This window comes from Trachinotus anak, unplaced genomic scaffold (genome assembly GCF_046630095.1).
Source record: "Trachinotus anak isolate AG129_WGS33_773 ecotype Australia unplaced genomic scaffold, CSIRO_AGI_Tana_v1 ptg000014l, whole genome shotgun sequence".
In the NCBI taxonomy this organism is placed as follows: domain Eukaryota; kingdom Metazoa; phylum Chordata; class Actinopteri; order Carangiformes; family Carangidae; genus Trachinotus; species Trachinotus anak.
Window position 1 is genome coordinate 2287501 of NW_027273865.1, and position 115000 is coordinate 2402500.

Sequence of the window (115000 nt, forward strand, 5' to 3'; positions counted from 1 at the left end):
TGAGCTGCTGTTTTGAAGCCTCCAGTTTGTAATTTGTCCGTCGCCATCTTAGTTTTTTGAAACCAGAAGAAACCATATTTGGAGGAGAAGGTGGAGCTGAGGAGGAGAGAGGGGTGGATCTGACCTGCTCTGTCCTCTATCCTGATTGTCAGGTACAGTCTGTCAATCACACAGTAGCCCCACCCTAATGCATCCTCCGCTTTATGGTCTATTTTCCTCTAAATGGAGCATCATTTCAAAAATGAACATCATGTTGTATTGAAGAAGACTTGAAACTAGAGACTGAGACCATGAACTCATCAGGAAAACACTTACTGAGGTAATAAGTCGGTGCGAAGTAGAGACATTTTCACATAGACTTCAATACAATCAGATTCTTTTTACAACCAGTGGAGTCGCCCCCTGATGGTCATTAGATAGATGCAGCTTTAAGGCTCTTCAGCACTGGCTTCACTTTTCAGACCCAGAGCCTACGTCCAGTTTTATAGATGTCTATGTTTTTACAGAAGCACCTGAGGATTTACAGCACCCTGCATGTGTCCAGCATGGCGCCCGTTGAGTCCTGTTGGCATGGGCCCCCACTGGGTCGCCACAGCTGGCATCTATTAGCTAACTTAGGACTGATTCAGACCGTTAAATTAAATAAAGCTGCCACTTTAGTTTACAGTAATTCATTAGTTTGGGAAGTAGCAATGACTGGGGGCGGGGGATGGATGGTAGGAGGAGGGCCTACTGAAAAAAGAGCCATTCATTTAAAATAAACAGAAGACATGAATGTCAAGTAGTTCATTTTTGGGACTGTGGTTTTTGACAATAATGTCTGCTCTTGCTACTGGACAACCTACTGAAAGAAAAACTAAACTGACATTTAAGAACCTCTCACCAGTTTAATGTTGCTCATGTCATGTCAGAAGACTAGAGATTTGAATTTGACTCCATCTGCACCAGATCACCATGCTCAATACCCATCACTGTAACCATGGCAACAGAGGGATACAGTAAATGCACACAAGTGCACACCTCTTTAAACTCATATCCTGAGGGCACAGGACACTGGATCCACTCCAGACAGCCCTGTGTGAATGAATGATTCTCTCTCTCTCTCGCTCTCTCAACCATCACAGCTACATGTCAGATCCCAACCTGAACCTAAAACCAAGTCTGGGCCTTCAAACAGCCATTTACAGGTGTGAGGACCTGCCTTCATATCCCCATTCCCACGGTCCACAACTCTAACTGGTCCTCACAAAGAAACAAGTACACACACACACACACACACACACACACACACACACTTGTACTTCCATCTTTGTGAGGACACTCATTGACATAATGCATTCCCTAACCCTGACCCTAACCTTAACCTAAACCTAATTCTAACCATAACTCTAAAACCAAGTCTTAACCCTCAACATGTGATTTGAAGGTGTCTCAAAAAGTGAGGACCGGCCAAAATGTCCTCACTTTCCCAAAATGTCCTCACTCTGTTAGTAAAATACTTTTTTGGGTCCTTACTATGTAGCAAGTACAAGTACACACACACACACACACACACACACACACACACACAGCAGCCCAATTACAAAAACCGGTTCCTGAACACGGTGCAGTGTAAATTACCACCCTCACAGTCTCACAACATGTTTCCTGAAACAACATGTGCAGCTGATAAAAGCAGCAGTTTCGGTGTTAGTGACATTTGAAACTTTTCTTCAGGATAAAACAACTCAAATAGTCCCAACAAACAAACACACAACACAACACAACACACAACACAGGCTCACAGACCGGAAAACAAACTGAGCAAGTGGATGCTGTGTAAAGCGGCGGTGGACGTGATCTCATCAACGTCTGAATGATGCGAGACTTACCCGCAGGTGGATGAGCTCATCCCGGGAAACGTGGGGCTGTGAAACACGTCCGAACAGGTGGGAAAAGCTGTTCAAACACTCATGTCCACTTCCGGCGACTCAGGTGAGGTGTCGGGCTGTGATCGGCTGATAGAGCTGAGAGACAGGCTAAATGAAAACAGACTCACCTGCAGGAGAATCACCTGCAGCCTGCAGCAGGAACAACAAAGTGAAGAGCGGCGGAAATACGAGCCTACCTGCTGCAGGTAGTTTATAAGCCACGCCCTCTCTCAACCTGCCCCCCCCCCCCCCCCCCGCATCACGCACCAGTGGCTCGGCGCTTGTGTTTGCGTTCCGTTTTTTTAAGAAAACACTTCCGCCAGTGTGTCCTAGTTCACCCCTTCACGCAGAAAACAGTGGAATTTACCTTTATTTCACTTACTTATTTATTCTGTTTTCTTTTATTTTCATTTTTATTTATTTATTATTTTTATTTGACGACTCAAAGTGTTACTCCGTCCACAGACACTAGTGAAGGAAGTCTACCAGGGGAGCTGCTTTTGGAATGGGATGCAGCCCTGGCGGCCTACTTTACATTTGTCATCAAACCATAAACACATAAAACTCCACCATCCATCTCAGTGCTGTAGACATGTAGATTAATTTTTAATTAGAAAACACACTGATCAAAGTCACTGAGCCTGACACAGTTCTCATGATAGTAGTGATAACAACAAACCTTATTCATACATTTCAAGACAAAGCTACAAGGTGCTTTCAATAGAAAATGAGTAGTACATAGAGGTGAACATATAAAACATAAATAAAATGCCTTTTCAAAGGTCATTAAGAAGACGCCATGTCAGATGACATCTTTGGTCTTCAACCAGAATTTAGGATCCACCTGGAGGTCAGAGGTCAAATTTCTCCCAGTCAGGGGTAAACAAAGTGCACAACTCCAGTCAAAGTATCGATACTCCTGGTCATATATTGCTCCAGTACAATAAATGTTTACTTGAGTTCAAGTACTGAGTACTTGCTTTTAAAAATACGTAAGTATTCAAAAGTATATATTTTTATTTAATACATGCCAAACCCCACAAAAACAGCAAAACAGCAGCAGACAGTGGAATCACTGTAAAAGAGAAAAAAAAACCTAGTTACACACTTTTATCTTTTTAACTGTGCAACAGCAACACAACCTAACTGACAGTGTAGGAGTTGGCTGTGATTGGTTTTTCTCCTGTGATGAACACAGCTAATGGCTGATCACATTTTCAAAAATAAAAGAAAGTTAATTCAGCTTCACAGTAACAAGTGCTTCCTAGAAATGTTGTCAAAAGTACAATATTTGTCTTTTAAGTATGGAGGAGTAAACATCAAAAGTTTCCAAAAAAATTATACTCAAATACAGATATTGGCAAAATAACCTGCTCCTGTCTCCTGAATTCTCCAAAAATGTATGATGATTTGCATTTTTCATGTTTTATTCAGTCAGTCAGTTGTTGAACATGTTTGTGGTTTAGTCTTCCAGCTTGACTGAAGCATTTGCCTGACATCACAATTCACAATTGTGCCTCAGAGGGCTTTAAAATCTGTAGAGCACACCACACCCTCAGATCAGATAAGCAGTGAACCACTTCTCCTGAGCCACCACAGAGCCACGCGTCATCTGCAGTTTTATTTCTACAGCCCAGAATCACAGGTTTGTCTCCGGGATTGAAGACCTGACAAGTGTTTCTACCTTCAGTCACATGTGGGTCCAGAAAGGTCCGGTTAGCCTTCCAGCAGGACTCAGACATTAACTTGGTTTCTCTCCCACATTACCAACTAATACAGCTCTACTCTCTTTTTTTCATATCTTATTCCTTCAGTAAGTTCAAACTATGAACTCAACAAACCAAACAAAATGTCTCAGAACGTATTTTGCAAGAAAACAAATTGTCAAAGAGATTTATTAGCAAATTACAGATGAAGAATCACAATTTTATATCAAAGGTCCCGTATTTTACACTTTTCCAGTGTTTTATCTGAAGTGTTGATCTCCATCAGAAGATATATTTGTGGTTTTAAGAACCAAAAACCATCTCAGTATAGTTTTACATCTCCTCTCTCAGGCTTCTCTCTGGAGCTCTAGTAACAACAGGTCAGTCAGCCAATCAGAAGAGAGGATCTGAGCCTCTCTTCTGATTGGCTGACTGTTTTCTGAGTGATCAAATAAAAATATAGCAGATTTCAGGTAAACACTCAGAGAAACCAAATCCTGCAAGGTTGGATGGTGGGTCCAGGCGGGGCTTGGCTGAGAGCAGTGACTGATTTGTTGTGACATCACAAAGTTCCAGAAGTCCTGACGGCTGGTTTTAAGGCTCAGTGTCTGAATACAGGCTGTGTGCATTTCTCTGTGGACTGAGGCTTTGATACTTTCACTGTATTAATATAGAACCTAGACCTGCTTTATGATCACAAACACATGGACATCTACCTTTAGACTGTGTGGGACCTTTCAGACATAAAGAGCCTCATTCTAACCCCTCTCTAACTGACATGGACTAATTTAGGCTGCTAAACCTGTATGATACCATGACCTCAATATTAACCCTGAACCTGAAGCAGCTCATTTTATTAATTACAAAATGTCAAAATGTCTCCTGTGAAAAAGCTGGGTCATGGTGTTGTACATTCTTGATGTAGTTCTCTCGTTTAACCATAAATACAATCTTTACATCTACAGTAATCCAGATGTAAAAATGTAGGAGTGTGTGTAATCTCTGTAAAAGCAGTATGAGGGTACAAAGACCAGATGTTCCAGCTGAAGGAAACACGGCTGGAAAACTCATGTGACTTGTTTGTCAAAGAGGATTTCACCGTCAAAAATGACACCTGAGTTTACGGCGGCAGGTTTGATGTTATCAAAACAAATAGGTACAATATCACTGAAACAGTCCTGAGGAGACGTTTTCAACAGCTTTAACAATCCCCTCTGCATCTCTCTGCTCGGGTGGGATTCATATTTCAGAATACTACCTGACACCTCCAGCTGTCACACTGCTGCTGAGCTCTCACTGTGTAACAGACACATCCTGGAGCGGTGCCATCAGTGATCCTGCAAAATGGCCAAAATGCAAATCACAGGACTGAGATGTGCTGATACTGACACAAAAAAAATGTTGATTTTTTAAAAACTTATTTACATAAAATGAAATAGAATAAATGACATACAGCCATGTCACATTTCAGGGGGCGCATCCTTCGAAGGGGCGTGGTCCGTCGCAGACTGTGAAGGCCGAACCGACACCTTGGCCTATGGAGGATTTCTGCTATGCGTCACCAGCTGTGCCCACCCTTACCTTGGCATCACAAAACACCACTGTTGTCACCAAGCTACCTTGAAAACACATGACTTTCTTGAAAAAAAAAACCTGACATCAGGCCTTTGGTTTTTATGCCTCTGTGCCAGCTACAGTCAAAGGTCAAAGGTCAGCTTCACTGTGACATCATAATATTCTGCAAAAACACCTCTGGCCATTATTTAATGTTCAGGAAGGAGACTGTGACCACGTTTCCTGCAGCTTGACTGGTTGGTGAGAAGCAGCTATGCTACTTTACAGTTGTACTGTTAACTGTTCAACTGAGCTGAAACTCAATACTTAGATTTAAAAGTGTAATCCTCTGGCTCTCTGTTGGTGTTGTTTGCTGCCATATTATTTTCTTTACTGGCTTGCAGTAAATTTTGGGACAGGCTTGACCACCAATGATCCACCTGTTGGAGCCTTCACTGCCGAAGTAAAGAAGGACGCATGAAGGAGCGTTCGAAATGGGACAGCTAATTTGTGCCACTGTGATGCAATCGGTCCTCAAATGCAGCTTCCAAAGGATGATAATATAATAATAATATAAAATATGTGAATTGGTTTTGAGATGTGTACATTGTATATAACCGACATCTATTGGAAAATCAGACAGAGGAATATTTTCCTAATATACAGTAAATATCAAATATGACATCACACACCCTCAAAAATACATATGTACTGTTTGCTTTGATTCCCTGGAGACCTTAAAGGAGCAGTGCAGAGATATTACCCACAAGGCTGAGTTTATCTGTGTCTGTGAAAACAGTCCTATAATGTCTAATCCCTGATGATGTCAAATGGACAAGCAAAACATGCACACAAGGGAGAGAGGCAGATGCTCGTGCACTTGTGGGACAACAAACAAACAGAGGGTTAGAGAGATGCAGAAAATTGAGAGGGTTGATCTCATCAGCAGGACAAACATGGAGAATAAGGACTGAGCTGAGACTGAGGCTGACTGAAGGATAATGGTAACAGTGACATGGGAAAATCTATGTTGACTCTGACGTCAGAAGGGACGCTGTTCCACAAGAATAACTACAATTTAAAACTACAATTTAAAACTGACTAATGACTGACTGACTTGTATTACACTCATCCATACACACACACACACACACACACACACACATTGCAAACATGCTGCAAACTGCTCACATGCACACATATAAAACATAAAACATAACAATGACTTTATCTCTATGCGATATGTAAATGAGGCCTGGCGTTGTAGGACAGTTACGTAAGCATCATATTTCAAAAATGTTTAGCAGGAAATTACATAAGCTGCTGGTTCTGGGGCTATTTACAGCACGCTGAGCGACGCTCTGCCGAGACAATCACACCAAGACAATGTGCTGGATTTATGGCTGCGAGTAAAGAGGGAATTTAACACTGAACACAAGCCAAGGAGCTGGTAAATTAGGCCAATGACTGCTTAGTTCAACACTTCCAGCAGTCATTTGGAAGACTTTGTGTCTGTTTGCATTGATCCACAGTAGATCTCAATCATACTGAGACCAGCTCTCCTGCTCTCTGCTGTAGTTGGTATCGGTCACGTCCTGTGTGCATCTGATGTTCGACCAGACTCCACAAATCACCTTGTGTATTTTGGATAGGATTCTGCTGTCTGATTTTTGGCCTGTAACAGCTGTTTACAGAAACATCTTGCCAAGTTCAGCTTTAAGTAGCCATTGAGTTGAGTAGATGACGTTGTTGTGGTCCCGTCTGTCCGCCTTCACACTCTTACTGGCTGACCTTCAGCTAGTGCTGATGATAATTCATGGATCTCTGAGGAATTCTGCATGACTGCGTTTGATGTGCTCATTTCTAATTCTCAGTTTTGGATTTAGCAGCTAATACACTGAATTAATCATTGAAAGAAGTAATGTTTTCACCTGTTTTCCACCTATAAAGCCAAATCAGAGCCAATAGTTTTGTAATTGAAAAACTAAAATTTGAAACTTAAAGTTCAAGTTTTGATCTCTGAAAAATACAACAATGAATTCAAATTAAAAATAAGTGAAGTTGTGGGTGAATAAGTTGTTTTCAGTTGAAATATAAATTTGATTAAATTCTGGAATTTTTCACTTTCATATATATATATATATATATATTGATATTTGATGTCTTTTTTTTACAGTTGCAAATCTTATTTTTTCACTTTTAGATCTTTTTTTCACCTTCAGATGTTTTTTTTTTCGCTTTCAGATCACATTTTTTCAGTTTCAGACATTTGGCCCTGTTGCATGGGGGGCGTGGCAGCAACAAACAGGGGAGTGGAATCATGGGTGACAGCTTAACAAACAAACACAGGAGGAGGAGGAGGACCTTTCCTCAGTTTCGTTGCGTTCAGGAAACATAGGTATTGTGAAAACTATGACCTAACGCTTTCTATCCACCATATTCACATGATTGGCAGTGAAAAAACTGACAAATCTCCGTTTAGCAAACTGTTTTAGACCACACTTGGCCAGATTGTGCAGTTCAACAGCCACGCTTTATGAATTGTCCTTTCCCACTTCCATTTGCCACTGTGAATGCAGCATACTGTCCACTTGCAATGACGTCCTCTTCAGCAGGACAGCCTTCTGGCGCAGGAGCACAGAAAGAAATGTTAGCTACTGTTTGAATATATCATCTGTGAAATTATCCTAAATATTATAATGATAGGTCATTTTAGTAACATAAGGGCATACAAGGGAAAAAGCCAGAAATTAAGCATAGGGCTAGCATTATGCTATTACCTATGCTATTAGCCATAATGAATTTTACACTCCTTACACTGTCCAGCTCAGGTTTTTGCCACAACTGCGCACTCTCTTTGTTAACATCTGTGTGCCAGAATAGAAAATAACTGTGAAGCAATTTAATTATGAAAATGTTCTACAGTCCATTTTAAAATGTTCTTTTAAAATGAAAGCTCTCTCCATTCAGACAATTGTTTTAGCTCATCTTATCAGAAATGATCTCCGTCCATAGTATCACACAGCAGTTGGTTAGTTGCAGAGAATAATACCAACAAACAACAGCAAAGACAGTTGTAGAGTTCAAATACAGAACTGAACTGAACAACAGCTGCTGCAAAGACAACAAGGTCACTAACACTTGTAATTCATTATCCATGTTGTTTCACCACTGGTAGTCAAGGCTGATAACAGCCAATCAGGGAGCGACCGTGGGTCATCATTTCCAAAGGTCTCTGTTTTTTCAGACAACAACACAACCCCAGAGTTTTCAAACTAAAACAAGTCGAGCAGCGTTTCTGAAAGTTCACATTTTAGGGGATCAAAAACTCTGCAGTTGTGTGGATGTCAGCAGTACAAAAGAGATTTGTTTTAAAACTAAAATGTATTAGTGTGGATGTAGCCTGTAACACTTCCTTAGAGATCCCTATAAAGTTGACTTCTGCATCTACATGAGATCAAAATCTTGTCGGTTGTTTGCTCTGCATTTTGCAGCTTTTCTCGGTTGATCTGAAGGGACACGTTGATTAACCTCAGTTGGATCTTGGTAACCACGGTGTTCAGTAGATGTGTCCTATAGATAGCCCACAGATATGTGATGGCTCATTGCCTTCCCTCGGGTTTTGTTTGCCGATATAAAGCAGAAGGCCTCCTACGATGGTGTGTGTGGTGTTTTCAACAGCTGATTAACCTCACTTGGATCTAAGCGGCCAAAGAGCTAAGTAGGCACACTTCTGATGTGGTGCTCTCTTTGCCCTCACAGTACTTTAATTCGTTGGACTGGGTTTAGCAGCTATTGAGCTAAGTGGAAGCATTTCTTGGATGGTGAGTAGAAGCTTTGGAGTCATTGTGGAGCTGCAGAGGATTAGCTGATGGCAGTGTAACGACAGATGCATCTCTTGGCCTCAGTGAAGACGATCTGCATGGTTCACTGAGCTAAGACCACGGAGAGCAGGCTCAGGAGGGGAGTGCTACAATGGCATTAGCAACACAGGCTGCTGTGGAGGGAAATATATAGGCTACTATCGGGAGATAAACCTCAGTGGGTGGAGCTGAATCACGGCAGCAGTTTTTTTTCTGTTTAGTATTGTGTGGTATCAATGGTGCTTAACATGGACATAATTATTGTTGAAGGAATTATTAGCATATTCTCAGACTAGAACAAGAACTAGATCTACTAGAACAAATTACATCATTTGCAGCATGCTGCATGTCACCATCCCAAGTCAATGGACTGCACACACACACACACACACACATACACACACACACACACACACACACACACACACACACACACACACACACACACACACACACACACACACACACACACACTGACCTCCTCACCTTTCCGCCTCAGTGCTCAAACAGCCTTTTGTTCTCTAAACTGACCAATGACACGGCCATTGTCCATCTGTCAGCCAATCACAGCTTCTATTGTGATGCAAACCAGCCAATCACTGTGCCATATGTACCCAAACTGGCCAATCAGCTGACACTACCCACGACTGGCTTTACGCCACACCCACTTCTGTCTGTGGCACACACAACACACACACACACACTGAATAATTGAACTCTCCTCCTTTCACTTTCTTTTGTTTCACTGTACACGTGTGTTTGAGCTGCACATTTTGTAAACTGTGTGTGTGTTTCTGTGTTTATTTCCTGACCTTTACTGCTACATCAGTTCTGACCTTTTTGATGGCAGTGTGAGTGAGCGTTCACCGCTTTTATCTGACACACTAAGAAGAGAGAAATGACAAAAAAGGGTCAAATGCTCTGTTTGTGTTGTCCCTGTTGTTTACAGGTGACATTTTCTCATATTTCTCTAAAGCAGGCCTTATCTTGAGACTGAAACAGGAAACCGACATCACTGAACCAACTGCTGGTCATATTTCTCTCAACAAATAGTCCCAGGCAGCAAAGGAGACATAGGAAGTGAATTTGCATTTCAACCACAAAATGAGTGGAGACTGATAAAATTGTGAAATCTGGCATTTCTTCTTGATAAAACAACAATTTTTAACATCAAGAGTCAGACTTCCTGTGAGTAAAAAATCCAGTTAGTCGTCTGGGAAACAGCTCGTGGTGCTCACAGGAAACGCATCATCACAGCACTTTCACAAATGTACACTCTGAAGTTTTTATGTAAACACTGTGATATTCTTACCTTAGACATAGATAAGTATCCAGAACCCGAATATCATTATTCAATATCTAAAACATGTCTCAGACAAAAGAAAAAACTTTGGTCACAGTCAGAGGATCAGAGGCTCTGTGGCGCAATGGATAGCGCATTGGACTTCTAGTTAAACACAGGAGAAGTGATTCAAAGGTTGTGGGTTCGAGTCCCACCAGAGTCGGCCTTTATGAAATCATCTGACCTTTCAGACACTTGATCCACACTGTGGTGGACCTGAAAGGACCTGAAGCATAACATAAATACTTCAGTGAACCACACTGTGTGGTTCCACACGGTGACATGTTTCTTCATCACCATGAACACTTCACCCATATAGTTCACTTTATCAGTCTCACACACACTGTCCTGCTGCCCCAAATACTAATGGTGGGTTAATACCAAACATGGATTAATCCGCTGCTGAAAATAGTCCCCAACATACGTATTATTTCCTCCTCTTTGAATACATTTGGTAAAAAAAAAACAAAACCCACAGTGTCCAGCTGTGATGTAAGAAATCAATGTTTTTAAAGTTGAAACCATATATTTGTTCAAATCTTCAGTAGGAACCAATGGGCTTGGAGCTTAGCACCATAGACAGGGAAATTAAGTCAGAAACTATCAAGAGACAGATGAACACAGTGTTCATTTTTGACAATTTCATGGGATTTGTTAACAACAAATCCCAACAAAAATACAGAATAAAATAATGTTGTTTGAAAAGAGTCAAGTTATTCAAAAAGTCCAAATCACTTTAGTCCCATCCTACGTGTGTGTGTGTGTGTCTGTGTGTGTGTGTGTGTGTCTCCTGGTGAAAGCAGAGCTCAGCCTTCAGCTCTGTAGAAACCTGCAGGGGTCGTTTGATTCATCAGAAGTCATAAAGACGGGCGGATCTAGCGCAGGAAGAAAAATCCTGCAGAGTTGAATTAAATCAGGCGCGCCAGATGAGAGATCACATTATTCAGAGAAAGACTTCTGTACCGCCTCAGGTGGCGAACAGCATGGCGGGAGGGAGGCTGTGAGGTGCACGTGTGTGTGAATGAATGTGTGGTGTGTCTCCTGTGGGCTGTGCATAGCAGTCAAGGTCGGACAGTTGTCTAATGACGGTCTAATGTGTGTGTGTGTGTGTTTGTGTGTGTGTGTGTGTGTGTGTGTGTGTGTGTTTGTGTGTGTGTGTGCCAGACAAAGAGCCAACAGTTGAATGTTTCCCTGTTGTTTTAAAATCCCATTATATTATGATGTTGTTGAAACCTGTGTGAAGAGTGTGAGGCAGGGGACTGCAAAGAGAGAGAGGCAGGTAAAGAGTGAGACACTCAGAGGAAGGATGGTGCACTGGTTCGAGAGAGGACGACTGAATGAAGGATAAGTCGATGAAAAGATAAGAGAAACAGAGAAAGAGGACTGGGAGACATTACATAATGGTTTTACCAGCCATCTGTCTGCTCTGCCGTCTGCACCGCCGCCTGCTGGTCAGACCACAGCGCTGCAGCTCAACCACACAGCTGTGAATATTCAGTCAGGGTCATTAATATGTATAGACGCTGACAAATTAAAGGGAATACCTGAATAAATCAGAGGAGAACCATAATGAATGCAGATGCCACCACACAGGTGCACTGCATGGTACAATATGCTACAGCCCTCACAGTCATCCAATTCTGGAGCCAGGTGAACACCTTTGGGATATTTTGGACCAACATGATAAACAGTGCTCTCCACCACCATCATCAAAACACTAATGAGGGGATATTTTCTGGAAGAATGATGTTCATCCTCCAGTAGAGCTCAAAGGTGTGGAGAACGAAAGCTAACGGGCACTGCAGCTGTTTTAGCAGCTTGTGGTGGCCTGTCATTCCACCAAGACACTTGATGTTGTTTTTTCCTTTCTTTTTTTTTTTTCCTTTCTCTTGGTAATGTGCTACTACAGTTGCCAACCAAATATGCTTTGATTTGTAAACTGTGTAATGCCTAATTGGTGATTGTGTGGCTGGAGGATAAAATGATTGTCACTGTGATAAAGTTTTAGAGTTGTAAACCCTCTTATAGTATCGCTGTGCATCTGATAAACCTTCAAAGTGATGGACCCATTACTCTGACTGTCCGGGTGTCAGTGGCATTTTCAATCACATAATGATAGCTAGTAATTGTCACTGCCACTAGATGTCGCACTAGACCACCAGCATCTCAGACCAACACAAACACTTCGTCAGCCACCTCTCAAGCCTCTGTGTTCAGGCCAAGGTGTTCAGAAGCTCAGTTAAAGCGTCACTAAACACACAAAAAGACGCAGAACTGAATAAAATTACCCTGGCTACACAAGAGCCAACAAAAAACAGTCTGACCACAACCATTAGCCCATGCTAGCCTTGATATGCTCCACAGTTAGCCAGCTGGCGATAGCAATATTTCCCAAACACATTTGTAATATGCTATCATGCTAATGTAGCCATCACTAATGAAGACAGACATGTAACATTATGTAGCATCACTTGGACATGGAGGAGAAGAAAAGCCAGCTCTGGGTCAAACTGGAGCCCTTTAGCAGCTCGTAGGGTTCTCCATCGTGGTAAAGCCAGGCCAGTTTTGGCCCCCTCAGTTGAACTGGCAAAGAAATTCAGCCTTGGACTTATCAGCTGGGACCGGCCAAATGAATGACTCTGATGGAGCTGGTAAAAACTTTATAAACTTTATGGATATTTTGACAGTAGTCCCCATGGCCAGTCCGCCTGTGCTTTGGTCTGATCTCTTTCTTTGCCAGAGGCCCTTTTAGCTGAGTGGAAGAAATTCTGGAAGGTCGCTTTCACTTGAATGCACTTTGCCATTTCATGCACGCGCTGCCATCCCTGCTACCAAAACAATGAATGGAGGTGTGACTTTGTTCTCTTACTCCACTATATCTTTATATAGAAAGTAGTTGTTGCTGCTGTATTATTGTTTATAATCTCATTTACAGAACCTTTAAGTCTGAGTTTTCCACCTGTGTCTAAAGTTCTTTATTTTTACTTTTTACTTCACTTTTCTCACCAGTAGTGCTGTTTTATCAACATGAGGAAACAATTTAATAAGAGTATCTGCACGGTCACAAAATGTTCACATTGACTGTATCTGGAATATTTCAGTCAACATATGTCTGTTGTTTTCCTATGAAATCCACTCATGGCAGCTAAAGCGCGACTGATGTATTTATGGTTCTGTAAATGTGACAGAGCAGATTTTCAAACCAAACCAATACAACTCAAGAATCTGCATGTAATTCATTTGAAACCAATCCAGAGTCCAGATTTCCAAACTCTCATGATTTGTGCCCACAGCAGTTTTCAGTCTGATGCCAGCCGGACAACTGCAGTCCCAGTCTGAGGACACCTCATTCAGAAACTAAACTCCTGATGGTTTCAGAAGGAAGACCAGAATGATCCTCTATCTAGCTGAGATCTAGATCAGCTGATCTGACCGGTTGATGGCGGGGAACATTATTCTCTTCTCTTTTTATTGACTGATCTTTATCAATAAAAAATTCTTTCTACTCTTAACATTATGTCCTCTCTCCTTCAGTTTCCCTCTCTGTCTCTTTCTCTCTCCTGTCCTCTCAGGATTCACTTCATCGCTGTGTTACATCAGTCTGCACAAGACTCAAACCTCCAACTTTCCCTCCTCACTGTTTCTCCTTTAGTCCTTTTGTTTCACATCATTGAAATCCAAACAGTTACCTCATGTAAGCTCTGAGCTCTGGAGATGGCAGTGTCAGTGTCAGTCTGTCTCACCGGTTGGTCCACCACTTCAGTCCAGACTGAAACATCTATCACAACTATTGGATGGATTGCTTTCAGGTCATTAGATTGTGATTTCATATATTAATGATATTCCCCTCACCTTTACTGCTAAATAACATTTAACTCAAAGCAACACTATGCAGAGCCTCAAAGAACCACTAGCATTGCTATAAGTCATGTTGAAAAAGGTTTTTAAACTTTAAGGCTTTGAAGACAGAAAACTCACTCCTGATGGTTGGTGCAGAAATTATGGTAGCAAATTAAAACCAGGCAAAAGCTCTAGTACAAGACTTTGTTGATTTCATAGTTTCATTCAGGTTTGTGTGCAATAAAAGTCCCAGAAAGCTACAGGTGGTTTATTTTAATCTATGTTATACTGATTAACCCCTTTTCAACTGCCAATTCCACTGGCAGACTTTACCTTTCAGTTCAGATTGACGACACACACAACTGCAACGAGCAACGCACTTAGAGAGCACACACACAGATGCAGGGGGGAGAGAGTGATCTGCTAGCCGCCGTGCAAACTGGTAAAATGGATCATTCATGTCTCATTCCCAAGTTGGGGCTTCTGTAAAAGTGTCTTAGTCACTGTGTGAGAAGCTTCGATATGTGATTGTGTGTTTTTAAAACTTATTTTGGGGCTGCAGCTCACTCTTTCATGCCCGAGCGCAGTGTAGCTGCAGTGTTTCTGGTTTAACAGTATCACTCTGGGCAGGTGACAGGTGTAATCACAGTGTGTGTGCTCTGACAGATGTTATAGCAGGAAAAGGGGCAAAAAGGTGTTTACCAGGGTGCTGTGTTTACATCAATGCCTTTTGGAGCTGGAGCCAAGTACTCACGTCTACTGCAGAGTCATTTGATCCGGGTGTGAATGCAGATTGTTCCCTTTTCCATTGCCAACAAAAGCCCCATGTTAGAGGGCCTTTGCAGATTTTGGAAAAGGGGCTTCAGTGTTGTCAACCAATCACTACTGACCAGTATTGAAGACCATCAACAGTAATAAAACTACACAAAAAAACAGCACTGAGGCCCAAACGAGATGTACTGGACAGTGTGAAAACGCAGCCCAAAGAAACACCACATAACACTGAAACCAGCCAACAAAGTATGGGGATCAAGCCCAAAGGCCAGAGTAATGACACCCAGCCAAAAACCAGTGAAATGTCTTGACATTAAAACGCTGCACTGAGCAGACACAGTATTGAAATGCTGCCAAAAGACAGCGGATGTGAGTAGCGAAACCCAGCTGACACACTGAGTGGACATAAAACGAGGGATGAACAGTCGCCTAAAGACACAGTCGTAGCAGAATTGAGATGCGTCCAAAAAGCCCTGAGAGTGAACTCCCGCTGTGCTTACTAATCAGCTACAGTACATAGGGCGAGTCAGACAGACAGTGAACCAGCCAGACAGAGAGAGAGAGAGAGACTGACAGAGAGCAGAGAGGGAGAGGGGGCTGGATGTCTGGAGTGTGGCTCAGCGAGCAGTCTGGGCCATCACAACATTTTGCTGATTCATGTTGAGAGAGACGAGGCAATGAGAGGCGAACTGAGAGTCTGACAGAATAATCTGAAGGGTTTTAGTCCAACACACACCTGAACACACCACAGCTTTACAGCAGTATATAAGCACCAACACACTGAGAGAATAATATTTTTTTTTTTTAATTTTTTTATTTTACACTCTTGGTGACACTGATTCCTCTGAAGCTGCATAAGATAGATCCTTCACTAGTATTAGCTGACCCAAACCCAGACCATGTTATTGGAGGCAGAGTCACCCTGGATTTCCTTCCTCACTCATTTCAGAGAGAAACAAGGCAAGATGTATGTACTTCCTGTCACAAATGAACTCTGCCTCCTCCACCTTGCACAGAGTTAAGTCGGGCTGACTCTCCAATATCCAGGCAGTTTGAAGGAGGGGGTGGGATTGGCCAGTCATTGAGGAGATGTTTATATTCCAGTTTATGTATTGTTTGATAAAATGATACAAGCAGCAGAGAAGTATGGAAAGCCACAAAGGCCAAAAACATGTGAGAGCAGCATCTGAAGGAGTGGTGTTAAATTTATAATCATAACTAACAGCTCCTGCAGTGTTTAATCTGCCCTCACTATTTCCTGTCTCACCTGCTTTTTGCAGAGTAAATTTCACCATGAAATCTGGTCTGACTGCAGCTTCATCCTCATATTAACTAAAGTTATTCCACCTGTTTCCACCATGACCTCTGACCTTTGACTTATTTTTTAAACTTCATGGCACTGACTGTCAGCAACAAGTAACAAGCTCTAAAAGGAATTCAGTATTCAGTGTAAATTCCATTTCAGTTCATATAAAGAGCTTTGTGTTTAATTAAAGGGAGACAGAGATGGTTTCCCATTATTAGCCTTGACTAGAGTCCTGCAGTCAGACCACAGCTGGAGCTGAATATGGACAAGTGTGATGATGATGATGATGATGGGCAAAAATACAATTCAATATATACAAAGAATAAAGTTTCCACCAATAAATGAATAAAGAAAAATAATCCAATGAATTTCTCAACTTCAAAGATAATTGTTAAGAAACTACAGACCCATAAATAAGTTTTAACCATTAAGTTACATATATACATTAAAACATTGAGCACAATTTAAAAAATATATATAGGAGTTCAAAACTGTGCTTTGAAGTTCCTTGTCTCCTGACATTCTGTGTAATACTGTGTATTTCACTGCCACTCTCTCTCTCTGATGTTTGACCTCTTCCTGTTTGCTTTAATGTTTGTACACTGAGCTGAGACCTGTGCACTGAATGAAAGGGACCTGAAGTGTGTGATATTTAAATGTGTGAATGTTCAGGGCATTCTGCTCCTCAAGCTTTAGTCTGAGGATGTTTGATAAGTTGCTGTAGTTTCTTTTATTTTCTTTTCATGTGCGTTAACGATTGATCAGATCAGAGAGAGTTTAAAGAGAGGACGCTGATTGATCTGCGACTGATCACCTATTGATCTTCCCTCAGAAATCAAACTGAGCTAACATCACTTCAAGCTCACAGGATACCAAAGAGGGTGGACACTCATTCAATACAACATCATATCTATAGTTAATAGTTTTGATGTTTTGCCATCTTTTAAAGTATTCTTCAGTTTTGACAGTGAAATAGCAGAAGATTTCATTTATCCCTTATTGTACCATTAGTTGACATTTAAATGATAAAACAAAGACCAATGCAACTGTTGTGATTTAATGAATGAAACTCATTTAGGCCTCTGTAGGCTAAGATGTTAAGTGTTAGTAAAGAAAAACTTAAAATACATAGGAAAGTGTTGTGGTTTCACCATGGTAAAAATACTGAACTTCTTCCTGCTGCAGGTGACACAACCACTTCACTATTACCACTGCCACTAACATCACCTGAGCTGCAGTGACAGGTGACATAATGGAGCCTTTATTAAAATATTCTTCTTTCCTCAGGACAGACAGTCAGTTTCATTGATTTTTACACAGTTTTCAGACAGTTTGGTTCCCTGCAGGTTTTCAGACTGAAGCTGTTCAGACCAACAAACAGCTCAGTGAATCCTGTCGTTTCTGCTCTGACTTCCTCCGTTTGTCTCATAGAGCTGTGATGTGACAAAGATCAAAGCTGCATACTATCACATAAACTTCTCACAGCAGGTCTGTGTGTGTGTTTACAGGAACTCTGTTTTCTGAGCACAGCCTGGAGTGTGGCGCCACCTGCAGGACCCCCCTCACCCTGCAGATCATTCTCCCCCCGAACTGAACCTGCAGGAAATATTTCATCCCGAACAGAAACATACAGCACCACACGTCCAGACCACACTGGCCTGTATGAAAGCACGAAGTTCGATTGTTTAAACACAACTTCTGCATCGACGCACAGTGACGACGGCAGATAAAACGATATGAACGTCATTTTCAGGAGACAACGTCTGTGTAGGTCAAACAATGTACTGTACAAACAACAGTGAGCTACACTTTGTCTCTGAAAAAGAAGTGAGGAAAATAGCTATATGGTTCAACACTATAAAACAGAGTTCATACACTTAAATAAAAAATAAAAATAAACTAAAAAAAATAAGGAATTAATGGGGATTGGAATAAAACTGAAGCCGAACTATTAATGTAAAAGTATTTCTGAATTAATGCCTCAACAGAGCTGCACCTGGATTTCGGCCCAGTGTTTGTGTCTCTGAACTGTAATAACAGCAGGATAATTAAGTTGTTTGAAGGAAAGTGAAAGTCAACAGCTGAGAACATGATTTAATGGACAAAAACACTTTACACATTCAGTCACATCATCTCTAAGTTCAAAGGATCCGAGGGTTCAGAGGTCAAATCAAAGTCCAGATTTCCTCTCATCTCTGACTGAACCTGCAGCATCAAACACTGATGGACTGAATTCAACAATCTCATTAGCATATTAAAGAGCTGTCGCGGTTTTGATGGCCGCTTCAGACTCCTGCTTCTGTTTAAAACTGGACACTGGACTCTCGCAGCTCAGAGGCCGCTGGGACAAGCTCCTGGAAACTTTGTGGATCTTGGAGTTGGATCATGGCCGGAAGCAGAGTGTCGGACTTCAGCATCGAGCGCATCCTCTCCCCGCAGCTCGGACACAAGTCGCCGGTGATGGAGTTTCCACCGGACGGATATCTCCAGGAGATGCCCGGCGGATTTTGTCTGGACTCTGGGAGCCACAGGCCTCCTGCGCCGGTCCCAGTACCAGCGCCAGTGCCGGGCTGCCTGCAGTGCCAAGGGATGAACTTTGCAGAGGTGCTTTGCCCGTACGGAGCCGGCTTCCATCGCACAGACTTCAGCAGCATTTACTTCAGCGGCCGGGACCCTGCAGGTTGGTGCTCTACCTGTGAAGCTTTAGAAACTTTTCTTGATTCAATTTAGGTTTCAATCAAACAGATCAGATTTTCACTGATTTTAAAGCCACGTCTACAGTAATAGATATAATACAAACCCAATATTATTTATTCTGTTCACTTGACTAACCATTAAACGGTCTTTTTATTTAACTAGATGCTCAGCAATTGCCGAGTTACCATGGCTACCACCCCGCCGGAGCGTCTGCGCAGCCGCAGCCGCAGCCGCAGCCGCGGCAGAGGGCCCGGATGCGCACCGTGTTCACCGGCAGCCAGGCCGCGCAGCTCGAGGCGCTGTTCGAGCTCACCGACTACCCGGGGCCGGAGGCGCGCGCCGCGGCGGCGAGCAGCACCGGGCTGAGCGAGGAGACGGTCAGGGTGAGTCGGGGGGGGGCATTTTCTTGGTCCTGTCACTGGGCTGATTCAGTTTCCCTTTCTATATCACTTTTCCCAACTGATTTGAACAGTAATGATTTACCACTACACTGCATTGATTTTTGTTCAAAGCAACGCACAATATTTATTTCAATATCTGTTGTAGTTTAAAGAACAAAGGATGAGGTGATAGGTCCCCACACTGCACTCAGAGCCAGAAATGTTGCACATGTGACAAACATCATTTATATGATTGTTGTGAACATTCATTTGGTTCATTCTGTTTTCAGTGTCCTGTTTAAGAACATGAAACTAAACCTCTCATCTCTCTGTTTCTTTCCAGGTGTGGTTCAAGAACCGCAGGGCGAGGAGGAAGCGGCAGTGCAGTGGGTCAAAGGTCAAATGCCCCTCCCCTCCCCCCTACAGTGGCGAAGAGAAGAGGACCTTCACCTCCTTCCTCTGAACCTGACAGACTGTCCACCTGCTGCTCACAGGTCAAACTCACTCACACTGCACTGATCCTGTGCAGGAATGCTGTCTTCACATCCCAGAGGTCAAAGGTTAGCTGACTGCATCCTGCTCAAGGGAACTTCAGCAGAGTGGGCACTCGCTGGATTGTCCTGTTACAACAAATGTGTAACCCTAACCCTAACCAAAGCTGCTGTGATGAGACTGTTGGTGACCCAACATCACCTTTTTATTGTGGTGATACATTCAGGTGCTGCTGGGGACGTTAGACACCTCAGACATCACTCTCTGTGGTCAGTTGACTATGAAATGTTTAAGGAGGGTTGTTCAGCTGCAGCTGCAGTTTACTGCTAGTTTTAAATTATTTAGTTTTTCTATGTAACTTATCGAAATGAGTGTGTAAAGATATTATGTGTAGTTTTTAAACACAAGCACCATTTGTAACCTTGAGTGGTTTCATTAAAAAAATTAATGCAGTTATATGAATCCTGTCCTGTATTTGTTTTTATTATGTTTCAGATGTGTGTATGTTTCAGAAACACATATGAATCACAACAACATGATCTCTAATGAACTTTGTTCAGAAGCTGACGAGAAAAAAACATTTAGAACTGTTTTAAGATTTGACCACTAGGCTTCAGTATTGAACATGTTTTATTATTTTGTTTTCTCTCAAGGCGAGAAACAGCGTTATATTACCAAGTTCATTTATTCAAATATTGAATATACAAAAAAATTGTTATGAGGTACTTGTACTTCAATTTTTCATTTTATGCTACTTTATATTCATTCACATAACTTCAGACAAATATTTTCTACTCCACTTCATCTGGCAGCTACACTGTCAAGAAAAAAAATAAATATTCCCTTGTGTATTAAAATAATTTAGAAATAATAACAGGTACTACATCTATATTTTACATTTTCATGGGCTTACCCTTTTCTTAACACATGCTTCATGTGCTTCAATTTGGTTCGAGCTTCACTTATTTGAAAATAAAAAACACTGTGTTAGCTTATTATAATTGTCCTTTTTCTCAACAGTATTTTCCCAAGAGTTCAGGTACTTTTATGCAGTTTTAACTTTAAGAGAAAAACAAGTAAACAGGGCCTTCACATCACCTCTGTCTTTCAGTCTGCACTTAATCTGACGCTTAAGAGTCAGTACTAGTAGTTTAAAAGTAAAATATTTCCTAGATTGGATGATTTTACACATTCACAGGAAAGAAGTTTTGCATTTGACTTAAGAAAGTAACATGTGTTCCACACTCCTACTTCAGAAACAGTTCGGAAAACAGGTATCAATATGTTCAGATAAGAATTTCTTATTCAAATTGATGGTCCTCTGTTTATTTTGTATATGAAAGATATTTGTAAGGTTTAAATTATACTTGAATCCACCACTTATGTCAAAGAAAAAAGTTGAAGTCAATTACTACAGTATAAAATTTTGGATAGTGCATTAAATCAGGTTTTATTATACTTAACTGTGTAATTATGAATCAAAATAAATTTTAAGCTTAAACTTAACCTAAAATATTTTCAGTGAGTAGAAGCAATGGACAGGAGAGGTAGAAAAACAACATCAAATTCTTTATTATATTCATAGAGTTGTCACTGTTCTTATTAGAAGCATTTCCATGCTGATGAGAAGAAGATACACATATTGAAAAACCCAAATCAGAAAATACTGAGAGAAAGTTACAGAGAGAGAGAGAGAGAGAGAGAGAGCATGCAGTGAGTATCTGTTAAGATGAGGACGTCCGATGCTCGTTCTCCCGTTTCCCCTTTAACGTCCGTCGACTTCAAACACTTTCAAAACAGGAGTGACTCACACACATGGACTGTAACCAAGCACAAAGTAACACACACACACTACAAAACCAGAGAACAAAAAGTACACTTTGTGAAGTTATCAAAATATAGGCTATATACTGTATATTATTAAGACTTATTAATGTTAAAACAACCAGTGCTGAGTTAGTTTCTATGAGAACGAGTTCAACATTATATTCTCAGACACATACACCGATCGATTATAGAGGATTTACAGGACCAACCACTGGCTGTGAGTGTTTTAGCCTATCAACTAAAAAATCACAAACACTTTCCATTCCTGCTGATCATTTCCCAAACCATCTATCCATGTTTGATTATCTTCCTCCCTTCTTCCATGCAGCCATCTGTTTCAGTTCCTTTCTATGAAAACCAACTCACAGAGACTTGAAACTCACCACACAGAGAAAATCCATCAGTCAAAAATGTAGTTCATGTCGAGGTTATGTTACCATCAGGTTGTAATGCAATGGCAGCCATTTTCAAAACTCTCCTTTCTGACACTTGAAAGTTAAGAGCAGGCTGCTAGTGACGGGGCAAACAGAGCTGTCTGAAGCAACAAACCACCATGAAGCAGCTGTGCTGAAAATACTGTCGATACTGGTTAACTCTTGGTGCTGTATTTCTATAAAAGGGTTAAATCCAAGAACATCATGATACAGTGAGTCAGAACATTAATGAAATCACTGCTATCATTATTGATATTGTTATATGTTTATTATAAAACCATTCACGTTTATCTGCACAGCTAAGACAGATACCACAACCCTGGACATTTCATCAAAAAAAGGAACTGCGGTGTTAAGTGTCATTCGAGGGGCCATTTCTTATGTAGCAGATTGTCATACATAACAGTTCATCTGAGTGTAGAGGGTTTAGGTATGTCTGCACGAGTGAATGGATGTCATATAGATGAATGAAATGGTGTGTATTGACAGAAATTGGTGCATTAACATGAAATTTCATTCTGCCAGAGGCCTTGTTTGTGGTGGTCATGTGATTCTGTGACATGATTTTTGTTGTGTTGAAGGAGACATCTGTGATACTGGGTTCAGATGGCAGCCTGTTTTGATTATAACATTAGTACCGGCAGCAGTTGAGCAACCTTTCTGATGCATGCGATGTCCAAATTCACAAAATCTGTATTTGTATATTGTTCATGGATTGATTTTCTGATAACATGGCAGCCAGCAATCAATTCTCAGATGTCTTGTAAACACTATCAGGTGGAGTTGAGACAAATAATATAAAGGGGACTAGATTTAGATACATTAATGAAAAGTCTTTCTTATAAACAAACAGGAACCGAGGGCTTGTGGGAAACGATGAAGTAACTCTAACAGCTAAAGGAAGGCTTTGGAAATGGTCAGCAGAAATAAGAAGTAAAAAGATACAATAGCTTGTAGTTAAAGAGCTAAAACAGGCACACCCCCTATAGCTCTTTAAATGGAGCAAATCAAATAGAAATGATGTAATGAGAAAGCTTACATAATATTTTGTTTATAGTATGAATAACCAGTGGATCACAAGTGACATTTAGTGGCCAAACCAGAGAAAGCTCCACATTTACACAGTAGTCAGAACACGATGTTCGAACCAACAGAAGCTTCACTGGGACACACTGACTGTACTGTACGTTTACGGTACGAAAACAAACTTCCACCATCACTGTTGTCCACTAACGTCAATGTTCACCTAAGATGGAGTCAGCAGATCCTGACTCTGTGGAGTTTTAGCATTGCACAGCGTGTTGTAGTAGCTTGTTTGTAGCGACACATTTCCTGTGTGAAATTCTAAACAGATGTAAACTACAACACAAGTTAATGTCGGTTCATCTTTTGTTTGGTTTGGGTGGATGGCAAATATGAATGAGTGATTTTTTAAAGAGTTTTTAAGTACATTTCTACAACTGGAAAGCTGCTTAAAACTATTCAAGTGTTTCCAAACAAGGCGAAAACCCTAGATTTGCCAACTGACTGTGATTTTTTTCAACCAGCTCTTTTCAATGCCAGTTCTTTCCATTCAGCTGCAAGTGCTGAAACATCTGCAGCTTAACAAGCTGACAAAACCAGGTAAACTACAGACTGTCAGGCCGAAAAACACCTTGACATGAGGGCTACCAGGGCTGTGGTTTGTGTCACATAACTCAACCTACAACTCGCAGTTGTGAGGTGGATGACATTCTTCTTGAGCTCTAATCTTTTGCTATCTCATGTAGCAGCAACACTCAGAGCTAAGTTTTGAGTTTGAGCAGAAACGAAAAGCTTTGGCCTGACTAAATTCTGCAGCTGGTTTGAGCTAAACTGAGCGCTGTAGTTATCATTCGTGTAATGTTGAAGCTGATTCCATGGCAACAAATAGAACAGTTATCAACAGCAGTGTGCAGAAGCAACCACAAAGTGTTTCCTTCAGCCGAGGCTGCAAAAGACGAGAACAAAGACCAACCAAGAAAAACTTTCCACAAACCGACCAAACCCAGCAGTGTTCAGTGTTTACTGTCTGGATTCTGTGAATCCACACAGACACAACCAGAGTTAGGAAGTTCCCCACTGGACACCTCCAGACACTGGTGGACTCAAAAGTTCAATAACCTATTCTGTAAATTCAAGAATTCTTGTTTTTACAGGAATATAAACTGTTCAGTAAAAAAAAAGATTTAAAAAAATATTTTATAAAGACTGCAGAGATGTGTGGAATGTGTAAACTGAATGTAACTTAAGAGTTATACAATACTAGAAATACTATATAATACTATAACTATGTAAAAAGCAAGTAAAAGTTACACATTTTACAGTTTTACAGCTCTGGAAACAAAGTTGCATCACTGAGATCTAAATATTCCATCTAAAGAAGAAGACTGATGCGTGGTGGATTTGTTAAATAAGGAGAATTAGTGGGAATACAAAATTCAGAGGTAAAATATAATCTGGTTTGAGCTGTAAAATACAAACTACATCTGTGTAAATAAATGTCAACAATGACTGATGGTCATGAAGTGAAGATGTGACCTGTAAAACATGCAGAACATGTGATGTCATCCATAGATAATAGAGGACGGACTTTGGATTTCTATAACTGGATGAGCGTATTGTCTGTTTTTGAGTAAAACTGACTCTTGATACTGTGGCCACTTTTCTAAGAGAGAAAGTGACAAATCAACAACAAAAATCCCACTGGCTCTTGTATTTTTGAGTCTACCAGTCTCTGAGGTGTAAACACGCCTCCACAGACTGATTTCTTCTTCTTCTCTTACAGCATCTGAACATTTTTTGTGTCTTGCCCCCGGCAGCCTCGGCCATCAGAGTGTGAGTGTGTTCATCTCTCTGTATTAGTGTGCTTACAGAGTGTGAAGAGACATTAACACAGGAACCATTTCCACAGAGATAGGTACACTGTTTACATATTGCTGTTTTCAGTTATGCACATACTTCAAGAGAGATTTTAACATTAAGCACACACGTAAGTTTAGATTAACTTGTGTTTCTGTTGATGCTCACATTCACAAAAACTACCAAAGTCTTAAATGGAGAAAGAGGGATGGGGGGGTGGGGTGGGGGGGATTTTCCAGGTTTAAATTAAAAATGAGATCGAGGAGAGTAGTGTTTGATGAAAGGGCATAGTTGTACGTATGATTATTGTTAACAATATTTAACTCCAGAATAATAAAATCTGACATTATCTTTAAATGAAACTTGTTTTGAGATGCAAACCAGACAGTAGTAACACAAAAACATGAACACAAGATTTAACGGGGCTGAAAACACTTTGATTTGAACTTTTTTGATTCATAAGTTGCATCAAAGGGAAAAGATCATTTTGGGTCTGTTAGCAGTTTTGGTTAATGGCAGATTACAACTGCAGCTCTTTGTAAGATTTCTATTATACACTGTAATTTAACTATAAGTACATGGACTAGCGTTTGTGTTATGATTGATTAATGATGACAATTATTCTAAAGCATTCAGTTGCTATAATGTCTATCTACAGTACTTCATATATTACTGAGTGTTTTTTTGTTCAGAGGACTGAAGGTCCTGCTGTTTCCTTTGTGTTAAAATTTGTAGTTAAAGGGCAACAAGCACAACTTAAAGCTGCGCTTTATCTTTAAGATGTGTAGTTACATCAAATTCAAACTGTGGTAAAACGATGGCGTCCATATAGACCACAGAGCAACCATCCCTGCACGTGACAGATGTTTCATATAAACCAAGAACCATTTTTCTGTTTCACATCCCAACGGTGAAATTAGGCCTTTTGCATTCATCTGAGAGATAAAAAAACATAACTGACCATAACGCTTTGATAAAATAGCAGATAAACCCTGTTTTCAGTTTGACATCTGAGATTAAAACATGCAAGTGATAAAAGTTCCTCACAGAGAGTTAATAAGTTTTCCAGGATTGAGACCAGATCTGCAGCGCTAACACTACATGTGTAACCATGGTTCTCTGGCTCAAGGCTGCTCTCAGCAGAGACAGCAGCTGTTGGATGAAGCTCTTGGTCTCGGACGAGTACTGAGGAGGCAGCAGCCAGATCAGGCTCCAACACTACCAACGACTCCACATTCAAAACACTTTCTGCATTAGTACCCAAACATTTTGAGCCACGCAGAATCGATCTCACACGTTGCTGCATTTGGAAACGTGACACTTTATGTTGCAGTGTCAGGTCTTGCAGAGAACAAGACAAATCGGAACCTTTGTTCCTCCATGTGCTCTGTCATAACGGTCTCAGTTACTTCAGGACTCAGGATTTGTTTCCCAGGACTTATACAGTCATCGTTGTTTGCGTTCCGGTACTTATGCAGAGAATGTTTCTGGATTTATGCATTATTATGATTTATGCATACATCTGCAAACAGTAATCTATGAGTCAAAGCGTCATTTTCTTTTTTTTAGCTAACAGGTCTCAACCTTGACTGATACGTAGGTTTTTGACAAATTCATCTGGTGCTCAGTTAAAAATTTGGCAAGACCCAAAACAAAACACGTAGCAGCACAAACTAATGTTACGTAGTGTTTGTTATCCTTAGAGAAAGTAAACAGCAGTGTTTCTGCCCTGAATAAAGGTACAACATGGAAAAATACCAAGCTGGGACAATGGGATGATAAGACAAGTACAGAGATAGTTTTAGGGGAATTGCTTTAGCAAAGCTGTTTCAGTTTCATTAAAGGAATGCAGGACATTTTGATCAGATCCAAGGCACTATAGATTTTGCTATAGAACGGCTAAATTAGGAGGATTTGGGCTGAGCGTAAGAGAGAAGAGAGACGGGGTTTCACTACAAGAAGTTTGACCGGTGATGGTGATAGTCTGAGGAGACTCAGAGAGGACAGAAAAGTAAAAGATGGAGAGAAGAGAGAGCAGAGCGATCGATCTGGTGGAGGAGCAGAGGAAGAAGGAGGGAGGAGGGTTGTTAGGAATGCATCTCAGCACGCAGCATCCACGGGAACCAACAGCAGAACAGCAACCTGCAGGAGGAGAAGACAAGAGGAGGAAGAGGAGGGAGAAGGATGAGGAAAAAGAGGGAAGGCAGAAGAAGGGTAAAGTGATGTTAGTAAACCACAGAGTCAGAGTCTGGTTGGAACGCCTGGGAAAAGAGACAGATTCAGATTCACATGAGATATTCTATACTTTTATGGTTTTATACACACATTTATGCACACAGGAAAAAAAATGCTGTGTAAATGCCAAGTTTGAGTTACCATAGTAACCAATTTCTGACTTGTCAAAACTGTAAATGTCAACATTCAAGTCAAAATCAAGCCAAACATTTCTGACTTAGTGCTTCATAAAGAGAAATGACTGAAACAGCAAGTTGTGAACATAGGAACATTTCCCATCCCTACTTTAATTAACACAGAGGCGAACAGTTACCAGCTGAGACGCTGTGGCTGGCATTGTTTTCAACTCCAACTCAAATAATGTGGTAATAAATACCGAGTACTCATGCAATAATATCGTAATAAATACTGAGTACTCATGTAATAATGTGGTAAAAAATACTGAGTACTCATGTAATAATATAGTAATGAGTACTCGTGTAATAATGTGGTAAAAAATACTGAGTACTCGTGTAATAATGTAGTAATGACAACTAAGTACTCATGTAATAATATAGTACTGACCACTGAGTACTCATGTAATAATATAGTACTGACCACTGAGTACTTGTGTAATGATGGAGTAATAACTACGGCGAACTCGTGTGTCAGAAGGTCAACACGTTGACGGGCGTGGTGGTTGGTGTGATCTCATCACAATCTGGTCTCTAGTTTCACATTTGTTTTGAGCCACACTGAGAAGTAGAACAGAGTGATGGGGAGCAGATACCTGTGGAAGTGTCCTTCACTTTACAGCAGCCAGCACAGTTGTTTAGTGGTCTCTGATTTTCTTAAATTGTTGCAAATGTGTTCACTTAACTAACTGGATTATAGAAGCTTTCTGAAATAATGATGATTTCTTAAACATCATGTGCACATGAAACTACTGATCTGTAATCAGGGTAAAAGAGTAGAAAAATCTGAGTGACAGATTTCTGTGAGAAAACTTATGTAACATGCCTGAATTTCTGTACATGTGAGAATTCACAGACGGGGAAATATGACTGTAAATCAAAAGTCTGACTGAAACTGAAATATTGAGTAGGAGCTTCTAGGAGGCTGGGAAAGTCTGTTTTAAGGGTAAAAGGTTAAAAGTGTTGATAATGAATCAAATTAAACAGTTCACCCTGTAAACCTCTCTCATTATCTCAACACTTTGTCGTGAACGAGCCTCTTCTTTCCCTGCACCTGCAGAAAGCAGCGTCTTACATCATTAATACACTCAGAATGAACCGTCCAGTGGTCTCACCTGGATATGGAGCTCTCGGAGGTCAGGTCTTTAGGAGAACGCATTGTGTTTAACGTACGCTTGGGCTGTGACACTGCAAGACGCAAACAAACAGGCAGTATATTAATGATTGATCATTGGTTTAGGGGTAGACACACACCAATCAATTACCAGACAAGCATCAACACACAGCAAGTCCAGCATTACTCTAATAACCACTGATTTTTAATGGTGAAAAAAGCTGAACTCTCTATTGCACAGCAGTGAAGAAGCCTGTGTGTTCATACATCTACATACTGGGAACAAATGTTGAACGGAGGAAAGCTGGCTGCCATTTCTGTTGTTCACCTGATTAATGAGGTGAATTAGGTGAAGCCAGTTATCTACACTGGGTCACATGGCTTGTTTCAGACCTGCCTGATGCCTCTTGTTGTAAAACTGTGTCCAGTGGTGTCACTGTGCCAATAAGAACTGCTGAGAGAAAACCCGACATCTCCTTCAAAGCTTTGTCTGTTTGAAATGACAGTATGATGAAAGATACTTACTGGTGACCTGGTGGACTTTCTTCACCATGGAGTTGTCATTCTGTGAGCCGTCTTTAGGACCTCCAATTCTGGCAAGAAAAAAAAATCAACAATGAAAGGTGTTTTAATGATGTTGTTGAGGAGAACACATCATAATGAAAAACAAAAAAAAAAAGACAACAAATCCCATGATGGCCTGGTTTATTATGGAGGGCTACACAGCACCAGGCTTCCACTGATGTTAATGTCCTTCTGTATTTGATATTAAGTGATTAAAATGATCATGCACGTATTAGTTAACTAAAACTGATATAATCTAACGACAGACGCTAAATTAAAACAAAAATATTGCAGGTTTTTGTGGCGTTTTGAACATAACCTTACCTCTGGACGCGGGAGGGCGGAGCAAACACTCCATATTTGGGCAGGCAGCTGAAGTAACGGACTCCAAACACAGAGCCATCGTGTTTTCCTGTCGGCTGATCCAACTCAATACCAAACCAGTAACCTGCAGGGACACAAACGGCTCAGGTCACACGTGCCCTGCCTCTACTGGGGTTTGACCAATTTTCCTCCAGCTGCTGATCAGCATCTCAGCTCAAAACCCAAAATGTCTACGGCTACGGTAACGAAAAGATGATGTTCACGTGATTTTACCACTCAAAGACCTGTCCAATAGCTACAGTGTATCCGGAAAGTATTCACAGCACTTTACTTTTTCCACATTTTGTTATGTTACAGCCTTATTCCAAAATGGATTAAATTCATTTTTTACCTCAAAATTCTACACACAATACCCCATAATGACAAAGTGAAAAAAGTTTGCTTGAAATTTTTGCAAATATATTAAAAATAAAAAACAAAAAAAATCACATGTATATAAGTATTCACAGCCTTTGCCATGACACTCAAAACTGAGCTCAGGTGCATCCTGTTTCCACTGACCATCCTTCAGATGTTTCTACCACTTGACTGGAGTCCACCTGTGGTAAATTCAGTTGATTGGACTTGATTTGGAAAGGCACACACCTGTCTATATAAGGTCCCATAGTTGACAGTGAATGTCAGAGCACAAACCAAGCCATGAAGTCCAAGGAACTGTCTGTAGACCTCCAAGACAGGATTGTATCGAGGCACAGATCTGGGGAAGGGTACAGAAAAATTCCTGCAGCACTGAAGGTCCCAATGAGCACAGTGGCCTCCATCATCCATAAATGGAAGTAGTTTGGAACCACCAGGACTCTTCCTAGAGCTGGAAGCCCGGGCAATCTGAGCGATCAGGGCAGAAGGGCCTTAGTCAGGGAGGTGACCAAGAACCCGATGGTCACTCTGACAGTGCTCCAGCGTTGCTCTGTGGAGAGAGGAGAACCTTCCAGAAGGACAACCATTTCTGCAGCACTCCACCAATCAGGCCTGTATGGTAGAGTGGCCAGACGGAAGCCACTCCTCAGTAAAAGGCACATGACAGCCCACCTGGAGTTTGCCAAAAGGCACCTGAAGGACTCTCAGACCATGAGAAACAGAATTCTCTGGTGTGATGAAACAAAGATTGAACTCTTTGGCCTGAATGCCAAGCGTCATGTCTGGAGGAAACCAGGCACCGCTCATCACTTGGCCAATACCATCCCTACAGTGAAGCATGGTGGTGGCAGCATCATGCTGTGGGGATGTTTTTCAGCAGCAGGAACTGGGAGACTAGTCAGGGTGGAGGGAAAGATGAATGCAGCAATGTACAGAGACATCCTTGATGATAACCTGCTCCAGAGCGCTCTGGACCTCGGACTGGGAGAAGGTTCATCTTCCAACAGGACAACGACCCTAAGCACACAGCCAAGATAACAAAGGAGTGGCTTCGGGACAACTCTGTGAATGTCCTTGAGTGGCCCAGCCAGAGCCCAGACTTGAACCCGATGGAATATCTCTGGAGAGATGTGAAAATGGCTGTGCACCGACGCTCCCCATCCAACCTGATGGAGCTTGAGAGGTTCTGCAAAGAAGAATGGGAGAAACTGCCCAAAAATAGGTGTGCCAAGCTTGTAGCATCATACTCAAAAAGACTTGAGGCTGTAATTGCTGCCAAAGGTGCTTCAACAAAGTATTGAGCAAAGGCTGTGAATACTTATGTACATGTTATATTTTTGTTTTTTATTTTTAATATATTTGCAAACATTTTAAGCAAACTTTTTTCACTTTGTCATTATGGGGTATTGTGCGTAGAATTTTGAGGTAAAAAATGAATTTAATCGATTTTGGAATAAGGCTGTAACATATCAAAATGTGGAAAAAGTGAAGTGCTGTGAATACTTTCTGGATGCACTGTATATGGACACACGGACAAAAGATGCATGCTAATATACATACAAACAGCATGCTAACATGCTAACATTTAGTTATTCAGCAGCTTAGTTCACATTGAAACATACATTTTAACAATTATAAAGCTAAACAAGGGTAAAAGTGTCAATTTCCATTCATCCAGTAACACAGGAACAGTAACAACATCAACACAAACATATACCCACGTTTCTCTTCACACTCATGCTGATCCTCGGGATATTAATAAGACTCACAAAATGAACTCTTCTAATTTCAAGATGAAAACTACTGAACCAGGGTTTGATATACTCTATCAAAGTGAGAGACATGGATTTTGAATTGTCTAGCAGTGTTGCACATTAGCAAGCTAATAAGCCCGTCAAGCTACCAGAGTTACAGAACACAGAGAATCCAGTGAAAGCAGAGACCTGGAGCGAAGTCGGTCTTGCCGTAGAAGCGGACGATGCCATGCTTCTGTCCGGCCACCAGAACCTGATCTCCAACTTCCACATTCAGTCCTTCTGGATCCAGACTGGCCACTGACGACTTCTTCCTCTGGGCTGAGAGCACACAGGAAACACACTCACACTGACATTTACTGTACTGTAATGAATCTGTTTTAAAGGCATTTGATATGTGACATTTATTGGTTTTCAACAACATTAGAGGAACCTTTTTCTTTCTCCTTTTCCTTCTTCTCTTTCTCCTTCTTGGTCTTCCCAGCGAGGCGGGAGGCCAGGTCCATGCGGGGAGTTCGGGGGGTGGAGGTGACAGATGAAGGTGTCAGGTCCACAGCCTTGGAGATCTTTGACACCGGGGCAAAAATCCCTGCAACACAGAGGAGACAGACAGACACAGATCAACACAACTGTCCCACTGAAGAAGTGTGTCTGCACCAACTTCTGAGAAAAATGCCCGGATCTTTAGCTGCTAATGGAGTCGTTTCAATTATGTTTAAATTCCCACCTTCCTCTAATACAAGTGAATGGATGTAATAAGTGTTCAGAAGACAGCATCGTACAGCCAGAACACAGTGAGAGTCATGAGAAATTGGCTCATTAGCCAATCAAGAGCACATTGAAGGGAGGCTGTCCCTGTTTGTATGAAATTTGGTCGAATATTAGCAATTACCACCTCTGGTGGTGGAGTCCAGCGGAGAGCATGGTAGGTTAAACTGTAGGATGCTGCCACTTCTTATACGTACCATTGTATGTTTGTGTTGCTTTAACCCCCAGAGAAGCAGTAGACCTCTAAGTTTTAACCAAGCAGCAACCTGCAGGACTGAAAAATTAAGAGCTAAAAGCTGCAGTTCCTCTAATGACCACTAGAGTCTGGCTCCAGCAGTGAGTCAGTCCCCACAGACTCCCATGTTCAAATGTCCAACTTTACAGCAGAAAGAAACATGTTTACAGCCTGGTACAGAAACTGTTCTGGTCTCTAGAGCTAATTTCCTCCTTCATGACAACTGTACGAGCTGAATTTTATAGAACTCAGCTGTTTACATTTTATTAAGGACTAAAGTTATGATTAATTGAGAGCGTGGTCTCTTTGAGTGACAGATGGGTGAGCGCATGCTCTCCACAAACTGGCATTCACTGAAACCTCAGCTCCACACACGCCCCACGTCCTTGCCCATTTTTGGATTAGCCAGGAGTTAGGGGCGGAGTCAGGCACTGCCAAGATGGCACGGCGGAGCAGCTCATCCTGAGCTTCAAAACTGCTCTCTGGAACCATTACAGTCTATGGTATTAACATGATAATATTTTATCATGTTTATGAAAAACAGGAATGAATGCACTGAAATATTTAAATCTAGATACATTTTTAGATACAAGGTTTGTTCTGTTTTCTGGAGGATCTTTCTGCTCAGTGATGGATGAGGTGTGATTGAATATTTAATTCTACAGTTGTTGTCAACAACACTGTTAGGATGTGAGCAGAAGCCTTCAGCACCTGCCGCCACAAACAGGTAAATAATAACCAGCCCCGCTGGAATCAGCAGGGTTTGTCACAGGAATATGACTTGAAATTTACTACAAAGCTCCATCAACAAATGATAATAACAAATAATAATCACACACTCAGCCGCTGCATAGGAAACTCTCTGGAGCTGCAGGGGCGAAAAGACTTACTCAAAGGCACCGTGGCAGCAGCTGTTACCTAGTTTTGGAGGGCAGATGAAGTAGCGGACGCCACCCACGCTGCCGTCATTCTTTCCCTCGGGTTCATCGAGCTCCACACCGACCCACTGGCCGCTGGCAAACTCTGTCGTACCGCAAAACCTCAGAGTGCCGGTCTGTGTCAGAGACAGAGAGACAGGGTTGTCAAGTCAGAGGTGAAATCTTTCCTTTCCTTCAAACATGACTGCAGAGGTCCTGTAGCTGGTTAGGTTGCATGTAAGCGGGTAATCTGGGTGTCTGCTGCTGTATTTCATGAAGGGGAAAGGGAGGAAATGTAACTCGGCACATACAGGACATCACTACTATAGATGAAGTGAGGGTGAGCAGGTTTTAATTTTAATCATGTGACAGGAAGAGAACGTGTGGTCAGCGTGGTGAGTCAGTTCAGTTAGTCTACGGTCCAGTCGGAGCCCGGTCCAACCAACCTGTGTGAGGTTTGCATCCGGGACGTCATCTCTGCTCTGGTCTCTCTGGAGCTACACAGCGAGAACACACTGTTCAGAGCTCACACAGCTTTCATCTGTCCTGCAGCCAAGCATTCACTTCAAAGCATAAAGCACCTGAAATATTATCCTCTGTGGTGGTTGTGCATATTGAACCAATTAAATCTACTGTGGATCAAATAAACAATAAGGCACACCGGAAATATATTTACAAGTTCTTTTTGAAAGCAGGTCAAAGGTCACATTTGTGTACTGCTGATTTTGTGGTCAGCCATGTTCATATGAAATCACATCTTGAGTATCTGACTGAGAACTCCCTCTTCAGCAGCTTTTTAATTTCACCTGGGTCAAAGAGAATCTGAACCTGCTTTAGATGCTGCAGCTCTCATAGTTAGTCTCAGGCACGTCATCCTGTATGTACAACAGAGTGCAGCACTATGAATGCCTTTGGGTAGGTGGTGTTATTCCCATTTAAACAATTATCATGTTTTTCCCCTCCCCATGACCAGTGGCGGACAGCCCATCAGGAGAAGTGGGACCTCAACCATTGTTGATGAGCAGAGGGATGCCTTATTAACTTACTGACATGATATAATTATAGCTACATGGGATTTCTGCTATGACTATACAGTAACCTACACATGTAGCCTCCACCTTCTCCATGCAAGTGTGAAAATGGTTTAAAAATATTTATAATTGAACATTTTCTTTTTTCAGTCACAAATGTTTGTATTTTGTGATGTGGATCATTTTCCTCCCTACTGAACAGAACTGATACCTATGAAATCAACAGATAGAGGTAGCCTACAACATCAGCGGTCTGATGGTTGGTAAGGATGACCTGTGACCTTGTTTCAGTCCGCCCCTGCCAATGACGGTTTTATTTTCACCCCATCTTTGAGTGTGGAACAGCTGCAATGTGGTTCTATCCACACAAGTCACCTTTGACTTATCACCTCTAGACAAAGCATTTTTATTTTTTCCTTGTAGTGTGCAGAGAATCTTGGTTTAAACATCATCCGGCCTGGAAATGGACAGGACCTGTGTCCTGTTTAAGCACATGAAATGTCACCACCCTCCCTGCCTGACTTCATTTACACTGCATGCAGCTGTAAGAATTTTAATTCAAAGACCAGGGGGTAAAGCAGCCAGCATTAAAGACTGATGTGAAATAGTTAAAGAAGGTTTTAATGCTTCATTTATGACAGTCAATGCACCACTTTCTCTCTTTTCATTTGAACCATTGTTCAGGATTCAGGATCACTCTGTGGTGTCAGCTCAGTACAATCCAGACCTTCTTTGGAATCTATAGGATGAGACTGAATTTTGGTTGTAGGGGTTTTGTAAGTTTGTCTCATGATATCCCTGACCCTCGTGTCATCCAGCCTCTGACCTTCATGTCATCCAGCACCACGCGGTCTCCCAGCTTCAGCCCCAGCGAGGACAGCATCAGGTTTCCTGGGATGTTGTCGTAGTTGGGAAGCGTGGCTCTGGGGAGGTTACAGCTCAGGGGGACGGCGTCCAGCAGCAGCTGTTTCAGCTCTTTGGCCACCATGGCTGCCTCGGCCTTGTCCAGACTCATGTCCATCGGGTCAGGAACCACCTCCGCTGGAACCTGGCCCTTATCATTCTGCAGAGAAGGAGGGGACATCTAAGCACAGATCCAAGTACAGTACAGGTTTTTGGAGAGTGGATAATGGATGATGTGTCTCTGGTTATCTCAATAATATCTCAATATCTACATAGTAGAACAACCTGTGTGTGTATGTGTGTAATATACTGTACATGTATGTGATGTGGTTAAATAGAGTAGAGATTTTGTGTGTTTAAAATAAACTTCAAATGGAGAGTTAAAAGCTTAAAATAATATAATCTTTTAGGTGCTAAAATGCAGAAAAATAGATATATACATAAAAATTGTTACAGCTGCTAATACAAAGACTGATATGAAGTAAAATCCCTAAAGTTTGTGCATGGTAAACCTCCTTCATCCTCTCACAGGATTCAGATTTTAATGTTTAAGAAAACTGGCAACTGAAATGAAGTAAAGTGATGATTCAGTCTGATTATTACGCTGCAGGTTAAACGCAGGGGTAAAAGTGCAGTAAGGTGTTTTTACCCGGACAGTGGGGTTGGCTCCGTGCTCCAGCAGACATTTCACTGCACCCAGACAGAGGTTGGAGGCAGCAATGTGGAGGGCTGTACCGTAGTGGAAATCACTGCATGTGGAGTTCATCACTGTGAAGAACACAGAAGAAGAAGAAACGGCCTCCAGTCCTGACTTTAACATCTGCTGATACTGTGCCGAGGAATATTCAGGGACAGAAAATCTGTGGCACAAAGTGTCAAGGATTGTTCTTGCTCTGCTGAACTGTGTGTGTGTGTGTGTGTGTGTGTGTGTGTGTGTACCTCTGGGTTTAGCGGCTTTGAGCAGGACTCGGATCAGTTCCGGGACGTCAAAGTAAGCAGCGTAGTGTAGGGCGTTCATGTTGGTCCAGCGACTCCTCAGACTCACGTCGGCGCCCAGAGCGATCAGCTGACTGCTGAGACGCAGGGCTGCCGCCGGATCGCCTGCACACACAAAGAGCATGAGGAGCCCCAGCTTTACACCACCCGCCCCGATATCATCCTCCACACCACACATCCTTGATAGCACTGTGTGCACTGACTTGGAACAATGTGAAGAACTGATGTTGGACATTTACGGTCTCTGGAGTCATTTCACCAGATCAACTCCAGTACAATTTAAGTTTGACTGGCTTCACTAGTTTAGTGCCAGAGCTGAAAGAGGGGTCCCTACTGTTCCTCTTATTAAGGTTGCTCCCTTTTCTCCTGTTAGACGTAACATTAGTCATTTTGGACTTTATCAATCAAAGTGAAGTGACTGTGACTTTTCAGTGAGATTGGTTCATTACTCTTTTGGTCTTTGCATGAGATGTTCTGAGCAGGCTTGTGTCAGACTGAACAACATGGATGCAGTCCTACGTTGAACGAGTCTCTTACCGACTCCGTGTGCTCCGGCCTTACAGCTGTAGTGCAGCAGTGTCATGTCGGTCAAACCATCGCGGTCATTCACGTGGCAGCCACGCTTCAGGATCTGAGACACAGGAAGAAAAAAGACGCTTTAATACAGACATACACACACAAACACACACTTCAGAGTGGATAACGCTTTTACCCATTTTTCACCAAAATTAGTGCGTATAAGCCGTTTTTTTAACCTGCTCATAAAAGCTGATTAACCCCTCGCCTTTCTGTTTGGACTGAGGACACACACAAATGCAAGGAGCGATGGCATCGCAGCCAAAGCCTTCAGCCATGTCCCCCCTCGAACTCACTTCCACAAGACATTAATCTGTAATATTAATCTGTAGTATTACTACTATAAATAAAACGTATTATTATTATTATTATTATTATTATTATTATTATTATTATTATTATTTTCTCAGGCTTATAAGACACGTTATTCATTAAAATTGCTAAAACAACAAAACATTCAATAATGATATTGATTATCCTTATCTAGAGATTTGGAGTGAACTACATGTTAAACTGTGCATGTCTCCTTGTGTGGATGAATTTTTACGTATTAGTGATTCTGAATCTGATTTTAACATCTGCAGCACAACCTCAAGTCTCAGTTACACTTTGGGTCTCTATTAGAATAATATAGTGATCAGCTGCCAGATTAAAATTAAAATAAAAATTATGTGAGGCAAAAAAACAAAAACAACAATAATACATATCAGCAGTTGTTGGAGAAGATATGATCAGGTGAAATATCAACAGTCATCTGGACAGGACTTCTTCTCTGCTCGTGTTTCTGAATCGTTTCACTGTCTGCTCCTTGCTTTTTCCTCCTCCAGGCTGAGTCAGCTTCCTGCTGAATCATGATAGAGCCTAAATGACTTTCCATTTCTCTCTCTCTCTCTCTCTGTTTCCCTCTTGTCTCTCTCTCCCTCTGCACCACTTTCTCTGCTCTGTCTTTTTTTCGTGTCCATGCAGCCATTTTAACTGGGTCATTATCACATCTATGTGCGTGTGCTTGTATCATTGACATTGTGGTAATTCACCGCCCGTTTATGGATAAAAACATTGTCACCATCACATTTTGTTACCATTCTGATTTGGGTTAAGGTTATGGTTACAACTGGGGCTAAACAGGAAGTGGTGGTCATCTTGGCCTGCAGGCTTTATAAACGACCTGTTTGGCTGTTACACTGTAGCAGGTTTCAGTCCTCTGTCATCTTTACATTTGAGTAATGATTCATACAGAATGAAATGTGACTTGTTAGTATTCAGTATTCAGCCTTTGTTCTTAAAGCTCTGACATGAGCTGCATGCTGTTCAGTGAGATTTCATTGTTCATTGTGTGTGTGTGTGTGTGTGTGTGTTTGTGTGTGTGTGTCCAGAGGGTTGAATCTGGGTCAATGTGACAATGACAATCGAGACAGGATCAGGCTCCATGCCAGAACAACTAGGGCAGGCGATAAAGACAGGCAGTGAAACACAACTGGTTAAAGGTTTGATCTACAAGACGACAGAAAGCCGTGTGAGTCACTGTTGTTGTACTGTTAGCATTTTTAGCTTTAGCATTACCTTCTTACCCCTGGATAATGTTAATACGTGTTTGTGTCATCTCTGACTCAGAATTTCAACCTGCTAAATTGCAGCTGTTTCTCTCTGAAGAAACTGATGCTCTGAGAGACTATTGAATTAAAAACTAAATTTCCCCAAGCGATATTTCTTATTTTATCTATATATCTTATCTATCTATTGCAGCCTCCTCTCCCATCATTTGTGTATAAAAAAAGATGTTACAATAAAAAAAAATAAAAAAATTAAAACAACTTTACAACTATCTTAAAGTCTTTGTATTTGTTGCCTTTCAGTTTTCAAAATTCTTCTACTGGTATATAAAACTCTTTATGATCCAGTGTTGTGTCTGACATGACTGCAACATATGAACCAGGACTATCAGGCGCTCTTTGTGTATTTTGTTTTTATTATTTCACCTTTATCACTTTTATTTTCCTGCATTACTCTCCAGTTGTTTTAGCACTGAATTAATGATTTAATATCAGCTTGTCAGATGTAAGACTCTTGGAATTGCGCTAAAACATGTATGAAAGATGTTATACAAATAAATTTTAATTGAGGTTAATTCTACAGAAACTAAACTGGATTATGTTTTTTTTTACTCTTAAAAAACAAGATTCAGTTTATGATGACATGAGATGAAGAAAAGCATCAAATCTTTGCAATGCAGAAGCTGGATTCTGTGTTTTGTGGTTTCATTTGATAAATTACTAAAAAGAAATGATAAATTATCAAAATAATATTCAAAATAGTGTTCTCCTGCCTGCTTCTCCAAGATTGTGCTGACACAAACCTACTGCAGGTAATACACTGACTATAAATAATATAGAGTATAGACAAACATGGCATGATAGTGTTTTAGCATGTTGATATTTTTGCGTTTCACCTCGTTGCCAATGATGTCGATCTTGTGCTGCACTTGGGGAACCCACTGACGCACAATGGCAAACAGCTCTGGGATGGTGGTCCGAGGATCCATGAGGATCTCCAAACAGGCCGGGTCGTTTGGGTCGAAGAAGGTGAAGGCTAGAGGACAGAGGGACACAGTTAGAGGAGACCCCAGAGAAAGACCCTGAATGCTGGAAGAGAAACAGGACTTGAACCGAAAAGAAAGCTGAGAAAAAGAAAGGAGCTAAGAAGGTGAAGATGAAGTGATGAGAGAGGAGCAGAGGAGAAGTAAAAACAAATTAGGAAAGAGAAAAAGATAGTGGACCACTCCACATGGTGATGCCAAGACATTCCTGTCACCCTCATCAAATCAGAAGTAACCTGTGAGTCCAGCAGTTTCTCTTCCTGGCAGGTCCGCAGTCCGAGCTCTGAGGCCGGTTTCATTTCACTGAGTAACTGAAATCAGCTCGACAACAAACTTCACCTCTGCTAACTGTCAACAACTCAGGAGGCCACAGCAAACTTCATCTGATGTACTTCAGATAGAAACAGGTTTGAACTTGACTGGTTTTACTTCCTCCCTCTGGTGCAGCACTGAAGGGTCAGTCAAGCGAAACACATCACAAGCATTAAGAAGCAAACATCTTGTCTCAGTCACTACTAGTGCTTTGATGCTTTCCCAGGTCTGAGTCGCAGTGGCAGCCAGTTAAGCGAGGTACCGTACAACCTTCTCCCTATAGATACATCTTCCAGCATCCTGAGGTGTTCCCAGGCCAGGTGGAGTATTTCATCCCTCTGAGTCTGCCACAGTCTCCTCCCAGGTGGACCTACCCAGAAAACTGCTAATGTTCTGATCAGACAAGCGACTAGCTACTACTGGTTGGACAGTTCTCCCATTGCCATTAAACTGGCACACGACAAAGTGGGTTATCTCTCGAGCAATGTGTTTCCACCAAGCAGGAACCTCCAGGTCTGTAACATGAAGCATCAAGAGTGAAGAGCCAAAAGCTGCAGTTCCTCTAATGACCTCTAGAGTCTGGCTCCAGCAGTGAGTCAGTCCCCACAGACTCCCATGTTCAAATGTCCAACTTTACAGCAGAAAGAAACATAAAGCTAATTTCCTCCTGCATGGCAACTGTACTGGGGAGAATATTTATATAACTCACCTGTTTACATTTTACTAAGGCTCAAAGTTAAACATAATTGAGAGTGTGGCCACTTTGAGTGACAGGTGGGTGCTGTCACAGTGGACTAGCTGTCTGCTAGGCATCACTGTGATTCGAGTAAATGAATGTGACCTCTCTGTGTTTGTGGTTTTGGAGCCTTTTGGACGATTTTTCATACAAATATCAGACTGATAATTTGACGTGTGCGGTTAATTGAAGTCTGTGCTCCTGTTTTTTGAGGTGAGTGTAATTTATAAGTTATTTATGCTTATGCTTAGTAAATTAGCCTTGCATTAGCCTTCCAGGAAGCCTTCAATGCCCAGCTGTGCTAACAATGCTAATGGGAGTGTATGCATGTACTGAAGTCTCGGCACAACACATGCCCCACCTCTTTTCCCATTTTTGGATTAGTTGGAGTTAGGTGGAGTCAGGCACTGCCAAGATGGCAACAGCAGAGCAGCTCACTCTGAGCTTCAAAACTGCTTTACAGAAACCTGTGGGTGACGTCATAGAGACTACATCCATCTTTATTTACAGTCTGTGGTTTCCAGGCATCATTTTCAAGTTTCAAAGTGCAGTTGGTGTCACCTGGTTTCGCTCCTGGACATGAGCTGAAAAGCTGAATAAAGGTGAACCTCTCTCAACTTCTTCAGGTGACACTTTTGAGTCTTGAAATGCAGTTGATGGTGCACTACTACCTGATAGTTCCATTAAAAATGAGTGGCAGTGTGTTGCATCTCTGTTGTTTGATTCCTGATGTGACCCTCTATATCTGAAATCTTATTCTTTCTGTCATTACCCAAAGCTCATGACCACAGGTGAAGGCTGGAACATAAATCAACTGTCGAATCAAGCACTCCTCCTTCAGCCTCAGCTGCCTCTTCACTGTAATTAATGTGGTGCGACGTTGGCATCACTGCTGGCCACGCACCAATCTGCCTGTTGACCTCACACTCATCTGCTAACTGTCCCAGGGCACACTGGAGGTCCCAGTCTACTGAGGCCAACAGAACAACCTCTCATTTCCTGAGTACATACACCTGACACCTTGTGGCACTTGTGTCAATTTAAAGCTGAGAACTGTGACACTTATTTCCAACGGCTTCTCGTTGATCTGTGAGTTAGTAAGACTCTGCCTCATGCACAGGCACACATCGCAAAAGCATCTGTCAAATGAATAAATGCAACTGTAAATGAAACCGACGGCAGGAAGAAGATCAATCCCAAAGCTAAGGGTGCGATTCAGACAATCATCAGCGGGTATGTCATAAATATTAAAAGTCACAGTTTCACATTTAGACAGGACAGAAAAATTCTCTGTCTGGCTGGTGAGCAGGACCACCCTATTCACTGCTGGGAAATGGAGATGGCCAGAAACACACACACACACACACACACACACAGTGTATAATGGAGTAGGCCAGCTCTGAGTTTGTCTGATGGATACCAATGAGCCTGTCATCCATACAGCAGTCAATCTGCAGCTTTTGAAACCAACTGATGGACCACAGCCATCAGAGATGCAGACTGTGTGCACTGATAATCCACTGTGATCCGTGATCCCAATGATTTCTTTACTTTCCCTGCTGTGTGCATTACCTGTGTGTGTTTTCGGTGTGTTTTGTAGCTGTGACACAAAGACTCTGCTGAGGTTTACTTACTGTGCTTGTGTTTAGATGCTGTTGTTTTATGGGAACCAGGGGCCGGACTCTGCAGTGGCCCCAGTCTGTTTATCTGTCTGTTTAACCACATGCACTACCTCTGACAAAACACTCCACTGAACTGCATTCGTTTGATTAATTGATTAATTAACCAGCTTCTGATCAGACATCAGAGCCCACTTGTCACTAATCAACAGCAAAGAAATTCAAATTGTTTAAGGTGGTATGACTGTGTGTGTTTAAGGTGGTATGGCATACCGTAGTCTTTGGGCAGCGGTGCCTGGGCAGACGGGTGCACCATGGCTCGGCGGCGTGGCTCGTGGACGGGGCTCTGGTACTCGGACACTGACAGCAGCTCAGGCTCTGCCTCAGCCTCAGGCTCCCGACCAGCCGGTGGATCCTCCTCCTCCTCCCTCTCCTCTCTCTCCTCCCGCTCCTCCTCCTGCTCATCGTCATCCTCATCGTCCACCTCTGCCCTCTCCTCCCCCTCCCTCTCCTCCTCTAGCTCATATTCCTCCTCCTCCTCGTCTTCGTCCTCTTCTTCTTCCTCCTCCTCCTCTTCTGTTAGAGCCTCCTCCTCCTCCCTCTGAACCCTCCCTTCCTCCTGCTCCTCCCGATCGTGCCTCTCCTTCTCCTGCACCTCCAGGTTCTCCTCTTTGGTCATGTTGAGGGATGTGAGGAGGCAGGACACTGTGAATAATGTCACAATTTAAAAAAAAAAATATTAATCACATTTATAAACAGGGATTATTGTGATGCCTATATGTATGCATCACAGGTTGGGTTTGATGTTATACAATAATTATTAATTAAAAGGTTCATTGTTATCCACTTGATAGATCAATCTGTGAGTCAAATTTATTTGAGACTAAATTCTTTTAAGACTTGACTCAGCTTGAGAAACACAATCCAGTCTTAACTTGACAGTAAAATCCAAGAACCATAACAAACGCAGGCAACAAAATATTTAATTATGAGTCCTGAGCATAAACTCAACCTGAAAAGAACCTAGAAATACTTGAGGTGAAAAGTGATGATGTCGGTAGAAACTTGTACCTGAACTTCAGTATTGTGTTCAGAAGAAAGAGTGTCTAACTCAGTGGTTCCCAGCCTGTGGGCCGGGATATTGCAAGTGAGCCATTTGCAAGAAATTACAATTTTGGTGAAAGGATGTAATAATATATAGGCCACTCAGTCTGATCCTGTCTGATCCAGGTCCAGTCTCTATGAATCACCACATGGTCCTGGTGTGGTTAGGATTCATGGGGACTGGACTCAGGTTAAACTGCCCTGCTCTGCTTTGGTCTGGTCTGGTCTGGTCTGTCTTTCAATCTCTTGGTGCTCCTCCCTGTTTTCTCTGTTTCTGTTCAGCATCAACAGACGAGTGCTATGTTTAGCTCAGGAGTGTGTGAGTGTGTGTGTTTGTGTGTGAGAGAGTGAGAAAACAAGGAGAGAGCGAGCTAATTGACCCGCTGTGTCGTACTGATAATGGCAGTAGCTAAAAAGGCTAATGCTAACGCTCCCTGTCCATCATTAGCTGTTGACGGGCCTGACTGGATTAAATCTACTCTCCACTTTAGCAAATGGACAAGACGCTGAAACCCATCCAGCAGCCACTCCCTCCACCACTGATCCATCCATCTTCTTCTTCTCCTCGAGGAAGGAAGAAAATATACCTCTTCATTTATATCCCAACCCTCAAATAAAAGACTCGCTTGATGTCATGTAGCAGCTGATGAATCTAAGAAAACTCTCCAGCTGATCGTGCATCAAACTGCAGCGTATTCAGGTTTAAGATGAAGTGTCAGAGGACAAAAGCTTGATTCAGCCTGGTTGTTTTTCAGACCAGGGAAGCAGCCGTCTACGACCACAGCACCAGAAATATCTGCATCACTTAACAAATTAGAGATGAGGGCAGTGGAACCAGGCTAACGTCTTCTTGTTTTTTGAATGTATTTATATCAGCGACGTCGAAGCCTACAAAATACATTCATCTCAAAAAAAGAGAAAAGCTGTTTGTACCATTAAGCTACGAGCTCATTTCCACCTGCAGCCCCTGAGCAGGTGAGGGGAAACACAGAGCAAAACCCAACATCATGACCACAAACAGGCCAACATCCTATCCATAACCATGCAGACACACACACACACACATACACACACAAACACATGCAAAAACACAAAACAGAATATACATATCAAAATACTACATACATCTATCCAAGGTTATAAAAACAGGTCATCAGATTCAAATTAATCTCCACCAAATTCTAAAACTCAAACTGATCTTCACAAAGATAGCAGACACACACACATACACATACGCACACACATATACTCCAACATGTGAAAGAAGTCATATGAGATGTCTCTATAGTCTGAACTGTGTTGTTTAATCCACACAAACGCCAGCTGTGTTGTTTTTTTTAATCTGAGTCAGCAATGGGCTGTCTGCAGCAGCAGCTACATGCTAAGATAACCGTTGCCATCAGTTGCATCAGACATCCCACAGAAAGGATTCTAATCTGAAGAAAACACAGTCGATCAAGATCAAATGTGACTTCAAATGAATCAAACATTAGATTTTCAGTTTATTGAGGGAAAAATTTAACCTTTAGGTCTGATTCCTGTTTTACCCAAAGGCTGAAGTCTGTTTTGATTAAAATGATTTATCCTGATCTGAGAGCAGATATTTTGTGATCATCCAAAGAAAAAGAAAAATTGTGAGCCTATGAGTAGGTCATAACATGTTTTTGTGTTATGACCTACTCATAGGCTCACAATGACACATGACAACACATGTGTCCTCTTTCTGTACAACAAACACTCATCTGAAAACTTCCTACTGATTTGATTTCTCTGTTTCAAGTAATTATGGTGCTTTATGTAATCTGTGGTCTCAGCTGGACGATTCCTGCCTGAACAGAATAGTAATCAGTCTGAACGAGGCTAAAAACGGGACCCAGCTGAGGCCACGATAAAGGTTACACAACACGACCGTGAGTCAGCGTGGAAACACAAAACTATGAACCATGAAAGTCTGCACAGGGAGGGGCTGTGGGAGGTGGAGATGGGATGTGACAGTGGTCCTCAGTCCTCAGATCACGTGTATCGGATTCATAAGTTAAAGTGGATTCACCAGGATCTTGCTGAACTTTGATGCAGCTCCACACGGTCGAACTTGTCTGCTCTGATGTCTGAGATGACGCTGCCCTTTTTTTTTTTTTAAATCAGTCTCTCTAAAGACCTGAAACATGTTCCTGAGGTTTTTTATCCATTTTCTCAGATGAATCAGCATCTACTGCTGCTCTGCACAGAAAAATCTGAACAACGCATCATTTTTACAGATTTTTTGTTTTGCTGGCACCCAACAACTACAGCTCCCATGAGTCTATGATTCTATTGTATTGTGTTTTATTGTACAGCACCTGACCAGAGGCGAATGAAGATAAATGAAACTAATTCATGACAGGAAAAAAAAGACACAAGATTGAGCAAGATTTCTGCAGACAGTAAAACAACACGTTAAGTACAATTTATCAGTCAGATGCAATATAATGTTAGTATATTATATAATAACAGGGTATCAGAATCACATTTCTGTTATTTTGAAAGTTCTTTTAAATTCTGCTAACCGTTATTTTATAAAAATATTTTTATGGTGTCAGAAACAACAGATAGATAGATAGATAGATAGATAGATAGATAGATAGATAGATAGATAGATAGATAGATAGATAGAATTTCTAAGTATAAAATATGCCTATGGCTGATATTATCATCTATAAAATCACAGCTACTGAAGAATCCCAGCAATAATAGCGAAGCCTGTATGTTATTAACGTTGGATAATAGGCTTATAAATAGGCCTGTGCGTTCATAATGACCTTGTATTGAATCAGTACAACAGTCTCCTTATTACAGAGTGGAGGAGCATGTGTCATACACTGAGTCCCTGTGGGGAAACCACCGTGACCAACGAGAAGCTCATTTTAAAGCCGAGCACAACAACAGTTCCATACTGAGAGCGTTCAGCGGTTGTTTCTGTAGATTTCGGATGATGTGAAGGGTGTAGGGAAAGCATGTGATGTGCACCAGCAGGTCGTGAGAGGCGGGGGGGGGGGGGCATGGCAGCAGCATCCTCCTCCATCCAGCCTCCATTTTACAACAAACCAAATCGGGAGACACAAAACTATCGCCCCAAAAAAAGGGGCCGTTGGAGCAGGCAGCGCGTCCCGCAGCCTCAGCGCAAACCCGCTGCGGTGCGCATCGTCCACAGCAAGAAGACGCGACGCAAACCGCGGCAGCCTCGGTTTGTGGTTTGTGCCAATGTGCGTAGTAAAGGGCAGGATCAGAAAAACGCCCCACTCACAAACAATGAAAACACGCACACGAAACACGACACGAAGGCCTGAACCCCCGAGTCATCTGACAACAGAAACAGACAGTGCTCGTTTTAAAGAGCCTCATGTTGCCTGACAGTAAACGCAACGTTTGAGCGGCAGGTTTATTTCAGAGGTTTCGTTTGGAACAGCGCCCCTCTCCCCCTCTCCCCCTCTCTCCGCCTCAGCACCTCCATCTTCACCCAGCAAGGAGGCACAGAAATACCGCGACACGCATCACACTGAGGGAATCCGCGAGTCGCCGAGCATGAGGAATGATCAGCTGTGATTAACACCTGCAGCTCAAAGTGGGTGTTTTACCTGGGCTGTTCGGTGATGATCCTCTCTCCTCTCTGAGCACAGCGACCAGGTCCACGGCAGAAACAACACTGATGCTCGGCTCCCCCTCCCGCTGTCTCTACACCTCTCTCTACCACGCTCTCTCTCTCTCATTTAATTCAGTTCATGTCACTGAAACGTCACTGGCTTCAAGAAAAATAAAAACTGAAGCACTTTCCAAAAATAAACTGTATCAAAAAGTAATGAGGGGAATAAAACATACAGCGAAATTATTTATTTTATCCCGGTTAAGTCTGTGTGTCACAATATTTCTTTACTGGGTCTTTATTAAATGTTTCCATTTGCAGAAATGTCCAAAATTTCATCAAATCTCCACTTTTTTAATTCCTCAATTTCAAAAACTGTCCTAAACTTCCAAAAGAAAAATCTTAAATTACAAGTCCCATATTTTACACTTTTACAGTGTTTTATTTTAAGTGTTGATATCCATGAGAAGATATAGGCCTGGTGTAGTTTTATATGTCCTCTCTCAGTCCTCTCTCCTGATTGGCTGACTGTTTTCTGAGTGATCTAATAAAAATATAGCAGATTTCAAGTAAACACTCAGAGAAACCAAATCTTGCAAGGTTGGATGGTGGGTCCAGGTGGGCGGGGCTTGGAGCATGGCTGAGAGCGGTGGCTGCTTTGTTGTGACATCACAGATTTCCAGAAGTCCTGACGGCTGGTTTTAAGGCTCAGTGTCTGAATACAGGCTGTGTGCATCACTCTGTGGACTGAGGCTTTGATACTTTTACAGCATCAGAATCAGAATCAGAATCAGAATCAGAATCAGTTTTATTGCCAAGTATGTTTTCACATACAAGGAATTTTTTCTGGTGATTGGTGCAATTGATCAGCAACAGTGGGGCTCTCTAGCCTTGTTGATAAGGCTAATAGCAGATGGGAAGAAGCTATTTTTGTGGCGAGAGGTTTTGGTCCTGAAGGACCGCAGCCTCCTGCCAGAGGGGAGTGTCTCAAAGAGTTTGTGTCCAGGGTGGGAGGAGTCAGCTACAATCTTCCCTGCACGCCTCAGAGTCCTTGAGGCGTACAGGTCCTGGAGGGACGGAAGATTGCAGCCAATCACCTTCTCAGCAGAGTGGATGATACGCTGCAGTCTGTTATTGTCCCTCTCCGTGGCAGCAGCGTACCAGATGGTGATGGAGGAGGTGAGGATGGACTCAATGATGGAGGTGTAGAAGTTCACCATCATAGTCCTTGGCAGGTTGAACTTCTTCAACTGCCTCAGGAAATACATCCTCTGCTGAGCTTTTTTGATGAGGGAGCTGATGTTCAGCTCCCATTTGAGATCCTGTGTGATGGTGGTTCCCAAGAAGCGAAAATGCTCCACGGTAGCCACGGGGGAGTCACACAGGGAGATGGGGGTGGGTGGGGCTGGGCTCTTCCTGAAGTCCACTATCATTTCCACTGTCTTCAGAGCGTTTAGCTCTAGGTTGTTCTGCCTGCACCAGGTCACCAGACGCTCAGTCTTCCACCTGTAGGCAGACTCATCACCATCAGAGATGAGTCCAATGAGAGTGGTGTCGTCTGCAAACTTCAGGAGCTTGACAGACTGATGGCTGGAGGTGCAGGTGTTGGTGTACAAGGAGAAGAGCAGAGGAGAAAGAACGCAGCCTTGCGGGGATCCAGTGCTGATGGTCTGGGAGTCAGACACGTGCTTTCCTAGCTTCACGTGCTGCCTCCTGTCAGACAGGAAGTCGGTGATCCACCTGCAGGTGGAGTCAGGCACGCTCAGCTGGGAGAGCTTGTCCTGCAGCAGAGCCGGGATGATGGTGTTGAAGGCAGAGCTGAAGTCCACAAACAGGATCCTGGCATAGGTCCCTGAGGAGTCCAGGTGCTGGAGGATGAAGTGGAGAGCCATGTTGACGGCGTCGTCTACAGACCTGTTGGCTCTGTAGGCGAACTGCAGGGGGTCCAGGAGTGGGTCAGTGATGGATTTGAGATGGGACAGGACAAGGCGCTCAAATGATTTCATGACCACAGAGGTCAGGGCAATGGGTCTGTAGTCATTTAGTCCTAGCATTTAGCATTAGGCTAATATAGAACTAGACCTGCTTTATCAAAAAAAACATGGAAATTTCATTTTATACAACATGGGACCTTTAAAGAAATGTTCTAAATTTCCTGAAACAATATTCTTCCACCTTCCAAAAATGTTTTGCTTTACAAAACTACCTTTACTTTTAAGAATATCTCCAAATACTACAATATAAATATAATAAGTGTCATCACTTTATTAAACTGTCAACACTTTCCCAAAAAGTCATTTTTCAAAGTCTTTACAAAAAATCCTGTCCACTTTCCAGAAAGTGCCTTTACTTTTCAAAATGTTTTCACTCCCAGTGTCAAAGATCACACAAAGATCTATTTCCAAAATATCCCGATTGACCAAAAATAACGCTTTCCATAGTATTCTTATTTTCCAAAATGTCCTCACTTTCCTAAACCTTAAGTTGGTCCTCACAAAGATGGAAGGTCAAGAGTAAACACACACACAGAGGCTGGCAGAGGAGGAGGGGCGTGTCCTCTCTGCTGTCAGGAAATGAAACTTAGAGACAAAGACCTCTCAGCAAAGGATTATCCCGCTTTTCTCCAGAAAACCACAACTGTGACGTCTAAACAGGTGAGCTTTGACTTAATCACCTGCTCTGACACTTTTCTCACTCACATGAACATTATTTTATCATAGTGGCACTTCTATTAAGTACCAGTATGATATAATTTTAGGAATCAAATCTGGTGTAATAAAGTAGTGGCCCAGACACTGTAAGAGCACAAAATAAGTAGCAGTGCCAGGGTGTAAAGATAATCTGTGTCCTGGTGGTATAAGCAGTGTCCTGTACTTCTTCTCTACATCTATCTATCTTAACAATAAACAGGGACTCATTCACTGTTTTATTTATAAATAAATTGTAGTTTTAAAATAATTTTTGTCAAATTTCAAACTTAATCTGTGTACATGATGGTCTGTGTACAGTCAGTGACCAACTGGACTAACTGTGGCTGAAGCACAAAGCTTTTCAAGGTAGCAGCTGTTACTGTGTAAATCTGCTCCATGTTTTCCTCTTTGCCTTTATAACTATGACTCTGCAGTTCTCAGTAACCTATCTGTGCTGAACTGGCATGAAGGAGGGACAGAGGCATGGCTGTAAACACTAAACATTTACATAATAAAGCCCACATTTGACCACACAAAATAACAATATCATACAACATAAACTACTAAATGTTATAGCTTTTTTCTGCAGTTTGTGTAGTATATATGCTCATTTTGTTCTGATGAAAAATCATGCAAGACGTCTGTCTTTGGATGCTGATTCAACCCAAAGCAAAAGCCACCAACTGATATTTGTTTTAATTTCCTCTATTTTCATTGTGAATTACATTGTAGGACAATAGTCTAGAACCACAACTAAGAGTTTCAAGGCAAGGTAATGCATTAATGTGTGTACCCTACAGGGAGAGTGAAAAATATCTTTAGCCAGCATGAACCATCTTGATGGCTCATACTGTACTGCCTTTGTTTTACTGCAGTATAATTATATATCCATACAGCTATAAGCTGCAGTAAGTGAGGGAGAATATCACTTAGTCTTTAATGTATTTGGGTGGGTAGTTACTAAAGTTTCAGTCAGACATACTACCTGATGCCTTAACAATGGCAAGATCCAATCTCCTATAAAATACACAGAAGAGAACTTTCATTGGATACTCTGAAGTACTTTAGAGGCCCAGACAAGCATATGTGGCATTGCACATACTAAAACCAAACAGGCCTTTGACAAGATAATACTAAACCCTTCAGGTCACAATGTAGGGCAACTACATTCTACTCTAATCTTTGAGAGACTTTTTATTCCATCTGCTGAGATCTTACGAAACAAATCACTCTGGTTTTATGACCTCTAGTTAAGATATTTATTGATTGTTAATATTTTAGCACATTCATCTCAACCATAGTACAGGCTCACTTCTTTATTACCTTTATCTCATGTATCTTAATTCATGGCACAAGCTGCTTCTCAGTGTCTGTATGTCTGTGAAGCCAAAGAAATATTTCCACAAGTGGACATTAATGATGTGTATTCTGTTCTATTCTATTCTATTCTATTCTTATGAGGTACAACCAAAAAAAAACAGTAACTAAGTAGACTAAATAAAAAGGAAATGGTTGCCTCGGTTTCAGACTAACACAGACTGGAGAATACACAGTTACAACACACTACCTTGGTTTCACAGAACATTTTTGCAGATAATGCAAAACTGAATTTTATTCTACCCTCTTATGTCTTCTCTATTTTTCCCCTCTAGATATGGCCTCAGCCAACATTTTCCCATCCTTTGAACAATTTATGTGTTCAATCTGTCTTGATGTTTTCACTGAACCTGTCTCTACTCCTTGTGGACATAACTACTGCAAGCGCTGCATCACTAACTACTGGGACGTCAAAAAAATCAGCTGTTGTCCACTGTGCAAGGAGATTTTCCCCACAACCCCAGAGCTGCGAGTCAACACAGAATTTAGAGACATCTTGGAGCTTTTCAATAGAACAAGAGCTGCAGGGGACAACAGTGGTTCCCTTGCCCAGCCCGGGGAGGTGCCTTGTGACTTCTGTCATGACATGAAGCGTAAGGCTCTGAAATCCTGCCTGGTTTGTCTGGCCTCTTACTGCAGTGCTCACCTGCAGCCACATCATACCGTTCAGGCATTAAAGTGGCACAAGCTGATGAAACCTGTGGAAAACCTCAAGGACAGAGTGTGCAAGAAACACAACAAGGTGATAGAGTTTTTCTGCAGGAAAGAGCAGAGCTGTGTCTGTGTTCTGTGCTTGAGGGATGATCATGTGATGCATGAAGCTGTCTCTGTAGAGGAAGAGCTTAAGGACAGGAAAACTGAGCTGAAGTGTATGAAAAGGAAAGTCAACGACACTCTGAGCCAGAAGAGCATCATAGCTCAGAGGATTCAAGACTCAGTGAAGCTAGGCCGGCAGGAAGTGGAGAGAACAAAAGCAGAAATTACTAAGACCTTCACAGCTCTGATGGCCTTGATTGAGACCAAAAAGGTGAAGCTGATTGAGCTTTTGGAGGAGAAGCAGAAAGCATCAGAGCAGCGGGCTGAAGCTCTCGTCCGACAACTGCAACTAGAGATTGCAGAGAACCGTCAGATAAGTACAAAGCTGGAAGAGCTCTCAGAGACTGAGGATGAGTTCAGACTCCTCCAGGGCCTCCCATCCATCTCCTCCCCTTCAAACTCAAAACACCACTTTGCAGCTCCAACCCAAAGTCTCCTGCATATAGAGACTGTGAGGAGAGCAGTGGCCAACATTGAGGAGACCCTGAACAAATTCATGGAGGATAGGATCAGAGAAGTCAATCTGGCAGTTAAAGAAGAGACAGCTGAAGAACCCATGGATACAGAAGCACAGGATGTGTTTGATGACAAACTTGGTAAAATTCAGAAGCAATATGCCATAAAAGTGACTTTGGACCCCAACACGGCACACCCCTCCCTCATCCTCTCTGAGGACAGGAAACAAGTGTGGGATGGATGCTCAAAGAGGAGAGTCCCTGACAACCCTGAAAGGTTTGACACACTCCATTTTGTCCTTGGGAATGAGGGGTTTTCCTCTGGCAGGTTCTACTATGAAGTTATGCTTAAAGGGCAAAGAGGATGGGAGGTTGGAGTAGCAAGAGAGCCCATTCGCAAGAAAGGTGTCAATTTGTCTCTCTGCCCTGAAAATGGATGCTGGACATTGGGGTCATACTGGGGACGTTGCCAGGCTAACGCAAATCCTCCTGTCATCCTGTCCTTGTCTACACAGCCCCAGAAGGTCGGAGTGTTTGTGAATTATGAGGAAGGGTCGGTCTCTTTCTATGACGTGGATACAAGGGCTCTGATCTACTCTTTTACGAGATGTGCTTTTACAGGAAGTGTACCATTTTGGACTGATTTATTAGCATCCTGGGTTAACACCGGCACCTTAACAAAGACCAAGGTCTACCCTATATTCCGACCCAGTGGTGAGGAGGGGAGTCGCTCTGCTCCTCTACAGATCACTCCTGTCAGATACAAAAAAGGAAAGCAGTGATGCAGTTCGTTAAACTCTTTTTTGGTGAGTGTTTTTAGTACAGTGTGCATCAGCTTGCCATTAATTTGGGGTCATTTTTAAAGGGATTTCTTGGCTTTGCTGTGCTTTTCTTTCACATCTGGGTCAGTCTGGGTGCAAATTAACATGACTCTGAACTTGTCAGTATTGTGAAACACAAACAGATTTCCTAAATCACAAGAGATCTCCAGGGAATTTTAGTCCAGTGTAAGCAGGACTAAAGCCTTGTTTGCCTCTCTAAAGCATCTTCTTGGTTTTAAGTCTGTCTGAATCATCCATGTCAGTAGAGTTTTGGAATAAATGCTCTAAAGATTGTGACATATTTTACCTCCTCTTCATAGAAGAGGAACTTGTGCTAATATTATGTTGGGCAGATGGAGTACTGGAGTATTAGAGTAGAGGAGACGAATAATTGAGTAATAAAAATTGTAATTTCTATAAAATAACATATTCATGTTGCCTATTTTAAGGTTAATTGTGGTTCTTTTTGGTTGTTTGGGTTCACTGTCACTGTTTTTATTTAACAAATAGGTTATAGAAAAGAATTGTAAACTCTTTCAGTCTTGAAAGAGTTCACTGGATCTGTTAGTGTGTGCTGTAGTGTCCAGTTGATTGCCACATGAGCAAGTGGTCAAGGTCTGTTTGTCTATTTTGAAATGGGTGCAGATGTAATGCTGATGATAAGCAAAACTGAGTGCTGCCTGATTCCCACATAAAAGGAGCTCTAGTAGCTTGTTTTGCTATTGCTACATAGCTAACATTAGCATTAACCACTGTTTACTTAGCAATCTTGCCAAGAGCTTCAGCCATTGTTGGATCTACAGGACAAGAGGTTATGATACGTCCTCTGAGCAGGTACTTCTTCAGGGCAGCCTGGACACTAGCTAGTGCCTAGCTGGTTAACATGCTAACTTCAGTACAAAAAAAGAAGTGGTAGAAGCACAAGCAAAACAAAGCAGTTGCTTTCCACCTCTGGAGACAGCTCCTGGTGAGTAAAGAAATGAGATGCTGAACTTCCCTGTTTTGTTTTGTTTTTTTCTAGACTGGTAATGTTAATGCTAACATTAGCTATGTTGCAATGGCACAACTTACAAGTAGTTCCTTTAGGTGAGGATTCAAAAGGACCCATTAGTGTCATATATGATCATTTGACATCATGCAAGGAATTTAAACATCTAACTGACATCGTAAAACTTCCCGGTACGTTGGACCTGCAACTTGGAGCCAAGCTGAATTTATGTAGATTTTACCCATGGACAATCACTTATGGACAATATACAATAGCACTGAAATAATTCATCAAAGTTAACACTGGAAGATATCAGCAGATTTAAACCTTCCTTTTAACAGTGGTTTTAAAGTTTTTTGCATAATGTTATGAGTGTTTTTTGTTAATTTGTGTGGTTGCTGTTGAATCTGTTGTAAGCCTGTGACACCATCAGCCTAACTGATGTACCTGAGCAATCAGCTGCCACACCTGGTAATTATTCGCTGTTGTTTCCCTGTCACCTCTGCCTGCTGCTGCTGCCGCCGCTGCCGCTGCCGCTGCTGATGATTTAAAGTAAAACTGAAAGCTTGAAAAAAAAAACTGCCACCATGCCTCTGTCCTTTTTTGGAGGAATTTTTCTCTTGTATGTGCAGTTACCTGTTATGTGACCACTGGAGGACAATGTAGAAACATAATTATGCAATCAGCTGAGCCAAAAGTGGTCAGGGTACAGAAGAAATCGGTGCTGGTGTTTTCACATACACACTTGATAGCCTGCATGTGATTTCCAAAAGAATGATTGAAAAGATGTGTGTACACTGCCCTCTGCTGCCCAGTACATACAGCCCATTTAGAAAGTGAGATCCTTTTAATTTCTTTCACATATTATTATGTTGTAGCCTCATGTTGAAATAAAAAAAAAATCCCTCATCAATCTACACTCAACATCCTATAATTACAAACCAAAAACAGAATTTTACAAATTTGTGCTAATTTATTTAAAAAGGAATAACCAAAATATCACAGTGAGATAAAAGTGTTCAGACACATGGTTCTGTATATGATATAAATATATATATATTGTACAACATAGTGGACTGTTCACTTATACATGCAGAGTGTCAGATTCCTGCCAAACAACAGTGGAACTCCTCATTTATACCATTCAAGAGAACAAAGTAACCACTGTCCTATAGGAACCCATTAAAGATTTACACTATCTGGAACCACTCAGCCTCACAGATACTGTATCAGACCTATGGAATACTCCATGCTGGAAAGAACACACTAACACATACCACAAAGTACTTGAACATACAGGGATGTGATGATTATAACTAATATGAAATAAGTGCAAAAACAATACATTTATAATAATAAAAAAATCACATTTATCCATATTCTATAGAATGAATTCCTAGCGTGGATTAAAAATTATAACTCATAATTACATAAACATTACATAATACTCATATAGCACACCTACATCATTCTGCTGATAAAATGATTAAATGAGGTGAGGATGGGATGAAGGGAAGAAGTGGAACCATTAAGACTCTGAACCACTGTTCCAAGATCATCAGCACTGGTGCAAAATTTAACTAAAGGTTTGCCCAAATTATCTGAACCACTTTAATTCAAGCTGAAAGTGAGTTAACCTGAAATCTCAGCGTTCATCCCTCACTGCACAGGGGAACTGAGTGCACACAACATGATAAGTACAATGTTAACATAAGGATGGCAGAGTCTATGCTAACAGTACCTTGGTTACTGCTAGCATATTTGTACTGTATAAGTGGGTATATTATTTACATTTATTAACAGTGTCAGAATTAACTCACTGTCCTACAGCTCACACAAAGATGCTGAGCACCCAGACTCTTCAGCTGTAAACCTGAACATAAATGCAGGGTAGACAGGTTCAGTGAATGTGCAGTGGAAGGTGTAGAGGTGGATTCGTGTGTCAGAGGACAATCCATAGAAAGACAGAGTGCCCGCAGACCAGTCCAGATGTACTCCAACTCTGTGAGACACAGAGGAGGGGGAAATTTTTATCCTTCTTCCTTTGTTATTGTGCCAGATGGATCTCTTCAGAGCACTCCAGGATCCAGGACTTGTTATTCCCTCCCAGACAAACATCCTCACCTGTCCATTTGATTCCTTTGTAAGTTGCCCCTATGTAAACAAATCCTTTCCACTCCACCTCCCAGTAACAACGACCAGTTAGACCATTTTTACATAGCACCTGTTCACAGGACTCAAACCTGTATGGTTCAAAAAAGTATTTCAGGTGATGATGATGTGACACTCGTTTTGACCCTGTCACCTTCCTCTTGTCTTTGGAGACAGTAAGGTTTTGGTAGACTGGTTTGCTGTCCAGTGTGAGATAGTGGGCATCTGAAGGAGAAAAAAAAACAAACACTTTATTCTGTTCAGCAAATAGCAGGAGCGAAATGAATGAACTTGCTGTGGCATGTTGCTATCTGCACATCTACATGGGATACATATCAGCTGCGTGTATATCTTTTGGTTATGAGAATCTCTTCATGTTGAGAGCTGTGTCTCATGACTGTTAAAAAACAAACTAACAAGGTCATTGATAGCAACCTCACATACTGCCTAACTCTGGTGTCTCTAAAAGCAGCCACAGTTCAGTTTTCCAAATAAAACTCTAACTCTTCAAACTGAGAAAATGTACAGTAAATGGAAAGCAAATCTGACATCCGATCAGCTCAATATCTTAATCTTAGTTTTTTAAAGTTCAGTGAACTTAACTATTTCATCCATCCTCACAGCCAGAGACAGTGTTTTAAGCACCAGATCTTCCATCTCCTGCATCTGTCTCTCAAGTATCTTATACCAACGTCACCCATGACCCCTGTTGACCTGAGAGAGGGTATATCTTCTGCTGTTATTGGGGAATCTGTTTCTTTTCATCTTCTTGCTTTGCATGTTCAGGTGAATATAGTGTTTTTTACTCCCTGCTCCCAACAGGCAGTAGGGTGTTGCACTCCTCTGTTTGTGCCTACAGTTAGCAACAGTGCTCTTGCTCGCGCTAACTTGTTAGTTGCCATAGCAACACTCTTTTTGTAACGGCAGTGCTTTCACTCCCCACTCCCAACACAAAGTAGAATATTACTAGCTCCTGCTTTGTGTCGACAGTGCTCTCTCTCGCTGACTTGGCGTTGGCTGCTGACAACAGCTTTTACTGGTGTAGATGGCTGTTTTTCTCCCTCTCCCAGTGTGCATACAGTGTCTCCGGTGGGTGTTTACAAGAGTTACCACTTTGTTGATCTCCATGGCCACTCTTCAAGCAGCTGACGGCCATGATAGTTGCACCACCGGTCTCAGTCTCAGGCCTGATAGAGGGCCTCTCAGAGCACCCTTGCATGAATTGCAACTTCATGCGTTGGGCATTGGGAACTGCTAGGCTGGCAGGGCTGATGCAATCATTCAATGGAGAGTCCCTGCAATAGACCAGTTGCCTCCAGCTCAGCCGACCCAATCCAGAAAGAGAGCTAAATCTGTCAAAGGTAAGGATTAGGGTTCTCTTATCAGCTGGAGCAGCTATGAGCATATCAGACCCAAATTAAGTCGTGTCTCCTGACCCTGGTGTTGAAAGAAAGGATGCAGCCCAAGCCTGAGTTGTTCCCAGAGGAAAACATCATCTCCGTCTTGGCTTCAGCTATCAGGACTATCATCCGGCCCCTGTTCGTCTGCAGCTGGACATGCCACCAGACCCAACACCACCTGATATTTTCTTTTTCAGACGCAGACCAGCCCCCACTGCCTTTACTGTTCCCCCATCAGAAGAGTATCTTCAACTCAGAGGCACTGACCCACTGCCCCTCTGGTGGGAGAAGACCAGTTCTCTGGGTCAGGATATGCTGGTGAACACTTGATGCCGAGCCTACTTTATGCCTTCCTGCTGGTTCTTGGATATTGATTTGCTTTGCCTCAACAGGGCCACAGACCTATGCTGGTGGCCCCCTTTTGGCCAGCGAGGACATGGTTCCCTCTGCTCCACAGGCTCTGTCACAGCTTGCTGTGGCACCTCTTCAACAGGAAGGATCTCCTATCTCAGTCAGAGGGTCAGATTAGGCATCCTAATCCTTGTCACCTTCAACTATGCGTTTGGCCCCTGGAGGGTGTCAGTCACTACTGAGCAGTTGTGTGGAAGGAGTCAGAAGGAGAATCCATAATCCCAGAGCACCATCCAGCTGCTTACAGTATGACAACAGGTGGGAACTCTTTTAGCTCTGAAGTGTAGAACCCAGTGGTGAGGACTCAGTGCCCATCATTTTAGAATTTCTGCAGTCCCTTCTAGATGAGAGCTCTACATTGGGGATATATGTAACTGCTATTTCATGTCAGCATGCTTGAGTTGACAATAATACAGTGAGGAGCCACAGTCTGGTGTCTCTTTTCTTAAAGGGGGCTTGGGGATTGTGTCTTCCTAGAGCCCAAGAGCTTCAGTCTGGGACCTGCTCATAGTGTTGGAAATTTTTGGTCTAAAATGGGGAAGATTCAGTGCTTGAATCATTACCTCTGGCGGTCATCCAGGACCCATAGAACCGTAGTTACATTTGTAACTTTCATTTTATCACTTCATAACTTATGTGACAACTTGGAATTAACAATTCAATTTAATTCAGTTTGGTTGAGTTAACTCATTTCAAGAGAGGGAAACTGCCTAAGACTATATTTAATAAAGACTTATATCATTTCTTCTGATTTTAGCAGAGACACTCACGGAGTGATGTTTCCACTATAAAATGCAGAAGGAAATCTTGTTCTGATATGCATCCTATTGTTTATTTGCTAAATTAGTAAGAATTCAGTGGCAGTTTGACTATTAATTTGGAAAAACCTTTTATGATGAGACATCAGCAGATGCTTTATTGAAATAGTAAGGTTTAATGATGTCCCAATTAAAGTAAATACTTACACTTCCTCAGATCTGTTCTCAGCCTCTCTTCTCCTCCACTGTCTATCCTGAAGTGAGGGGAACACAATGTCAGACCATATTCTCTTTCACTGCAGAAGCATTAGCAATAGTATTAATAGCAGCCTACTTTTAAGATGGTGAAAAAATATGATGTCTGGGATAAAAAATCTCTACAGTCAATAATTGTGTATTGGCTAATGTCTCTACCTTGTTTTCACAAGTAACTTTGTCTCTTTATGTCTATTTATAACTCTATGTTATATATAATTCTATTGTCAAATAATTACACAACCTTCTCTACATATGACTACATATGAATCTGTGAAATCCACCATTAAAACAAAAGCAAACAACATAACTTTGCATGGTTCCCTGGGTCAATGGCTCCTTTAGTTGTTTTCTCTACATGATAGCAGGGATCTCCATACCTGAGATTTTCCAGACTGCATCGTGGGTCCTTATGTCTAGAGGAGAGCAGCTTCACTCCTGAGTCTCCTGGATGATTGTAGTGCAGGTCCAGCTCTCTCAGATGGGAGGGGTTGGATCTCAGAGCTGAGGCCAGAGAAGCACAGCCTTCCTTTGTTACTTGACAGCCCGACAGACTACAAATACAGAAACGTGTACATGTTAAGTAATGGTAATATTATATTACATTATTTGTGTCCCAAATGCTGTAACTGTCTTTGATAAAAGCTGCTGACAGAATAAGCTTTTATTTCTATTTAGCTAGATTAAGAGTTATATCCAGACTGTGAAAGAAATATTTGGCTTTCACATGATATAATGGACAACACTGCATTATGAGCAGGCCTGGTGTGGTTAATTCAGTGTGTATAAAAATAGAAAGGAACATTATTGCAGGGGGTCATTTGAGGTGGTTTGGGCATCTGATTTGGAAGCTCTGTGGACACATCTGTGTGATGGTAAAACACACACACACACACAACTGTGAGGAGAACCCAGGGCACTCTGACAGGAATCACATATCCAATTTCCAATGCCTGAAGAGCTGGAAAACGTATATGGCAAGTAACCAGGTTCAACCCTCATGGCATGTAAACATGTAGTCATATGCTGAGTAACACAACTGATTTAAAATCACATTAAAATCTTATACTGTTAATGGTTTATTGCAGATAAATGGTCATCTATTCAGTTTAAGGAATCCTGACCTGAGAGTTTTCAGTCAGCAGTGAGGGTTTCCCAGACCATCAAAGAGCAGTGTCACTCCTGCATCACGCAGGTCATTGTTACTTAGATCAAGCGCTTTCAGACAAGAGGACTCAGTGAAGCCATAACTCTGCCGCTTTTCTCTGTCAGACCACAGCAACTCAGCCTGAAGAAATCAAAATTAAATATTTTTATCATTCATTAGAATGTAGAAAATAAACACACCTAACAATTGAGTAAATTAATAAGCTTGCAATATCATAATTACAACACAACATAACCTGAGCTGACCTGAGAGGTTCCAGTCTGCATTGTGGACTCCGTAGGCCAGCAGAGAGCAGCTTTACTCCTGAATCCCTCAGATTGTTCATACTCAGGTCCAACACTCTCAGACCCGACGACTGTAATCTAAGAACTGAAGCCAGAGCTCTACAGCTCCCCTCTGATAGATTACACTTAATGAGACTGAAAGAACAAAAACAAAAACAGAATATTATTTACATCTTTTATTCAGTCACCATCTTTAATTCCAATTCTAAATTGAGGTCAGCTAGTGACACCAAATATCTCTATCTAACTCACAGGGAACTAAATAGTCAACAGTTTAAATTCAGTCTGCAATCAGTCATGCCAGCCATATGTCCTAGAAATTATGCTTCTTTGATACCAATGTCTTTTGCTAAAAATATTTTGAAGCCATACTGAGATGGGAGTAAAGGTGTAGAGGAATGGTAATAATGATGATATATACACTATACTGTATATTTTCAACAAATGACAAAAGAAAATCAGGACAGGAGCTCCATATAATGCTTTAGGTAAAACAAACCTGAGACCTAACCTGAGACCTTCCAGTTTACAGAGTGAAGTCCCCAAGCCAGCAGAGAGCAGCTTCACCCCTGAATTCTGCAGGTTGTTGTAATTCAGGTATAGATTTCTCAGACTGGAGCCCTTGGAGCTGAGGACTGATGAGAGCTTCTGACAGCATGTCTTTGTGAGAGTAGTTTGATTCGACCTACAAGTGAAATGAAACACTTTTGTTTATAATTAAACATTAAGTTTGTAACCCTGTCTTCTTTCTGAACAAAAAAAGATAGCCAGAAGATAAAAAACATAAAAAAGATGCAACACAACATTTCAAAAACAGTGGCTGATCAATGCAAATTGTTTTATGAAAGGAAATTTAACCACAAATAACAGTAATACACAGCACATGAACATCAGTGTGCAGACTAACATAAAAGCATCATAACTTTATCTAACCTTAGAGTTTCTAGTATACAATTTGGACTCTCCAGTCCAGCGCAGAGCTGGATCATTCCTGAATCCTGCAGGTCATTGTTATCCAGGTCCAGCTCTGTCAAAGGACAGGACTGGGAGCTGAGAACTGATGCCAGAACTGTACAGCTTTTCTCTGACAACTTACAGTCACTCAGCCTGAGGAAGCAATAATAAGTACAAAACATAACAGTGGAAAAGATATTAATGCAGTAAAAGTACATGACATTACTTTGAGTTTGTTTATTCATGTAGCTGATCTATATATACTGTATATTCATCTTTTTGCCTACAGAGCTTTGTTGGAGGCTTTGACCACTGGCAGCAGCCTCAGAAGAGCCTCCTCTGAAGCAGAGTATTTCTTCAGGTCAAACACGTCCAGATCTTTTTCTGATGAAAGTAAGATGAAGACCAGAGCTGACCATTGAGCAGGAGATAGTTTATCTGTGGAGAGACGTCCTGATGTCAGGGACTGTTGGATCTCCTCCAGTAGAGAATGGTCATTTAGCTCATTCAGACAGTGAAACAGATTGATGCTTCTCTCTGGAGAGATATTCTTCCTGGTCATCTTCTTAATGTACTGGACTGTTTTGTTGTTGATCTGTGAGTAATTATTTTCCTGTTTCGAAAGTCCTAGCAGAAGATGCCGATTGGTTTCCAATGAAAGACCCAGCAGGAAGCGGAGGAAGAGGTCCAGGTGTCCATTTGCACTCTTCAAGGCCCTGTCCACAGCACTCTGGTAGAAGATTGAAGATGCATCCTTGAACCATTTGGGTTTTGATTGCACCTCAGTCAGCAGATTGACCCCAGAGTCTATGAATGTTAGATGGACATGAAGAGCAGCCAGAAACTCCTGAACACTCAGATGGACAAAGCAGAACACCTTGTCCTGGTACAGACCTCTCTCCTCTTTAAAGACCTGTGTGAACACTCCTGAGTACACTGAGGCTGCTCTGATATCGATGCCACACTCTGTCAGGTCTGATTCATAGAAGATCAGGTTTCCTTTCTGCAGCTGCTCAAAAGCCAGTTTTCCCAGAGACTTAATCATCTTCCTGCTCTCTGGACTCCAGTGTGGATCTGTCTCAGCTCCTCCATCATACTTGATTTTCTTCAGTTTGGACTGAACCACCAGGAAGTGGATGTACATCTCAGTCAGGGTCTTGGGCAGCACTCTTCTCTGTCTGGTCTTCAGCACATCCTCCAGAACTGTAGCAGTGATCCAGCAGAAGACTGGGATGTGGCACATGATGTGGAGGCTTCGTGACGTCTTGATGTGTGAGATAATTGTGCTGGCCTGCTCCTCATCTCTGAACCTCTTCCTGAAGTATTCCTCCTTCTGTAAGTCATCAAACCCTCTGACCCAATACACTCAGGAGGGATTTGATTGGCTGCTGCAGGTCGTGTGGTTATCCAGAGGCGAGCAGAGGGAAGCAGTTTCCCCCTGATGAGGTTTGTCAGCAGCACACCCAGTGAAGCTGACTTTGTAACATCAGTCAGGACTTTATTGTGGTGGAAGTCCAGAGGAAGTCGACACTCATCCAGACCATCAAAGACAAACACCACCTGGGGCTTATCATAGCTGTAGGTCCCTGCTTCTTTGGTTTCAGAAAAGAAGTGATGAAGAAGTTTTATCAAGCTGTACTTCTTCCCTTTCAGCATATTCAGCTCTCTGAAAGTGAAGGGAAATGTGAACTGTATGTCCTGGTTGGCTTTGTCTTCAGCCCAGTCCAGAGTGAACTTCTGTGTTAAGACTGTTTTCCCAATGCCAGCCACTCCCTTTGTCATCACTGTTCTGATTGGTTCATCTCTGTCAGGTGAGGGTTTAAAGATGTCTTCACATCTGATTGTTGTTTCTGCTCTTGTTGGTTTTCTGAATGCTGTTTCAATCTGTCTGACCTCATGTTCTTCATTGACCTCTCCAGTCCCTCCCTCTGTTACATAGAGCTCTGTGTAGATCTGGTTCAGAAGGGTTGGGTTTCCTGCTTTAGCGACCCCCTCATACAAAAACTGGAATTTCTTCTTCAGATTAGCTTTGAGTTTATGCTGGCAGGTGACGACATGTGTTTCTAAATGAACAAACAATAACATCAGTGGGTGAATGATGATGGTTATTCTTGATATTTGGGAACAACATATGTAACAAAATAATCAGGAGTTCAATCAGGAGAATTTTCAGTTACAGACTTTTGTTTTCATCTACAAGAAATGTCATTTTCCGCTGTTCCCTTTTCATATGTTAAAGCATCTTACTGTTCTGCAGAATGTTGGCCAGCTCCTCCTGTTTCATTCTCTTCAGGAAGTACAGTGTAATCTTCAGAAATGCTGCTCTACTGCTCCTCTTTTGCTTTTCCTCCTTACTGTCTCCCACCCCCTCAGTCTCTCTCTCAGACTCCAAACATTCTGGGTTTTCTGGACTGAGGACCCTCTGGATCATCTTCAGCTCGTTCTTCACAAAGGTAGTAATGTTCTCTTCAAGTAACTGGGACAGAAAGTGAATTTTTTTTTTTAATGTGCCACTGAAGTCAGTTTTTTCAACATCCAAACGTTGACCATTCACATACCAAAAATATAGAGTCCAGGTCTGTTGGATGCTTCTGGCCAGACTGAACACACTCGTCCTGATGGTCTCTAAAGGAAATGTGATGTAGAATGTGATCTTGTAGCTTGCAGACTGACATATAGCTAGTTAAAGTGTGGTCATGCTTAGCTGTAGCAGAAAGATGTGAACAGTAGTGTGTGTACCACTGTTATGATGGCATGTCACATTTTTGAAAGTCTCTAAGACAAATTCTATATCTCACAACACAGAATCTGACACGTACAAACAGATTTTCTTTGGGCTGCCACTTTTAAATTATTATTTCCTCCTTTCAGACAGAGATTGTCCATCTTTGAATGTAAGAGGTTTGGACCTTCTTCTAATATCAACACAGGAAGGACAGGAGGGTAATATCAAGAGTGACACTGCGGCAGACAACAATGTAAACCTTCACTTAATGTACCCCTCGACTCAGAAATGTGTATTGTGTCTTGTTCTGTTACTTTCCTTCATAAAAACTCAGTTTGTACACATTGATGTATTGTGTAACATCACAACTACTTAGGGCGAAGGACACGAATGTAATATAGAAATTTTAACTGTACGGTGTACATAATTTATACAAAGAATGAACTTCAGTGAAGTTGGAGACATCTCGAGTCCATCCATCATTATATATTTAACTTCCTTATAAATGACCTAATATATTTCTGCAAACAGAGCAAAGCCATCCATCCAACCATTTTCTTATCCAAGATCAGGTCATGGTGGCAGCAGGTCAAGCAAAGTAGACCTGACAACCTTCTCCCCCAGCAACGTTTTCCAGCCCTGTTTAGGGAATCCCGATGCATTCCCAGGACAGATGAGTTGGACGTGCTTTTAAAACATGAAGGAGAAGCTATCTCCAGATGTCAGAGCTCCTTACCCTATCTCTAAGGCTGAGCCCAAACACTCTGCAAAATAAAATTATTTCGGTCCTTACCCAAATCTCAGGACCATAGGTGAAGGCCAGAACAAGGATTGACAAGTAAATTAAGAGCTTTGCCATTTGGCTCAGCTCCCTCTTCACCATGATAGTCCAGTGCTACACCCCCTTCACTGCTGCATCGATCCACCTGTTAATCTACCACTCCATCCTAATCCGACTCGAGAACCCAAGGCTTAAACTTCTTCACTTGGGGCAGAATCTCCATTCAAACCCAAACAGAGCAATCTGCTCTTTTATAGCAGAGAACCATGGCCTCAAACTTGGTGCTGACCCTTATCCCAACCACTTTACACTCGGCTGCAAACAGCCCCAGTGCATGTGATGATTTTCTGTTGGCCGGTCTGACATGGCCAACAGACCGGCCATTCTATCTGTGAATAGCAGGGTGAGGATTCTGAGGCTCCCAAACCAGACACACTCTTCCCCTTGGCTGTACCTTGAGATCCTGTCCATGAAAATCACATACAGGATTAGTGAAAGGGGACAATTGTGGTGGAGGCCAACACCCACCAGGAACGTGTTTAACTTTCTGCTGAAAATACAGACACAACTCTCACTTTGGTTATACAGGGACCGGATAGCTCATAGCAACAACCCTGGAACCTCATATTCTCGCAGTGCCCCACACAAGATCCCCCTTTGGACCTGGTCGTAGACCTACTCCAAGTCTACAAAACACCTCTAGACTGGATAGGCAAACATGACCCCTCAAGTAGCCTTGCCAGGGTAAAGAGGTGGTCCACTGGCCATGATAGAATCTGCATTGCTCCTTCTGAATCTGAGCCCTCCTTCCCCCTCTTGAGGCACCAGATGGTTTGCCAGAATCTCCTTGAGGTCAACCAAAAGTCCTTATCAATGGCCTCCCTTAACTCCTGCCAGCATCCAGAGCTGCTGTAGCCATAGTCACTTAGGGCTGCCATTACCTGTCTGCTGCTTTAGCAGACCTCTAGGTCAGCCAGGCTTGAAAGGCCTCCCCTCTTGATGGCTTCCCTCATCTCTGGTGTAACAGTAGGTTAGCCACCACGACTGGCACCAAGCTCTGAGACATGTGGCCGTAGATCAGTTAATACAACCAGAAAGTCAATCAGCTGATCAAAGGTGGACAATAAAAACAGGAGTTTTGACAAAGGAATTGACAGCCAAGTAAGATATGATAATACATTTTTTATCCCTGGGGATAAATCTCATATTACAGTGACACAATAGCCAGGCTAAGAGCATAAAAATGAATAAAGAACTATCTGTAATAAACAAAGATAAAATAAGAAATTAGGAAATGAGAGAGATAACATTATAATCTAAAAGCAATATATACATTACAACATAGGTGTAGGTTTTCATATGGATGGTGCCTACAAATATTTTGGGAGACCAGAATTGTCCCTACCAATAACTGAATGAACTTGTTGCACTATGTTTAGAGCGAAGCCATTAGATAATTCTGATGTGCCATCCCAGAGGCTACCTCTCCAAGACAAAGACTCAGACATGGCAGCATTTGATTGGCTGAAAGAGTGGGGACCCCACTGTTGTAGGTGGTTGAGGTGGAGATTATTTTAAATCAAGGCAGAAAAGGGGAACTGTAGCACTGGTAGCGCTACTGAATATAAACATGTTGATGCTGAATGTAAAAATGCAAAAATATTGATAGTTTTTTTCTCTTTTCCATTAACAAGTAGTTTCTGAAAGTTTACTTTCTTTTAATTTTTGTTCTGTTACTCTGTTTAGTTTTTAAAAATGTAAATAGAGATCATATGTTAAAAAAACACTTAGTTGTCGGCATTAAAAAGTGTTTTTGTTTAGGAGGGGTGGCAGGGTTGTTGTGTCCCTACCAATGGTGAAACCAAATCTACGTCCTTGCATTACAATATATTACATTATATAATATATTGTGCTGAATTAATAAATTAAATGTAATAAAATATAGAAATACAATAGTGAAAAGCACTAAAACAGCTTTCCATAACATTGTGTAAGACTGGATTTTTCTTTTCTTTTACTTAACTGCCATCTGGTGGTAGTTGTAAGAATATCACCAATAACACTCCCTTAAATACTCCCTTAAAATATTAGTGTCATGCCTTGTCATACAAAGAGGCTATAATCACATAGAAAACTAAACTTATCAACTTAATATACAGATATATTAATGTAGCCTATGCATGTGAAGTGGTGGAGAGAAAACATAGTTACAACAGTATAAAAATAATCAATTCCAAAACTTCTAAAACTTGACTTCAGCCAAAACAAAGTATTGTTATTGATGCATTAGTGTGAAAGCAGCATTTTACTGCTATAGCTGGTAGAGCTGAAGCTATTTTAGCTACGTTATACTGTTTGGTGTTTTGATTTATAACAATGAATCATATTATTTAAGATTTGTTTTGTAAGTAAGATCATAAACAGCTGAATAACAAGTAATTATAGCTGCATGTCTAATTAATGCAGTGCAGTAAAAAGTTGTATGTAATTCCCACTGAAATGTAGTAAAGTGCGAGCATATGGGAACACTCAAGTTAAGTACAACCACCTGAAAATTGTATTTAAGTACAGTACTTGAGTAAATGTACTTAGTGACATTACATCACTGAGGACAGTTCTACTGAAAACGAATATGCACAGTCTAAGCAAACCTGTTCTGGATGTGTAACTGTTGAAGTGTATCATGTGTAATTCATTAAGCTTACTTAACTTACTCTTCAGAGGGAGGGTGTCCATCTTTGAATGTAAGAGGTTCAGACTTTGACCAGTCACTCTTCATGGACACACAGCTGGGTTCAGAGGACTCTGGTCTCTCCTGATGGATCCTGAGAGAAACAGACTCAACATCACAAACTAAAAAAATCCTTTTTCTGCATGTGTAACAGTTAAAGTACAATCAGTAAAAGTTAAATGTCAGTAACAGCTGACCTCTCTTCAGAGGGAGGGTGTCCATCTTTGAATGTAAGAGGTTCAGACTTTGACTGGTCACTCCTCATGGACACACAGCTGGGTTCAGGGGACTCTGTTCTCTTCTGATGTGTCCTAATAGTAACATAGGATGGACAAAACAGTGGCTATTGTTTGTTCACAACACTCTAGACCTGCTAAGTTGCTCTCCACATGAAGGTACTGTATATAGGAATTACATTTATATTGGCTGAATGTGCACATCACAATTTACATTCAGTTCCAGGGCAGAAAGTAGTGTGTCTTTATACAGCAGGCAGAAACTATGGGTGTGAAGGATCCTAATAGTCACATAGGATGGACAAAACAGTGGTCACCAGCTTGACCAGCTATGTTGTTCTGCTCATGAATATATATAGGAATTACATTCATACTGGATGAATCTGCACATCACAATTTATGTTCAGGTCCAATGAAAGTAATGTGCCTTTCTAAAGCAGGCAGAAAAAGAATGGGTCTGGGCCGTTGACAAACAACCTGTGTTGCCATTTTGATGAGAACTTGTCATCCTGCAGCTCAGTATCCATACTGATTATGTTCTTATTGGACGCTTATGCACCAGATGATTTACATACAGTGCCAGTATTCAGTACCAATGCAGGAAGCAGTGTGCCCGTCATGTAGCACCACAGGAAGTCAGAGTGTGAAGATCAGGGTGGTGGATAGGCAAGTAGCACATCCAACTTTTCATGCAAAAGATCTACGTAAAGTATTGTGATCACATGATCACCTTCCCTCACCATATCCATACCTTAATAGTAGTTTGTTGCCATAACCATGACCTTTCCATAACAGCTATAATCAATATTCTTATATTAACACTGGCTTACATTACTTCATTCATTCTACACTAAAAAGCAGACAGACACAGTCACAGAGTCGCTAAGACTGAATATCAGACCTACATTCATTTGGTGAACACAAGCAGCGCTCCAGATGAATGCTAATACCAAAGCATACCTGTTAGATCTATAAATAAGCAACTATTCACCAACATGTCCTGTCAGTGTTGTGTTTACAGCTTGTGGTGAGAAAAGGTTATTGTGGGTTTAACCACAACTTTGTCATCATGTGAAGACTTTGGAAGAAGAAAAAAAATAATTTAATTTACTTTGACATTAAATGTCAAAAATGCTGTCATCTAGTTTTGCAGAATGAACCCATATATCTGCTTTTGTCTGGTGACAGGGTTGAATCCTGCTGATAGGACACAGATCAGAAAATGCTGCTATGAGTTGTTTTGGATGGCACTGACAAATATTCATACTATTTTGTTGTTCAGGTCCCAAGACTTGTTGTAAAAATATAACTTCTAGATGTCAAACATTTGCAGACTGATGTGAAACAACCAGAGATGGACAGCAGTACACAGCTCAATTACTTGAGTTGATGTATAGATACTCCAGGTCAAATATTACACCAATACATGTAAAAGTTGTTCAGTCAAACTTTTGCTTCAGTTGAAGTACTGGAGTACATGTTTTTAAAAAAAACTTGAGTATTCAAAAGTACATTTTCATGTCAACACATTGCTGTAGTGTTCCACATTTACAGAACCTAATGACTCTGAAACAACCTGCTGAGTCATTGTGAACCTGTAAAATACACAGTTTGTGTTCAATATGGTAGAATGTGACACAAAGACTGAAGACATGGACATAAAAACACAACTGAATCAACACAAGGAGTGGCTGACATTTTTGTATCTAATGTAGCCATTGTTAGGACACTGCCAAGTTCAAACTCAGCTGTTCAAAAATGCAGCAGCACAACATGACTGACAATGTTGGAGTTGGCTCTGATTGGTTTTTCTCCTGTGATGAACACAGCATATGGGCTATCACATAAAAAAAAAAAAAGAAAGAAAATTAATTTCACTGACTACAAGCTCTGCTTCAAAGTAACAAGTACATCATAGAAATGTAGTGGAGTCAAAAGTACAATATTTATCTTTTAAGTGCAGAAGAGTAAAATTCTAAAGTTTCCAATAAAAAGTAATACTCAAGTACAGGTACTGGAAAACTAGATGTAAGAACAGTACTCAAGTAAATGAGATTATCCAGCAAAAACGAGCCCACAGGTCATCTGTCAGCAGATTATTATGACCCATAGTTAGGTTTTGTTGCTAGGCGACATCTAGTGGTCGTAGTAATGATGACGGGAGCAAAGGGAAAAGTGCGGTGACGTAGTTTATAGAGCGACAAAGTCCACGTCAGGAGGAGGTTGGGGTGGATGGATGAATATGACACAGGAGAGCCGTGTTCGATTCCCATGTGACAGTAGCAGTTTATGTTGTTTCTATTATCCATGACTGTTTGACAAAGTGAACAACGTTGTTATTATTGTGACCATAACACCCAAGGTCTAGTACATCTGCTGCCTTCAGGCCGCTATTTCAGGAGACACTCTTATGGGTCATATCAGAGGGTTTTAAAAAAACAGCTACATGGATGCTCAGGTTGCAGGACTGGTTGACAAGTAAATGTACTTTGTTACTGTCCACCCCTGGAAACAACCTGCAAAACCAGTCTTGATGGAGCCTCAGTAGAAGCGCTGCCATTCAGTTTACAGGAACTCGTCTGTGTTTATCATCAGTTTTAATCCTTACTTTGTGTTAGTAGAGTGATGCGCATCTTTGAAAGCAATAGGATGACCGGTCACTCCTCATGGACACACAGCTGGGTTCAGGGGAGTCTGGTCTCTCCTGATGGATCCTGAGAGAAACAAAATGAACATCACAAACTAAGAAATCCTTTCTCTGGATATGTAACTGTTAAAGTACAATCAGTAAAAGTTAAATGTCAGTAACAGCTGACCTCTCTTCAGAGGGAGGGTGTCCATCTTTGAATGTAAAAGGTTCAGACTTTGACTGGTCACTCCTCATGGACACACAGCTGGGTTCAGGGGACTCTGTTCGCTTCTGATGCGTCCTAATAGTAACATAGGATGGACAAAACAGTGGCTATTGTTTGTTCACAACACTCTAGACCTGCTATGTTGTTCTCCACATGAATATACTGTATATAGGAATTACATTCAGCAGAAACTCAGCAGAAACTATGGGTGTGGAGTAGTGAAAGAGCATGTAGTGTCTTTGACCTTCATGCAGGGGACACTAATCATTGGCACTGACTGTAAAGCTTCTCAGGCTACAGGTATGTTTCCTGACAAGTGACCTCTTGTGGTCATGTGAGTTATGACTCATGTCTGTCTGACTCCTGCTGATAGGACCCAGATCAGGAAATGCTCCTATTGGTTGTTTTGGATGGCACTGACTAATGTTTATACTATTTTGTTGTGCAGGTCCCAGGACATGTTGTACAAAAATAGGAGAGACAGCTGTAACTTCTGGATGTCACAGATGTCCAGATTAATGTGTAACAACCTGCAAAACCAGTCTCACCTGTTTTCTGGAAGCACTGCCATTCAGTTTACGGGAACTCGTCTGTGTTTATCATCAGTTTTAATCCTTACTTTGTGTTAGTAGAGTGATGCGCATCTTTGAAAGCAATAGGATGACGCATGGACCGGTCACTCCTCATGGACACACAGCTGGGTTCAGGGGAGTCTGGTCTCTCCTGATGGATCCTGAGAGAAACAAAATGAACATCACAAACTAAGAAATCCTTTCTCTGGATATGTAACTGTTAAAGTACAATCAGTAAAAGTTAAATGTCAGTAACAGCTGACCTCTCTTCAGAGGGAGGGTGTCCATCTTTGAATGTAAAAGGTTCAGACTTTGACTGGTCACTCCTCATGGACACACAGCTGGGTTCAGGGGACTCTGTTCGCTTCTGATGGATCCTGATAAAGAAAGAAAAATCTCTTTTTGTGTTTTTATGTTTTCAGTTTAAAAACCTGACCACAAATTAAAGCTTCATTCTGTTTTTATCTGATGTTTTATTGAAGGCAAATCGATCCATGAGGACAGTGAAGTGTTGAATAAACACACAGTGAACTGCAACCTAAACACTTGACCACTGTACCTGTTCTTGTTGGAACATGCACCTGTAAGTCAAAACAGAGGATGTTCATCACCACAAGTGTCGTTTTTACACTGAAGATTATATTAATTATTTTATATTATAATTATTCATAACTATTACATAATTGGTTATTATGTTTCAGAGGTCATTACACTCACAAAGATTTTTAAATGTGAAATAGGCTAATGTAATAAGTAGAACTGAACAAATCAAACACAGTCAGAGTCAGAATAATTCCTTTTGACGGCCGTCATTTCAGCAGGTCAGTTGCATCCTGAACACGTCTGCCTGGAAAAAGACATTTGCAGAAATCTTAGTGGGACAACTGCATCTGGTTGAATAAAGGTTAGAGCCATGATTTGTAAAGAATCGCAGTATGAGAGACGCTGCTGATCTCCTTCATGAGTCTTCTATATCTGCAGGCTACTGTCATACCTTTGTAACTTCATCAGACTGAACCAGTTAGACCAGTTCCCCCATAATGAGGCTAAGACCCAATAACCTTGATTTTAGACACAATAATCTGGGAGACAGTTATTGGAAAATAGTATGGTATGTCAAAAATCAAATCAAATTATATCAAATTGATCATATTTTGTTTATTAAATACTTGGATGAAAAAACTGTGGTAGATCTGTGCTAGTGGAAGTGGTGGGATATGACACAATACAGTGGTGATTATGTGATTAAATATGCATACATATACAATGTATGGGTAAAACTAATTTATTACACATACCTTTGTAACTCCTTGTAATATACTCGGCCAATAAGGATGATGCAAATATTCAACATTTACAACTGTATTTTGTAATGCCTTACTTTACACGTACAGAAAGTTCGGTTCCTGTATAAGTATTTAGAGTTACTGTGATTATTTCTGATGATGGTTTTGTTTTAACAGGTCTTTAATAATACAGGTGACATAACAGACCACACTTAGGGCGCTGTGCCATCAACCGTCATGGCAGTTTGTGTTGCAAGCGAAGGTCAGACTAATTCTGGCTTCTGATTGGGCCGAAAACGGTACGGCCCGCCCTCCTCCCGCCACACGTGGCCTCGCTCCTCTCTGACTGCGCCTCCTGCCTGCCACTCAAATCACCACGAGCCAATCGGACGCTTTTGTCCTTTAGACTCGCGTCACACACATTCGCCGGCAGCTACTGCTAATATCCAAGATGTCGGCGGCGTCTGTGTTCCCCATGTGTGTGCGAGCGAGCCGGGGCCTCCTGAGGCTCAGGAGCGGGGCTGTGGGTTCCACCTCCTCGACTGTGGTGGACATTGTACGGACACTGTCCACGGATAAGCCGCCAGCTGGAGCGGGCAGCGCGACGGGCGGACTGGCTCAGGCTATCCTCCAGGAGAGACTCCAACAGCAGCAGCAGAGTCAGGTAAGGCGCCGAGCCTGCGTAGGTGCGCTCGATTTGTGAATCAGCAGACAGCGATGTAGAAGGGGAGAGCAGCATGTGGGTTCGAAAGTGGGAACCCCGCCCACCCAAGCTGCCAGTGTAGATCAAATCAGAGCCACATCTCTGACATTATCAACCTCTGGTTAGGCTGAAAGCTAGCTTACGTCTAAATATTTCTCTGTCTGACAGAGAGTGACAGTGACATGTAAATGTTTGTTGTGTGTTAGTTTTGTTTGGATAAATGTCAGCTTTAGAAATGTTAGATTTCTACTCCACCGCTCCTCTTGTCACCGCAGTCCTCTGAATGAATGAACCTGAGATTAGCTAGCTAGGAAGTTAGCTGACTAATGTTAGCATGCATTTTACTATGGTCGACAGCTTGTCTGTCTCTCGTCATTCCCTGAACCCAGACGGTTGCATTTTCCAACAAATACTCAATTAATTTCCATGTCTTTTAATACTCTGGTCAGCTTTGACGTTAAGCATGCAGTTAGCAACAGCCGCTTCAAGTCATGGCTCGTTGTAATGTTGCGGATCTTGCGTGTATCAGCTCTTAACACACGCACTGAACTAACTGTGTGTTGTCGTTTTATCTGCAGGAGCTGTTAGATAAATAGCGTTGACATCCAAGGTTTGTTTGGTTTGAAGGTCAGAACAGACACCCGTCCCCTCCCCTCTCCCCCCATAACCCAAATCTGCAGCAGACCACACACACACACACACACACACACACACACGTACGTACGTGACTGTTTCTGCCCCCCACCTAAAAGACGCAAAGTGAAAGCCATGGGAAAAAAACTGACAGCGTCACTGACTTTAAATTCCACTGTAATTATAATAATAAAAGAACATCACATGCATGTGACTTTTAACTGAAGGATGCCAGTTTAGTTTTAGTTCAGTTTTTCTCTTGAGCCATTAGTGGTGAAGCAGTTGATGACGGGCAGAAAAAGCTTTAGTCCTTCATGGTTCAAACACTTCATACAACTATACAGTGTCACAGCGTTGATCACCTTACCCAGCCAAGAGTTTTAAATGAAGAAAAGAGTTTGGTGTTTTATGTCTGTTCTCAAACAGCAGCACTGTTTCTGAGTACACTAGGAAATGTAGTTAAAAGCTGGATGTGTTGAGGTCAACAAATTGACAATGAAATTAGGGTCATCCATAAATATGAGCAAACGAAAGAGATTTTATACACTCCTTTTTGAAGAGTGAGGTTGAAAGAGTTCAAACTTTGCTGCTTTGTATTGAAGAATGATGATTCAACCTTTAACCCACTGACAGATTTAAGATGCGATTATTTGCAGAAGACTATTTTGAAAAATTGGTTGCAATGAAGTATGTTATGTGTTTATATTTATTAATTGATATTCATCTTGTATGTGTATCACATTAGCTATACATTCTGTATTTTGTATTTTAGAAAGCTAATGATAATGTTGTTTTGGGCATTTGATAAAGCTCTTTAACACTGGACAAAAGAACAGCTAACACTAACATCAGGTATTTGTCATTGGTGTAAAAGGGTACAATCAGCATTCACTCCCAGGTCAATTGACTCTTCAGTAGTAACAGGTATTTATTGGCTCTGTCACCGATCGACAGTCATGTAAACATGAAACCCAGGCGGACATGCTAATTTTGGCTCCCTTTTTTTATGCTGTGACATCTGTAAGAGCACAAACACTGTAATCAGCCTGGGCCTGTTTGACTTAATAGATGATGTCGTCGCTGAAAATGTGGCAACATCAATATTTTCAACCAATGCATTGTTTCCTATACATTGATTTATTTGTGGCCGCCAGCCACAGTATCAACAATGACCGCCACAGACTGATTTTCCATTTTATCATTTATGGTCAAGGTACTTCTCTGCCCTCTGCCCTCTGCTCAGTGCACACACAGACACACACACACACACACATAGTGCAGAGTGAACAGCAGAGCAGGGAGGTTGTCTGCAGTCTCGTGGCATGTTTTACACAACAAAAACTATATTAGAATTATTAATCAATTCCAATCCTTTTCTAAATTTAAAATAATAATAATAAAAAATATTTAGTTATGAAAAAGAACCAGTAACAGTATGAGCAGCATGATAAAATCCTAACGATACTCATCCCTACAGCTGTTAGTGTTTGACTCTGAGTGCCAGCCTAAGGATGAGACGGATCCGTTTTACTACTCTGAGCAGCAGCCAGCAGCTCACTGTTTGAGTCATTTGTGTGTGCCCTTTAACTGTATGTGAAGGCGATGCTCTCTGCAGTTGTTTATCTTTGTCCTCAGTCTGAACACAGAGACAAACGAAAACGTGTGTCTCTAAATGTGTGTTTCGAAAGAAAGAAAGAAAGAAAGAAAGAAAGAAAGGAAAGAGAAAAATGAGAAGTGACAATCTTGATTTTTGTGATTCCCTACTCTTTCAAATTCACAGATCAAAAATGGCTGATAGTTTCTGGTACAAGCAAATGTTTGGCTTTATAACTTTGGTTTTTTTGACATCACTTTGTGCTTTTGGAACTATTTGAATATTTGATCTGTTTTTACATTTTTATCGACAAAAGGGTGAATTATTAATCTCAGAATTGCTGAGAGATTCATTTGTAATTAAATAATTCCCCAGTTACAATCCTTTTAGCAATGATAATGATTTTTTTTAAATAGGGGAAATAGGGCAGTTACTCTCTTATATTTGTCTGTCTACACTCACGCATCAGTTCAAACTTTGAGTCCACGATTGAGTGACACTGCAGCTCATCTGCTCAGCTTTTGTTAACATTAACGATGGTCATTTATTTTGTCCAGGGCCAACCTCCTCCTGAAGGAAAGGAGGGTGAGAGGGAGGGAGAGCAGGCGGAGGACAAGAAGCAGAAGGAGAACACCGCCTACGCTAAGAAGATGGTGCTGCGGTTGGCGGGACTCATGGGACTGGGTGGGGCAGTTGGCATCGTCTACATATTTGGTGAGTGTGTTTGCTGTTCTCAATGAAAACAGTCCTCAGGGAGTTCTGTTATGATTTTGTTTCTTTGATGTTGCTTTAGAGGTTTTTTAAATGTAATTTTTTTTTTTTTATGTTTTCATCACAGTTTTCATATTCTGTTCTGTCTGAGTTCAAAACCTTTTGTTTAATTGATTAGCAGGTCAACGGAAAATTAACCAGAAACTATGATTAAAAGTAATTTTTCACACAAAAGTAACAAATCATCTCCAGGTCAAGATTTTCAGGATTTGCTGTTTAGCTTTGTCCTATGTGACAGGAACAGGGGGCATTGGATGTGGTCACTGTATTTCCCTCAGCTTCCTGTTTAGAGGGGCAGCCCACAGGTGGGCGGACCTAGCAACTGTCAGTCAGAGGTGAGAAGAGTGACACTGAGGCTGAAGTCTAAAGAGGCTTAAATCATCAGTGTGTTGGGTAGAAAATACATGTGAGCTGTGAGTCAGTGAAGTTTGGAGCAGTAGGTTTAGTTTTCAGTCTGGAGCAGATGAAAAGATTCTGGAGAGAAGCACACAGAAATTCAGATGTTAGGCAGAGCCGACTGTGTCGGAGACCTTTTAAGTGAAGACGACAAAAGACAGTCGGTAAGTCATCAGCTTCTCTTAGAGGAAGTTTAGAGGGAGAGTTGGTTTTTGGCAGCAGTCAGTCAAATACAGTCACCACACCAGGACATGAGTGAACCGACTGTTTCATAAGTCACTCTCATGAGGTTACTGCTGCTTTTGTTTTTTCATCTTGAGGCTTTTAAGTGACCCTAAAGTTTTTATTTGTATTCTGGGTGAAAGCCTCGACTGGATTTCCCTGCTTTTGTCTGCTTTTATTTGCTCTCTCTCCGTGTGATTTCTGAAGCTGTTGGACGAACAGACAGCATGACGCACTTGGAACTGTTTTTTCCATCTTGATCTTCATCTATACAGTCTTCTGTCGAGTGGGAGGTGGCAGAAGAAGGATATATATCTTAATTTTTTTTCTTGATATTTGGATGCTTTGGAGATTTACCCTCTTTTAACTTTTGTCTTGTTGTGGAATATTTCTGCTGCACACATGGAATACTGAATGGGAATTTGGGATAATTTGGGATTCGATCAATCACGTCTGTGCCATGTGGAGTAATCTGTGAAGATATTGTGGAGATTGTGGCCCATAAGCGGCTCTGGGAAAATGTGCTTGTTAGCATCTTTTGTGTGGTTTCCCAGCAGATAAGTTTGTGAAATACTCTTTACGTTTGTCCAGACGTCAGCAGATGTGAGTTACGTGCAAATCTTATTTGCCGGTGATAGTGCTACAAAAGCCAGATCTGGCTAAATAACACATGATACAGCGTGTTGAGTTTTGGAATTGAATCTCTTATGTCTAACCTCTTATGAATACTGTGATGAAACCGTAGAAATACTAATGAAGCTTTCATACAAAGACACTGGAGGGATGCTTAGTCATTTTTCAGGGAAGCATAGAAGAATAGCTGCTGTCTCTTTAATGAAATGTGTTTTGGTTTACGACTGCCCATTATTTCCATCCATCTATCTGTGGGCTATTCTTTTGATTAAAAGATATAGTCTATGCATTTAAAAATACAAATGCCCATCCCTTGTTTTCGGGGCCCAAGATCATGTCTATAAATGTCCTGTTTGTCTTAGCAACAAAACCAAAATATGTTTAGTTTACAGTTATGGAAAACACAGAAAACAGCTAATCTTCAGTTACAAGTTATCAGAACTGTTGTTTGACTAATTGATTCATGAACTAATTCTTTTAGCTCAAGTCTTTAGTTGGGCTGACTGTTACACGCTCAGTTGTCAGTTTATTAGGAACCAAGCTAAAACTAACGCAGTCTAACCTAACAGTGCTGCAGTAAATCCTCCTTCATGCAGGTTATCTGACAAACTCAGTGAAAAATAATGACTGTTAATCGTCCTCAAGGTGACAGAGTCATATGACTCAAACAAATGTTAAAGCTTGAACTTGTGTTGAAAATTGTGGATGTTCTCTTTGTATCTCGTTGAAAACCCTCACAGTGGTTGTGGGTTGCAAGTTTTCCTATGAAACAAATGTCAGAGCTACTGAAATAATAATCTGTTGTTTGTTTCCTTTTTAGGCACCAATTCAGTGGACGAGCAAGGAAACACGGTAGGTTTTACTGTCTCTCACACAAATAATACATAAATACATGAAATACATACCAACTCTTCTGGAAATTGCACATATTGTACCTTCACAAAAATGAAGATACTGAAGGATTCTGTAATGAATCCAGTACAAGTCAACTGATGGCACAAGATGTGGTTCCTTTCAACGATTAACACACATGTTTCTCAAACTTGTGTCCACACAATGAAGACACATTTAGCCAACCATTCAGGCTCAAATGGGATATTCACAAGTGTCGAGCTGATGCAGTGATTTGTGTCGGCACACTTTAGCATGCTGCCGTTAACTTCTTCTTCCAACTTCTTCCTTTTGATGTGTGCTGGTGGAGATCCTCTTCCTGTTCTGCAGGATGCTAAAGGGCACACTTCACAGGTCTGTGTGATGTGTGTCTGTCTGACTGAGGTGTAAATTTGGACGGACAGGCCGTCATGCAGACGACGGAGGGAGCTACGAGAGGCGTCGGTGTGGGAAAGGAAGGGAGCACACTTATCTCACCTTCACGACCCCTTTTGTTCACTGTCCTACTGTAATGTAAGGGGTGATGTGGTTGGGCGGCACACTCGACAGGGAGCTGAGACATCGTGTTCGACAGAGCTTTGAGTTTGGGAAAGTTGGGAACATCAAAGGCCCTGTTCACACCTGGTGATCCGTTCACGCCTGGTGATCTGACCACACGTGGACAGCTCTAAGTTCACCAGTTCACACCTGCCGTTACAATGTGTCTCTAGTGACCACATGTGATCGGATCAGAATAAGTGGAAACCACTGATAGTTATCAAATCTGTCACGGTCAGATCGTTATAAGCTGATGCTTATGATAACCGATATTTTCTTTCTATTTATTTCTCATGCAGTTCACTATCTAATTGACATTTGTATATTTAAGCATGAATAACAATAATAATATACTTTATTTATATAGGAAAAAGGGAATTAAAAACAGCAATAAAAAAAGGAAAAACAAATATTACAAAACAGTAAGTAAGTTACAAGAAAATATAAAAAAACACGGCATTTATAGACTTTAATAAAAGCTTTGTGATGAAAAGAAGACACTAAAGACTCCCAGGCACATGTGGGGTTAATAAATCCTTGATATAATTTGGAGCAAGGCCATTTAATGCTTTGAAAATGTTGAGCAGAATTTTAAAATCAATGTGGAATTTAACGTGCAGCCAGTGAAAGTTTACAAGTGCTGCAGTAAAGTGTTCATATGGCCTGGTGCCAGCTAACATCCGAGCAGTGTTCTGTACCAGCTGTATCAGTGAAAGGAGCTTGGAGTGATGGCAGCATGAAGTGTATTACAATAGTCAAGACGGGAGCTTAGATTTGTTTTGTGTATTTTGCCAAAATCTAGTTTCACCCAACACCTGAAATATTGATAATTGATAAATATTCTATAGCTATAGTCATGTCTTCAAATACAGGGGCTGTCAATCAGTTTCCGAAAGATGACAGTCTCCTGTCTTGCATTTTGTGAACCTCTGGATCACAGATTGTCCCTCAGTTTCAGTATTAGGTTGGAAGTAGGTGATACTGGCGAACTGTTTCTGAATCAGTGCACTGTGAACAGCTCTACAATGCTCTTGTTCAAGCTCTGCAATGAAAAAGAAAAAAAAAACATAAATAAAATCAATATATGGCGGTCAGTGTTGACATCGTGGCGGACGGAGGCCATGTCTGAGCTCTGAGACAGGAACTGCTGCTGGAGGTGTTGGTCTGGGAAGACGAGCCACTTCAAAGGGCACACTTCTCACATTAGGATCCTTTTGTTGATACCAGAGAGCCAAACGTGTTTTTTTTTTGGGGGGGGGGGGGGGCTTCCTGCTAAGTGGCCTTTGTCTTTGTGACTTTGAAGCTGTTGATGCGGGAAGTCGAGTCATCCATAGGGAAATGATATTTATTGTCTTTGCTCAACCTCCAACAGCAAAAGACAGAAGAATCACATGTATCTCAGACTGGAGTCTTCTGTTGAACATAAAATACTTTGATTTTGTTTCTGACAGTTTTGTCATCCAGATTAAACCAATGAATGTGCTGCTGCAGACTTTTACAGCACCTGACACCTGAAAAGTAGAGTCTCACTCCTCAAAAAAGTCAAAAATGTAATGGGCAGGGAACAGTGGCTCATCTGGTAGAGCACATACCATTTAGACTCAGTCTTTACCGCAGCAGCCTGTGTTTGAACCCGGCTCAGGCCCTTTGCCTCTTTGTGACTGTCCCTGTCATAATCAACCCAAAAATGACCAAAAAAATAATAATTTTCATGGGCACAAGGATCACAGTTGTGACGTTTGATGACCAGCAGGACAAACCATCATCTGGCTCAGGACATTCATGATGCTATGTTCATACTTCACTCGTTCTTTTTTGCATGACCTTAATTAGTACAAAGACAAGAAGGAGTCACCTGATCTGAATCCAATTCATAATTTTTATCTGAAGGTGGAAGTTAGCTGGTTTTTCCACCATATCTGGGGCCAAATGAAGGCAGCTGTCACGTGAGGATGAGTGGACATGGGACTGATGGTGTCTTTGGTCTCCGCTTGGTTCACTTCCTCACAGCTGGGCAGGACTGTTTCCTTCAAAGAGCACACTTATCTCACCTGGACATCCTGTCAGGACCATCAGATGACACACTCCTCATGTCAGTGTTATGTCGTCTTGTGCTGCTGGTTAGAGCCTTCAGAGGGCACACTTATCCCACCTCCTCATCCCAAACCCCTTTCTTGTCTTCAGAGGACGCTTGCTGAAACGGACTGTGACATGTTGCATGTGTTGGTGCTTTCTGTGGCGTGTTTGTCCGGGAAATGTAGTTTACTTCAAAGAAACGGGTGAAAGACAGTAAATTGATCAGCTGAGCACAGGACTGCAACTAATGATTATTTTCATTATTAGTTAATGAGCTGGTTATTGACGTTTTCATGTTTTACTCTATGACATAAAATCCATCAGTAAATACCCCAGTCCTGATTTCATTAATCTCTTCTGTCTCTTACTAACAAGTGTCTAAATGAGACTATAGAGGTTGTCATCGGTCCAACATGAAAACCGATCTCCTCACCAGTCCACTTTTACAGCCTGTATTTAGGCTTCAAACATCATAAAGTGGTGTCAGTAGTGAAGATTATCCTGCTGTACAAAACAAGTTGGGATCAGAAACTGTTGTTTTTTTTCTGTAATAATCCAAAGACAATGGAGAAATCCCATCAGCTGATTGTGGTGGGAACCAGGGTGACACTAACATCTGGTTTAGCCTACAAAAATACATAATCCCTGCAGCACTGTATTGATGAGTGAGTCTTCCTAATCAACAACAGATTAATCTGACATGAATGTGATCTTTACTTTTATCTTCACCTACATTCAAGCCAGCTTCTGTAAACTCAGTGTTGGTTATTGAGTGAGGATGCGGGAACGAGGACCCGTCCTCTCCTCCGTGCTCTGTTGTAAAGGCCTCTCCTTCCCGCTGTCACACATTATAAACTCTTGGCTGTATCCTGTCTAGGCAGACTGAGTCACTTCAAAGCTGAGGCACACTTCTCCTGCCCTCCTATTCCTCTGCCCCCCCCTCAGAGGGTCCATGTCCCAGCTGTCGGAGGTGAAACTCTGGGAAGAAATTCTTCAAAGGACAAACTTCTCATCAACTTGACATCTGAATGTGCTCAAACCTTTTTCAGGAGGCTGTGAGGTGAAAGTGCGGGAAATCAGGACCCACTTCCCTCATCTTGTATTTCCATCCTGAGTGAAATACCACAATCACTTTTTCTAATTATTTGATTATTTCATAAAATCTTCTGCAACTTAAAATTCCTTTTCGAAAGTCCATGTGCATTCATGTGAATTTTTTTAATATGTGAAATATATTTAGCTGCAAATAACTATTATTATTATTATTATTATTATTATTGTTATTATTGCATAAATTCAATGATTATGTCATCAAATGTCTTGTTTTATCCAATCAGAATCAGAATCAGTTTCATTGCCAATTGTTTTCACATACAAGGAATTTGTTCAGGTGTTTGGTGCAAAACAATAACATAGGAAGAAGGAAAAGAGTATAAACAAGAGTGAGAACAAGACACTTGAAGATAAATAAAATTAAAGGTAAAATTAAAAGTAAAATATTTACAACAAAGATGTGGAATATTTACAACAGTTCAGGAACTGAACGTGTGATTTACTCTTGTGTGAGACGAAGAGATGCCTCAGTTTTCCTGTTTGTTGTTGTTTGTTATTTTAGCTTGAAAAATAACTGAGATGATCAGCTGATGGTCTTAGTAGATGCCAATTAATTTTCTGTTGCTTGACTAATATACTAATCCAGTGGTTCCCGACACGGAGGCCAAATACTGTGTTCTTAGAGCACTTTAATGATAACCGTCAAACATTCAGGACTGACCTGAGAGCAGGGGAAGCTCCATTTTTATTTTTGTCTGACAGGTAAAGATCACTTGTGGATTCACCATCTGTCTCCTGACTCTTTCCTTTTACTTGTTCCTGTTGCTAACCAGTCACCTATTTTGATTCTCCAGTTGTTGCCATGGATGTGATCTTCACAATCAGACTGAGGTAGCAGACAAGTATACAACATGGTGCGTCCAGTGACAATGTAAAAGCTGATCACAGTAACAGGCCTTAATATGAGAAAAAACACAGTTTTTCAGCATTTTAATGTTTTTAAAGATCATTTTGTTTTAAAACATTATTTATTCTTTTTATAATCACATCTTTTCACTTGTACTGTTTTGCAAAGGATTTGTCTGCCCACTTGCAATACCTTTGTGGCCCACAAGAGGCCCCGGCCCCCAGGAACCACTGGACGAATTGTTACAGCTCTGTGTGTATGTGTGTGTGTGTGGTGAGAAATTCACATGAACTGCTTGATCTGTACAAATCCTGTCAGACTACATGTTCTTTATTTCATAGTACTGATAAACTGTGGCGTCAGACTCCTTCACTTTAACAGTTTGTAGATTTAATTTTAACTTTAATTTTGACTTTCTGTCTTCATCATGTCATCAATAACCCATGATGACATGATGAAATCAAAACATCTTTTTAGAAACTTTTGCAAGTTCATTAAAAACGTGTGTCTCAGTGTTGTGGTATAAGACATATTTTGTTATTTTGTGGCAGGTCCTTTATTTTCTCTTTCTGCTGCTGTAGTTTAGCTTCTTAAGTTAAACTTGTTGCTCACATCTTCAGTCTGTAGACAGGATGACGTCTCAAGCAGTACGCGGCTCACTGAGGGAGGGGCTGTTCAGACTGCACACTTATCTCACCTTCCTAAGCTGTTCTTCATTGGACCTGATGTGTGTCAGAACTGGACACTTGTGTCAGGGAGGTGTGATGAAGTGTGCTGGCCGCCAAGCTGCTGCTGCAGCACTCAGCGTGTTGTATTACACGGTTAGATAGTGCACATGTCGTCAGCCTAAAGTCAGAGCCGTCCACAGATGATTGTTAAAACCAAGAGGGCAAAGTCAGTACATGTGACCTAGTGAAGAATACAATCTAAAAGTTAAATGGAAACGAGCAAACTTTGAAAGAATGTGTTTTTATGATGTGGGATAAACAAAAAGATGGAAAAACATCTGCACACACTTTTCACTTTTCACTTACTCTTTACTTTTTACACTGCACCTTGAAAATGGCACACAGATGTTCTCCAGCTGTGTGAGACTTTAGACGGCACTGTGTCCTCCAGACTGTTTTGTTTTGACTTGAGATCTGTGTTTCCATATCTGCCAGTGAAAACAACATTGTTATTGCTGAAGGAAACAATAGACAAAACTATCAAAATAAGAGCCACATTGTAATAAACTGGAATTATCCTTTAATGTTTGGTTTCTAATAGGACTACACAATTAACTTCAATATCTAAATCACATTTTTTGATCATGTAAAACATTTTACAACATAGTATTAGAAATGAAACACTGGTGCTACAGAGTTGCCCTGGCCTGCAGATCATATTCTCCAGACTAGCGGAACACGCTTGTTTGGTACAGAGCCCAGCAAAAATCACATCATCATCATTTTAATTTTTTTTTTTCCAGTGAGATGCAAATATAACCTTTCCCACTATAATTGTGACTTATATCACTTTTCAGTACGTATATGAAATATATCAGCTCTGTGTGTTTTCCCTCACATGGAGCATCCTACCTCCTGCCTCCTGTGGATGGCACTGATCAGACTGAGAAACCGCTGATAAAATGTTGGGTTGAATGTATGTTACATCCCAGGGGCTGTGAGTATTACACTGTATATAATAATATTTTGTCTGTGTGGCAGAACAGCATCTGTCCTTCACCATGGACTGATCTGCTGTCTGTCAGGAAGGAGAGTATTCTGTGAAATTAATTCATGAAGTATTAAACTGTCTCTCAGTCTGTCCTGCTTCTAAGAATATTTGAATTTAAGGGCGTACAGTTAAAGTTGTGATTGTGTTCAGATTGTGGCAGAGTGGCCTGTGTTGTACTGAACTTGCCGCACCGTGTTGGGTGTGTGGGAACCTGTTCCCTTCCTGCTCTCCCAGGCTGCAGCCCTGCGGTTGTACTGAGGTGTCGATGGGGTTTTAACGGCCTGTTTCACACCTCGGTCCACGCTGACCCACACAACACAACACAACAAGCAGCAGCTGGGCTCTGCCCCTGACATCAATTCACCATTGTATGTTAGCATCTGGTCTCCTTAAATGACCTCTCGTCTTTGTTCTGTTGAGTTTCATGAGAGAACGTTTCACAGGTTCATCCTCTTTGTTGGAGTCACTGATACTTGATTTTTAAATTAAAGTTGGTCACAGTGTCAAGTACAGTGATCCTACAAATCTGAGCTAAGATTTGAATGTGTATGAAGAGGAGTTCATCTGTTTGAAGGTTTTAACTGCAGAATCTTCACCTGGAGACTCCTCAGGGACCTGTGTCCAGTTTTGTTTCCTGAGTATCTGATAATGTGTCTGATACTGAACATGGTACATGTTCTGCTGGAGTTTTTCATCTCCACTGTCACCAAGTGCTGCTCATGGTGGGAACTGTTCGTCTATGATAATAAAATGGTCTTGACCTCACCCTGGGAAGTGCCTTGAGATCATGTATGTCGTGATTTGGTGCTGTACAAATAGAACTGAAGTGAAAATGGAACTGAATACCTTCAGTCTGTATCAGTATTTGGACTCGGTCGTGATTTAGTTTAATTTAGTTTCCTGATCGAAAATGAGCAACTTAAAGAGAAGGAAAGAAAAGACAGACCTCTGGCATTATTTTACTCTGTCTCTCTTCATCACCTCTTCATTTATTAAGAGCTGAACAGGTGAAATAATGGAAATCCAGTGTGACCAGCTACAAAGTGGTTAGACACCCATTTAAAAAGTCTCTCTCTTCTCGTGAGGCTCGGCCCTTCATGTGTTACACCTCAGTGCGTGGGTTTGAATATAAACCCCTCGAGATGACTGGACTCATCTGATTAAGTGATTAATATTTCTGTAACAGGTTTATGTAGGAACTAACTTTAAAACTGTCCTGAAGTTCACTGTTTTTCTGTTAGAACGAGCCGTCGTTTGTGGTCGTGTTAGTTGAGTGTTTCGTGTCAGTGGGCAGATCAGTCCATAATGATAGTTATTAGTTGCAACCTGGTTCTGTGTGTGTACACTTTAAATAGAGGAACCTCTCTGTGCGAGTCCCTGTGGTTTATATGATGGAGTGTGTCGATGTGAGGTTGACGGTGTTGCCACCAGGTGGAGTCCTTCACCACTGCTCCAATGTCTCATATCCTGAGCATCCTGCACAGCTCTGTCTCCTTTTCTTCCTCATCCTCCTCCTCTACAATCAACCTCCTGCTCCATCTCCTGCTTCTCCTCTCTGTTCCTCTGCTCCTTCTATTTCATCATTTCCACTCTCTGTCTCTCCTGCTGTTTCACATTTCTCCTCCTCCTCAGGCTTTATTCCTCCCTTCCTCCCGCTTTCTGTCCTTCCCTCTCTCACTACTCCTTTTCTTCCTCCCTCACACTTACCTTTTTTTTCTTCTCCACATATTCTTCCATGTTTCTTTCAGTTTTGGTCTCCTTCCTCTTCAGCTGCTTTGTTTCTCTTTCTACATTTACTTTTCTTCTGTTTTCATTATAACTTTTCTGTTTTTATGCTTCTCATTATAACTTTTTTCTTCCTTCTCCTTTTCCTAATTTTTTCTATTTTTTTTCCTCCTCCTCCTCAGATCAGTTGTGAAACCTGTCCTCACTGATGTCAGTCTGTAAATGATGTGATGGGGACACTTTTACTGTCAACACAATGCACTGATTGATTGATGTGATTGATTGATGTTATTGATCGTCAGTCAGCTGTTGTGTGAACAGATTTTAAACATTTTTCTCTCCTGTGATTTTCTTTTCTCTCTGACAGATTCCAGATGAGTTCGACAGAGGTGAGTGTGACCACACCTTCATCCGTGTGTGTGTGTACACCCTTCTTCGGTTCAGATGAGTCCCCCCCCCAACCCCCCACCTTCTACTCAACATATGTGTTTTTATTGACACCCTGGCAGTGGTGTGTGTGTGTGTGTTGTGTGTGTTGTGTGTGTTGTGTGTTGTGTGTGTGTGTGTCTCAGTGTCAGTGTTTGTTTGAATGATGGATCACTTCACAGACCCTCTGTGGCACTGCCAACTGCTCTCACTGTGTGTGAGTGTGTGTGTCTGTGTGTGTACCAACCATCCATATGCCCCTGTCTCATCATTCACCCCCTCACCCCAAGCTCACCACCCAAAACACAAAACACACACAGGCATTTACATTCTGGGGAATTATTCAGAGAAAGACATTTGGCAGCAGACCGAGCATCAGGCCAACAGGACAGAGGTCAGAGGTCACAGCAGCTTCTTGAATGTATGATGATATAGAATGATAAGATAGTTATAGGTCATTTCATCTGTCTTCTGGAAACAACCAAACTGCCCAAAATCTGGAAAAAAGTGAGTCATCAAATGAACAGAAGCGTTTTCAGTCACGGCTGCAAACTTTTCTCTTGTGTTCATTATGTTGGTGAACATTGTGACTAAATGTATTCATGACCTGTCTTTCTGTTTCCACACTTAGAAGAGATGAAATCAGGCAAGAGCTGTGACTAAATCTCTATTGCTGATAAAAAAAAATCTTAATCTGCGACATCAGAACCAGTCCAGTCTCGGCTGACACTGGTTAACTAAAGCTTCAGATCTTCACATTGATCTGCTGCGATTAGACTCCCCCTCTAAACGAGTTCTGATCTCCTGCTGCTTATAATCACTTCATCAATAACTCTCTCTCCCAGAGGTCCAGTCTGTGTTTCCTGCCTGTCCATATCCCTCCTCCTGCTTCCATCCCTCTGTCTCTCCGTCCATCATAAAATACTCCCAGGGGTCCACTTTCTCCTCATCTGACTACAAAACTGCACCTCTTCATCCCTCCCTCTGTGTCTGTAACTTTATTACCGCCTCTCCTCTCTTCCTCTCTGTCTCTACCTGTCCGTCCATCTGTCTTCATCTCTGTCCTGGTTTCTGCAGCTCATAAAGCTCATGTGCTGTTTATAGTCTGCAGCTTATTGGCTGAACTAAAACTGAACAAAAAGTGAATGAAGTCTGGTGCATACATGCAGAGAGACCACAGGATGGAATGGATTGTTGGATGTGTAGATGGACAGACTGACAGACAGATCGATGGATTGATGGATTGATTGATGAACAGAAGGAGGGATGTGTGCGCAGGCAGGGCTGCGCCTCAAGGACTGGGAGTTATTGATGAAGGGTTTACTAGTATCAGCAGGCGATCAGAATTCATTTAACTGGAGAGTTTTGTCCTGATGTACAGCTCACAGCTGCAAACCTATTGAAAATAAATTTTAGCCACACTGTTTCTTCACGTTCTTTCATCACTCTGAACACACGCACATCGTAATAGATTTTTATCTCAGTTTCACACACACCTGCTCCTGCTGCCCCTCATACACATTCAAACAATAAATGTGTTTTAATCTGCCACTAAAAATAGTCCCCTGTAATGTTTACTGAAAACTACAGTGACTGATTTACATCTTCAGGAGGAAGCAGTGGGTTTACAGCCGAGAGCCACAGAGTGTGTTGAGAGAGGGATTAATGTACTGTTGTTTTGGCTCTGCACATGAAATGTCTTGACACAATGCACTGATTGATTGATGTGATTGATTGTCAGTCAGCTGTTGTGTGCACAGATTTTAAACATTTTTCAGACACATAGAATAACATGAGACTGGTGCTTTTGAGGTTAGGGTTTGGTAAAGTTATGGTGGAGGTTAATGTTTGGATGAGTCTCTGGGATTTAATGTCAGTCAGCTCATTGTCCTGCTGACAATAAGATAAATACAAGTTAATGACTAAAAACAACTGGACTGTTCTATATGGTGTTGAGTTGTGTTCTTACATTATCGCAAATGTTTCCATCAATTCTCAAACCAGAGAGACAGTCAATTTAATCATGGTAATGGTCCGTATCATTGGTCGCCTGTCAGTGATGTCATATCATCTTTTTGTGATTTCCTGTCAGAAGCTTTTATCCAGTTTTAAGCCTCATATTAAGCACTTTAACTGGATGAAGGATATTAGTCATTGGACGTCTGGATCTTAAGTTATCAGAGAAACAGGCTGAGTAAATGTTAGACAGCTCAGCTTCCAGCCGCTCGGAGACATCCCATGTCTGCAGAAGAGCGTCTGCAAATCCCGGATATTTAACCTGAAACTATTTTGGTGTTTCTACTGATTTTAATGACCTGCTCTGTTTGTTGTGGAGAGGAGGAGACCTTAAAACCTCCTGAATGTCTGGTTCACAAGTTATCAGAGAAACAGTGGAAACAAAGGTTAGCAGCAGTCTCAGCTCTCAGCCCTTCCCTGAAATCCTGTGTTGATGAAACTGGCTGTTTTTATGGGTTGTAATCACTGGTGTGTTTGTTGTGGAGAGGAGGAGACCTCTGTGGAGAATTCAGCTCCTGACTCCTGAACAGAGAGACAACAATTCCCATGATCCCATGCTGTATCACAATGTCACCCAGCGCCATCTTTTGTTATTGTTTTGATAGAGAACAATAACAAATTGCAGACAAAATCACAATGTTGGCGGGTCTTTTGGATTTTTGGACCAGTGAAAAGGGGCTTTACTGTGAAGAAAAAACCCTCTGCTACTAATTTACTGTAAAAATTCACTGCAAAGCTTTAACAATATAAACCTTTCAACTGAGATAATTGTCGTTTTTATTATGAAGTAAATAGGAGGTTGTGAGCCCCCTTGACAGGACACTTTAAATATTCATTTTTAACTAAAACAGCTTCAGGTTGTTTTGCTGTTGAGGGTTAAACTGAGTTTGTTGGACGCAGCAGCCAGTGGGTGAAGACATCATATGACCATGACATCATCATATGATCGTCACATCATCACATATTGATTTTACTGAGAGGTGATAAATGATATTGAGTTATTATTCACTGACTTATACATGGTTTCGATCTAAATGCTCCTCTGCACATTTTCCAGCAGCCCTTTTCAGAGTAATGAGGGCCAATCATGACCTCAGAGGCCTCTTAGGGACCTCATGGACCAGGGCCAAATCATCTCTGATGAGCTTAGGGACCAGGGTAAAAGTTCACGATCCCTCAGGGAGGACAGATAGATAAGCTCTGCTCCTTCGTCCTCTCAGTCCGATCCTCCTCCTCTTCATCTTTTCTTGCTCCATCCCGACCTCCTCCATTCTCCTCCTCTCTCTTCCTCTAGAATCGTCTCCTCCATCCCATCCTCACACTCAGCCATCCCTTTCTTTCTTTCTTTTCCCTCCCCCTCCCCCTCCTCTTGGAGCAGCAGAAGGTGAGTGGAAGGTGGACGATGGAAGGATGGATGAATGGATGTATAAATAGGTCTTGTGGGCCGTTTTTGGCTACAGACTCTGTTTGTGTGCCAAGTGGCGGCATTCGTGTGCGTAATGCAGAGGAGCGTCGGATACCATGGCAACCAGGAAATGTGACACCTCATACAGACATGCAGATGCACACACATCACACAAAGCAGTCCCCTTTGGATTTCATGACATCTATAATAACCCTGTGTGTGTGTGTGTGTATGTGTGTGTGTGTGTGTGTGTGTGTGTGTGTGTTCCTTACAAAAATACACACACACAAAAACATGGAGGAGACAGACCAAAACTTCTCAGCTTTAAACTGAGGGATTTTCTCTGTGCCTTAATAATATAGTTGTGAAGTCTTCAGGGTTTTCAGACGTGTTCTCAGAATAGTTACGTCAAAACCTGTGTGACGCTGAGCACAAATAAAACAAATACAAATAAAATCAAATTTTCATTTCAGAGACGCGATCTTAAAAAAGCTGAAATTGAAATTAATCTTCAACAAATCTGATAATTGACTGTATTTTTTTAAGTCTTTTTTCAGTCTTCAGTGACAGTAAACTGAATATCATGGAGTGCTGCAGGAATGATGTATTTTTGTTGGCCATCCAGGAACTTAACATCACCCTGCTTCCCTCGAAAACAAGCCAGTGGATGTTTACATGGGCTTTTGGATCACTGATCAGCAACAGTTTCTGATCCTGACAGGTTTTGTTCAGCAAAATGAACTCCACTTAATGATGTTTGAAGCCTGAATACAATCAGCAGCAGTAAAAAGCTTATGTTAGGCTATGAACCAACTACACCACGCTCACATGACTTCACCATCACCACCACTAAACTTTAACTTGTAATTTAGCTCTTAGCTCTTCTACAAAAGCCTTTCCTCTGACAAAGTTAGTGACAGGTTGTAATAAACACAACGAGGCTGTAAAGGTGGACTGGTGAGGAGATCGGTTTTCATGTTGGACTGATGACATTTAACGCCCCGACAACCTCTGTGGTCTCATTTAGACACTTGTTATTAAGAGACGTAGAAGCTTAAAGAAATCAGGGCTGAGGTATTTACAGATGGATTTTATGTCATAGAATAAAAGGTAAAAATCCCTAGAGCCTGTGTTTACCACAGACCTTATTTCAAGCTTCCAACCAAAAACCTAGAATTCAGGACGAGGGAACATCCTAACATCCTCCTGCACCCAGCATCAGTTTAATTGTAACACATTGAAAATGATAACACTTTATTATTTTAAATATTTGATCGAGGTGGTGGTCGTGTTTTCAACCATATCACCCAGCCTGCTCACCTCTACTGCACTAACATGAACACACACACACACACACACACACACACACACACACACACACTTACACTTACTTTCCCCAGAGACACACACACACTCACATGAAAGAGGCTGGGTCATGCTGTCGTTTGTCACCCAGAGAGAAAACAAATGATTGACAGAGGAAGGAGGAGGTGTTGCTGTGCAGCAGATGCCGGGCCTGACCACGGCTTTTGTTTGTCCCAAACAAAAGCTGTCCATCTCTCCACATCTCTCTCTTCATCCCTCCTTCCTCTGACTTCACCCCTAATTTCCTTCATGTTTGGCTTCCCTCCCTACCTCCTTACCTCTTATCTTTCCTTCTCTCCTGTTGTTGTTTCCTTAGCTCCTTTCATTCTTCAGTGTCCTTCTTATCTCCTTCCTTTACTCTTTCCTCTTTTATTCCTCCTCACCTCTACTTTTATTAGCCTCATCCTTCCCTTTCTCCGAACTCCTTTTCTTCCACCATGTCCATGTTTTTTTTTTCCTTCCTTTTCTTCTTTTTGCCTCTTTCTCATTCTTTCGTCCATCTTTTTCCTTCCTCTCCTCATCTTTTGTCCATTCCTCCGTCCCACATCTGTCTGTCTCTCCTTTACTCCCCTCCCTTTCCTTATTTCCTCCCGTCTCCCTTCAGCCCCTCTCCTCCTAACTGACTCTGTTTATCTTTCCTCGTCTTTTCATCTTTTCTCTCATTATTTTCCTCGGCCCCTCCCTCCATTCATTCTTTTGAATTACCTTTGTTCAGCTTGTTTTCTTGTCCATCCTCTCTATTTATTTTCAATCTTTCCCACATTAAAGCTTATTACCGCTTTCAAAGGGAATATGTTCTCATGAAGGGAAAAATGACGGAAATCACACATCAAAACAGATTCCTTCATTTTCCAAATATGTGGAGTTATTTCAAGATGAAGTGTGAATTTTTAAAAAATGTTTTTGTATTTTTCCTTACTCAAACTCCTTTTTGGTGTCAGGGCCTCCTTTTCTCCAGTGGATTCCTCTTTGTACGATTGTTGATTTTCAGTTTAAAACTGGCAGCTGTAAATGCCTCGTTCTTTAAATTTGGAGGACTAACACCCAAACTTATTGTACTGCTGATGTTATAGATCACAGAAATGTCAAATTCTGTCAAAGGGAATATTTGGTCCTGACAATATCATGAAAATAAATGTGCACAGAAGTACAATATTGATCCTGAAGTTTGAAGTACTTAGGTTGAAGCTGTGTGTTTGGTGCCTGCATCCGGCTGCAGGATGTCTTTGTCTTTTCACATCCTCACTGTGTCAATTTAGTTGATCGTGCTCTCATACATTCTTGCTGCGACAGCTTGTTTCATCCCAACCAATCAGAGCTTGTCGTCTTTCATGACTTTTGTGCCATGGACCGACTTCAGTGGTCCACCCTCACAGCAACAACATCCTTCCTCTTTTTCTTCAGTTGAAGAGAGATCTTTGCTCCCACTGATCAACGTCACTGAACCCACTGAGGAGCCAATGACATCCTGACAGGCTGTAGTCTTATTGTGAGGCGTCCCAGATGTTCCACTGTGACACACTACACAGGGCACTTACACTGATGTGCCTCAGCAGGTCGAGATTCCCGGAAGTTGGGATTTGTATCTTTCTGCCTCTTTGATGCTTCTTTCAAATGTTTGTCAGTTCAGTGTTTTTCTGTGCTTGAAACTCATTTTCTTCCACTTTACACACGTTACTACAGTGATTATGCGTCAGGTTCTGAATGGTGGTGATCTCCACTGTGATCCTGTGTGTTGACACAGACACACTGAAGCTGATGCTGCTCTGCTAACAGGCTGCTCATGCTGCACCTCCTGTGTAGACGTGGTGTCAGTGTTTTCAGCAGCAACATGCTGCTGTTTTCATCAAACAAGCTCTATAAAGCCACTGCACACTACCTGCCCAGAACATAACAGTAGTCAGTTTTGTGCTCTCATTGCGTGGTAACCTCAGCTGGGTTTGCCTCAGCGTCACACTGGCAGATCAGTACCAGGGCAGGAGGAAAGTTGTTTGGCCCACATCGGCCCACCCAAGCCGATTCAGAGCACAAACAGGTCTGATCTGACAGCTCAATGGAGCGAGGCCTCTCACACAAAGAGCCGACATTGACTATGAAATGAAGACCGTTAGAGAGGGGGAGAAGATGAAAGGAGAGAAACAAGAGTGGAAAAGAAAGAGGAGGAGGTGGCCTCTTCACTCCCAGAATATATCAGGAGGAAACACACACACAGGCAGCAACCCGTGACAAACAGGAATTCCAGTTATTTCACATCCAAACAGACACGTGGTACAGATGTATTTGTTGACTGGTTTGGATTTCTTTAACTTCAGTCAGGATAAGTAGTTTGCATAAACAAGGTCATTTAGATTTAAATGAAGTATTTTAAAAGCGTTAGATCAACTTCTCTCTGTTTGATAAAAGCTAACATACAAACTTAACTTTCTCCAAAACTGTTCAAGGTCCTAAATTAAGATTATTTTAAAGGTTCCATATTTAACACTTTTACACTGTTTTATCTGAAGTGTTGATCTCCATCAGAAGATATATTTTTGGTTTTAAGAACCAAAAACCATCTCAGTATAGTTTTACATCTCCACTCTCAGGCTTCTCTCTGGAGCTCTAGTAACAACAGGTCAGTCAGCCAATCAGAAGAGTGGATCTGAGCTTCTCTTCTGATTGGCTGACTGTTTTTGAGTGAGTAAATATAAAGATATAGCAGATTTCAGGTAAACACTCAGAAAAACCAAATCCTTCAAGGTTGGATGGTGGGTCCAGGTGGGCGGGGCTTGGTGCGTGGCTGAGGGTGGTGACTGTTTTGCTGTGACATCACAAAGTTCCAGAAATCCTGACAGCTGGTTTTAAGGCTCAGTTTCTGAATACAGGCTGTGTGCATTTCTCTGTGGACTGAGGCTTTGATACTTTCACAGTGTTAATGTAGAACCTAGACCTGCTTTATAATCACAAACACATGGACATCTACCTTTATACTGGATGGAGCTTTAAGGCATTTCAAACTTCTGCTGTAAAAACATCCTCTGTTTTGGTACCCTGCCATAAGAAGTAGCTGAATGAAACTGAAATGTGTGTATGAGTGCAACAAAACCATAAAATTGTAAAAAGCTGCAGTCAAAACATCAGATTGTCACAGAGCTTAGAGTGTGACATCATCAGATTTCTTTGGACCAACAGTAAGTCCTGCTGGTGGCACTAAGTGACAGACATTTGGATTTGTCTTCCAGGGACGATAGATATCTGAACTAAATTTCATGGCAAACCATCCAGTAGTTGCTGAGATGTTTCCATCAGGACAAAAGTGTCGGACCAACTGACAGACAGACATGACCATCCACAGAGCCGTGATTCTAGTGCCTGAAAACCTGGTTGATTTTTACATGAGCAGTGACGTCCTCCTCTCAGTGCTGGAAGCTGACAGGATGACAAATATTCCTCCTGCTCTTCATCCTTCTCGTGTCATCCTCTGACTGAAGCCTTATTTCCACTCCTCCCTCCTCCCCATCACCACCACCGTTCATTAACAATCACAGGAGACATCCCCACATACTCACTAGGCTGACATCATAGGAATACACTGCAATTTACTGAAATACCACTCGTGTGTGTGTGTGCGCAGGACAGCGGGTTAAACATCCTTTTCCCCAGCAGACTGCATATTATCACCCCAGTTGTGTTTTGTGTAGCCAACAACCCAAAACCCAAAGTTCAGTCCCAAAGTTCAGTTTACCGTTCACCAAAAACAGGAGCCTGCTGGTCCACAGCATTGGACAGTACATACACACTGATGGTTGTGGACAGGGCACACACATGGGTTGAAACTCTTTTTCTCTGTTTCAGGATCAACCTGAACTTTTCCCTCAGATTCATTCGCTTAAATATTTCTATTTTTGAGAGACACCAGTTTCTGTGTCCTCACATCCACGTGTGTCCTGTTCCTCTGGGGGCGGGATTGAAAGCATGAACACATGGAAGACAAAGGACAGAGTGAATCTTTATTTAGAGCTAACAGCTTGATGCAGTAAAAATGAATCAAACACTTTTTTAAAAATTTAGATATTTTCTCCTCCAACATCTTTACATGTACATCCACCCTCCCACCTTTATTCACCACCCCCCATCTGGTATCCACATTACACATACACATACAGTATACACACACACATACTCAGCGCATCATCACAGCAGGACTGTGGCAGATGGCTTCTGCTTCCTGCTTCAGCACGCTGCTATGAACTCTGGGGGATCGAGTCCCCGGGGACCAGAGCGTGCTAGCTTCAGCGAGTGTGTTTGGAGATGAAGATGGAGGGATAGAGAGAGGCACGCGCATGTGTGTGTAACTTGCTATTGTGCTGCTGTTTGCAGTAATGAGCCAACGGCCCCATGGGAAACGAAGTCTTTATTATTATTAGTCATCAGCGCGTTGACAGCTGGAGGCGTCATTAGTAGGACTCATCTAGCTGGCTTATCAGCGTCGTCATCAGCAGGTCGCGCCTCAGCCTCATTGATCAGTTCCGAGGCTGCAGGTCGAACCATGTGACACCTCTGATCACCACACTGATAACAACTAATCAGCTGAGCCTCGTGACCATTCAGATCTCATCCAGCTTTGCTCTGTTCCTCTCCAGGTGAAAGTAATTGAATTGGATCAAACCACATTTTATAGTTCAACTAATCTTCCCTCATATTTTCTTCTGTGAAACAGTTCGAACCTATAAATGGAGAAGTAAGACATGACGTTTGTTGATCTGTTTTTTTTTCTTTTTTTGTGTTGCTTCTGTTCTTCCTCTCAGACCCTCCAGTTGTCCAGCAGTTGAAAAGAACCTTCAAATATTTCAAAGACTACAGACAGGTGAGTCAGACATCATCAACAGTTAAAGTAAAACCAGGAGGAAATGATCATTCCGTTTAAAGCTTTTTTTGTTTTTTCCCTTGAAATTTTGCGACATGTAGTTGCATAGGTGGGGTTTTTCCAAAGGCTGATAGCAACATATGATAATGTTTAGACCTGGGGTCTCCAACCTTTTTTCTTTAGAACTACTTTCACAAAATATTACAAGTTACATTAACACACATATCATATCAAAACACCAAACTGATCTCCAAACCAAATCAGATGAAGAAGATAATTTAACAATTTATCCAATGTCAATATCCGAAACTCCAAAAACATCTGAAACTTGCCTCAGTGTCAAATATCTGAGTCATGACTCAGTCAAACCTAAACACGCAGACATGATAACACCACTGCAAATAAACGCCCATAAATCTGCTGTTTTTCCAAAATGTAAACACACATGGGCTAGAAAAAAAAGCTGAACTCATTGTATCCATGTATCCATCCATGTATTCCCAACCTTTTCCAACTCATGGCTACATGAAAATTGCAAATATTTTGGTGGCCCACATCTGAGCCTGTAACAATATGGAGGCCAAATAATAAAAATTATAAACAAAAATAACAAATACAAAAAAATAAACAAGTTAATGATGTGGTCCGGCCGGGGACGACATAAAAGTTCCTGTCATTGGCTGATCACAGTGAAAATACAAGAAAAGAAATGAGACATTGTGATTTTATAACATTTTTAATGTTTTTAAAGATCATTATATTTTAAAACATTTAACATTATTATTATTATTATTATTATTATTATTATTATTTCACCAATTATACTGTTTTGCAAATGATTTGTTGGCCCACCAGTGCACCTTGGCCCACAGGTTGGGAACCGCTGGTCTATTATAAAATATATGATATATACACAGAGACATTCACACACATAAAGTGGTTCTGAAGTTCTGAGGGCCTTTCCGGTTCCAGTGAATGGGATGATCATCACACTGTGATGTTCACCAGGTTACTGTGTAAATGGTTTAAACTCAGTTTTCTTAGTTTTCTACAACTTTCAGTACTTTTATTTTTAGTCTTGTGTTACACAGAGAAAAGCTGATTCACAAAAACTAATGCAAGCTCATTACTTTCACCATGAAAAGCTTTATGTACAAACATTCAGTTCTCATTTTTACCCACTTACCAGAATTGTTATGATAAAATTAGGTTTTACTGTGGTAACCAGTTTTTTCACTTTTGCTGTACTTGGCACTAGATGGGAAATGCTTTTATCCTGATTCCTGGATAACTGAACCTTCTGCCAACCACACACCACACTCAAATCAGTTTGATATGAGATTCCTGCAAGAAGGGGCTGAATATGTAGATTCAGATTGTAGTGGTGGATTTTCCTCAGTAAAGTTGTGGAGTCAAGATTTTCAGTTGTACAAACTGTATTAGTAGTTTCGGTTTCTGTAAGTATATCTTACAGAAAGTATATCTTCCTTTTTTTTTTTTTTTTTTTTTTAGAGAGATAATATGAGCTGATTTGGACGTTATCTAGTAGCTACTAGAAGAACTGTTTATTATAAGTATAAATTGTATGTAGGCTGGATTTTCCCCTTTGAACCAGAAATTCCAGTATTTTCTCAGAATTGCCAACTTCCTCCTATGACTCTGGAAGGTGTTGTGAAATATATTAATATGCACTGATTTCTGAAGGCACAGTGTGACCTGCTTTGTGTGTCTATCCGTGTGTGTGTTGATAATTGTAGATGATCATTGAGCCGACGAGCCCCAAGCTGCTGCCTGACCCTCTGAAGGAGCCATACTACCAGCCTCCTTACACTCTGGTGCTGGAGCTCACCGACGTCCTGCTGCACCCAGAGTGGTCGGTACGTGTCCTCACACTCCTCCTCTTCCTCCTCTAAGAGCTGGTTCATGGTCTCCTCAGAACAAGTTCTTAAGACGTGCTGTCAGACCTAAAATAGAGAGCCAGAGAGTGAAGTATATGTCTGGCTCCTCTCTCAGTGTGTCTCTGTCCAGTCTGTGTCAGTCCAGCTCACCTGCAGTGCTGCTGCCCCACCGAGCTCCATGGAGGCTGATAATGGAGCATCTGCTGATCAGCTGCCGAGGCTGGAGCATCTTTCCTGCCTGCCTCAGCAGCTGAGGCGGGAGCGTCGACTGATGCATCAGCTCATTGACTTTAGGGGACAGCCCCAGTCCAAGACTATATGGTAGAAGAAGTAGTTTACTATATTTCATCATCTGTGCTGCAGGCTACAGGCTGTGGGATACATTCGCTGCTAAGACACCACAATCACCCAACTTTTGGCACTTGAGATGCATTGTGGGAAATGTCTGACAGTGTTACAGGAACATGAAGGTGAATCGGTGAAGTGCTCTGACTGACTATACTATACTGTCACAGAAACAATGGAGATGTGATAACAGGTTCATCAGAGTGCTTTCTGTCTGAACTTCTTCACGTTGTCAACTGTACTCTGCTTCTGGATTCCTCCACTACACCTCCCATATTCCCTCTCTACTCCTTCATATTCCTGCTGTACTTCCTCCTTCTGTTATTTACACAGAACTGTAAGGTTACACATAACATAACTTCTCTACATCTGTTTTCTTTTATTTTTATCTTTACTCCTCTTCCTGTCTGTCCGTCTGTCCGTCTGCCCATCAACATCCATTATGAGCCGATCAGGTAAACTTCATATAGAATATTATATGGCAGCTGATTTCTCATCAGAACAGCGAAGAACAAACAGAAGCAGCAGCAAAAAAAACAGGTAATAGTTAAAGACATGAAGGTGGGAGGGGCCGAGGTGAACTGGGGGGGTGATGGTTTTTCCCACCACCTGTCGACTTGTCTGAGTTTTCCCTTTTTACACACACACACACACACACACACACACACACACACACACACACACAATCAACTTACCTGACAGGTGTGCAGCAGCCGTAACTCAACACCTGCTGCCTGTTAAAACAGACAAACACACACACATACTAGTACACTGGCCCACCACTCGAACTTTCCTTCCTGTGACACACACACACACACACACTTACTTACTCACTTACTTTTATCCTTCATTATCTTTTCCCTCCAACTTGCACATAAACACATTTCATGTCATCTCTTAACCCTCCAACCTCACACATACACACACACACACTAACTGCTTCAACTGTCACTAACATTTTATAGCTGTAATCGTGGCTGCAGATTATCATTGAGTCCAGAGTCAGAGAGTAACTGAAAGAAAAGTCTCTATATGAAAACATCAGTTTGTTCACTATCGCTACATAAACACACACTCATGCACAAACACACACTGTTGATGTTGTGTGTGTTTAACTTAAGCAGCAGCAAACAGGAGTCGACCTGAGCAGAGAAGGTCGTGACCTCTGAGTGTCTGACCGTAACAAAACAGCGGCTGTTCAGCTGCTACAGTTACGCGTGTGCACACACACAGAGACACACACACACACACACACACACACACACAGAGACAGGCCTGTTACATCTGGCTGTAGATGCAGTGAGTCTTACATGATAGTTGACCTTTCTTCCTCTGTCGTCAAAAAGCTGCTCAAACAGTTAACGTCATAAACAGTGTGCAGTCTTTGTTATGGCTGTCACAGCTGTCATATACACCACATGACCAAAATGTGTTTTAAAAGTCATCTTCTTTTATTAAATTAAATGGAAAACTAACAAATGGTAAACAATAGATATTAACTGGACTAGAACAAACTCCAGGAACATGATTTAAAAAAACATAAGAAGACAAGTTCTCAGATGAAACTGGGTAAACACTGTGTCCTCTCTGGGTTTAAGCTGTGGCTTTTGTCCAAGTACAGGTCCTTATTGGACTAAAGCAGGGGTCAGCACATAAGTTTGCCATTAGATGGCAGGCCATAACATAATCAAAGGCTTATTTAAGAAATTGATTGATAAAAATGCAGCTGGAATTTGCTTGATTTACTGTTGCAGACACATGTAGGGAGGAGCGATCTGTCAAAAAGATCATATGACATATATCTTTTTGGGTTGAATCACAGTCCACAATCTTAATCATGATCTGCATTCTGTTTCCAGAATTTTCATTTTACAGTGAAAGTCCTAACCCGAAGTTGTGATTCTTTGGACAGCACTGTTTTATTTAATAGGTGATATAATGGAAGTATTTGGATTTGAAAGTTCAGTCGTTGCTAACCAGTTGGTCCCAGCTCAGGACGAGCCTCACGTTGTCCTCCCTGCAGGTAGATCTCTCAGTGTAACTGGTGACGGTGGTTCTTGTTCCGCACCAGTTCTGAACGGTTCATCTGGAGCTACATCAAACTCACCAAGGAACACAACAAGGACTGTTTTTTCCAGCTACAGTTAGCAGCTAGCTGTTTAACAGTTAACATGGTCTGTTAGCAGCGACTGCTAACAGATTAAATATCCAAGTATAACAGCTTTAATGAAGGGATCTGAACTATTTGTCTGAAGTAGATCATCTGTCAAAGTAAGATGGTCACCCACAGTCACATCTTTGACATCGTTTGACTGATTTACTGGACTGATGTTTTTTAATACCGCACACTTCATGTCCTTATTTCAGAGGTCTGTCAAGCAAGCCATAGAACCATCGGGACTTCCTGTCAGAACTTTTCAGGATAAAAGTTCAAAATGGCTTGAAATTGACCATTGCTGCAAAAAAAAAAAAAAAAAGACAACTTTTATTTTGTAGGCAATATCGCTTAAATGGATGTGATTCTGTGGGTCACTGTTGCTGCCTTAACAGAGATGTATTTTAACACCAGGAGCTGTGCACTGACTATAGTGCAGATTCTCTATTTGGACATTATAACTAAGTGTGGGACTGTCAGTCTGATGTTGTAAGATTAAAAAAGAAATCTGATTTTCAAAATAATCCAGCAGACCAGATATTATTTCTCACGACCAGTTTTGGCCCGTGGGCCGCTGGAGTAAAGGGTCAAAAATAAAGCGAGGAGCAAGCGTTAAAAGTAACCACTAAGACATGAGCAGGTGTGAAGTGCTCAGGTGAACCTGCTGAAGGGATTTGCTCCCATTCAGACACAAAAGCACAATATTACTAAGCATTATATTAGAGATGTCGGGCAGTAAGATCTGGCCCACAGTTGCTGTTCCAGTTCAGAGCTGTTGGATGGGGGTGTTGAGGTCAGTCAGGTTGTTCCACACCAAACTGGGAAAGCGTGCCTTCACGGAGCTGACTTTGTGTATGTGGGCATTGACATGTTGAAACAGGGAAGAGATAAACATAAACTGCTGACAGGATGTTTGAGGAACACTAAATATAAATATGATTCTGAGCAGGAGCATTATGATTTCTCTTCACTGGAAGGTGCCTTTTTATTTCTCTCCGCAGGTTTCTGCAGGTCTGAGACTTCCTGCTGATACAAGGTTCACCTGGTGCTGTCAGGTTAATAATTACCCGTCATATCTTTTTACTTGTTATTGAATGACTTCCTACAAGGAACATGGCTGGAATTATGAAATGCCCATCACAGGTTAAACAAGGAGCATTTCAGCTCTCTGTGGTTTGACACTTCAGAGACTTAACTGTTGTGTGTGGAAATATGAAGCACAGCCAGTGACTGGAAGCTGCTGCTTGTGCTCAGATGGAGAAGAAATGGCAAAGGCCAGGTTCAGACCAGGTTTAGCTCCACATGTATTTCATGTCTCATTGGTGTCTTACAGCGATAGATGTGCTTACTTGATGTGTGTGAGGTTCTTCTCTATAGTCGGTGTGCATTAAACTCAGATCAGCTCCAGTTTAGAGAAGCAGCAGGAACTGGGTGATGAGCTGCTGTGGACAGGCTCATCTCTAAAAACATGTTTTAGCCACTTTAAAAATTGTCCACACAAAGAAGCTAACATCAGTTTAAATGTATCCGTTATTCAGAATATTTTCACCACTTTATCTTGCCATCAAACAGCCCTTTATTTTGGAACTACATTTTTCAACCGTTGAACTACTGTATTCCTACGCACAAGCACAGCAATGGTGCACGCTGCATTACTTCGCTGATCAGCTGCTTGAAAATATTCTGAATAAAGATACATTTAAACTGATGTTAGCTTCTTTATGTGCACATTTGTTAAAGTGGCTAAAACTTGCTGACTGGTTTGTGTTTTTACTGTCTGTGTTTCCAGTTGTCGACTGGTTGGCGATTTAAGAAACGTCCAGGCATCGACTACCTGTTCCAGCAGCTCGCACCGCTCTATGAGATCGTCATCTTCACTGCAGAGACCGGCATGGTGAGACGCGCGCACACACACACACGCAGGTCATTTACTTGTGTTTATCTCTAAATAAGCCCTCAGAGGCTTCACTGTCATGCTGATGTGAGCTGGCTGCTGTCTGATCGGATCTGTTGTTGTCTGCTCCGCCGTCGTTTATCTTAATGACAGGTCGTTGATTTGATGGGTGGTGCATTTTCTTCCATTCAGGTTTTTGCTGCATGTCACAAAGTTTAGAAGTTTGTAGAACAGACTGGTTCTGGTCTGTGTGATCCCTCCAGACGCTGATGTGGTCATCAGTCAGATCTCTGGTCTGTTTGTGTGTGAAGTGTGTCGACTTGTTTACAGTCGTCTGAGGACCATAAACACACAAACAGATTTCAGACACGTAAACAAACAGTCAGTGTTACGTTGTCCTCACAGAACCTCTCCACTAACAACATTTGAACTGTTGATTTTTTTTGTTACTTGTTGTTTGTTATTAAAGCTGCAACCAAAGATTAGTTTAATTACTGATCAATCTTGATTGATGTGATTGATCTTCAGTTTACAGGGACATAAAACAAAGTGACACCAGAGAATGTTTGAAAGTCATGACATTAATTAGATTTTTGCAAAAATGTTAATTTCATTCAGCTGACAAATAAAGTTTATTGTGTGTTATGATGGTGCTGATTATTTTGTTTGTCTTTGTGTGTTTGTGTGTTCAGACAGCGTATCCTCTGATTGACAGCATCGATCCTCAGGGTTTCGTCATGTATCGTCTCTTCAGAGATGCAACTCACTACATGGAGGGACATCATGTAAAGGTACTGTGTGGGTGTGTGTGTGTGTGTGTGTGTGTGTGTGTGTGTATATATAGTTGTTCTTGTACTGGTATCTTTGTGAGGACCAGTCTGAGTTATAGACCTTGTGGAGTGGGGACATTTAACTCAGACTTCAGACTTGGTTTTAAGATCCAGGTCAGAATCAGGTCTAGGTTTAGGTTTTTTGTTTGATAATGGAGGAAGGTGGTGCTCAGACAGGTGTGAATGAAACTTTGGATCAGCTGAGTGGCTGTCGTCCATAGAGAAGCTTGATAAAACACCTGTACACTGTTACTGAGGCTCCACAGAGCTGTGTTACCCCCTGTGTCTGCTCTCCATGGCTGCCTTCTGCTGCTGCCATTGATTTCTCCTCCTCCTCCTCCTCACCACAATGGAAACGCCTCCTCCCCACTTTACTCCCTCCCTCCCTCCCTCGCCTCCTTCATCTTTCTCTCAGGCCTCATTAACCTTCTGCCTCCTTCCCTCTCTCTCCTCTTCCTCTTATCTCGCCTCCCCTTCACCCTCCTTCACCCCTGCCTCCTTTCCTCCTCTCCCCTCTCATTTCTCCCTCTTCCTTCATGTTTCTCCTCCCTCCCTCTTCACCCCCCTCCTTTCTTCCTCCCCCTCCTTCTCTTCCTTCTGTCTCCCTCCAACTGTCATCCCTCTGTGTCCTATTGAGGAACAGTCTGGAGGTTGTAAGGAGATGGTTAACCTACTTCCCAGAAAGAAGCGACACTTACCATCTCATCTCCATAACGTTAAGACAGACCTGAATGCAACAGATGCTAAGAGAGAGTTATGAATGCTCCATATGCTGAGGGAGAGTTAGAAATGACACATATGTCAAGAGAAAGTTATTAAGTGTCCCATCAATTTAAAATAGTTGTTTATATGTGTCTGTTGGTGTGCATCTTCTGCCATCCATGGCTGTGAAGCAAACACTGTGTATCCCACAGATACAAGTTGTGTGATTTGCTCATTTCAGGAGCAAATATGATGAAATTGCTGCTTTTCTGAATAGTTACCATGCGTCAGTGCCGGGGAATGGGGAAGTGATGTATCCCAATGATCAGATACATGTCATCCCACAGTGATGCACATCAAGATGTGAAACAGGTACGGATGTTTCGATGCCTCATGAAGTTTGGAGTTGTGAAAGCGCTCACTCTGACCTGTCCACACTTCAGCTGCTACACATGGGACCTTGATGAAAACATTGGCTGTGAACATTTAAAAATCTGGTGACTGAACAAAGTGGAGTAATGTTCTGTCTGATGCTCTGTCTGGTGGTTGAGATGCAGCGTATTGAGCTTTGTTCCACCAGTTGTTTTACTCCCTGATATTGTTCCAGCAATGTTGATTTGATGCTAAAAGTTTATTTTGACTTTAATACCATTCATTCCTGGTAAGCTTCAGCGAGGACCCTTCCTCATCCTCTTATAAAACCCGACCAACACCCAGCTATTGTCTGCTGCCCTGCATCTGAGCGTCGGCTGCAGACCTGAAATGGATCAGACGTCTTATTGTTTGTTGGCTGTTGCCGGGATAAGAAACACACCACAACAGTTGGATTAACTGTCTTCCTTCAAAAGTGGTTGTTCTTGCTGGGGCCTGCTGTCTGAGCAGGGTTTACTGTCAGGAGGTTAATGGAGTGTTTCAGGGGAGAGGGTCATCTCCCCCTCTCTGTCCCATGTTCACTTTCTACATCTAAACCTCAGGAGAACAATGATGAAGTTACAACACCACACCACTGATCATTTTCAATGTTTTTAAACCTGTGTTTATGTTGTTTTTTCATCTGCACTGACGCAACAACAACACAAGTACCGTTTTCAGCTAAAAATGAGTTTTTATTTATGCACTAACAAAACAACATTTGTTCATTTGTTTATATGAACAGATATAACTGAAACAATAAAGGCCCATTTTCACTTACGCAAACATTTTGACACTATGATAAATGATAGCGTGCTAATTGGTTAAATGCTCAGTATTTGTCTTTTGTTTTCAAGGACTATTCACAATGTGTTTGATATATATTTTAACTATATGTTTATAAAAATAACTAGTAAATGAGACACCCCAGTGTCCCCTTGAACCACTTTTGTCAATTCTACTAAACAGCAGTTTAAAGGTCCATATTTTAACTTCTTCTGTGTTTTATCTGAAGTGTTAATCTCCATCAGAAGTTATATTTGTGGTTTTAAGAACCAAAAACCATCTCAGTGTAGTTTTACATCTCCTCTCTCAGGCTTCTCTCTGGAGCTCTAGTAACAACAGGTCAGTGCAGTAGATTGGCTCAAATAAAGCCAGATCTGTTCATGTTTTGCGCTGCAGTGCGAACAGAGCTGAAGTGACTGACTGTGATGTCCTCTGCTGAGCGTCAAGGCAGCGTCTGCTCCTCACAGCAGTAGATGTCATTTCTGGCTCTGTCTCCAAACAGAGGCAGCAGCCACAGATGGCTCCTGCCAATAACATCACACTGCACATCTGACGAGTGACATTTCCATACAAAGGCACACAGAGAGGAGCGGAGGTCTGGAAGTTGTCGTGGCGTGACCTTTCATTGGCGTAACTGTGGGTTGTAAGAGTTTCAGCTGTTTTAGTATAAATTTGAATAAATTTAAAATAGTAACAGTTTGATCTGACATGTTCTCGACATAACAACATTCAACATCACAAGCTTCACAAACACAGGCTTTGTTCTGAGCTGCTGCACACACTGGCCACATCACAGACACACACTATCACAGACACACACCAAACACATCATACAGACAGAAGGGGTGGAGGTACGGCAGCGTGGATGTGCCAGTCTGGGTGAATGTGATAAAGTTGCTGCTTGATGCCTGTGGATGTTGGGAAGTAGTGACAGTGGTGTGTCCTGATTGCAGCGCAGAAGCACGACAGCCCCCACATGCGATTGAGATGCTGAGCTCCTTAAGCTAAGTTTTGTGAAAATATGACCAAACTGTGTCAACACCGTCCTCAAATCCATCCCACCCACCTCTTTAGTAGAACCTGAGACCTCTACTTCAACAGTGTTTTCATCTTTCAAAAGTACAGCCATAGCCTCCATGACCATATACATTTATTGAAGCTGTCAAATGTAATGCAAGAAATGAAAATGCAAGATTTGATTGCATTAATGTACCTCTTTCTGCAATTATTTTACTATTCAAGCGTTTGCTGTTTTCAGTAATCAGTGTTTGTTTCTTTCCCTCATTTTAAGGACTCTCCCTCTCTCAGCTGTTATTCCTCCTGAGTGTAGCTCTCAAGTTGTCATGTCCACAGCTGCAGTCAGATTCATTTTTATTTGTGGTACGTAAAGTTATCTGTAAGAATAGTTCATTCAAACCCCCCCCAGTGAAGCCACATTGCAGCTGCGCAGGCTTGAATAGAGAAAGTCAATGGTGGTTACTGGTGTGTGTTTTCACACCTTTACCTGTTTGTGTCGTTCAAACAGACTCTGGTGTGTTTGGTATCGGCTGGTCTGAAGCTGTTGATGAACTCCACGTTGATCATTTCCACTTTTTACAAATAAAAAAAGGCACTGATTCATATTGTAAGTTAGTAAAGGCCTTATGATGTGGATTGTATCACAGATAAACAGCATGGGGAAAAAAAATAATAAAATGGGAACAATAATCATTGCCTATTTGCCGATGTGCTTTTTAGAAAATCCACCAGTTATTTAGAATTTTTTTTTTTCAGTAAACATTTGCACCACAAAAGAACCAGATAAGTCTGAACCTACAGACAGGAGCCCTGCTGAAAAAACCCTCTCTGATATCCGGCAGGAAGATGAACCCTGTAGCAGAGGAAAGACCAGACTGTAGGTCTGCTGAGATGAATCTGGTCTCTGGTCTCTGTGGAATCTATGGAGACAGAGGCTGCAGCAAAGAGCTGCTGCAATTTTTTGTTTTTACTTTCTGGCCCAGACTGGAGGCTGGGCTCTGTGAGCCATCATGGACTGTTGGCATCTGGACGTGTTTTACTGCTGACTGGCTCTGGATCTATGGTCTACAATCAGCCTACTGGTCTATATAGATGTAAACAATAAGGTGGTCTGCAGTTTTGTTAGAATTGACTGAACCAAATCAAATAAATCAAATAATACTGTATCTCAGCAGAGGGAAGCTTCCCTGGTATAATCACTGAAACATTCAGTGAGGTCGCCCTAAAAATTGCACTTAATGTAGGAGAGGCTTAGTTTTTATCACAGGTTAATATTTGTGTGTTAATCGCAGTTTAACATTTAAAAGCAGTGGTTTCCAACCTTTTTGGCTTGTCATGTTAAATCAGGGCTTTTTGTTTTAAGAGAGATTTTTTGGCACCTTAGAATCAAAAAACAGTCCAAAAAAAACAGTGAAAATGACATGTTGATGTTTCTTTTGTCTTCCTGTGCTGCGAATTGTGTGAGAAGCCTCAGACTGGTCTTAGACTGGTCAGACTGACCTTCATGGTCTGAACCATTTGAGCTGAAAACAGGGGTGCATGTTCTTAGATATCATTCATGTACGAATGTGTGTGTGCAGACGCTTCCGCTTAGGTTATAGCTTTTCACAACACACACACTCTGAAGGAAGACAGATGCCTTTTATTCATTGGCTGTGAGGAGGATGGACAAATGTGTCCACTGGGGTTTACTTACTCACAAACGCACACACACACGGCTGCCTGCCTCAGCAGCAGTTTCTTTTTGGGGGGGCTGGGCACCAGATGAGCTTGGTGATAGAGACAACGAGGAGCGTCCCTCTCCATCTGTCTCACACACACAAATGTACACGCACACTAATAGTCACCAGCTGGGGCTAACAGAGAAAGTGTGTGTGTGTGTTTGTGGATTTTAATCTGAGTGAATATTAAGGATTATTAAGATAATAAAGTTGCTTATTTGATTAGGCCTTAAAAAGGTCAACAGAGTCCCACAGCTTGAGTCGGGGGGAGGGGTCACAGGATGATTAAAACAAAACCCAACAAACCCAAAGTGTCTTCAGTTTGTTTCAGTGAGATTTTTGATCACAGCTCATATTTTATCTGTAGCAGAGTAAAAGTGAATCCTCCATCATCTTCGTCTCTACGGTGACCTCGTGTGTTTTAGGTCTGTGAATCACTTCCATGGACGACTGTATCATGTCTTTTTTTTTTTTTTCATCTGGGTCTGTTTGTGTGTCTCTTGTCCTCTTCAGGACGTGTCCTGTCTGAACCGAGACACCAGTAAGGTGATTGTGGTGGACTGTAAGCGGGAGGCGTTCAGCCTGCAGCCCTTCAACGGCATGGCTCTGAAGAAGTGGGACGGAAACTCAGAGGACCGGACGCTCTACGACCTTGCCAACTTCCTCAAGAGTAAGACATGGAGCGAGGCGCTCAGGGGCCCATCCCTCCCATCTGCCTTTTTATTTCTCTCCTTCTATTCACACACACTTCCATACAACACCACGATGCAATGAGAATTAAAAGAATTATCTTGTCAGCTGAAGTAACAGTTTGGTACTTGTGTTTGAGTTACAAAAATCCTGTGGGGATCTTCCAGAGTTACTGTGTCTTTAGTAGAAAACTCCCTGCTGAGCAGTGGCAGAGGGACAACACGTGTAGTCACATGTAGCTTTGTTGCCAGGAATAAACAAACACACACTCGATTTGTGTGAATCACACTGCTGACACCTCATATTAGCTTTGGTGAGTTACATAGAACAGTGATGATAGGTTTTGTCCCCTTCCGGCCATTCAGAAAGAAAACAGGGTGATATGATGGAAATCAGCAATCCAGTCCTCCAGATGTGTCAGATATAAGGTAACTCAGCGTGAGGTTTGTGCAGAGCTCACATTACTCGGAGCCGACCTGTGGTGAGAGCAGGTTTATGTTGTTACACTGACTGTAGGACTGTTCACAGGTGAGAATACTGGTCAGAGTCAGTCGACCTGGATTTGTCCATGCGTGTCCAACTCTTCGTAGTGTCTTGTTTTGTAAGTGAAAAAAAAACAAGGATCTATGTTGGTGTGTAATTTCTCCCGTGTGTGTTTGGATACATTTGATTGGGTGACGTCGGCAGATGACCTCACACTGCAGCAAAGTCAGAGTTCAGCCAGTTTCTTAACTTTGCTGCAGTGGTTTTACTGAGGCCTCTGCACCAGGATGCTGCTCAGTCACTGCAGTGGTTCGCTGCAGTGCTCTCTTCAACACCAGGCTGTTAGCTTAACCAGTGTGGTCAGTGACATCACACCGGAGAAATGATTACACACACCATCAGCTCCTCGAGTGTTCATGGCATGTGACCTGAAAAACCCTGTTCCTGAGTTTTCTTGGACATTTCTCTGCAACAACAGTAACTGTGACGTGCAAAAGTTTGGACACCTACTAAGTCACTACGTGTTTTTGCAGGAAATGTGTTTTAGATTAGAATATTTTAAAGACAGAAAAGTATCTGTTTGACCTCTTTTCCCTCTCTCCCCTGTCAGCCATCGCTCTGAGCGGCGTGGAGGACGTTCGCTCAGTGTTGGAGAACTATGCTCTGGAAGACGACCCCATCGAGGCCTTCAAACGCAGACAGGCTCAGCTGGCACAGGTAGGAGGAGAGATCAAATGCACCCCGTGCCTGTCTGCCTGGATGTTCTCTGATGTAACTGATTTGACTCCCTGATCTCTGTGTGTCAGGAGGAGGAGCAGCGCCTGGCCGAGCTCTCCCAGCAGAAGAAACAGGGACTCTCTCTCGGCTCCATCACCTCGCGGTTCTGGCGCTCCAAACAGCAGTGAGCCCCGCCCCCTCTCACACTTCCACCAATCGCAGCCCGGCTCTCTGCCAGCATGAAGGTGAGGGGAGAGGCCAGAGGAGAGAAGGGGCGGGGTGGGCCTGCGTACTGTAGCTGGGTGGTCTCTGCTGTCACAGGCAACCAGTCATGTCTCAGTGGGCAGGTCTGCAGCGCTGGAATGGAGCAAGGACATTGGCCGGTGCCTGCACCAATGAGAGCGGCACTTCCTGTTTTTTGGAGGCAGGGCGTCAGTGGCCCCCTCCCTTGGTCATCTTGGTATTACTGCTGACTGTTTCAAAAACAGCCGGAGAAGATCCAGGTCCGGTTAAAACTCTTGTTGGTGGTTGGAGGCAGATCTGAGACCAGCACTGATGTCGCTGCTCCGGCTCCGGTCGGCTCCACCACTCACAGGATCTGACACGAGATCAGCAGCGCTTTGTCCTGTACCACACCTTCAGAATGTGTATTTTATTTTATTTTATTTTGTATTTCTCTTTGTGTGTCAGACTGTGCTGACGGGCTGCTGGAGACGATGTTAGAATAATGAACATGTTTCTAAAAAATAAAAATAAACAATACATAGTAATCTTAAGAGTTCATTCAATATGTCAGAGCGTCCGGCGGTGGCAGCGAGGAATGAAGACTGGAACGGCAGCTGAGCCAATGTGGAACAGAAGAATTGAAGCAAAGGTTCACTTGTAATTTCTACCTTTCCCTGATCTTTCATTTTCACATCAGTTCAAAGATACATCTGGTGTTATTCTAAATTTTTCTTACTGTCAAAAAATCCCACGTGAAGAACAAAAACCAACCATGTTTCTGTTCACCTCTCAACACTCCTGACTCCCCTCCTCTGTCTGTGGCTCAGCTCCAAGCCCACTGGTTCCTACTGAAGACGTCAAGCTTTAAAAATTCCTCACAAGTTTATAGTTTCATTTTTAAAAGGCTCAGTAGTTTCCTAAAGAAGCTTCGATCAAACAAACAGGAAGAAATGCGGAAAGCATTTGTTGGGGACTATTTTCAGTGGCAAATTAATCCTTTGGTGCACCAGTGTAAGAGTGTTTGAGGAGGCAGCTGTGTGTGTGTGTGTGTGTGTGTGTGTGTGTGTGTGTGTGTGTGTGGGATTTGATCAAAACTAACTATATGTTCATGTTAGTGAAGGAACATATAGGAGCCATGATAAACTACAGATAAACTACGACACGTCTATAAAGTAAAATATACAGTGTTTACATACATGCTGATCTTATTGGTCCAGGATTTAATGAGGAGGCCTGTGATTTATTCTCTGAAATGTTGAAGTGGGTGTAACTCTCTGAACTCTCATCTTTTTCTCTCCACCTTCCAAAAAGAGAGTAAAATGAGGAAGGTTGGAGAATCGATGATGATGGTCTTCAAGGCTCAGCTGCTGTTCTGTGTCTAGTGCTCGTTGAAGATTTGTGTTGATGTGACTTCACCATCCACATCCTCAATAAAGGACACATCATGTGGACTTCACGTTGCTTATTTCATGTTTTCAAACACAGCTGCTTGCTCCTGTACAAAGTTTTTCCTGTGTTCTCATTCTTGTAAATTCAGTTTTTTGACTGGAGTTCATTCCTTCTGTCCAAATATAAAACCTGCTCAGTCACTTGACTTCCAGTCTTTCCAACAGTAATATAAAGAATGTTGATGCTTTTATTGCTGTTGAGTTTTTCCTTCACTGTTTACAAGCAGTGACTTTCTCCTTGTTCTTTGTTAAACTGAATTTCCACTGCTTCAGAATAGGTCTCAAAAACAACCACATTTTAAAATATTCTTTCCCTCAAACAAACTCTTCAACAGACACACAAAGTCTAAACTAAAATAATGTTCAGTAACTCACAACTCTAAAAGCTGAATAACCAACTTTATTGGAGAGATTGAGGACTTAAGGTGGTTTGAATTTGAACTGTATACTTAGTGTCTCACTTTAAATCACAGATATTACAGTGCAAGTTTAAGAATTATGATAGTACTTCTGCATGGTATACAGAAGATAAAGAAACTACAGATAAAGTTTCTGATAAGGTCTAAAGAGAACGTGTGGTACTCTTATGTATTTTGAGTACAATGTACATAAAAACAAAGTTGAAACCAAACCTCAGGAGTCCTTCACATTCCTGGATTTAAAGCAGACACCCTGTGGTGCCTTGAAACAGTAAATCTGTTTTTCTTCACTTCTCTGCTGGGTTCCTGCTTCACAACCACCCGCCTTTAAATCCCATGAAGGTGTTGGGACAATTACCACCTCTGAAACACCCAGGTCCCGTCATGGCTTCATGAGACTGGCATGGAAATGAGTCCATGTCCAGAGGGAATGATGGGAAGTGCTGAATCTTCTGTTGGCACAAACATATACGAACACAAGCAGCAGGAGGGTTTCTTCACCTCCAGCCTGCTTGCAGCTCTGGATCTTTACCAGGCCAGAAGTTTCCCAAACGTGGAAACACATTTCTGCCAGGGCAAAAAAAAAGATTCAAAGAGATTGGGATGATAAAAGTACTAATGGCAAAAAAAAAAAAAAAAAGATTCATCCAAAAATATATCTACTAAAAACTACAAAAAAAGTTTTTTGTTTTACAAAATTCATTTGGTATTTTAGCATTTTTATGTTTCAATTTTCACTGAATACTAGCAATTAATTATATAATAACTTAGTCAATTAATTTCTACTTAAGTCAGAATTTTGATTTAGAATCTCATAATTTGGTAAATCTGAATTTTTACTTTCCCACCATTTTGATTTATCTAAACTAATAGAAATAAAGTCAGAATTTTAATTTAGAATTTTGGACTTTTGACTTTGATCTTAATTTTGAGAGTTTTTTTTATATCTGACTTATTAACATGGGAATATGAACTTTTGTTATCGTCACATTAGGCATTTGTTTACGTTGTATTTATCTCATTTTTGATTGAGGTCAGATTGTTTTTCTACTTTGTATCTTATATTTGACTTTAGCTGAAGGCCTTACTGTGTGTCTCAAAACTTGAGATATAGTAGTTATCATTTCATTCATCATTCATCATTTCACTCATAATTTGACGTATTGTTTTTTGTAATTTGACCAAGTCACTGATTTTACTTTTTTTTCTGTATTGCACTTTTGACTTACCACAAATATACCACATATATATTATTATGATATATTTCTTTTTTTCTAACATTTTCATAATTTTCACATTCATCTTTTGTTACATGTTAAGGCAGGAATAAGCTTCTAAAGTTGACTATAACAAACATGGTGAAAATACGAATAGTGGTCCGTGGCTTCTCTGAACTTGTAATATCAACTGTCCACCTACAGTGCCGGGATGTGCACTGACTGTCAGTGAGTCATGCAGGGTCAGGTCCAGTTCTTTTACCCCAGGTCACGGGCAAATGTCCAAATGTGCCTCTGGTGTATTAGAGAAAAAAAACAGGGCAGCAAAGCCTCATTAGTACGTCGTGGATAAACAAATCAGTAAAAACTGGAGAACACTTCAGCATCCGGGATCCAAATATTCGCCCCCGCAAACTTTACATAGAGTGAAAACATGCTCACCGATTCTGCCAAACTTTTTATTGAAAATATATTACACACAATAAAACTTTGTTCTAACCTCTATAAACTTTATTTTGGAAACAGAGCAAAGAGGAGGCTGCTCCCTCTAAACATATTCACCCAGTAACATTCCTGTACTTCAGTCAGTCAGAGCTGTGGACTGACGGAGGTTCAGCCTGCTGAGGTTTAGAGCAAACAGATTAGAGGCTTCTGAAGGAGAGACTCATGGGGATGATCTGATCTGCACTGAGAGAGACTCACTGCTGCTCTGATTTATGCAGAGTGTGTGAAACCCTACAGGAGCTGAAGAGGAGCAGCCCGGGAAGGTTTCCAGCCGGGCTTCAGATTTAAATCCAGGACTTAGTGGAGTTTAGAGGGTCTAAGAGGTTTTTATTCAAAGCAGATCTAATTAAGGATTAGGAATTAATGGCTGGTGATGGTATCAGTGTCTTAAAAATCCTGTTTTCACAGATTAGAGTCAGGAGACCACAAGCTCACTCTCATTCTAGACCAAAGAAGTGGTTCAAATCTAATCAAAGTAATAATAGTAATAATAAGACAGAAGTATTTTAGCTGTGGTCTGTCAGTATCAGTCAGTTGACAGCTTTGCAGTAACAGGACAGAAATGTCTAACATGTTTGAGATCATTTCAGAATGATTTAGCGTTCATATTACTGCTCACATATTTACAGATTCCTACAAACATTTCAGGTCACCAGTGGCGGAGGCAGTATCCCGATCCTTTACTGAAGTAAACGCACCAAGTAAATGGAGTAAAAAATACTTCATTACAAGTAAAAGTCCTGCATGAAAAATCTTACTGAAGTAAAAGTTGTTAAATATTAGCAGCAAAATGTAATTTAAGTATGACAGTAAAGGTCCTGCTTTGGTCTCTTGCTTTATACTTTATAACCAGTTTTACATAGAGGACAGCAGATAAATGTGAGGGGTCGTCAGGTGACTGATGGGAGAGG

At 41.6% G+C, this 115000-nt stretch overlaps 5 protein-coding genes, 1 non-coding gene and 1 pseudogene across 17 annotated transcripts in view; 4 read left to right on the plus strand and 3 right to left on the minus strand.

Moving 5' to 3' along the window:
- LOC139632174 (nesprin-2) overlaps positions 1-2098 on the minus strand; it is a 43673-nt gene extending 41575 nt beyond the window's left edge. For all 4 annotated transcript variants that reach the window (XM_071496971.1, XM_071496972.1, XM_071496970.1 and 1 more), the window contains exon 1: positions 1872-2098. The gene's annotated coding sequence lies outside the window, so the exon portion shown is untranslated. The remainder of the gene's footprint in view (positions 1-1871) is intronic.
- Positions 2099-10446: 8348 nt separating this feature from the next.
- trnar-ucu (transfer RNA arginine (anticodon UCU)) lies at positions 10447-10538 on the plus strand. The gene is given in 2 exon segments: positions 10447-10483; positions 10503-10538. It is a non-coding gene; the product is annotated as a tRNA-Arg (tRNA).
- An 8142-nt stretch (positions 10539-18680) lies between these two features.
- On the plus strand, positions 18681-19979 carry dharma. Its single transcript, XM_071497316.1, has 3 exons — positions 18681-18975; positions 19155-19375; positions 19716-19979. Exons 1-3 carry the CDS (start codon positions 18681-18683, stop codon positions 19833-19835), a joined length of 636 nt encoding a protein of 211 aa, XP_071353417.1. The 3' UTR covers positions 19836-19979.
- Positions 19980-26559: 6580 nt separating this feature from the next.
- Positions 26560-47124, minus strand: clip3 (CAP-GLY domain containing linker protein 3). 2 transcript variants are annotated; one of them, XM_071496333.1, is made up of 15 exons: positions 46991-47124; positions 42546-42977; positions 39459-39598; positions 36974-37067; positions 36380-36541; positions 36090-36208; positions 35364-35600; positions 33953-34003; positions 33508-33643; positions 32020-32175; positions 31776-31907; positions 29416-29539; positions 29053-29120; positions 28529-28601; positions 26560-27147 (listed from the first exon to the last, which is right to left on the minus strand). In XM_071496333.1, the coding sequence occupies exons 2-15, from the start codon at positions 42949-42951 to the stop codon at positions 27093-27095; spliced, it is 1953 nt and encodes a 650-aa protein (XP_071352434.1). In that variant the 5' UTR covers positions 42952-42977; positions 46991-47124; the 3' UTR covers positions 26560-27092. The 2 variants fall into 2 exon arrangements, with proteins under 2 accessions (XP_071352434.1, XP_071352435.1); XM_071496334.1 differs by lacking the exon at positions 33953-34003 and having other exon boundaries at positions 26944-27147; positions 46991-47104.
- A 2419-nt stretch (positions 47125-49543) lies between these two features.
- LOC139632441 (E3 ubiquitin-protein ligase TRIM39-like) lies at positions 49544-64000 on the plus strand. Of its 8 annotated transcripts, none has more exons than XR_011693558.1 (5): positions 49544-49649; positions 51338-54121; positions 57891-58362; positions 61813-63334; positions 63897-64000. XR_011693558.1 is itself a non-coding variant. In XM_071497361.1 (2 exons), exon 2 carries the CDS (start codon positions 51340-51342, stop codon positions 53113-53115), a length of 1776 nt encoding a protein of 591 aa, XP_071353462.1. In that variant the 5' UTR covers positions 49544-49649; positions 51338-51339; the 3' UTR covers positions 53116-54721. The 8 variants fall into 8 exon arrangements, 1 of the variants encoding a protein (XP_071353462.1); XR_011693553.1 differs by having other exon boundaries at positions 61813-61916; positions 62149-64000; XR_011693552.1 differs by having other exon boundaries at positions 61813-64000.
- On the minus strand, positions 55885-70712 carry LOC139632440 (NACHT, LRR and PYD domains-containing protein 3-like; annotated as a pseudogene).
- Positions 70713-73034: 2322 nt separating this feature from the next.
- timm50 (translocase of inner mitochondrial membrane 50 homolog (S. cerevisiae)) lies at positions 73035-111952 on the plus strand. Its single transcript, XM_071497362.1, has 11 exons — positions 73035-73373; positions 76197-76353; positions 78482-78513; positions 86937-86958; positions 96569-96627; positions 98385-98504; positions 102815-102919; positions 103612-103710; positions 108900-109056; positions 110170-110276; positions 110366-111952. Exons 1-11 carry the CDS (start codon positions 73161-73163, stop codon positions 110462-110464), a joined length of 1170 nt encoding a protein of 389 aa, XP_071353463.1. The 5' UTR covers positions 73035-73160; the 3' UTR covers positions 110465-111952.
- The last annotated feature ends 3048 nt before the right edge of the window (positions 111953-115000 follow it).

Coding starts and splice junctions, on each gene's coding strand:
- clip3 (XM_071496333.1), bottom strand. CDS start 42,951: ATGACCAAAGAGGAGAACCTGGAGGTGCAGGAGAAGGAGAGGCACGAT. Junction 29,121..29,415: donor CCGCCCTCCCGCGTCCAGAG/GTAAGGTTATGT, acceptor TTTTCTTGCCAG/AATTGGAGGTCCTAAAGACG. Junction 27,148..28,528: donor TCCGAGAGCTCCATATCCAG/GTGAGACCACTG, acceptor CTCCTCCTGCAG/GTTGCTGTTCTGCTGTTGGT.
- timm50 (XM_071497362.1), top strand. CDS start 73,161: ATGTCGGCGGCGTCTGTGTTCCCCATGTGTGTGCGAGCGAGCCGGGGC. Junction 78,514..86,936: donor TGGACGAGCAAGGAAACACG/GTAGGTTTTACT, acceptor TCTCTCTGACAG/ATTCCAGATGAGTTCGACAG. Junction 96,628..98,384: donor ATTTCAAAGACTACAGACAG/GTGAGTCAGACA, acceptor TGATAATTGTAG/ATGATCATTGAGCCGACGAG.
- LOC139632441 (XM_071497361.1), top strand. CDS start 51,340: ATGGCCTCAGCCAACATTTTCCCATCCTTTGAACAATTTATGTGTTCA.
- dharma (XM_071497316.1), top strand. CDS start 18,681: ATGGCCGGAAGCAGAGTGTCGGACTTCAGCATCGAGCGCATCCTCTCC. Junction 18,976..19,154: donor CAGCGGCCGGGACCCTGCAG/GTTGGTGCTCTA, acceptor TTATTTAACTAG/ATGCTCAGCAATTGCCGAGT. Junction 19,376..19,715: donor TGAGCGAGGAGACGGTCAGG/GTGAGTCGGGGG, acceptor GTTTCTTTCCAG/GTGTGGTTCAAGAACCGCAG.